Raw genomic sequence first — 117,985 nt, 5'->3', positions numbered from 1 at the left:
TATTGTTAACATGTTTACTAAATTATTTTTCTTTGAGCTGACCTTGCTTTTCTCTGTGGGAACCAGTGAATCTGTAGACCTTGGCTGCCACATGTTTGTGGATACTCTGGTCAGACCAGCTGGCTGTCCTGGTTCAGGACTCAGAAAATAACTTCCAGAGCAAATTCATACTTATCATTTGTGGCACTTTGAGCTCCTGACATGTCACATTCCCTTGGGTTAAGACTTTTCACCCCTTAAGATCCCACACATTCTGTGGTATTGGCGAGGAAGGAAATGTTCTTAAGGCCTAAGGCTGTTCGGGAAGGTCCAGCTACTGTACCTTAGAGTACAGAAGAGCCCAGGTCTGAATCTGAGACTCCTCTCCTCTGCAAGAGATGGGAAAGTACAGGCAGAGTTGTGATGATGGTCACAGGACGTGAATGGCCAAAATTCTCTCCTTATAACTCTAGCCAAAAACTGGATGAGGAAAGAGAAAAAGGAAGGAAGAACGAAAGGGCCTTGCGCCTTGAACTATGTGCCAGTTTTCCTTTACACATTCTCACTTCTGCTGGCCTGGCCAGGGCTTACGCCAGGAACCTAAACAGATGCCACCTTAGTTTTGTTCCCAAGCCATTCATTTTCATTTTGATTTTGATTGAACATGAACAAATTGACCTCAGGTTATTCTCTGTTCCAAAAATACTATTTGAATTATTCTAGGACTTGTGGAAAGATGGAGCGGTCCTTCTCAAACTGTGGTAAGGGACCAGGTTTTTTTGTTTTATAAGTATCCTGTCCTTTGTCCACCAATATGTGTTCCATATGCGCAGTTCACACTGTGGGCTACCCACCACACAAGTTTGACAACACCAAACTGACCAGACCTCTTCCGCAGGATAAGGCCACTGATCATGCATTTGGATATTATAGCAGTCAAAATGCTAGGGACTTCCCTGGCAGTCCAATGGTTAGGACTCCGAGCTTCCACTGCAGGGGTCATGGATGGGTTCGATCCCTGGTTGGGGAACTAAGATCCCGCATGCCCCACGGCACGGCCAAATAAAAAAATAAATAAATAAAAATGCTAAAAGTTTTCTGAACACATTGAATTTCTAACTCATTCTTGTCGCAGACTGGTGAAAAACTGTTCACAGACCAGTACAAATTTCCAACCACCTGAGTAGCACTGCTCTGGGGCCCTCCTCAGTCTCTCCACAGCTGCATCAGCCAAAGGGATACATTTCTATACTTGTTCCATGTGAGGGTTGCTTCTACTGAACCTTTTCTTCAGCAAGAATGTGTCACTGTAAGGACGTTTCTAGTATTTTTCTAGCCTTCCTTTGCTGCTTAAAATAACCATCACAAAGCTTAGGTTTAAGCTGTATGTTAAGTGTTTATGCTGCTCTCAAACTTTAAAGGAAGTGCCCCTTTGTTCCAAAATTCTGTACATTAGAAAACAAATTTGTGATTGTTTGGATGGTTTAATGAATTAAGAATCAAGTTAGTACTGTGATAATCATGTTCCTATGATTCTGGAACATCCTGGCAGGGGCCCCATGAGGTGCTTATAACGTGCTGTTGAGATGGCTTTTTGGGAGCTTGGGAGAAACGATGGCCCAGAGTAAATGAAGTAGAGATGACAGACCATATGAAAAATGATCAAAAGGCTTAGAGGAAGTATGCATGCAAGAATGAATGTATATTTCACTGGAAAACCCACCTGCTGACTGTTTCTCAGGAGGGCCTCAGGAAAATTTTTTATAAAGGAAAGTCACTAATGAAGGGGTCACCAGCATGTTTGAGAAGTTAAGAAGTGGTTGTCTCTGTCGGTGGAGGCTGATGGAAGAGGATGTTTAAGAACTGGTTTCCCTGGTAGTGGTGGGGATAATAGGATCCTAGCATTTGGCCCTGATAGCAGAGGCCAAATGGCAACACTTAACTCTCAGAAGCAGGGTGGGTGAATTTCCATAAGGGCAGGATAGTCGAAGTGGGGGTGGCTAATGGGACGTGGGTGGTCTTAGGGACCATATAGATGGACAGTCAAGTAGGGTATTGATTTACATATAACTAAGAGTGACCAAGAATGGTTGAACAGAAGGCTGAGGTCAGTAACTTCAATGAAAAGTCACAATTCCTTGCCTAGTTTATAGACCTGAGACAGTTCGCAGACTCAATCTATCAATTGAATGCACAGTTTACTTAGTTAACCATACACTAGGGAAAGAAGACTACCCAAATTTTTTGAGTTGGAAAACCAGGGATACGGGGTCTGAGTTGACACTGATACCAGGGACCCAGAGCACCATCACGGTACCTCCCATTCCTGCATCCCACCCCACCCCCCACCTCACCCCAATTACAGCAGGAAAATATAGGGTCAGATAATAAATGGAGTGCTTGCCCAGGTCTGTCTCACAGTGGGTCCAAAAATCCACTTTACGGTCATTTATCCAGTTTCCCTAGGTAATCAGAATGGACATATTTGGCCGTTGTCAGAGAGCCCAAGTAGAAGTCCCTGAAACTGCACTCGCACCTGTGCCAAAATAGTAAATAAAAAGTAATATTGCATTCTGGGGGAAATGGCAGCAATTCGTTACACTCTTAAAAACTTCAAAGGATGCAGGGGTGTTGGTCCCCATCATATCCTCATTTAGTTTCACCATTCTGGTCCTTGCAAACATTGGGTGGGATGTAGTGGACTACAATGGACTGCTGTAAACTTAAGCAATTAGTAGTCCTGATTGTAATCCTGTGATGGATGTATTTTCTTTTTTTCTTACTTTTTTTTTTTTGCATTGTAACTTCATAATATGATTTTATACATTTATTCTGAGAAATAGAATAGAAAAGCAGCCACTGGCAAGTAGGAGCTGTTCTGGCCCTTACAACTAGGTCTCGATATTTTTCTGTTGAACACAACCAATTTTACATCAGACAAGTTTCATCTCTGGCCTGTGTAGATAATGAGACTCTTCATCTGCAAACATATGTTGAGCCCACACTCAGTCTGAGAAAACATCAGCTCCCTTTCCTAGTGTCAGGACTTAAGGAAGCTCAAGTTCTTGATGTCTCATCACAGAAAGAATTCAGTGAGAGACAAAGTGATAGGTAAGACGTGGATTTATTTAGAGAAACACACTCCACAGACAGAGTGTGGGCCATCTCAGAAGGCCAGAGGCCAGATGTATTTTCTTTACTGGAGAGTGACACAGCCTCTGGTATATTATGTGGCTATTAATATGTACCATCTGGCCTTTTTTACAGAAAGTTTCCTGATCTAGTGAATATATTCTTTCAATACTAATCAGGAAGAAGTATCAGAAGCAGTTGGAGTCGCAAGTGATGGGCAACAGTATACATTCACAGTTCTTTTTTTTTTAATATTTTATTATTTTTATTTATTTATTTGGTTGCACCAGGTCTTAGTTGTGGCAGGCGGGCTCCTTAGTTGTGGCTCGCCGGCTCCTTAGTTGTGGCATGCGAACTCTTAGTTGTGCCATGCATGTGAGATCTAGTTCCCTGACCAGGGATCAAACCCGGGCCCCCTGCATTGGGAGCTTGGAGTCTTAACCACTGCGCCACCAGGGAAGTCCCTGTGTTCACAGTTTTGATCTAGAGCTATGTTAAGTTTTCTCTCTTTCACAGTATAGTCCAAAAGGACCTGGATATTCTGTAGAATATCACATTTGTTTGCTTTATTAAGCTTATGCTACTCAGGTATTAAGGATATGCTAATCAGATCTGAGGAACAAGCAGTGTCAAGTATTCTGGATTCCTTGGTGAGACACATACACTCCAGAGGGTGAGAGAGAAATTCTTCAAAAGATGCAGGGCCCTGCCATGTTGGTTAGGTTTTTAGGTGTCCAGTGATCTGTAGCATTCTGGGACATCCTCTCTAGTAAAGATAAGTTATTGTATCTTGTGTCTTTTACCATAAGAAAGTAGCACAATACCTTGGTAGGCATATTCCAGTTTTGGAGGCAGCATATTTTTGAACCTGGGAATGCAAGAAAGGCCTCTACAGCAGGTCCAGCCTATGATGCAAGCAGTCCTGCTGCTTGGGCCATAAGACCCGGAAAATTCCATGGTACTAGAGGTATCTGTGGTAGGAAAATATGTGTGTGGATTCTCTGGCAATCCACAGTAGGAGAGTTCCAGCACAGACCTCTCGGGTTCTGGAGTAAGTTGATGCTTCCTGCAGTAGAGAAAGTTTCACCATTGCAAAGCATCTCCTGGCATACTGTTAGGTCCTGATAGCGATTCAGTGACTAACCACAAAATATCAAGTGACTATGTGACCAGTTGCCCATATAAACAGCCTGTTATTGTCAGATGTGCCAAATCATAAGATTGGGTGGATACAATAGCAATATATATTACAATGGAAATTGTACAGTTTGGAAGAAGCCCAAGCAGATTTGGCACAAGTAAGTTAAATTGAACAAAGGGCCCCGGGCCTCCATATTACCTACATCTGTTGCACTAATACCTTTCTCTTAGCTCATGCCTATGGCAACATAAGAATTCCTTCACCCATTTGACAGAGGAGGAAAAAATCCAGGACTGGTTTTTGGATGCTTTGGCTTGATCATGGTAGGGCAAGCCAAGTATGGACTACTGCTTCTCAACTGCCTTTTCCTGAGTGGTCCTGAAAGACAGTGATGAGGGGAAATTCTGTCAATGAGTAGGGCTTTAGGCAATTTACTTGACCATCCGCTTTGGAGAGAGAAGTGGCCGGAGGCAAGGATATGCATGAACTCACAGTCAGTGAGCTGGTTGGTCAGAGGCCCAGAAGGAGCAAGATAGGAAAATGGGGTCTGGTGAAGAGCATTTGGGTGGATTTATGAGAGTGGGACTTAATGAAAGTATTCACCAGAAGGGTGCTAAATAATAACTATGGATAGGATAATTTAGTTAGGACAATTTCAGCTATCCCAGTTCTTGCACAGTGTGTTTATAAATAGAATCACCACAGTGGCAGAGATGGAGGCTGTTTTTTTGGCCTATTAACATGGACTCTTCTCTTACCCAAGGCTGACTTAGCTCTGCTATTTCTAAATGTCCATCTTGTCAGCATCACAGAGCAATGCTGATCCCCTTGTTAAGTACCACTACTCAAGGAGAACAGCCTGCCATTTGGTGGCAAGTTGATTACATCAAACCTTTTCCATTCTGGAAAAGACAACAGTTTATTCTGATCAGGACTGATATATATTTTGCTTTGCTTATAAGTGCCTGAGCCAGTACTACCATCCAAGGACTCAGAGATGTTTGATTTACCAGCACTAGGTCCTACATAATAATGCCTTGGAACAAGGTACCCACTTAATGGCAAAGAAGGTACAGCAACAGGCACATGACAGTGGGATCCACTGTTCCTACCAAACACCTTATCACCCAGAAGCCTCTGACCTGGTACAGTAGTGAGATGGTCTTTTGAAGGTGCATTTGTGGAGTGCTGTCCTTCACAATACAGTATAAACCTATATGACCATAATAGGGTGCTTTATCCCCAAGAGGTAGAATTCATGGGCTCTGCAACCAAGGGGTGGAAATAGGAGTGACCCTATTCAACATCACTTCCAGTGATCCACTTGAGGAATTTGTATTTCCTAGGAGTCCCTGCAACTTTAAATTCTGTGGGTCTGGAGGTCCTGTTTCTCAGAGTGGGGATGCTTCTACCAGGCACAGCATAAGAATCTCAATAAACTTAAAGGTATGGCTGTCATCTGGTCACTCTGGGCTCCTAATGTCAGCAAACTATCAGGCAAAGAAAGAAGTTGCCATACTGTCTGGGAGAATTAACTCTGTTATGAGGAGGTAGGATTGCTGCTACATTATGAATGCAAGGAGGAAAGTGTTTGATGCACATGTGATCCCTGGGTTATCTTTTGGTCCTACTGTACTCAGTTTTAACTGTGAATAAGTAAACAATTATGGCCTGATAGGGCATGATCTCCAGGGGCCCAGAACCCCGAGGGATGAAGGTCTGGATCACCCCATTAGGTAAGCCATCTAGACTAACAGAAGTTGTAGTCAAGAGGGAGATGAATCTGGAATGGGTGGCATAGAATGAAGATGATGAATATCATTTGCAGTTTCTGGACCAACTGCAGCAACTTGTGTTTCCAGAAATTGCGACTAACTTGACTGCTGGAGAAACTGCCTAGAGAGAGTGAACTTAATGTACAAAGCAAATGGATCTGAGCGGTGCTAGAGGTGAACTGTAGTAGACGTTGTTGGTACCCTGTCCAGATCCCCTTTACCAGGAAGTGAGTGTCGGCTGCTAATAGCCCACTGCTGCATTTTCTTGAGAATCACCCTCTGCCAAGAGGACCAACTTCTGGAAACTCCTGGAAGGTTGTGCCTTCCCAGGGATAACACCACAGCCAATGGAATGATGTCAGTTTCTGCAAAGAAGTCAGATGGGATTCTGATAGGGATTGCATTGTCAGTGATGATATGTAATCAGTAATTGTGTTATCAGCAAATGGTACTGGGGTACAAAATTCCTTCTTGCTTTCCTCAAGGTGGGACAAATGTGCCATTTATGTGCCAAGAGTTCCCAGTGGAGGCTAAACTTACCTGCTGAACCCATATCTTTGCCTAACTTGCCCCCTCTCCTATCTTGCTTCCCTCACTCCATTCCAGCTTTTACTTGAGAGCACTCCCTCAATAAACCACTTGCACAGAATTCCTTTCTTGGACTCTGCTTCTAGGGAATCCAACCTAAGACAGGAGAATAGTGGCGGCAACTAAGAGATTTGAGTTTGACAGAAGGTAGAGCAAAGAGCAAAGGTGAGTTCAATTTGGGAATGTTAAGGTGCCATTGGCTGGAACAGAAGGGAACATCCTCAACCTGATAAAGTGCAACTACAAAAAATCTACAGCTAACATCATAGTTAAAGATCAGGAACAATACAAGGATATCAGCTCTTCTAGTCAACATTATGCCAGAGGTTTTGGCCAGGACAATTAGGCAAGAAAAAGAAATAAAAGACATTGCGATTGGAAAGGGAAAAAAAAATGAAACTGTATTTGCAGATGGCATGATATAGGAAATCCTAAGGAAGCCACTAAAAAGCTATTAGAACTAATGAGTTCAGCGAGGTTGCAGGACTTAAGTTCAATATACAGAAATCAATTATATTCCTATGCATTTGCAGTGAACAATCCAAAAGTGAGACTAAGAAAACGTCCATTCACAAAAGCGTCAAAAAGAATACTTGGGGGAGGGGACTTCCCTCGTGGTCCAGTGGGTAAGACTCCACACTCCCAATGCAGGGGGCCCGGGTTCAATCCCTGGTCAGGGAACTAGATCCCACACGCGTGCCGCAACAAAACGTTCGCATGCTGTAACAAAGAGTTCACGTGCCACAACTAATGATCCCGCATGCCACAAGGAAGATCCCACGTGCCGCAACTAAGACCCGGCGCAGCCAAAATAAATAAATAAATAAATTATTTTTTTTAAAAAAAATGGAATACTTGGGAGAGGGGGAGAATAGGAATACATTTAACAAAAGAAGTGCAAAACTATACTGTTAAAACTACAAAACATTGTTGAAAGAAGGAAGATGTAAATAAATGGAAAAACACCCCATGTTCATGGAGCACAAGACTTACCATTGTTAAAATGTCCATACATGTCTTCCTCGACTTACGATGGGATTACGTCCTGATAAACCCATCATAAATTGAAAATATCTTAAGCCAATACATTTAATACGCTTAACCTACCAAACATTATAGCTTAGCCTAGTCTACTTTAAACATGCTAAGAATACTTACATTAGCCTGCAGTTGGGCAAAACCGGCTAACACAAAGCCTGTTTTATAATAACGTGTTGAATATCTCATGTAATTTATTGAATACTGTACCGAAAGTGAAAAAGAATGGTTGCAAGTGTATTGGTTGTTTACCCTCGTGATCGCGTGGCTGACTGGGAGCTGTGGCTCACTGCTGCTGCCCAGTGTCATGAGAGAGGATCATACCGCTAACCCAGGAAAAGATCAAAAGTCAAAAATACAGTTTTTACTAAATGTTTAACACATACGCACCACCATAAAGTAAAACAATTGTAAGTCAAACCATTGTCAGTTGGGGACTGTCTGTACTCCCTACCTCCATACTCAATGCAATCCTTATCAGAACCCCAACTGAATTCTTTGTGGAAATTGACTAGCTAATCCTAAAATTCATATGGAATCACAGTGGACTCAGGATAAGAAAATAATCCTGAAAAAAGCAATGGTAATCAAAACAATGTGGTGATGGCACATAGCTAGAATAGACATAGATACCAGTGGAGTATAATTAAGAGTCCAGAAATAAACCCATACATCTATGGTCAACTGAGTTTTTACAAAGGTGCCAAAACCATCCAATGAGGAAAGAATATTCTTTTCAACAATTGTGCTGGGACAACAAGATAGCCACATGGAAAAGAATGAGTTCAATCCTTACTTCACACCATAGGCAAAAACTAACTCAAAATAATTTAAACACCTAAAAGTAATAACTAAAACCATAAAGATCTTAGAATAACACATAGGGGTAAAGCCTTCATAATTCTGGATTTGGCTAAGAATGATTAGATAGGACACCAAAAGCATGAGCAACAAAAGAAAAAAATAAATAAATTGGACCCCATCAAAATTAAAAAGTTTGTGCTTCAAAGGACACCATCAAAAAATTGCAAAGAGGGCTTCCCTGGTGGCGCAGTGGTTGAGAATCTGCCTGCCAATGCAGGGGACACGGGTTCGAGCCCTGGTCTGGGAAGATCCCACATGCCGCGAAGCAACTAGGCCCGTGAGCCACAATTACTGAGCCTGCGCGTCTGGAGCCTGTGCTCCGCAACAAGAGAGGCCGCGATAGTGAGAGGCCCGTGCACCGCGATGAAGAGTGGCCCCCACTTGCCACGACTAGAGAAAGCCCTCGCACAGAAACGAAGACCCAACACAGCCATAAATAAAATAAATAAAATAAACCCAAAAGTTAAAAAAAAAAAATTGCAAAGACAACCCACAGAATGGGACAAAATATTTGCAAATCATGTAACTGATCAAAGATTTGTATCTAGAATATGTACTCTTATAACTCCATAATAAAAAGACAAATAACCCAATTTAAAAATGAGCAGAGGATTTGAATAGACATTTCTCCAAAGAAGACAAAAACGTCCAATAAACACATGAAAAGATGCTTGACATTGGTAGTCATCAGGGAAGTGCAAATCAAAACCACAGTGAGATACCACTTCACACCCATTAGGATGTCTAGAGTCAAAAACTTAAAAAACATTGGCAAAGATGGGGAGAAACTAGAACCTTTATACACTGCTGGTGAATGTAAAATGGTACAACTGCTTTGAAAAGCAGTCTGTCAGTTCCTCAAGTGATTAAACATAGAGTTAACCATATGACCCAGCAATTTCATTCCTAAGTATATACCCAAGAGAAATGAAATGAAACTTATGTCCACGCAGAAACTTATACATAAACGTTTATAGCAGCATTTTTCATAATAGCCGAAAGGCAGAAACAACCCTAACGTCCATCAACAGATAAACGGATGAACACATACAATGGAATAATATTTGTCTATGAAAAAGAATGAAGTACTGATACATGCTGCAAAATGGATGAACTTCGAAAGCATGCTAAGTGAAATAAGCCGGTCACAAAAGGCCACATACTATATGATTCCATTCATATGAAATTCCAGAATAGGGAGATCCATAGAGACAAAGTAGATTACTAGTTTCTTAGGGCTGGTGAGGGATGGGAAAATGGGGGGGGGGGTGATACCTAAAGGGGACTGTGTTTCTTTTTGAGGCGATGAAAATGATTGAAAATTGACTGTGGTGATGGTTGCACATATCTGCGAATGTACCAAAAGCCATTCAATTGTACACTTTAAATGGATGAATTGTATGGTATGTGAATTTCATCTCAATAAAGCTGTTTTTTATTTATTTTTTTATTTTATTTATTTATTTTTGGCTGCGTTGGGTCTTCGTTGCTGCGCATGGGCTTTCTCTAGTTGTGGCGAGTGGGGGCTACTCTTCCTTGCGGTGCACATGTTTCTCATTGCGGATTGCGGTGGCTTCTCTTGTTGCAGAGTACAGTTTCTAGGCGCACGGGCTTCAGTAGTTGTGGCACGCAGGCTCAGTAGTTGTGGCGCACGGGCTTAGTTGCTCCACAGCATGTGGCATCTTCCTGGACCAGGGATCGAACCCGTGTCCCCTGCATTGGCAGGCGGATTCTTAACCACTGCGCCACCAGGGAAGTCCCCCAAAGCTGTTTTTTAAAAAGCGCCATTGGCTATCAGGTATGTCAGTCTAAAGCTTGAAGGAGAATCCTGATTTGGAAATAAAGGCGTAGGAGTCATCATTATGTGGATAGTAGTTTGGACTGTAAGAATGGATAAGATCACTTTGGAAAAAAAATGTAGAATGAAGAGGAAGAGAATCTCATGAAATAAATGGTCAGAGAGATATAAATAGAACTATGGAATGTAGTGTCACAGAAATCAGTGGGATTGAATATCTAGAAGGGGTAATGATTATCACAACCTCAAACGCAATAGGAAAGCCCAAAATAAGAAAAAGAAGATTTGGTAATAGCAATTGATTTGGTGGTAATAGCAATGGTGCCTATCAAAGCAGTGAGCACAGAAACCACACCACAGAGGGGGAGTCTTTTATCTCCATAGCTCCACTTTAGTCCCTCTTGTCAAGGTCTTAGATAATCTCCATGTTTCCAAATCCAGTGGTCAATTTTCAGTCATCTTAGCCTCAAACTCTTAAACAGGAATGACAGTTTATAGTGCCCTTCTTGAAACATTTAAAAATTTTGTCTTCTAAGATCCCTTGTTCTCTTGGTTTTTAAATTCTATTTCCTTGTTGCTCCTTTTAAATAAATTTTGTCGGGTTTTCTGTCTGACCCCTACTAGTTGGTGTGCCTCAGGATTAGAGGGCTCAGTCTATAGAGTGCTTCTCTTTTCTTCCACGTTAACTAAGTGAATGTTCCCCATCTAGTGCTTATCTATGCCATTTATACCTTAATAGCTCCCCAATTTATACCACCAATTGTCTCTTTTCCTATGAGCTTCAGATTCATATTTCAATTGTTTACTCAGTAGCTCCATTTGGAAATCTAATAGGCATCTCCAGTTTAACCTGTTTAAGATAGAACTGGACATTTTCCCCCCAAAAATTCTCCTTCTGAACCCCCGCCCCCACCCTGAGCTCTATGTCAGTAAATGGCATTACTATCTGTCCTGTTGCTTAAGTCAAAAAACCTGAGATATCTCGACTCTTTCTCTTGTACCCCATATTCAATCTATTAGCAAATCACCTCTGCCACCTTCAAAGTACATCCTGAATCCGACCACTTCCTACCACTTCAACTGCAGCAGTAGTCTTGCAGGTCTTCTGCAATAGCTTCCTAACTGGTCTTTCAGCTTCTATTTTGCCTCCCTGCCGGTAGTTCTCAAAGAATCAACCAGAATGAATCTCTTCATTTATAAATCAGATCATGTCACTCTTACTCAAAGCCCTCCATGGCTTTCTAGTACTCTTAGGATAAAATCCAAAGTCCCCTTCTTGGTCTATAACTCCGTAAGTGATCTGGCTCCCATTGTGTTTCTCCAAACTAATTTCCTACCTGCTCTTTTGCCACATTAGCTTTCTTGCTGTTCTTTGAATACACCATACACTCAACCTTCAAGTTTTTTTACCTTACTGTTTCCTCTACCTGGAAGATTCTTTCCCTAGTGTGTATGACTTACTCTCTCACTTCAAATCTCTATTTAAATGTCACCTCAGCAGAGGGGCCTTCCCTGAACCCCGTATGTAGAAGAGCACACCTACTCAGGTAACCCACTTTTACCCTGCTTTATTTTCCTTTACAGTACTCTTCATAATTTAATATTGTCTGTGTGCCCCTCTCCTCCCCCTACACTCCCAACTCTTGCGCTAATAAATAAGTTCCATTAATGCAGGAATCTTGGTTTGTTTTGTTCACTGCTGCAGCCTCAGTACCTAGAAGAGGGCCTTACACGTAGCAGGAATCCAATAGTTGTTGATGGAGTAAATGAAAGAATGAATAGAATGGTAGGGCACTAGATAGTTAACTTTGTGTCCTAGCCCTCCTAGGTGTTGGGGTTAAAAAGATGAAAAAAGACATAGCCCCTGCCCTTATAGAGCTTATATTCTAATAGTATTGTTAGATTACAAATATATAATTATAGGTTAAATGCTATAGGTAAAAAATGGTATGAAAAAATGCAGAGTGAGAGAACAGAGGAAGATGGTAGTGTACAATTTTAGTTGGAATAGTTAAGAGCCGTGTCTCTGAGGAAGTAGCATTTGGGTAGATATCTGATTAAGTGGACAGAACAAGTCTAGTAAAGATATGGTAGATGAACATTTCAATAAGAGGGAACAAGTGCAAAAGCCCTGGGGCTTCCATGCTTTGGTTGGAGTGACAAGAAGAAGGCCAAAAGGGCTAGAGCAGTGCTAGGTAGTATGGGAGAAAATGAAATCAGAGAAATAGGTGCCACATCTTGTAGGGCCTTCCTTGGAGGCCCTTTTGATCATTTTGATTTTTATTGTGTGATGGGAAGCTTTTGGAGGTTTTGAGCGGGCAATAATATGACCTGGCTTACATTTTAAAAGGTCACTGTGGCTGCCTTTATTTAACTAGCAGGGCAATAATGGAAGTACACAAAGCAGCTAGGCGTCTATTGCAATAGTCTAGGTAATATATGACTTATAATAGGATGGTAGCGGTAGAGGAGGTGACAAGGAGCCTTTCACCCTGGCCTACTGGTTAGAAACCCCCTGGCCTGGCAGCTGGGAGTAACCTTTTCAGGGGCCTTCTGCACTCTTCCTTCAGGTGTCAGAACGAGGCAGAGTGTACATACCCCGTTCAATTCTTGGGCAACTTGCACACACTACCCCCCTTCAGAGAAAGAACCTCCTGAACAGCTTAGCTGCACCTCAGGCTTCTGAATCCCTTATTCAAAAATGGGAAAATGGAGGTCTCGGGGGTAAATGGCTCTCGTGGGTATAGAAACCACTTAACAAGGTCAACCCCAAAGGAAATGGGGTTTTCAAAAGAAACCTTCTGGAGAGAACTGCTTGTTCTCAGTATAAAAAAACAGGGCAAAAATGGAAGTCGCCCAGGAGGTTGCCTGCCAGCCTGTTAGAAATGAAGCTGATTTCTACCACAATTCCGGGAGACGTCTAATTCGTATTTCTTTTCAGCATCAAAGTCAGCCGCCCGGAACACTGCGAAAACAACTTTGCCTCCTCAGTATTGCGCACGCGCCCCTCGCTCCGTTTTCCGTTGGTCTTAAGCTCCGCCCGCCCCCTATGCGTCCTTCGAGGAGGGCTGGGAGCGGAGAGCTCGCGCGACCGCTCTTCCCCCAGTCTTCTCCAGCACATCGTCGCAAACGGGGCCGGAAAGCGTGGCGGCGCAGGCGCAAGCGCAGAGAGCGGAGGCGGTGGTGGTGGCGGCTGCTGGCCAGTGTAAGATGGCGGCGGCGGTGGTGGCGGCAGTGGACAGGGCGGCTGGGCGTGGAACAGTCGGAGCAGCCTCTGGCAGAAGGAGGACCCAAGACAGGAAGCGGGCTGCTGAGCCTCGCCGGCTCCCGTGCTTGTAACTGCCCCAGCCGGACACCCCCCCCTTGACCTACCCGGTCCGTGTCTCGTTCCGGCTTGGCCTGCCCCCCTCTCCCCTGGCCCACTCCTCTTCAAGATAGGTTTGACTCCTTTCCCAAGCTCCCAGGGCTCAGGGCTTCTTCCCCTGCCCTGAGTCACCGCCGGGAGGAGTGGCTGCCTTTCCCTCAGGTCAGCCCCAGGGTTGCCCCCAGGAGCCTGCCCCGCAATCTTCAGGAACGTCTTGCCTCGTCGGGTGACCCATTTGTGTGCGCTTTTCCCCCCTTTAGATTGGGGACGTGGCTCCCCCTGCGTTTCCCCGTCACCTCAGGACCACCGCGCAGTGTGCCCCCTCCCCCATCCCGAGTTCTCGGGCCCAGCACCTTGTACGGAAGGCCGAGGTCCAAGATTACCCCGCAGTCAGTTGTTGCTGTCTGTTCCTGTACCTTTTGTAATGTAATTCTCGTAGCCTGCCTCCCCTCACCCCTAAATCGTTCAGGACACCGTAGAACGGTCCCATTTGGTCCCTGTTAGTTGGAAAGCATCTGGTGGCTTGAGTTTCTGACTCATATGATTGTTGCTGGAGTCTCTGTAAACAAACCGGCATTAGCGCTATCACGTTCTCTCCGGGATTTCCCCGCTGCTCTGTGGCTTCTTGTTGAGAGGTTTGGTTAGGGGTTAGCGTTGAAAAGATTCAGGTTTTCCTTTTAAATGACTTCTACGTTTTAGTGGAGCTGGGAGATTACTTGCCTGGTTCCTTTAATTTCTGTAACTGTAAGTTATTTGTTCAGTAGTCAGAATTAGATAAATTACGGTGGTTCTAAATAGTTCTGAGGAGGTCTAAAAAATACTAACGTATTCATAAATATATTTTATTATGTTTAGTAGAAGAGACACCTTTGCCATTTAAACTTTTAACTTTTCTCAGTCCTTCAGTGAATCAACAGACCTATTTTCTCAGGAGCTCAGCCTGGCCCTACTTCAGTGATAAAGGAGGAAAGGTGAGTAGGAGTTGAAGGCATTTAAATTCCTGAGTGCAAGACAGACCCTACCCTGGCGCTCAAGTGCTGACCACTAGTCATAAAATTCCTACCACAGTTTCCCAAAGAGTTGGGTATTGTTCTTGGCTTTGTTCCAGCTCTGGTTAAATTACTTTTACAAGTTTAATTGGCTCTGCGCCTCTTGACTTTCTGTGGTAAACTATTGCTGTATATTTTCACATGACTACAGTTAAGCCTAGAAGTGAATGTATCTCCCTCTTTCTTTATTCATTTGCCTTGTGTTTTGCCTTTGTGCGGATCGTGTTTCTTACACTGTTAAAAGCTGGGAACTAGTTTGCCTGAGTTCTGTTTAGCTTTTTGTCAAATCAAGTCTCTTTGCCTCTCAGGACTTTAAATTGTCATTTCTTGCTATGGAGAATATTTAGCCGCTTTTAACTAAAAGCTAGTGAGTGATGAGTGGTGCTGCCTTTAGTTGGTGACTGAGTCCAATCCACCTCAGAATTCCAACTTTTCAGGACACAGTGATAAATTTTTGGTAAAAAAAAGTAGTGGTGCTCTTTTATATCTGGTCTGAAGAATTCTTGGTTAGCAGAGGAATCATCCTGTGCATTCAGCAGCATGGGCCCGTCCCACAGAGGGAGTTAGGACATACTTGTAAATGTAATTTTTGTAAGGGTGTTAGATTTCTGGTAGCAGAGAATAGTGCTGTGGTTGAGTTTCATAGGCTGTGACGGAAGAGCTGAGTGGCTCTGGAAGGTAGGCCTGGCTGATTCTTAATATCTTTATGATTTGTAGTAGGAAGAGGTTGAGTGTGACATTGGTGAGTTTTATTCCACACGGCTCATTATGAACTAGAATAAGATTATTATTGGTAGTATGTATGTGTATCAATAAGATAAAAAGGGGAAAATACAGTCTTTAGAACTGGGTAGGTCTGGGTTTAAATACTGTACTAAGATTTATTAGCCATGTGACCTTGGGCAAGTTACTTAAACTTTTCTGAGTCTTAATTTCCACATGTGTAAAAGTGGGATAATACTGCTTACGTCCTAGGGTCATTGTCAGTATTGTATGAGGAAGCTTATATAAAGGTCTTACATTATGCCTAGCCCAAGATGGACACTAAAAAAATATTTTCTCTTTTCTTTGCACATCATTGATATAGCTTTGAATAAGTTATACGTTAGTTTACACTTCTTTGCATTTTGCTTTTGAACACGTTTTTCTGGTTAATTTTTCAGATTCATTTTTTTAAAATTAATTTTTATTTTTGTCTGCGTTGGGTCTTTGTCGCTGTGTGCGGGCTTTCTTTAGTTGTGTTGAGCGGGGGCTACTCTTTGTTGTGGTGCACGGGCTTCTCATTGCAGTGGCTTCTCTTGTTGCGGAGCATGGGCTCTAGGTGCGCGGGCTTCAGTAGTTGTGGCGCACGGGCTTAGTTGCTCCGCGGGATTTGGGATCTTCTTGGACCAGGGATCTTCTTAACCACTGCGCCACCAGGGAGACCCTTCAGATTCATTTTTAATTGGTCAGCTTAGATGTGTTCTTTGTAGGTGCCCACCTAGGGTTGTCTTCTGAACATGATTCAGTTTAGTCTGGTGGGAGTTCCAGACCAGAGGACAGCAGGAATATTAGATGTTGATGTATGTATATTTCTAAATGCATTCTTAAATTAAACATCAATAAGTTTCCTTTGTTCTTTGCTCCTGCCTCTTGGTCTCTCTTTTAGCTCACCTAATCAGAGTTGACCTAAGTATTGTAACTCCTTTCCTTCCAGCTTTCAATGTTGTTCACCACCTCAGCTCTAGCTACCTCTTATGCCTTTTCCTTTTTGCCATAGAAGGAATACATTTTTTTTTCCAAGTTGTTGGGCTCTGCAGTGGTCCTCATCAATAGTTAATCAAAGAACTAGACCATGAAAAGGTCTCCTTTCTTTCTGAAGTAAATCTGGGCTAGGGAGTTAGGAATGCAGAGTTTTTTATTTCATCTCCCCAGCTGGACCATCTTAATAATACGACAGCACAGATAAAAAGTTTTTAACCTCTTGTTGGTTTTTCTTTCACATCTTTTTGAGGGAGGTAAGGGCACATGAAAATTAAGGAAGTGTTGATAACATTGCTGTGAAAGCAACTGTGTTCATTCAGGCCAGTGATCAACTTAGAGTTGACCAACTTTCATTACCACCATCTAGGGTCTAAATTCTCTCTGTTCAAAGGTAAAGACTCTTGGGGTGGAGGGTAGTGAGGTGCATTTTATTATTTGTGTTATTTATGAGGTATAGAGTTCTGTGTTCAGCAGGGCGAGAGTGGGTGTGGGAGGAGAAAAGGCAATATGTCGAAAGAGGCATAACTTTGACTGTTCCTTATTACTGTATGTGCTGGGAAGAACCCACTCCCACCATCACCACTACCAAGAAGGGCTTCACATTTTATGCTCCAGGTTGACACCTGTGTATACAGTGAATCAATATTTTTAGTCTGTAGACCACAACTGTAAAATTCTTATATTTCTGAAGATATTTTATATTTCAGGGTGTTGCATAAGAATTGTTGCACCTTACTAAGAAGTATTACCTACCGTGGCTGCAGTGGGAGGCTAGGTATGCTTATGACCTTCGTTCCCACCACCAGCCTGACAGGGCATTTTATTCAGCAGCCTGTTAAATGTATAAGAATCAGTCTCAGTGCTATGATCCTTAGTTTTGACTAGGATCAACCTAAGACAGAAGCTTGTCTTCAGAGAAAGCTAAAAGAAATGTCTTTTTGTTGCCAGTTTAAAACAATACTGGCATTTCAAAAGCAAACGGACTCCAGTAGAAGACATATTATAGAAGTATGCCCTGTTGTGGGAGACTGAGATCTTCAGAGTTTCATGGTCTAGGTCCTGTATTCTATCAGGTGAGTTACAGGCTTTAAAAATCATGAAGTGACGGGTTGACCTTTGTTTTCAGTAGATAGATTTATTTCTGGATTATTTCTGCTGTAGAAAAGTTATTCTAAACATGTCTAGGAAGTGTCCAGATTATAAAAGACAGAATTATCCAAACAGAGCTTTTTATTGCATCACATTGGGGTTAAAGTTAGTTTTTAAGATTGAATTAGTTTTTTTTGTTTTAAAGCAGATTATCAGTGAGCCAAGATAATCTGTTATTTACTCTCAGCCATTGGGAACCCAGGCAACTGAAAGAATTGAATCAGCAACAGTCATGGACGTAGTGACTATGTATATCTTAGTTCCAGAGCCAAATGCTGGTGATTTTAGATTAGCTTTACAGTAATATTGAAAACTGTTCATCTTTCATTTTTGTGAGTATACCCAAGAAACTTTATCACTGTTAAAATTGGTCAGAAAAAGGGGCTACCTCTTCTTATTTACTGATTCAGTTATTTTTGGAGTGAGAAGAAAGTCCTTGAAAGGTCTTTAAAAATTAGAGTGTGATGCGTTTTATGAATTGGTCACTTCTTTATAGCAGTCTTTATCTCTACCTCTACAGGACGTAGTTTCTGGGCCAGAAGCCCAGTTTCTCAAGTACTGCCTTAACCCAAGGAATGTGTATGCCAAAGATAAACTAATGAATTAAGGCTGCCCTGAGTTTGCAAATAGGGCATGGTGAATGATTAATTTGACAAAGATGGCATCTTATTAATGAAACGTAGTGTGTCTAAATGGATTGGGTTATTGCAAAAGTTTTCATTATTGTATCTGAGAGGTTAGATATTTGCTCTTATTCTCTGAGGATACTATTTAAGGAGGTCTGGGCAAGTTCTAATGTGAAGCATCCATGCTTGCCTCACATGTCTTTTTTTTGTTGTTGTTAGCCATCTGGAAAGCTATTATAGGATTTACCTCTAGTGGTAGCCAAGAGGCTATATTCCTCTGGTGCACTTTAAGCATTGCCACATTATCAGGTATGTTTTTAACCTTACTTAGGACCCACATTATTTATACTCTGTCCTCTAGTCTCGTGCAGATAGGAGGGCACTTCTTGATGTTTTAGCCTCTCTTTCTTTATTGTTTTATCGTAAGTTGTACCCTTTCATCTCTGTAGTGTCCTTTCAGACAATTTAAGAAAAATTTGAAATGTGAATGGCAAAAACTGGTAATGGGGACTGGATTCTGATGTAAATATAAATCATTTCATAGTGGGAACACAATGAAATTTCCTAAGAAATGGGTTTTCCTTAAAATGATTTAAATTGAGATGAATGTGCTTAAATGTTATTATAAAACATTCCTTAGCTCTGTTGCTGGAGATAGCACTTAGTGCATTCCTAACATACTCTGAAATACTGTTAGTAGAATTAAAGCCAATAAACTATAAACACAGGGCATTTGGTACTACCAACAGTGAGAGAAGGCATTCATCCAATGGAGGACCAGAGTTCCTTGTTTGTAGTATAGTTGATGTAGGACTTCTTACCTTCCTCATCATCATTTGTGATGGTTGCTTTGAAGTTCTCATCTTGGCTATCTTCTGAACCTTAGAAAGGGAGAAGACTTAAAGAGACTTATGCTGTGGGCTCCTGGGTATATTGCTTTACCCCAGTTCATAGAACACGAATGTACTCAAAAGAAGGTATTAACAGAGTTCTCTGAATTCTTTAAAAGGCCAGTGAGAGTAGGTAAGCAGATTTCATAGACTTGGAACTGTGTGTTGATTTGTGTACAATGTTTGGAGGATCATTGTTGAGTGGTGAAGAAGCCCAGGCTTCTCTAGGAAATGCAGTCTGGAATCAGAGATGAGAAGCTAGAAAAATAATATAAATGCCTACCACGTACAGACAGCCAGTTGCAAATGTTGTGTTTAATCCTCTAAACCAGCTCCTTCAGGGTAATGATATTGTCCCATTTTACGAAAGAAACAAATTCAAGGGTAGATGGTCGAAGTACAATTCAAACCGAGGTCTGACGGACACCGAAGCCCTTTTCTTTCCATTATACCATATGCTGTCTTTAAAAACCAGAGCTCTTCAATGCCAAGTGCTGAAGCAAATTGAGCTGAAAGGTAGAGTTCAGTACTTTTTTTAAAAAAATTAATTAATTTATTGTTTATTTTTGGCTGTGTTGGGTGTTCGTTGCTGCACGTGGGCTTTCTCTAGTTGCGGCGAGCGGGGGCTACTCTTCGTTGCGGTGCGCAGGCTTCTCACTGCGGTGGCTTCTCTTGTTGCGGAGCATGGGCTCTAGGCACGCAGGCTTCAGTAGTTGTGGCATATGGGCTCAGTAGTTGTGGCGCACGGGCTTAGTTGCTCCGCTGCATGTGGGATCTTCCTGGACCGGGGCTCAAACCCGTGTCCCCTGCATTGGCAGGCGGATTCTTAACCACTCTGCCACCAGGGAAGTCCATCAGTATTTCTTATAAAAGTGTATTTAAAGTATAAAAGGTCTGTCCAAATGACAATATGAATGAACACATTTTTGAATTGTTTAAACATGGGTCTCAGGTTATGATTAATTGGTAGCCTAATAAGTTTTTTATGGGAATAATTTTAATGGACTTAACTGAAGAGATAGCTGAATCCTTTTATTTTATGATACTTGAATAGGGAGAAAACCAGCATTCTCACTCAATTCCTGAGGTAATTCCATGGAAAAGCAGTTCTGAGTCTTACAGCCTTTTATCAGTTTGCACCTTTCTGTACTCTGTAGCATTTGAAACAAGAACCATCCCCACTTTCTTGAAACCTTTTCATCTCTTGACTTCCAAGTCATTTAAAACTGTTACTCTTTCAACTTCCCTGGGCATTTCTCTCCCTCTTTTTTAAAAGGGTAGGTATTCCCCAAGATTTTTTTCCTTTCTTGAGTCCTTAATTTATTTGTTTTGTTTTTTTAGTGAGGTATAATTTACAAGGGATTTTATTTTGAAGCTTATCTATACAAATAATTCTCAAGCCTGTATCTCTGGCCCTAATTTATTTCTCAGGTTTCAGACATACATTGATTTTCCACTTACTTTCCTGACATGTCAACTTGGATTTTAAACGTAATCAAATTCCTCTCTTCCCCCACATGCCAGTCTCTCATTTATGGCACTTGATTTCCTCTGGGCACCCAGACTCAAACTTGTCTTTTTTATTTTTTGAGCTTTGTTACTGCTCATTGAGCCAAATTCTATCAATTCTGCCTCTACAGTGTTTCACACGTTGACCCCATTCTTTTAATTTTCTCTGCCATCAGCCTAAGACAGGGTCTCATTGCTTCTTAACTTTGGCAACTGTCCATTTCAGTCCATCTTATTATCCTTAAAATCTTCCTGATGACACACACACACACCTTCTACTATACTTCACACACACACACACACACACACACACACACACACACACACACACACACACACACACACACACACACACACACACACACACACACACACACACACACCACCTTCTACTGTACTTCTTAACTAATGAACTATACCCCAGCATCTAGCCAAGCCAGACTACCCATGTATTTTGTTGAACATAATCAGGTTTTTCATCTTCCATGTCTTTTCTCATCGTGGTCCTGATGGAATAGCTTCCTCAGTTCTACCCATTGAAATCCTCTCCTTCCTTCAAAGTCCAGTTTAAAAGCTAATTTCTCCATGGAAGCTTTTCCTGTCTCCCTGACTAAACATAATCCTTTACTCTGTTGAACTACAACAACATTCTGTTTATCTTTTCTTTTTCTTTTCCTTTTTTGGCTACGCCACTAGGCTTGCAGTATCTTAGCTCCCTGACCAGGGATTGAACCCGGGCCATGGCAGTGAAAGAGCTGAGTCCTAACCACTGGACTGCTAGGAAATTCGTTTTTTTTTTTTTTTTTTTTTAAATGGTACTGGCACTTGTGTCTCTTGTATCATAGTTGTATACCTGTTTTTCCTAGTTGCTTATTGGCTACAAAAGGTATTATGACTGCCTTATTTATATTTGTAGATCCTGTATTGCCTTGTACATTGTTGTATTACTAGCATGTCTCAGTACAAATGGGCCACTGGGTGGTGCCAGAGGCCTATAATTTAGATAAAAAAGAGAGGCTAGAGCTGCTATACAGTTGGGTTACCCAGTGCTGTTACATCTTCTGCAAGATAGGAATAGAGATTAATTTCCCTGATCCAGAAACGTTTATAGTTTCTGCTCCTCTGTCCCGTTTACCAGAGGAGACAGTGTAGTATATTTAACTCCTCCGAGTACTTTAATAGAGAGTAGCCCAGAACTAAAGGCCTGCCCCCCTGTAAACATGTTTATATAGTATGAGTTTCAGTTTCCTTGGGGTCATCCTTTGAATTCAGTGTCTGAAGTTCTCTGTCTGATTAATAAACACTGTACTATTAGAGTGGGGCTGGCAGCAGGAGTTGGGAAAGTTGGCTTGGAGAAGTGTTTATTGTGAAGTAGAAAAACAGTAAGGTAAGGAGAATGAATTTAAATTGAGCCATTTCAGCTTGAAAGCAAAAACTGGGGATGGAGAAAATAGGACTGGTTGATTCCAGATGGACTGTGGGACCTAAGACTGAAAAGCAAATTTGTACTTTGGATGGAGATCAACCCTGAACAGCTGTTCAGTCATGAGTGGTGTGGGACATCTGTCCTCCCAAGAGGAACCAGGGATGTGTGGCTCTCAGATATGTCTTACTAATAATTGAAGTAGTTTCTACCATCACATTTCACTTTAAGAGGAAATTCTGAAACCTTGTCTCATTTAAACATGGGTGTCTGTGTAAGAGAGTCGGGCACTTCAGTTGCAGAATGAGACATGCCAAACGAGACAGCTGGACTGACCCAGCTGGACTGACCCAAGAGAATGCTGAGATTATGTAACTCAAGGGAACTCGCTGAGCATGAGTTCAGGTCTTAGTAAAGGGATCAAGGACAGTAATATTATTTACAAGTTGATGTTTCCATTGAACCTGAGGTAAGGTAGAGTTATCAGACCAGTTTCCATAGACCCTAGAGTCCAAAGGAGTTAAAATGAACTTGAGAGAAATTTTAAAGATAAAAATAAAAAGCATATGTATACAAATTAGTAGTACAACCGTTAGAACTACTTTGGACTACTTTAAGCTTCTGGTATTCTTAGTTGTCACCTAGACAGTAGGGTTGAAGACTTCTTATGAGTTCAGGATTCATCTTGCCTTTAATGTGGTTCTGATAAGGCAGCGTTGTTTGCAGCAAAAATTCTTCCACATTTTAATTTTCAAGCAAGAAGACCGGACATTTTGCTCTCATTTATTGTGGCCTATTGGCCAGTGTTAGCTAACTTCTGTTAATAATCGCAGGCTTGAGAATCTAGTATTTTTAATTGTTGGGTTGTATCTGTCATTTAACACTTTGCATGATTCTCTCCCCCCCCCCCACTCTCTCATTCTCTTTTCTGGCCAGATTGATTGATTGATTGATTGATAATTTACATACAGTAAAATTTACCTTTTGTTTCACTGACCCATTCTGTGGGTTCTAACAAATGCATAGTCATGTAACACCACTGTGATGGAGGCATAGAACATTTTCATCATTCCAGAAAGTTTTCTCATGACTGTTCGTAGTTAGTTCCTTTTCCCCAAATCCCAGCAATGACTTATTTGCTGTCTGTCCCTATAGTTTATCTTTTCTGGAATGTCCTACAAATGGAGTCATACTGTGTAGCTGTTTGAGTCTTGCTTCTTTCACTTAGCATAACACATTTGAGATCCATTCATGTTGCTGTATATGTCAGTAGTTCATTGTGTGATGGACCACAATTTTTTTATACATGACCTGGCTGAAAACCACTTGTTTTTAGTTTTTGATGGATCTAAGTAAAGCCACTAAAACATTTACATTTAGATTTTTAGGTGGATATATAGTTTCATTTTTCTTGAGTACATACCTGGGTAGGATTCCTGGGTTGTATGGTAAGTGTATGTTTAACTTTATAAAAAAAAAAAAACTGCTGAACTGTTTTCAAAGTGACTAACTACCAGTTTTACCTTTCTCTGAGCAGTGTGTGAGACATTAGTTTGCTCTACTCCCTTGTTAGCACTTGATAAAGTAAACTTTATTATTATTATTTTAAAAATTTTAACTATTCTAATAGGTGTGTAGAGGATTCTCATTGTGGTTTTAATTTGTATTTTGCTAATGACTAATAATGTTGATCATATTTTTCAAGTGATTGTTATTTAGTTGTGAGAGATTTTAAATATATTCTGATTGCTGTCAAATATGTCTTTTGTAGATATTTTCTTCTAGTTCATTGCTTGTCTTTTTGTTTTTTTAAGTGTCTCTTGAAGACTAGATTTTTAATTTTTGTATGTCCAGTTAATTAATTGTTTCTTTCATGGTTTGTGCTTTTTTGCATTCTATCTTAAGAAATACTTGCCATGGGGACTTCACTGGCGGTCCAGTGGTTAAGACTCTGTACTTCCAATGCAGGGGGTGCATGTTCGTTTCCTGGTCGGGAGACTTAAGATCCCACATGCCTCACGGTGTGGCCAAAAAAAAAAGAAACACTTGCCTAACCTGATGTCACAAAGATTATCTATTTTGTTTTTTCTTCTGAAAGTTGTATTGTTTTAGCTTTTACATTTAGATCTATGATCCATTTTGAGTTAGTTACTTTTTGTATATTGTACAATGTCCAAGTCGAGTTTCTTTTTTTTAAATTTGGATGTCCTGTTGTTCTAGTATACCTGGTTTCTTGTATAAATCTTTCATCAATACTAGGATAAGAAAGCAGCCCCATTGGTTTTAAACAAGAGATGTTTGGTGCCTCTTCCACAAAGTACTCTTACATCCTGTTTTAACTCCCCCTCTGCTTGATTTTTAGTTAATATTTTGTCATGTATTTGGTTTAAAATTTAAGGCCTTTTTCTTATTAAGACAGGAGAAATCTAGGTCACTGGAATTTCTTAGGTAGAAATTAAAATGACACCTGGGTCTTTTTTCCCCATCCCCCAATAGTTTACTCTTTAACCTTCACTTTGGCAGGGGTTATGGTTATTTTTAGAGTACAGGCAGTAGAGCTAATCTAATTAAACTCCCCCAGCTACCTGGGGCAGTGAGCTCATCAGCTCTTCCAGGCTCAGTTTGGTTTGCTCTGGACTGGATTTTACATGGAAATTGATCAAGGTAAAAACAGTGGATTTGTTGGGAATGGAGTGCATTAAAGAGTGAAGAAGGTAATTTAAGTTTGGGTCAGATATGGTCCCTACCTCAAATTATAAAATAAGGTTGTATTCTTTGGTGATGGAAGAAATTCTAGAGTGACTCCTATGCTTAATTAAGACCTAGGGCACAGTCATAGCACCTTAGCCTGCTTTAATTTGGGCACTTACTCTAATTTCTACCCCAGAATTGAGATGGTTTTAAGTTTTTTCATTTTGACAGACATTTATACGATCACAACTCATCCCCAAAGTAATTGTATTTTATCACTGTCATCGAAGTTTCTTGGCTTTTTAGAGAAGCGGTCCCCCAGAATGGGAATGTATGTACTCCAAGGGGTATGGAAGATGATCCAGTGGTGTATAGGGAGGGAATGTTGAAATTTTAAGTTTTTTCTGGAAAAATCAAGCTTAATATTTAATGTGAATTGATTAAATGTGGGTTCATGAAACTATCAAAGTTTTCACTGATAGAAGTTCATAATCAGTTTTGAGATCACTGCTCTAAGAGTGTCCTTTTTCAGAAGTTTTAACATATAATTTTGCCTAACTGTACCATCTCTGGAATTACTAATACTGTTTTACAAAAGAAGAAAATGAAGCCCAGAGAAGATTAAGCAGCACATCCAAGGTCACATCACAAAGTTTGTTAATAACTTAGCTAGTACTAGAACCCTGGACTTCCAATTTTCAGCCTAGGACTAATTTTACTAAACTCTGTGGCCCCTAAAATGTGACTTTTAGAAGCTCTCTGCCTGTCAGCTCGGTGATTAAACAGAGTTGACATAAGCATTCACAGGTTTTGTTCTGTTTCTGAATTTAGGAATAAATTCTGCGAACTTTTTTCCTCAAAGAAAAGATCGCTTCTTGCAAGAACCTTAAACCAATTTCCCAGAAGATGAGCTTTACAACCTCTGGGTATAGGTTCAACCTCATGGCTCTCCTTTTCTGAGAAGAGGTTCTCAGAGCTAGGTAAGCATTAGGCATTTGGCACCTCCTGCCCAGCAAATGTGTTTTCTAGAGCCACTGTGAGTCTAAAGTTCAGGCAGTCTGGGCTTCTGTAGAAGTTGATGAGATTCAGTTTTGAGAAAGGGTCTCTGGAGCTGCTCAATACTTCTTCTCTAGGAGTGGATAACAGTGAGATGGGAAGTATGGTGTGGTTGACAGTTTTGATTCTGGAGGTGAGAAAACATCAGTTCTGTTCTCAGTTGACCATAAGGTATGCCTATGACCTTAGTTTTTAATCTTAAAGTAGTACAGTTGTTTTCCCTGCTTCATAGAACTTTTGCAATTAATGTAATTAATTTAAGCCCTAGGTGAGGAAGAAGATATTGCTGAGCTACTAAAGAATATAAACAGGGACTACTGAGAGGAAAAAAACAAGTGTTGTGTGAGGAATGCTGTACAAAAATACATCACTGAAGTAGGAGGAGGAAAACAGCCTGCTCTGCAAACAGCTCTTCACTGTTTTTCTTTATGTGGCTTCACAGATCTGTTTTTTGTTGGCATTGTCTTTCATCATCACCCTTCCAGGTGTCCCTCCCTCAAATTCAGCCTCAGTCCTCCTCTTGCATTATTTCTACTCCCCCGCCGTGGCCTAATGTGAGCAAGCTTTGGGCAGCTGTCTCTTGGCAGAGGACACTTTTTAAAAATTTTTTTTGAAGCAACTTGGATTTTTGTAGAGGAGAGAAGGGGATAAAGATAAGGATGGGGCTGCTTCTGGGATAATTGTTATGGGAATGAAAGGGCTGTTGAAAGATTAGAGGCCAGTGTGCCTGGGTACAAGGACTGGAGTCATAATCATACTTTGTCTTTTCATTGCCTTTTGTCCAAGGCACTGAAAGGGCTTAACAGAATTCTGGTCTGAATAATATTATTCTTTGCTCTTTGGAATTTGCTTGAGGTGGGAGTGAGGCCCTGAAAAAATAATGACTGTATTATAGTGGTATAAAAGGAATAAAGCTAGGTACCCTGACTCCTAGTTAGGGCTTTGCTAAACAGACAAACCTGGTGAAAGTTCTTGGAACTAGGTGAAATAGTGTTTGCCATTTTATGAAATGGACTGAGATGGTTTTAATGGAAGTGTTGCACTTTCTTCTCCAGCCTTGCACTTGGTGACTGACTTACTAGTCATAAAAGGGAAGAAAAAACCTTTTAGGTTCTTTTTTAGGGGTAGGATACTCCTGAGTTCTAATTTGACTCTGCTTCTTATAATCCTTAGTTAATATCTGTGCCTGTATGTTTGAAGCTAGGCATCTGAATGACCATAAAGCTCAGGCTGTTATCCCAAGAGCTCAATTTCTTCTATCTCTGCTGTTTTGTGTGTGAAATGATATTCAGAGTCTGACCTTCCTCTTCATGTTGTGAAGACAAGTGTTTCATAGAGTTTGTGGATACATACGACGATTATTTACAACAGAAGGTTTTTGCTTTAGAGGGTAGTGCTGAAGCTAGCTTTTTGTATTGAGTTAAGACTCTCTGCTTGCTTGCAATACATGTCACTTGATATAGACCTGCTGTTCCAGGATTTATTTCAGTTCCTTCTTTCCCATCTGAAAAATCACTGCCAGTTACTCAGTGAGAAGAGATGGCAGTTAGCCTCCCAAAGATATGTTTCTTTATAGAATTTAGACATGGGGGGATACTATCTGGCATAATTTTCAGCAGCTGAGAAGCCCTGCTGAGCACACACAAAAAAATCAATTTTGTAAAAATGACAAAGGCTGTACATTGTTAAATCTCCTGGTGCCTTTTATCATCTTTCCCAGATTGTTTCCTAATTGTTTCATTTTCTTACTCTCCTCAATCCAGGCTGGCTGCAGTAAACGTCATTCAAGATGTCCAGCAAAGGGAGCAGCACAGATGGCAAAACAGACTTAGCTAATGGTAAGGGGCCATAATGAAGGTGAAGCTATTTTTTCTGTCGACTGAGGTTCTCCTCCTCCCGCAAAGAGAGTGGAGACCTGGATTTTAGCGGAGGGAAGGAAATCTTTCCTAAGAGTGAACTCTTCCTGTGTTGTTTTGAGTGTAGGAAACTACACAGGAAACACCTTGGACTACCTGGTACTTTTGCTCCTTCAGCTTTTATCTGATTGTTTTCAGAAGATCAATAATAGAGTTGTCCCTCTAAGAGGTCAAGTGGTTTGGAATTTTGTAAGGGTGGACAAAACCTAGGAGATGCTGTTAATAAAGGAGAAAAAGAAGATCCAATTGGTGGTGGAACCAAGGGAGTTGTTGGGAAGGCAAGGCTCCCCAGTTATAAGGAGAGGTCTCTTTTCATGGTAGATCATAGTTCAGTAGAGATATTAGATAAGAGATGAAGTTATAAATAGATGCAATTGGGGCTTTTTTCTTTCTTTTTCTTTTCTTCTCTTTCTTCCTTTTTTTCCTTTCCTTCCTTTCCTTTCTTTCCTTTCTTTCCTTCCTTTCTTTCTTTCTGTCTTTCTTTCTTTCTTTCTTTCCCTTCCTCCCTCCCTCCCTGCTTCCTTTCCTTCCTTCCACCAGTGCTGCCAAGTGTTAAATCACTGGGTCTACGGCAGATTTGAAGGCAGAATATCATGATTCTGGTAGAGTATAGCTACTACCTGGGTTATTTGACCAGTGCATCCACTCTGAGCCAACTTCCAACTAGAGGAGGTCCTTCAAATGGATATAATTGGACAGCACAGTGTTCAGCATTCCTCAGCACCTTGTAGGTTAAGATTATCGTCTAAATTCTAGTTGACGTCTTTGGTAGAGCAATGAAGTGAGTAAGGGAGAGCGAGACTTTCAGCATGCTGTTTTACTGCCCCTTTGTTCTTTTCTTACCACTGGTGTTCATTTATCTTCTGTAAAGGAGAGTGATTCAGAGTTTTCACTGGGCTTAGTTGAAAGGCACAGGATTCTAGAGGGGTTGGAGGTATACAATTGATTTGGAGTTTGGCCATTAGCTAGATCAGGGATTGGCAAATTATGGCCTGCAGGCTAAATCCACAGGCCTGCGGGCTGCTGTTTTTGTAGTTTACTGGAACTCAGTCATGCTGCATTTATTTACATAGTATTTATGGTTACTTTTGTGCTACAGCAGTGGAGTTGAGTAGTTGTGCCATACATCCATATGGTCCAAAGTTTAGAAGCCTAAACTTTTTTTTTAATTAATTAATTAATTTATTTATGGCTGGGTTGGGTCTTCGTTTCTGTGCGAGGGCTTTCTCTAGTTGCGGGCAGTGGGGGCCACTCTTCATCGCGGCGCGCGGGCCTCTCACTATCGCGGCCTCTCTTGCTACGGAGCGCAGGCTCCAGGCGCGCAGGCTCAGTAATTGTGGTTCACGGGCCCAGCTGCTCCGCGGCATATGGGATCTTCCCAGACCAGGGCTCGAACCCGTGTCCCCTGCAATGGCAGGCAGATTCTTAACCACTGCACCACCAGGGAAGCCCCTAGAAGCCTAAACTTTTTATTATCTGGCCCTTTATAGAAAAAATTTGCCAACCCCTAGCTATTATCTTGGTCACTGACTGTTAGTGTCCTCTTGCTGAGCTTGTGACATGCTCTGGCCCTTATCTTAATGTGGTAAGGCCCCCAAAGTCATCTTAATTTTAACAATAAATGCTAGGAGTTTTGATGTTTCATTTTTTTTTTCTTCTTCACAGAAGTGATGGGTGTGATATTTTATCCCTTCTCACCACTCCCAATCTCAAACCCAATTTCATTTCAAAAACCACAATTATTAATCTTTCTCAGCATATACAGCAGCCTCAGCAAATGTAGTTCCTGGGAGCAAATTGCTGCACTTTTCCCCTTTTTCTTCCAGTTCCTAGTCGTTTTCACACTGTGCTCTTAGTTGAGGTGCTTTTTGAAAAGAGCTGTTTGTGTGTCTCCCAACCTTCTGTCACTACTTGAACCAAAAGTGTGTGTATTGTTTATCTGTTTTCTTTATTGGGCTTTGCCTAAGAGTTCATTGAAAAGACGTTCCATTGCTTCAAAGATCTTCAGAAATTACTGCTCTAATCCAGATGACTAAGCAAGAAGATATTCCCATTTTGAATCCTTAAACATCAATGTGGTATTGGAGTTGAATAGCTTATACCAGAGTCACACATAGCTGGTCAGCCTTTCCTAATAGCCTTTACTTCTGGCAAGATAAAATTTATTGTCATCTGAGGAAAGGAGGCCATGAGCAGGGTTTAAAATCCTCATTCACCCCCTTCCTTTCTTTACATCTTGACCTTAGTTTGGAAGTTTTGGTCCTTTTGGCCCTAGAACATTGCCAAAGTGCTCACTAGAATATGATTTGGCTGTTAGATAGGAGAATTCGGTATCTAATTTTGGGGATTATATTGCTCAAAGTGACCCAGTTATTTTATAACTACCAATATGGCAGACCTAGAATATGAACTTTTCAGGTCCCACTGTAGTAGCCCTGATTTTTATCAATTTTATTTATGCTTCCTGATAAAACTTTGTCTCACTAGAATTCCTATATCTAAAACTAGTATTACGATTATTAAATTAATGGAAGTAAGGCAGAATACATTTATCAGCAAAAAAGAGAGCAAGAAGCCACTCAAATGGTCACAATTTCCACTTGTCCCTTGCACTTCCTTCTGGATTCTTAGTGGATTTTAAAACCTCGGGGGAAGAAACTTCAGGGTTTAAGAGGTGGGAGGTAGTGGTGCTTTCTCGAAGTGGTAAATAGTCCAACTCTTGCTGGGGATGGCTGTTCTTTTTTTAAAATTTATTTATTTATTTTTATTTTTGGCTGTGTTGGGTCTTTGTTGCTGCGCGCGGGCTTTTTTCTAGTTGTGGCGAGCGGGGGCTGCTCTTCGTTGCGGTGCACGGGCTTCTCATTGGGTGGCTTCTCTTGTTGCAGAGCACGGGCTCTAGGCGCACGGGCTTCAGTAGGTGCGACATGCGGGCTCGGTAGTTGTGGCTCACGGGCTCTGGAGCGCAGGCTCAGTAGTTGTGGCACAAGGGCTTAGTTGCTACGTGGCATGTGGGCTCTTCCTGGACCAGGGCTTGAACCCGTGTCCCCTGCATTGGCAGGCGGATTCTTAACCACTGTGCCACCAGGGAAGCCCAGGGATGGCTGTTCTTTTTTCTTATGTTCAGCTTAATTATGTGCCATAACTAATGGATGCCCATCTAGCAAAATAGAGCCTAAGGTAGTTGTATCAGGCACACTTTTTAAAAATCTGCCAGTGCTTTGCTTCTTGAGAATTTATTATAATCTTTGGTTGTCCTGCAGTTCTTTATTTGTGTGTGACTTTGGTTTTCATCTTTTCAAGATTCCCTCTCAGAAGGTACTGTTTATAAGCATATGTAATGAAAACATTTTGACCAAAGTTGGTTTCTGGGTCTTTTGGTGGGATGAATTTTTAGACTAAGGAGTGGGAATCCTTCTGGTCACTATCTTATTTCCTTATTTTTCCCCCTCACCTACCCATTCCTCACTAACATGCAGGAAGCCTGTCTAGCAGTCCAGAGGAGATGTCTGGTGCTGAGGAGGGGAGGGAGACATCCTCAGGCATTGAAGTGGAGGCCTCAGACCTGAGCTTGAGCTTGACCGGGGATGATGGTGGCCCCAACCGCACCAGCACAGAAAGTCGAGGCACAGATACAGAGAGCTCAGGTGAAGACAAGGACTCTGACAGCATGGAGGACACTGGCCATTACTCCATCAATGATGAAAACCAAGTCCATGACCACTCAGAGGAAGAAGAGGAGGAAGAAGAGGAGGAGGAAGAGCATCCTCGTCGTCGCGTACAGCGCAAGCGGGCCAACCGTGACCAGGACTCATCAGATGATGAGCGGGCCCTGGAGGACTGGGTGTCCTCGGAGACCTCAGTCCTGCCCCGACCTCGCTGGCAAGCCCTTCCTGCCCTTCGGGAGCGGGAGCTGGGTTCAAGTGCCCGCTTTGTGTATGAGGCTTGTGGGGCAAGAGTCTTTGTGCAGCGTTTCCGCCTGCAGCATGGGCTTGAGGGCCATACTGGTTGTGTTAATACCCTGCACTTTAACCAGCGCGGCACCTGGCTGGCCAGTGGCAGCGATGACCTGAAAGTGGTCGTTTGGGACTGGGTGCGGCGACAGCCAGTATTGGACTTTGAGAGCGGCCACAAAAGCAATGTCTTCCAGGTGAGGCAAGGGAGCAGATTGGCAACTGAGAAAATCAGGCACGAGTTAGATAAACCTGAGCTGCTGCCTGGAGTAGGAGTGATAGTGAGTTGTGGTAGGAATTAGGTATCAGGACTCCGTCCTTCCTTGGCTCCCATAATGACTTAGAGGAGTTAAATACACTGAAAGACTCATGGCAACCTTTTGTTTCCTTGAGCACAGAGACTGTAAGAAGCCTCATTATAATAGGAAGGGTGCTTGGAAATCATCAGGAAGGCGCTAAATGCCATGCTAGGAGGCGGTACAATACAAGAGCAGAGGCTCTTGAACCAGTCTAGTTGAGTTTAAATCTTGGTCCAACCCCTTAACTAGCTGTGTGATCTTGGGCAAGTTTATTTAACCTCTGTCTTCAGTTTATTTACCTATAATATAGGGCTAATAACATACAGGGTCATGAGGATTAAATAACAGTAGAAGCTAAGCAGTTAGAACCGTGCCTGGTACTTAATAAACATTTGATAAATATTAGTTAATATTGTTATTCTCTGGAAGTTTTACTTACCAGCCCCATCCATCATATGGTACTAGCCATTTATCCCTAAGCATGTTCTCTTTCCTTCCCCAATATCCCCTCTAGTTTCCTTTTTCTTTGTAGCAAGTTTATGTTTACTTCCTGAATCAAGGAAGATTTTCTCCTTTTTCCCTTACCTTTCTTTCTTTCTGGGTATAGTCCTAGTTCACCTGAGCACTCATACCAGTTCAGCCTTACAGAATCAACAGAAATCCTCTCATATCAGAAATTTTTTCTTTTCCTCTCCTTTAACCCTTGGGAGAAATTGGACTTGAGCCAACTGTATAAGAGCAGGAGGTCTAAGTTTCCAGCTGTTGTGTAGCAAAAGCGGATGATTTGGGGTTGTCATCATGTTTTTCCCTCTCAAATTCACCTCTTCAATTTCTCTTGTCCTTTTTTTTATTCTTAACATCCCAGGCCAAGTTCCTTCCTAACAGTGGCGATTCCACCCTGGCCATGTGTGCCCGTGATGGGCAGGTTCGGGTAGCAGAGTTGTCTGCTACACAGTGCTGCAAGAATACAAAGCGTGTGGCCCAGCACAAGGGAGCATCCCACAAGGTAAGTAAGCCCTTGCCCCAAAGGTTGTGCAGTTCAGCTCCTCTGTGGATCTCAGCCAAAGCCCTCCAGTATCTCTGTCCATTGTGTCCCCTTTGTTGTGGTCACCTGCATCAGTTCTTTCAGTCCTAGGATATGTAGGTAAGATGGGAGAAAAAGCAGCCACACTAAACTTCTCAGAAGGCAAGTATTTGAGAGAGCTCTAGATCTTGCACATGCAACATTCACCTGATAATACTTAACTCCTAAGCTGAAACATGGTTGGTTTGGAGATCCTTGAGGTCTACTGTGCCTTCCAAACCTTTAAAATTTACTCCTATTGTATTTAGAACATTTTAACAGCTCTAAGGTGCTAGCTGTTGGCTTCTTATATGTGAGAGCTCCAGCTTTTCTGCTCACAACTCTCAGTGCATAAACAGTACTATTTCTGGAAGCCCTATTTAGAGCTGGGGATATAGGCCAAATAATCATGATGGCAGCCAGTGAGGAGCCAAGAACTGCCTAGTCTCAGAGTGGGCACTGTTTTCTTCCATGCCGTGGAAAGAGGATGGTCCTCTTTTTTTTTTTTTTTTTTTTTACAAACCCTAAACAAATATGTAGGTGGACCTGGAGTATGCTTTCCTCGCCCATGGCTCAAGAAATATGAAAATTACCTATTTCTTTGATTCTTAAGACTACCCCCAACCACTAGATAACTAACTTTTAGAACTAAGCTGTAGGGAATGAAACTTGGGTGCCATTTCTCTCCCCACCTGAGGGTGTGGAATTGATTTTGAGGATGAGCCCTAATGGCGGTGTTTTCCTTTGGTATCACTGTTCATATCCCTTGGATACTTCGTTAAAATAGCAAATCACCTGTCCTTTTGACTTGTATAGAATAAATAAGCTGTGAATAATTCACACAGAGCAAGAGAGAATGGGCTTATTATCTTCTTTCCTGGGATTTTACAACAAAAAAGGTAGATGTTTCTCTTGCTGAGACATTTTATTATTATTTTTTTTGAGACATTTTAAATGCAGCCCTTCATAAAGATAAAGGAATGAGTTAGACAACCTCTAATTTTAATCTTTAGAAACCTCATCCTTTCCCTTTTTTCTCCTTCAGTTGGCCCTGGAACCAGACTCTCCCTGTACGTTCCTATCTGCAGGTGAAGATGCAGTTGTCTTCACCATTGACCTCAGACAAGACCGGCCAGCTTCGTAAGTATAGCAGTAGTATTTTTACAGAATTGGATTTCTTGGTTTTGAAAATATTGCACGTGTCCTAGGTAATGCTCAACTCTCTGGTCCATCAGAATGGTTCCTTTGTATTTATGATAAGAAACAGATGAGTTTAGGGGAATTCCTTACTTCTTTGTTGTCTGTTTCTCAGCAGTAAAATACTATTCACCTATCTTCATTTCTAAAGCAGGGTTCAGTTATCTTGTTATATGTGGGCTTTAATAACTGGATAGTCTTCCACTCTCCATTCACTTGGGTGCCACTCAACTTCCCCACAAGAAGCACGTTACTAGCAACTTAGAGATAAGCTCCTATGTAGTTTTCACTTCAATTTTGTGTAGAAATGTAAAAATTAAATGATAATTCTTGAACAAAAATATTGGTAGCTATAGTAGAACTCTATCATATCACAGCTTATTTTTACATGAATCAGAGACTCATAGGTAAATTATATCCCCTTTTAGCTGTGTGATATCATAGAAAGAGCATAGCATCTTATTTGGATCCAGGCAGACCTAGATCAAATCTCAACTTGGGCACTACTAGTAATGACCTATATAACCTTTCTGAACTTCAGTTTCTTCAGCCTCACTATGGGTATAATCAGTCAGTCTTATTCTCTCTTTTTCTGGTTTCTGTGAGGATTATTGATAAATGTGTTTGATACCTCAGCATAGTGTCTGGCACCATGGTTGGAACATACTGACTTGTAGCTACTAATTATTTCAGTTTCCTTTTTTCATTTTTATTGCTTATAATAAACAAATATATCTTGTTTTAAAAACTCAAATAATGAAGTATGTGGACAAAATGTAAATGCTCCCTCATGTATACCTCCCCTGCCCCCCACTTTTCTAGCTATTGATAACCATTGTTATAAATTTTGAATACCTTTTCAATCCTTTTTGTATACATTTATGTATCTTACTATATACATATACAGTCTTCCCTCCAACATGGGATAATTGTACATATATATAAACTTACATATACGTATGTTCCTGCAATTTACTTTTTTCACATCATGATGTATTTTGGAGAGCTTTCTACGTCAGACCAAAAAGGCCTACCTAATTTTTTCTTCTTAAACATTTTATTTATTTATTTATTTTTATGTGGACCATTTTTAAAGTCTTTATTGAATTTGTTGCAATATTGCTTCTGTTTTATGTTTTGGTTTTTTGGCCAAGAGGCATGTGGGATCTTAGCTCCCTGACCAGGGATTGAACCCCTGCCCCCTGCGTTGGAAGGCAAAGTCTTAACCATGAACCACCAGGGAAGCCCCTATGGCCTACCTCATTTTTAACCATGACATCTGTGTCATAGCATTGGTGTACCACAGTTTGTTTAACGACTACCTAGTTGATAGATTATCTACATTATTTATTGTATTGTTAGTCTTAAAAACTATTTTTTTTTTTTTAATATGGCATTCTGGAAGTTTATTCTAGGATCACAAAGTGAGGAAGAACTCAAGATTTCAACTTTTCAGAACTCTCCCCCCTTAAAAATTATCTTAACTCTTACATGTCAATACCAATATTGAGTAAGGGGTGTCACTGATTTACATAGCATACAAGTAAAATATAAGTTAATTTAGGGAATATAATCTTAAGGCTGATTATTATTAGACTTTTATTTTTAGATAAGTATACAAAAAGTTGTCTAGAAAGTGAAGAATTTAAAATAGTGGTTAAAGGATGGAAATGTTTTTGGCTTGTGGAAAGGATATACTGGTTATTTATATAAAACTTAAGAGGATGAAGATTGAGAGATAATGAATGGATTTCTCCTGCAAAGGGAACAGGCCTGGGTGACAAGGGATCTGCCTCCTAGTACTAGCCTGCAGTTATATAGCTTTGAGAAAATCATTTAATCTCTTAAACTGAATGATGTTTGTTATTTTCAGTTCTCAAGTTCCATGGTTCTGTGATGATAATGGAACATTAGCAAGTTTTCCAGAGGGGAGTGGAAGGACAAAGATGGAAAAAATGATATGAGTTTGTTTGGTCTGCTCTGGTAGAGCGTTGTGAAGCTGAGTGAAATCCTATGGGTCAGGTTCAGAGGAAAACTACTGTTAGGCCACAAGAAATTGGGAATCTGGTTCAAGTAATGGGCAGAGTAAATGACTGGCAGATTATTGAATGTGTAATGAAAAGATGTAAGCAGAAAATCTGACTGAGAGTTGATCAATGGATCTAGGTGCAAGCAGTAATAGGTGGGATAGAAACTAAAAGGGGGAACATAGGAGAAACTTTGAGTAGGAGGAGGTCCAGATTCTGACCTTAAGAAAGTTTTTGCTTTAGGGGTTGAATTAGTGGAAGGCTAGAATGAGGTGGGAGGACTGAATGTGAAGGTCATGGCTAGAGTGTGTATCCGTATGTGTTAAGCTGGTGCCTGAACATCTGCGTATATCAGAGGCATTTTTGTGTGAAGTTGGCATAGGGGAATTTTTCTTTTGTGTATACATAATAGCTGAGTCTCTGGAAGCTGGTGATATTGGCTAACATCATAGGAGGAGTTGGATTTGGAGCTGTGGGTGGGATATTCATTTAGGCAGCGGAAGCTAGTTTGAGATATTCTTCAGAGGAATCCTTTGGTTTGATCTGTAATTGTTTTTCCCTTTTTCCTGGAACATACCAGCTCGCTAAAAACTGCAAATTTTAAGGCAGAATTTGGTAAATTTGTTTCATATGGCTTTGTGTGCTGCCTTGCTCTGGTGTCAAAACGGTTTTTTTTTTTCCTGCTGCCATTATCAATCATTTTTATAGCACCTCTGCATTTTCCCCACAGGGCTCAAGGTGCTCTGTGCATTTATGCATTAGGAGAGAGAATTGTTTGTTTTAGGTGAATAAATGGAGGCATAGAAGATTGAGTTCTTTGTCAGGATTAGATGACAGTGGAGCCAGTACTTCATAATCTATCCCCTCACTTCTTTCATTTTGCTTCTGCATGGTAACTGTTATGTTTGTCTGACCCTCTCCTTCTAAAAATCCAAATTGCTGAGGAAATGAGATGTTTCTCTGAAAAAGAGCAGCAGCTGCTCCTCTTCCTCTTCCATATCTAAAGCCCAATTAGAGCTGCCTCTTCTCCATTGCTAGTTTTGTTCCTGAAACTCTTTTTTGATTTGTTTTCTGCCTTGTGTTTTGGGTATGTGTGTATTTCCTAATGACATTTATTTTTAATGACCTTTGTACACTATTCTTTTAATGGAAGGCTGCAGAGATTTTAAAATTAAATTTCTCCTTTGCCTAGAGCAGTCTAGGATGGAGTGACTTTGACCATTCAGAGAGGATGCTGACATCATTTACAAAGAAACTTATTGTCATAGTTATAGTTCTTTCATTTTCTGTAAGCACCAGAAATGAGCAAAAGCTTAGAATTAAAAATGAAAGCTGTCATTCATAATCGCCAAAACTTGGAAGCAACCAAGATGTACTTCAGTAGGTGAATGGGTATACTGTGGTATATCCAGATAATGAAATATTATTCAGCACTAAAAAAAAAAAAAGAAAGCAAGCAAGCTAAAGCCCAGTCCCTTCCTTTCCTGTCTTCCTTTTCCTATAAATTTACTAATCTTTATGATGTCATATTTGACAGGTTGAACGCTTCAATCTGGGAGGAGTATTTATAGGGCTACCCTTAAGGTGGGACAAAATTATGGCTCTTTGGCCAAAATCTTCTGGCTAAAACTCTGAAATTTTATGAGGTTTCCTCGGGGTCCCATGCCCTCCTAAGAATCACCTTTTTTTGTGGTACAACCAGAAGAATAATTTAGAAATAATTTTTTAGCATTAAAAACAGCTGTCTTGACAAGAATCTCTGCTCCTAATTTGCTTCAAATAAGGGAAGACTAATACTGTTTTCCTTTGTATTAACCGTTGCTTGTCGTTTTTCATCGTGCATTTTTAAAGCTGGGTTTTAAGTGATACTTCTCTGGAATTTGGGAGATAGATTCTGACCGTAAGGTCTTTTCCTTTTTTTTTTTTTTAATGTTTATTTTTAAATTTTTATTTATTTTGGCTGCGCGGGGTCTTAGTTGCAGCATGTGGGATCTTCGTTGCAGCGTTTGGACTTTTTAATTGCGGCATGCTGACTCCTTAGTTGTGGCATGCTGACTCCTTAGTTGTGGCATGCCTGCAGGATCTAGTTCCCTGACCAGGGATCAAACCCGGGCCCCCTGCATTGGGAGCACGGAGTCTTACCCACCGGACCACCAGGGAAGTCCCCCTTAAGGTCTTTTCTGTCCACTGTTTCTGTGATTCATCCTCCCCTCACTCCCTGCTCCCAGATGATTGGGAAGATGTACTTACAAGTAGAGGATGGGAAGATGTGGGTAGTATTGTCTCTTTAATGATTGGTTGTCATCATATTGGACTCAAGCTAAGGCTACTGAGGAGCAATACTTTCATACACCTTTAATTTATACTTCTTGAGGAACACCAGAAAATTACTACGTTTTTTCCATCTCCAAAGTAGCATTTAGTAAATATATATGGTGGTGGGTTTTTTGTTTTTCTTGTTCCAATGTACGAACAAACAAAAACCACTTCTTTCTTCCAAGTGAGAATCTGTTTTGGTTTCTTATTAGCTGTGTGTGCGTTACTGTCTCTGTTCTCACTTGCCATGACTATCTGGATCTTTTGGAGAATATGACTTACATACTTTTTCTACTCTGAAGAAACTGGTGGTGACAAAAGAAAAGGAGAAGAAGGTGGGGCTGTATACAATCTATGTGAATCCTGCAAATACCCACCAGTTTGCAGTGGGTGGACGAGATCAGTTTGTAAGGTGAGTCTGTGGCTCTTTTGTGTCTTTGAGAGTTTGAGACTGTGATGTATTGTGTACTACCAGCTGTCCCTTATGGAAGGCTATGAATTGCCTAGGAGTTCATTAACCACCATCTTTAATTTTTTGCCATCTTCCAAAGAGTTTAAACTTCCTCTGACATATTCTGTTCCCTAATGTAGCAATCTCTGAGGGATGGCTTAACATGTTATAGATATTATCAAGTTCTAAAGAAGTTTGATGAATTGACCAAGTTCTCCACCTAGCAGCTAGGCATAAACCCAGGTTTACTAGCAAGTGCTCTATTAGTAAATATTTTCTACCATTTTTCATATATAAATTAACACGTACTAGAAATTTTGAATGCTGGTTTCAGATACAGAAATAATTTGACTTGGGAGTACTCATTATGAACTTCGGGTTTTGGCTCCCGGGATCCTGAACCACTTTTCTTTATCTTTAGTGATATCTTTGTTACTATGAACATTTCTTGTAACACTGTCTATTGAGATATATCCTAAGGAAAACAGAGTTCATGGATTCAGTCGCCATGTGTAGCAGTTAGTTTCCTTCTGGCCCCTTGTCACAATTATATCCCATCCCTATCCAATTGGCCTATTTTTTTTTTAACATCTTTATTGGAGTATAATTGCTTTACAGTGTTGTGTTAGTTTCTGCTGTATAACAAAGTGAATCAGCTATATGCATACATATATCCCCATATCCCCTCCCTCTTGCATCTCCCTCCCCCACCCATCCCACCCCTCTAGGTGTCACAAAGCACCGAGCTGATCTCCCTGTGCTATGCAGCTGCTTCCCACTAGCTATCTATTTTACATTTGGTAGTGTGTATATGTCAGTGCTACTCTCTCACTTTGTCCCAGCTTACCCTTCCCTCTCCTCCCAGTGTCCTCAAGTCCATTTTCTACATCTGCATCTTTATTCCTGTCCTGCCCCTAGGTTCATCAGAACCATTTTTTTTTTTAGATTCCATATGTATGTGTAAGCATACGGTATTTGTTTTTCTCTTCCTGACTTACTTCACTCTGTATGACAGACTCTAGGTCCATCCACCTCACTACAAATAACTCAATTTCGTTTCTTTTTATGGCTGAATAATATTCCATTGTATATATGTGCCACATCTTCTTTATCCATTCATCTGTCGATGGACACAGGTTGATTCCATGTCCTGGCTGTTGTAAATAGTGCTGCAGTGAACATTGTGGTACATGACTCTTTTTGAATTATGGTTTTCTCAGGGTATATGCCCAGTAGTGGGATTGCTGGGTTGTATGGTAGTACTATTTTTAGTTTTTTAAGGAACCTCCATACTGTTCTCCATAGTGGCTGTATCAATTTACATTCCCACCAACAGTGCAAGAGGGTTCCCTTTTCTCCACGCCCTCTCCAGCATTTATTGTTTGTAGATTTTTTGATGATGCAATTGGCCTATTTTTAAGTATATTTCTTTGGTTTCCAAGAGATCATCAGTTTGAAAGGGAGGAAGGAAAGGATCACTAGAAGAATGAATGACTTTATGCTTTCCTGATGGTGGATGAAAAGCATTATCTTCCTTTTTATTTATTTATAAATTTATTTATTTAATTTATTTATTTCTGGCTGCGTTGGGTCTTTGTTGCTTCACGCGGGCTTTCTCTAGTTGCAGAGAGCAGGGGCTACTCTTTGTTTTGGTGCGTGTGCTTCTCATTGCAGTGGCTTCTCTTGTTGGGGAACACGGGCTCTAGGCATGCAGGCTTCAGTAGTTGTGGCTTGTGGGCTCTAGAGCGCAGGCTCAGTAGTTGTGGCGCACGGGCTTGGTTGCTCTGCAGCATGTGGGATCTTCCCAGACCAGGGCTCAAACCCGTGTCCCCTGCATTGGCAGGCAGATTCTTAACCACTGTGCCACCAGGGAAGTCCCATCTTCCTTTTTAAATAAGAGGATATTTTTATAACTGTATTCTGTAATTAATTTTATTAATAATCACAGGGATGGGACTAAATTTTTAGAAATACCTGAGAGATGATCTTAACTTGTTGAAGAATCCTGCCACAAGAGAACTGGGCAACATTGTTGCTCTCTTCTTCTTCCCCTGTTTCCCTTGCCTTCTAAATTCCTTTCCTCTATTCACCAATAGCAAATGTTTAGCAGTAGTTTTTTTTTTAAGATAAGTTGTTGATCCAAAATGGGGTTGCAGTTGTCAGAACTTCCAGGTGCTTCCTCCTCCAAATCAAGCATTTACTGAATTTTCTAATTTGCATTTCCTGCTTAGAGCTCTGGATTCATGGAAAAGTCTGTGTCTCTAGATAATTCAACCACTAGGACCTTGATGTTTGGAGGAGAGTGGAGGCGTTGGCTGTATTGAGAACTGCAATTGATAATGCTTTTATCCAGAGCTAATACTTTCTCAGGGTGAGAGTGGGGCTGGAAATTAGTTTTAGCATTTCATCACAAGGAGAAATACTCAGATCTTCTATTTCTTATCAGCCTCAATATCCTTTATCCCTTTGTACATGCCAAATTCTCAGCATGTAATAGGCTGTTTACTCGACAGAAGCACGTGTAGATTTTGAGGCACACTGATCGCCTATGAGCAGATGGCCCTTTCACACCCTAGCTCTTCTCTGATCATCCTCAATTTCTCTGGCACCTCTTCAGTTCAGCCAGTTGAATGTTTTGGAATTCCTCTTTTCTGTTTTGTTCTTTGAAAGAACTTTAGGCTCACCTGCCAGTACAAATTTGAAAATATTTTTGCTGAGTATTTTATATCATAACACCATTAGCTTTCACTAACCTGAAGGAATTCCTTTAGGGGAATACAGAGAAATAGCTTACTCATCCTCAAGGCTTTCACATCATAAATACTGAATTTTAGTTTAGGATTGTGAAGGAGCATTTAAGGGAAGCCTTAGAGAGTCATGCTTTTTGGAATATGACCAAAAAGGGGGGATGGGCAGGGAGAAAGAAAAAAGGTAGGCAAGTGGAGGGTGGCATAGATTTGAGTTTCTGCTACTAAATCCTGTTTAGGTTGGTTTAAGAATTTGCAGGAGTGAAGAAAAGGAGAATGTATCAGATGAATGAATCCTGTGGTGATAGATTTGGCAGTGTGATTGGTTGACATGTAAATTTATTGCTAAAGGATTTGGTATAGGCCCTGGTTTATAAAACACAGTCAATAAATAGTCACTTTGCTCCTCTATCTTTATCAGCAACATTGAGAGAACACTAGATTAAAGGCAAGTTGGGGGAAGAGGAGGTGAGGAGGGAAGAGAGAGGCTTAAGGTAACAAATTAGTGGGCACCTGGAGGCCTGTGGAGAGAAATGCAGTAAGGGTGTTGAGACAGTGCTGAAACCATTCTTTATTTGATTTAAAATGTCCAGGGTATAGGAAGACTCAATAATGTGGAGATGTCAGTTCTTCCCAACTTGATCTATTGATTCAGTGCAATCCCAATCAGAATTCCAGCAAGTTATTTTATGGATATCGACAAACTGATTCTTAAAGTTTGTGTGGAGAGACAAAAGATCCAGAATATCCAACACAGTATTGAGAGAGAAGAACAAAGCTGGAGGCCTGATACTACCCAACTTCAAGACCTATCAATACTGTAAAGCTACAGTAATTCAGACAGCATTGTATTGGTGAAATAGACAAATAGATCAAAAGAACAGAATAGAGAGCCCAGAAATAGACCCTCATAAATACAGTCAAGTTATCTTTGACAAGGAAGCAAAGGCAACAAATGGAGAAAAGATAGTCTCTTCAATATATGGTGCTGAAAGAACTGGACATCCACGTGTAAAAACGGAATCTAGACATAGACCTTACACAGTTCACAAAAGTTAACTCAAAATGGATCATAGACCTGAAAGTGAAGCCCAAAACTATAAAACTCCAGAAGATAACATCGGAGAAAACCTAGAAGACCTTGGGTACGGTGATGCCCTTTTTATTTTTATTTTTTAATTATTATTATTTTTAAAATTTATTTTATTTATTTTTGGCTGTGTTGGGGCTTTGTTGTGGTGCACGGGCTTCTCATCGCAGTGACTTCTCTTGTTGCGGAGCACGGGCTCTAGGCGCGTGGGCTTCAGTAGTTGTGGCACGCAGGCTCAGTAGTTGTGGCTCGTAGGCTCTAGAGCACAGGCTCAGTAGTTGGGGCACACGGGCTTAGTTGCTCCGTGGCATGTGGGATCTTCCCGGACCAGGGATCGAACCCGTGTCCCCTGCATTGGCAGGCGGATTCTTAACCCCTGGGCCACCAGGGAAGTCCCTCGGTGATGCCTTTTTAGATACAACATCAAAGACATCCATGAAAGAAGTAATTGATAGGTTAGACTTCATTAAAATTAAAAACTTCTGCTCTGTGAAAGACACTATCTTTCAAGAGAATTAGAAGATAAGCCACAGACTGGGAGAAAATGCTTGCAAAAGGTACATCTGATGAAGGACTGTTACCCAAAATATACAAAGAACTCTTAAAACTCAACAACAAGAAAACAACCCAATTAAAAAGTGGGCCAAAGACCTTAACAGACACCTCACTGAAGAAGATACACAGATGACTAGTGTATGAAAAGACGATCCACATTATATGTCATCAGGAAAATGCATATTAAAACAACAGTGACATACCACTACACATCTATTAGAGTGGCTAAAATCCAGGACACTGACAGCACGAAATGCTGGTGAGTACTGTGGAGCAACGGGAACTCTCATACATTGCTAGTGGGAATGCAAAGTGATACAGCCACTTTAGAAGAGAGTTTGATGGTTTCTCCAAAACTAAACACACTGGTACCATACAATCCAGCAGTCAAGCTCCTTGGTATTTACCCAAAGGAGTTGAAAAGTTATGTCCACACAGAAACCTGTACGTGGATGTTTATAGCAGCTTTATTCATAACTGCCAAAACTTGGAAGCAACCAAGGTGTTCTTCAGTATATGAATGGATAAATAAATGGTGGTATATCCAGACAATGGAATATTATTCAGCACTAAAAAGAAAAGAGCTATCAAGTCATGAAAAGACATGGAGGAACCTTAAATGCATATTACTAAGTGAAAAAAAAAGCCAGTCAGCAATCTGAAAAGGCTACATACTGTATGATTCTAACAGTATGACATTCTGGAAAAGGCAGAACTATGGAAATAAGAAAAAGGTCAGTGGTAGCCAGGGGTGGGGTGGGGCAAGAGAGATGAATAGGCAGAGGACAGAGGATTTTTAGGGCAATGAAAGTACTCTGTGATATTATAATGATGGATATACGTCATTATACATTTGTCCAAACCTGTAGAATGTACAAGAGTGAACCCTCAGGTGAACTGTAGACTTCGAGTGATTATCATATGTCAGTGTAGGTTCATCCTTGGTTTAAAAAAAAAACCTACCGTTTTGCTGAGTGATTTTGATAATGGGAGGGGCTGTACATGTGTGGGGGTAGGGAGTGTATGAAAAACCTCTATACTGCCCTCTCAGTTTTGTTGTAAACCTAAAACTGCTTTAAGAAAACAAAGTCTTAAAAATTAAAAAAAAAATTTTTTTTAATGTCAATGTCCTGTCCTATGCACAGATAATAGGGGAATTTTTTTGTATTTATCTTTGTATCACCACTGTCTAGCACAGGGCTTGGCAGTCTACCCTGTTTTTGTAAATAAAGTTGTATTAGAACACAGCCATAGCCATTTGTTCACATATATCCATGGTATGCTACAGTGGCAGAGTCTGGAAACTGTGACAGAGACTGGATGGCCTGCCAGCTTAAAATATTTACTGCCTTGCCATTTAAGAAAAAGTTTGGGGCTTCCCTGGTGGCACAGTGGTTAAGAATCCACCTGCCACTGCAGGGGACACGGGTTCGAGCCCTAGTCCAGGAAGATCCCACATGCCGCAGAGCAGCTAAGCCTGTGCACAACTACTGAAGCCTGTGTGCCTAGAGCCCGTGTTCCCCAACAAGAGAAGCCACCACAATGAGAAGCCCACGCACCGCAACGAAGAGTAGCCCCCACTCGCCGCAACTAGAGAAAGCCCATGCGCAGCAATGAAGACCCAACGCAGCCAAAAATTAAATAAAATAAATAAATTAAAAAAAAAAAAAGTTTGCCAACCCCTAGTTTCAAGCATCATATCTAGAATATAGTAGGTTCTTAATAAATACTTATGGAAGAAAGGGGAGGGTAGGTAAGGATTTCCTCATAAAGAAGAGCATTGGATACAGAGGAACACGGAATGGTCCATACAACAAGATATTGAATATTTAAAATTTTTTACTAATTTGATGACTTGGGAAGATAATGATGGCTTAGTGACATTTGAGAGCTGTTGATTTAGACTTAGTTTAGAGGGAAAAAAATCTGATTATCAGCTGCTATATTTGCTGAAGAGTAGTAATTGGTAGTACAGCAGTCTCCTATTTGTCTTCTTTTTTTATTGGTTCATTTAAAAAACATTTCCTGGATAGTCTATTTATGCAAGATATTAATGGATTATGGAGAATACAAACATACATTGATTTGTTCGTTTATTCATCCAGCATTTACTGAGCATTTGTTGTGTGCTAGGTACACACTTGACTAGACATAGTTTCTGCCTTCAGGGAGGATTCGGGAGAAGCAGATATATATAGGGATTAAAAATATTAAGTAACTTACCCAGTATTGCTCATCTAGTAAGTAGCATAGTATCTGAACTCAGTTCAGATGCCTTAAATATGTTGGAAACCATTTCACTATGCTGTTCTTTCTCACAGAGGAAATATTAAAGACAAATGGGAAGTATTTCAGGTAGAGGGAACAATATGTGTAGAATTAGGATAACAAGATGTGACATGGTATGTTCAAGGAAGCATAGTTTTTTTGTTTTCTGTATAATGTATAGGATCTTTGAGAAGTGGTAGGCAGCCATACTAAGTAGTTTGGACTTTATTTAGTAGAAAGTACAAAATCACTGAAGAGATTTAAGCAGGGAATTTACATTAAATTTTTCATTTTAGACATAATTCTGGTGACAGTATGAGCAAGGAAATCAGAAGATTACTATAAATAATGTAGGCAAAAAATGACTAAGGGTGGAGAAAGCAGATATAGTCAAGAAATATACCCAGGAAGTCAAATTGACAGGAAAGAAACTAGATACGTAGGAGAGAAAGGACCTGATTTCTGGTTTGGCCACCTGAATTTAGGATGGTGCCATTAACAAAGATTTGTGGGAAAGGGTAGGTCTAGAATGATCTTAGCTTAAAAAGGAGAATGATTTTACTTTTGGACATTCCGTTACAACATTCATTTGGCATGTGGATATAAATCTAGAGCTCACTCAGAACAAGTGTGGGCTGGAGACACAGATTTAAGAGACATATCCACATATAGGTGGTAAAGTGTTGGTAATGGAATTTGATTACCAAAAGAAAGTATAGAGCAGAATTCTTCCTCCCTTTTGAGTCTCTGGCCTCTTTGAGAATATAAGGAGAACCATGATCCCTTCTCCCAGGAAAAATACACATAAGCACAGTTTCTGGGCATTCACATATACTTGAACTCTAGGTTTTAAAATTTCCTTATGTAGAATCAGAGGAGAACTTAAGACCAGACCTTTGAGGAACATCAGCATTTAAGGGGTAGACAAAGACAAGCCCATGAACAACATTAAGGAGTGGTTGGACATCAAGGAAAGAAAGTGTTTCAGGGAAGGAGTAATGAGCAATGTCAAGACAAGAGAGAAAGGCCTAAAAAAGTATCTTTTTGGTATTGGCGGTTAGGTTACTGATGACTTTAGCCAGAGAAGTTTCAGTAGTGAGTTGAAGGCCAAAGCTAGATTAGAATGGAACGAGAAATGAATAGGAGGTGAGGGAGTGAAAATGTTGAATGCAGATTGCTCTTTTCAGTAATTTTACTACAGGGGGGAAGGATAGAAAAAGCCAGAGTAGGAAAGGTCAGTGGAAGGATTTTTAGAAAATGGGCAGACAATGGTGAGGAAGAGGACTAATCAGTGAGAAATGGACTAATCAATCAAACAAGGTCCTTGGAGGGATGAGATTAAGAGCAGCTGTGGAGGAATGAGACTCTGAGATTGGAGGAGACTGATGCGTGAAGACAGGGACTAGATCTGTCTTGTTCCTCACTATATTTCTAGCACCTGGCATAATACTTGGCATCTAATCCATGTGTCATAAATAGTTGCACAAATGATTAAAGTTTGGATTGGTAAGATGAGGAAGGTGAAGGTAGTTTGATGCTTGATGAGAATGAAGGAAGGAGAGAGGGAGTCTTGAGATATAGTTGTTGGTTTGTAATAGTTGTGGGAAGAACTAGCCAAATAAAATTTCAAAAAAGGATTGAAGACCCACTGACTTACATAAAGCATGGTCTCTGCCCATGAGTAATAAACCGTACTGGGGAGGCAACATACATGCAAAAGGCTCTATAATAATGTTATTTCAGTGCAGATAAACAGTAAATGATACAAAAGCTGAGAGAAGAGATAAGCCACTTCAAAATAATATAATTTAGCATTACTACTTGAAATGAGAAGTACCTGGATAAGAGTTTTGGTTTGGAAGAGGGGTGGGAGAAGAAGATTTTTGAGGAAGAACCTGAGCCAGAAGCTTAATTGGGGAATGTCCTTTATCTGTCCTGACATCCAGCTGACTGGTGTTCCTGCCATTGCATCGAATTGCAACTCTTCAGGGGATGTTTGTAAATTTTGACATTTTCATTGCTTCTTCCACTGTAGGATTTATGACCAGAGGAAAATTGATGAGAATGAAAACAATGGAGTACTCAAGAAATTCTGCCCTCATCACCTGGTAAGATTCATGAAGGGCCAGTGGCTCCAGGCTTCCCTGACTCAACCCCAAGCCTGCCCCCAAACTTGTTGGTATGGTGGGAAGAGCTTGGACTTTGGAGTCAGACACCTGGATTTGAATCCTGGCTCTGCCACTTACCAGTTTTGTGGTCTTGGGCAGTCACCTTACCTCTGTTAGCCTCAGTTTTCTTATTGACAAAATAGAGATACAGATAACTGCCTTGTACCACGATGGTAAGGCCTAATGAGATAATGTATATATGAAATGGCTAGCACACAGAAGACAACCAGTAGAAAGACCTCGCCCCACAAGGTGGTCAAGTTTCATCAGTTGTACTCCTGTCTCTATCTCTCTGTCTATCTTTCTCTCTCTCCCTTTCCCTCTCTTTTTCTCTATCTCTGTCTCTATATCTATCTATCTCTGGGAGAAGATACAGGGGAGTTGGAAGGAAAACCTGTTTCCTGAAGGTGGTATAACAAATGGGGGGGTGGGGCATCAGTCAGTATCTGCTCCTTATTGCAGGTGAACAGTGAGTCCAAAGCAAACATCACCTGTCTTGTGTACAGCCACGACGGCACAGGTACGTGAGCAGGGCCCAGCTCCTAGGCTGGCATGCCCCCTCTGTCTAGGGAGCTGCTGAGCCAGTGAGGCATGTGCCCTCCAGTGCTCACCACTGTGCTATAGCTCCGAGTGGAGCAGCTGGGGAGTAGTTGCTGATGGTGAGCACACAGCGGGAGGATGCAGCAGATGACCCTTGGAGATGCCAGGCACTTGCAGAATGCTGCAGATGATATTTGGCAGGGCTTGTCCTAAAGCCCAGACTATTTGGTTGAGCAGGTTCTTATGCCTTTGACTCATTCCTGAATAAATGGGTATGATCTTCCTGAGCATTCTGCTACCCCTGGGTTGGCAGCGTGTTCCTAGTCTACCCTAGACACCTGAATTGCCTGCTGTTCCAACTGAGTAAGATGGGTGCTATACCTGGGTATTAGGAGGGGGCACTACTGGCAAGAAGCCCCACCCCAACCCCCAACTCCTGGTCCTAGCTTTTTTCAGCCTTTGCCTTCACTGCTGTGTGCTTGTTCTTGGCAGAGCTCCTGGCCAGTTACAATGATGAAGACATTTACCTCTTCAACTCCTCTCACAGTGATGGGGCCCAGTATATTAAGAGATATAAGGGCCACAGAAATAACGCCACAGGTGAGGCTGTCTTTCTAGGTTTCTGTACCCCAAGTCTGTTGGTTTGAAGAACCACAGTATCTCATGCAGGTTGTGCAAATAAGAACTACCTAAAGGAGTAGGCCACCTGTCACCAAGTGACAACAAGCCTAATTGGGCTGGAGTTTTCATAGGCCCTCCTGTGCTAGAGGAGAGAGGGCTCAGGAGCATCTCTCACCACTACAGTGTTGTTACTTGGTCTGGATGTAAGGAGACTAGACTGACTATATTTTTCTTATGATTTCAGGTAGCTTCAGGATTAAAAGACTTATTAGGGAGTTTGGGAAAGCCCTCCTTAGTTAGTGGCACTGAATTGCCTAAAATAAGGGGGTGAGCTTGTACTTACAGGGAAGAGGAGGAAGTTCTTTTGAATGAGGCAGAAGAGGAGAAATGGTGATAGCACCTCACCCAAGTTTGCAGTGACGATTGGCCTTTTTTGTTCTGTCTGTGCTTCCCAAACTTCGCTGTACAATGAAGTCACCTGACAATCTTTTAAAGATACTGAAGCCTGGCTTCCATACCCATCCATTCTGACTTAATTGGTATGGGGTGCACATTGATTAGGATTTTTAAAAAGCTCCCTTTGATTCTAATATACAGAAAAGTTGGAATCACTGCTCTTTGTTGTTATTAGTGCTCCTATCAGATGTCTGTCATAATGTTGACTGGGGAGAGCAGTTAGTTTTCCTTTTTCTCTTGAGCTGGTGAGAGGAGAGGGAAAAACCTGTACTTGGATCTTAGTCCTTGGGCATACAGAAGAAAGTGTTCCAGTCTCATGATTGGTATGGAACTGGACGTAGCCGTTGGGACTCCTGGCTTCTCTTACTAATTTCAGAGGGTGGAGCCCTGTTGTTCAGAGTCTTGGTAACAAGCACAGTTCAGGTGCTTCTTATAGGCAATTGTGGCATATACCTCCATCAGTCTTAGGTCACCTAATGACCCAGGAAGCATTGACAAGGTACCAGTGAAGCACACATACCAAGGATAATCCTAAGGCATAGGACAGTGCTGCCTAGGAGTGGGCAGAGCTGGGGCCATTCAGGTTGGGACAGGTGAGGCGTTAGTGAGGCCTATGGTTGCTCCGTAGGGTGCAAACTAATGAGACTGAGGCTGTTGCTAAGGACTGCAAACTCCTCAGCTCTATGGACCTCTTTAGGAGAATATAAATAGTCTCTGGAACTGGTGTGATTCTTATTCTGTCTATTATACATGCATAATCCCTTGATTTGTTTTGTGAAAGTGAAAGAAATTCTTTGGCTCTTAGCTGATTTAGATTTGTGAATAACTATATTTCCTGTGAGGTAAATATATGTCGGCCTGATGCCAACTCTCATGTGGTTTATTCCTTCATTTGTCATTTCAGTGAAAGGCGTCAATTTCTATGGCCCCAAGAGTGAGTTTGTGGTGAGCGGTAGTGACTGCGGGCACATCTTCCTCTGGGAGAAATCATCCTGCCAGATCATTCAGTTCATGGAGGGGGACAAGGGAGGCGTGGTGAGTATGGTGTGCTGGGCTGGCTGGCTTCCTACTCTCTCCAGTCATTAAGGTAGGCTTTAACAGGGCCACTGAATTCTCACTCTGACAATGTAATACCACATCTTAGAGCTCTAAACAGCTAAATAAAAAGACAGTATAGTCTGCGGGTGCTGAGGTTTTAATGGAGTATTTTCTTCCCTTTCCTGTCTTCTGCCCCTCTACAGCACGGTTTATTAAGAGGAGAAAGGGATTTTAGGGAAGAACCTCTGGCCTGAGTGAGGTATCTTTAGGCATGGACCTTTTCCAAAACAAAAGCATTAGTGTTCAGGGCACACCATCCTACACACTGTAGTAGGTAGCTAAGTAGTGATCTTGAATAGATCCTGGATTAGCGGATACAAGCTAGAAGGAGCATTTTTTCTGACAGTTGGGAAAATCAGAATATGGTCTGTATATTGATACAAACACACATAATATGTATGCATATATAGGGAGAGAGAAATATGCTCCCGCCCCCGTGACCATTTTTGTTGTTTGACTGCTATACAACCCGTGATCATATCATAGTCTGCCTGTCCTTTGAGTTCTACAGACAGCCTCCATATAGAGATAGGGCAAAAAGGAAGCCTGGGGATCGTGAGTTGGGGAGTGAAAGGTGGGTCAGCTCTTAGGATGCATCTAGCTAACCATAAATTTTTTGGTTTTTTTTTTTTTTTGAGACCTAGAGTCAAGAAGGATTCAGTAGCTTTCTATTACAAGGTTTTCAGACTGCAGAAGATAAGAAAGAGGCAGTTTGGGCAACTACATTTTACTGACTACCCAAGATAGTCTTGTTAAGAGCTTCTAAGGGATGGCTCAGATGCTTATTCTTTCTTCCTTTTCATTCCTTCTAAGCTGTGGGGAGCTACAAAGAACCCAGCCATCTCTTGATGAGGTTTATCCAGAGTGGTGTTAGAGTTTAGAATGGTTCATTGCAGTTGGGATCCCATTTCTTCTTGTGTGTCTCTTATCCTGGTGTGAGGCTATTTCAGACTTTCTTCTGGTTTCCTCTGAATTTTGGGGACCTGGGACCAGTATAGACCCAAGGCTTCTATGGCTTGAATATAAGTGGAGAAGAGTCTAGAACTTGAAGGTGTGTCTCACTGTTGCCTGCTTCATTTCCTACTTTTCCATAGGTCTTCTTCTATCATCTGTAGTGAACAAACCCAAAACACTGGAGTTTTAATGAGAATTCTGCAGTAGGCATGTAGTCATAAGAAAGCCAAAAGGGGCCAGTGAATCTTTTATTGATCATAAACTATTGTCTTGCATTGCATTCTAGAGAGATGCAGGGCTGAATGCCCTCCCTCAGGCCAGCACTTGTCTGTTGTCCAGAATCACTCTACAGGCCAATCTCCTTTCAGCTTAGCCAGTGTCAGGGTTTGATAATTAATCCAGGTGCTCAGGTTGGGAGGGCATTTGCGTAGGATGGGTGGGCCCCACGCCTGAGTTTTAGTGGTCATAAGAGTGAGGTACTAGAACAAGAGGTATAAAGACTGCACCCTGCAGCGAGATTCCTGGCTTCTTCCTGCCTCTGTGTAAGCTGCATGATCTCTGTGGTCCTCACTTGGCTCCTGATTTTTTGTGCTAACCTCCCAGCAGTGGGGTCACCAGCGCCAGCCTGAATGCAGACTATATCATTAAGTAGACTATTAGAACCAGAAGGGATCTTTGAAATTCTCATCCAACTTGCCCAGGTCTCTCGATTCTGTTTTTGGCTCAAACTCTAGTCCTTTCATTGTTTCCATTCGGGGACAAGGGTGGGGGATGATGTCAAAGGACAATCCTTAGTCTCCCAAAAGCACTTTGCTCCTTTATCCCATCCCCTGCATCCCTCAGCCCAGTCGTCTAAGGCCAGAGCTCTTTTCTCTGCTCAGGCATTATTGACAGGATAAGTCCTGGCATGCAGACAGGTCGGGTGAAGTGACCAGGTATTCTGGCTCAGAAGCTCTCTGTTGGCTTCTCCTGCAAGCTCCAACTCAGGTACTATATGTAACTTACTCTCTTGCCATTGGCTTTGTCCTTAGTCTTAAGTTCCAAGGAATTTCTCCCCTGTGCCTTTTTGTTTTGCTGACTTGTCAAGCACAGCTAGGTCAGAGTTTAGAAGGGTAGCAAGGGCTTATCTGGAGATGGATGAACGAGTTCAAGTTTGTATGTGTTAGGTTGTCACATATCTTTTGATAATATTTTCTGGCAATGGAGTTTTTCTCTCTAGTGCCACCTCTGCTCCAGATGCTGGAACCTCTTCCACACTGCCTAAAAGAGCCCAAATACAAACTTTGAAATGAGCTGATATGTGGAGTAAAAGAAGAAAGAAGGGAAATGTGGTTTCTGCTTTACTCTTAGACTCAGACTTAGCTTCAGTGTTTTCTGAGAATTTATTTGTAAAATGGAAGACAAAGAAGATTGGAAGTCAGTATGTCAGTTTTATTTTCCATGCTGACCCTGCCTTCCCATCAGCTGCTCTCTGCATGTGCAGGCGAGGCAGAGAAGGTTGGTCCAGAGAGAACTAAGAGGCTGTTTGCCAGGGGTTGTTTTCTTGGACTGTACTGCAGCTGCAAGACGGGGTGGGGTGGGGTGAGGTGAGGAGTGGCTAGGACCACACCGTCTTCCTTCTGGATGCTTTTGCCATCTATTCCTCATCTGACTAAAAGCCCAAAAATGCTTTAGCAGCTAGATCTGGGACCAGCTCTTCCGGTGGGGGTGGTAGCTGCCCTGCTCTGCCAGGAAGGCTGATGTTTCCAAGTCAGACAGCAGGGGGCATGGGTGCCTTTGGAAAGAAGGAGGCTGCCTAAGCCAGAAGGCCTTTGCCTCGGCTGCTGCAGTTCATTCCTCCTGCTCAGTGAATATATCCAGAGGGTGGCTGAGCTTGAGGCTGTGGGTGCCCCAGGAAGCTGCCTCACTGTACCGTGCTGTCCTATAGCTGAGCCTGTTGTGCTTTCATGGCAGGCAGCAGAATGCTGTCTCCTGGGGTGTGCAGGGTTCTCAAGCAGATATGTGTCTCCACTACCCCAGTACTCTTCAGGCTCAGCCTCTTCCCAGCCTATGCCTTCTTCCAGTTCTAGTAAACTGTGGAATGTAATTGTTCTCTGAGTCTTCTCTGGGGGCTCAGCAGCAGCTGCTGCTTTCTTCATTTTTAAAAATGTATTTGCCATTTCGTGAAAGCCACTGAGATGTTTTTTTCCAGACTGGGGCAAGTTGGAGCTTTGGAAGCTGGAGAGAATGAGGTCATCTGAACCTCACTGCCTTTTTGTGAAGCCAGCAGTATGCTTGGCCAGTCACCCGCCCACCCCTAGAGCTATGTCTGAGGATGAGGCCACCCCTACCTAAACCTAGGAAGTGAGAGATAGGCCTGGTCTTATACCCAGTCTGTGTCCAGTGTTTCTTTCACCCCGAGGGCCCTTTGGCCTAGGCTTATGATGGGTGGGCCTGTCTTCCCAGCAGCTGCCTTAACTTTTATCAAGGACAGTTGTTTGGTTCAAGGTGAGTAGTGGTTTTTAAACCGTATTGCCACATACCCCTGAGCCTATGTTTTCCTTTACTCCTGACCAGGTAAACTGTCTTGAGCCCCACCCTCACCTGCCTGTGCTGGCAACCAGTGGCCTAGACCATGATGTCAAGATCTGGGCACCCACAGCTGAAACTTCCACTGAACTTACAGGGTTAAAGGATGTAAGTAGCTGACTATAGATTTCTTCTTTCTGCTTATCCACATACTGTTAGAGGAGTTTTCATTGTCATAGGAAGGAATAACTTGCTGTACAGTTCTTTAAAGGCACTGCTCTAACCTCCCCCACATTCCTGTCATTGCCTCTCTAGGAACAGTCCCAGTCCAGGGGTCCAGGGTGCAGCTTTGAAGTGCATCTAGTTTATGGTAGAGGGGACATCTTTAGGAAGAATCATCCATCTTCTCAGTGGATGAACCTGGGGCATCCTTTCTTAATGGAATCTAGCTATACTCCAGCTCAGTAGTTTCTAAGGGAAGATTTTCCTGGGCTAGAACACCAGCCTTTTCTGATCAGGTCCAGGGTTCCTATTCATTACCCACTTCCCCAACACTTTTTGGTTCCAGGTGATTAAGAAGAACAAGCGGGAACGGGATGAAGATAGCTTACACCACACCGACCTATTTGATAGCCACATGCTCTGGTTCCTCATGCATCACCTGAGACAAAGACGCCATCACCGGGTAAGCTGGAGTGGGAAGTGAGCTCCCAAGGGCATTGACCCTCTCAAGAGGGTAAAATGTTCCAGTGCATACTTCTCACTGCTTTAGGAGGAATCAGGTGGAGTTAGTTGGGTTTCCTATCCATTATTCCCCATCCCCATCAGAGTTTTGATGTAGCCTTGGAAGAGCCACTAGCAGAAATAGGTGGTGTCTGCTTTGTGTTCTCCATCACCACGCATGCGCAGGGCTGTCTTCACAAAGGCAAAGGCATGAGGGTGGGGAAGGAGTTGAGAAGAAATAAGTCATCTCAGGTGTCTTCTGTTTTTTCTCTTGTGCCAGAAGAGGCCTAGGGCAGGGGTTAGCAAACTGTGGCAGTTTGGGCAAGTGCCTGCTTTTTGTAAATAAAGTTTTATTAGACTACAGCCACACCCATTCATTTATGTGTTGTCTGGCTGCTTTTATGCTACAACAGCAGGGTTGAATAGTTGTGACAGAGATATGGCCCATGAGTCTAAAATATTTACTATCTGGCCCTTTAAGAAAAATTCTGCTGACCCCTGGCCTAGAGCATGTAAATTATAGCTGAGACCTAACAGGCTTGTCCTTGTTCCAGGGAAATTACTAATAAGCCTTTCCATCCTACAGCGCTGGCGAGAACCTGGGGTTGGGGCCACAGACGCAGACTCGGATGAGTCTCCCAGCTCCTCAGATACATCGGACGAGGAGGAGGGCCCTGACCGGGTGCAGTGCATGCCATCCTGAGGCCTCGTACCCAGGAGGGGCAGGCTGGGGCTGCCAACCCGATCCTGCCTGGGCAGCCCTTTCCTGTCCCAGGCTCTAACATTCAGCAGAAACGCACTTTGGACTTTTTTGCTTTAGATTTAAAAAAAAAAAAAAAAAAAAAAGACATCCCAGGAGGACAAGCCAGAGGGGAGCAAACCTACAGAGTATCTAGAAGTGGGAATTGAGCCCTGGAATGGGGTTCCATGGAGAGGTGCATAGGACTTGGCAGAAATGGCCTCTCCCCAAAGCCTTTTTTTGGGGGGAGGGGGGAGCCTATTTTGTTAACTGGTTTGGGGTAGGGAACGGGGTTTCCTTTTCTTTGATCTCCCTTGTTTCTTGGGTGGGGGGTGGGGGGATAACTGGCTGTTCAGTACCAAGGGGCCAGACTGGGGGTGGTAGAAATGCCACTCTCTCTTTGGTTTAGGTTTTTGACTTTATTTCCTTTATTTTTTAAAATTCTATGACAGTTGCATTGTTTTTTCTTCCCCCTGAGCAACCCCATCCCAGGATCCTGTTTTTCTGGGGAGTCCTTAGAGCCCCTAACCATCCCACACTCTTCACTTTCTTTTTCCACCCCATTCATTCTCTGTACTTATCACAGTGTTTTGCACTTGATTATGTATCCTTCACTCTCTTCTCTTCATCCCATCACCCCCTCAGTAGGTCTGGTGAGGGAGGTTGGGGGGAGGTGGGAGGAGGGACAGAAGTGGAAGAATAGGAAGGTCATTACCTCTTCTGTTACTTAAAAAAAAAAAAGTTGTTTGGTGGCAGCAATCTCCCTGTCCCTATCACTGTTAGAGGCCTAATTTTATATCTATAAATATATTAAAAAGCAAGTCAAAATTGGATGTATCATGTTAAAATTATTGTTGAAGTTTAAATACCTATATATTCTCTATGACTGCAATAAAGGGACTTACAGGAGAGAGTGAGTGAGAGTAATGATGTGGAGGTATCACCTGGGGTCGGCCTACCCTCTATGCATGGCCACTGGAGATTAGGGCTTAACCCTTACGTTTTAGGAGGCTCAAGAATGGAAGGATCCTGAATTCTGCCCTTTCCTGCTTTCCTACCATGGTTTCAGGGTTGGGAAGCCCCCTTCATCTCTTTGCTCCAGATATCCTACCTCTGCTTAAGTCTTGTGGGGGTTCCCAGGATGGCTCTGCTAACCAGAGACTGGCTCATCTTCAAAACTTGACTGAACTGTGACTTCAGGAAGGGTTCTGCCACTGCAGACCGTCTCTCCTAATACTGTGTGTGACAGAAGACACACTCACTCTTACCTTGAGCCGCTTGATTCTTTAAACTATACAACTCCACACCAGCTCCCTTCCTAATGGAAGAGTATAGCGAAAGACCTCCTGGGTTTGACTTTATACCTTGTCTACCTTTTCCTATCTTGGGATTGAAGGGACAAGTCATTAATCTAAGGATTGAGTAAGGTGGCTGGGGCTCAGACACCTGTTGTATCACTGGTCACTAATTACGAAAGTCCCAGTTGAATTCTTGCCCTTAAATGCTTTTGCTGCTATTTCTTTGCCCCCAACCAGGAATTCTGCATCCTGGGACAGTCAGATTCTACTAGAACAGGCCAGGAAGGAAGGGAGGAGTGAAAGGGTGGAATTTCAGATACTCCTTCCTCCTGCCCCTTTTCCTAGCAGCTCTCAGACCAGATGTTAGCTGCTGTACTTCCTCCCTGAGGTAGTGGATGTGTGGTGACTGTGAGTGGTCTGTATTCTTATTGCTGGTGGGGTGATGGAGTGGGCTGAAACCATGCACTCTGGAATTTGTTGTGTATTTTCTCTCAGTAAAGCCTTTTTTTTTTTTTTTTTTTTCTGACTGCTGCTGTGTGTGTGATATGTGAGCCATTCATTCATGATGGGCTATTTTTGTTCCTTTCAGTATAGGTGCCTGGCCCTGGTCTTATTACAATTTTAGGAAGTCCAGTCTGGGATATCCATGTTTCCAGTGGTTGGGTTCCAATGGGAGACTGTGTAAGTGGAATAGGCCCCACAGTTCAGTGATACTTAGAAAATGAGAGAGGGCAGAGATCCTACTAAGGGTATTTTCCTGGCCTCTATTCCAGGCTGCAGTTAAGGATTTGGGGGTAAATTTTGCCCTCCCTCCCCAGTCATCCAAAGGCTTAAAAATCCCGGTCATTCACACAAATTTATAATCAGTTAGGTACAGTACAATCAATCACCTTTATTCCAGGGTTAGAACAAGGCCGTGCACACTGCAGACAGAGGAGCACAGGATAGGGGCAATCTCACAGCAGTATAGGGGGCGGGAGGGCAGGTTAGTCTTTATAGATTATTTTGCCTTACAGAGAAATTGCTAGACTCCGCTGAAAATGACCCTGTCTCCCTTCTCCCATCTCATCCTCTTCTCTCTTCAAAGGAAGGCTCTTTATATATTCCCTCCCTCCACCCCCTTTCTCTCTCAGACTTGTTCTCACATAACATATCCTGGCTTGGAAGGATAATTCCTGCTTATTTCCCCCCTCCCAATTCTACAAGTATCTCTCTCTCCTTGAGGGAGAAGCCAGACAGGACTGGGGAAACTTGGGAAGGTCCTTTAAGGCAAAACTGGAGTACTCGAGGTGTATGTGTTAAGGCAGGTGTCCGCAGCAGTGGCCAGAGGGGACAGGCAGGTTGGGCTGGGCTAGGCTAGGATTAGAGGGTGCTCTCCAACCAGTCTGGCTTCTTCCCTCTTCCAGCAGCCAGCTCTCCCCTCCACTAAAGTTTTGCTCCCACATCCTAGAAGCTCCTAGCTTAAACTTTCTCTAAATAGCCTCTTGAGATTGCATGTGAATTTAAAGTTTAAAGAAGTTTTTTTTTGTTTTGACTATGTAGCAATTTGACTCTGCCACTCCCTTCACTGTGGCATTCCCCTTCCACCCCCGTCCTGGCCTAGACAATAAGTTAATGCTAGACACCACAAAAAAGGGCAGACATGGCAGTGCGGGTTTAATATACATATATGTAGAATATATATGTACACACAGTTAGCACGGTCAGGGTGGGGAGGGCTATCTTGGGACAGGCAGGAGGCTGGGGTCACTGTACTCCAGTGATTTGGCTAGGAGGCGTTCACAAGCCCAAGGTGCCAGGATATTGAGGGAGAGGGGTTACCGAGTCCCCTCCTGGACTGAATTGGGGATCAGTGCAACGGAAAACACTGTAGTTAGCTTCTTCCCTTCTTTCTGGCTTGGGGGAGAGGGGGTTCTAGATCATGGAGAGAGGGAAGGTTGCCTGCGATAACCACGTTGGGACTCTGTAAGTGGGAGCAGGATTGGAGTTAAAACCTAAGGATCTCGATCCCCCAACCTCCCTAGGTTCAGGGGACTCCTGTGCAACAGTCTGAGTAGGAATAAAGGAGTGGAACAGGGAACTCCTCTCTGCCTTCATCCCCACTCAGGCTCAGTGATGGGGCATGTTCCCAGCACAGTCTCTCCAGAGCAGAGGTGGGTGGAGGGTATCTAATGCTGGGTTCTCCATGGGGTTTGAACTTTGGGGCCAGGGAAGGATCCAGTGATCCTCTCTCTTTAGGTCCCTGGCTCATACCCACCGTAGGCCCATGAGAGGGGAGCAAAAAGGGACCTGCTGGTGCCCAGGCTCTCCAACCTGAGGAACAACTGGAAACTGGACTCCTCAGCCAGTCCAGCTTTGGGGTACAAACACAAACTCTGGCTTTTCTTTGCCCCTTCCAGGTGGGGGTTGGGTAGCCTCTTCATCTTCCCTCTCACTGCTTTTCATTAGATTCACCCACCTCTCCCATGCCTCACTCCTACCTCGCCGCCTCATTGTAGGAAAATACAGGCCCTTTTCTGCTCCCACACTTTAGAGAGGTGGGGGAAGAGTGGAGGAAAGGGAAGTAGGAGGAGGAATGTGCCCATTTCTATTTGCATAGAAATAGCCCCCAACTCCCCCTAGAGTGGGGAAACTGAGCTCCCCCACCCCCAGCCCCTGACCCCCATCCCCTCACAAGGAGGAGGAACTAGATGAGCTAGACATATAGACAGACAGCCAGAGCGTGCGCACACGCACACACACGCGCACAGTAAGGGGGTTAGGACCAGGTTAGTAAGTGGGTAGATGGGGGGGGATGCCCTTGCCCCCTCCCCTGGAGGATGGGGGAAGAGAATGGTCTGATGAAGGTCCAACCTTCCTCCTCTTCCTCCCCCTTGCTCAGGCTTTCTTCGGTGGAGGAGCCAATTTGATGATCTCTTCCTCAGAGGGCTGCCGGATAATGTCTGGGGGCAAAAAGGGATGTGTCCAGGGACAGAAGTCATGGGAGGCAGCAGGCAGGCTAACTGAGCATAAGCCTCTGTTCTCCCCAAATTCAGGTATTCCACAGATAATCCATGGGAGGGGCAGAGGTACATATTAAAGGCATGGCCTCTTACCTTTGTACTTCTTGGCACTGGGGATACGGGTTAGCTTGGTGTCCAGCTCATCTTCCTCAGAGATCTTCAGAACACGGGTTCTGTAGTCAACCACCATAGTGAGTAGGTCAGGACGGCGGGAGATCTCAAAGATGTGCTCGATATAAGAGAGGTTGTCTGGAGGAAGGCAGGAGACTGAGGGTCAGAGCTAGGCTGTAGAGGTCAGCTTCCCCTACACTGCTGGATTAGGCTTCAGGAACCAAGACTGAGTTGCTCACATTGGTTATTGGAGGAGGCAACACTGGAAGAAGAGGGGCAACTAAGCCAGGAAAAGAAAGCTAAAGCACCGAAAAAACAGTACAGAGGACTATTCCCAGGAAGGGCAGATCATTGATGAGTGAAGTTTCTAGATTACAGATTTAGAATGAGGGATTTAGGTTAAATACCAGGTTCCACATTGAGTGGAGGGGAGAAGAGAAAAATTAACCGGGCTTCCAAATACCCAACATCCACCCTGTCCCTCTTTCACTTTTCCTCCAAGCAAGCATCAGAATTTCCCAGCAGCACATGTGGGACCAGAAGGGTGGGATCTGTAGACAACCCAGGAGAGATTCTGGGCCTAGTGAGAAGGGTAATTCTGAATGAGAAGGCACAGACATGACCAGAGGGATGATGTCCGTGGGTTGGCCAGTTCTAGGAGATTGCAGATGCCTTCTTGCCTGGCTCCTCCCCTCTACTACAGCAGTCCCCTAAGTCAGCGGTCCCCAACCTTTTTAGCACCAGGGACCGGTTTCGTGGAAGACAATTTTTCCATGGACAGGGTGGGCGGGGGGTGTGGGATGGTTCAAGCTGTAATTCGAGCAATGGGGAGTGAGCAGTAGATGAAGCTTCGCTCACTTGCACCCGCTCCTCACCTCTTGCTGTGCGGCCTGGTTCCTAATAGGACCGCTAGGGACCCCTGTCCTAAGTGTAGCATGTCCTCCTTCAGCCTCCCTCCCTTCATTCCATGCTACAAATTAGTATCTCTGAAGCGCTCTCAGGTCACTCACCTCACCTATCAAATACCCTATCACTCAAGGCCCTCCACAACACAGTCTTAACTTACCTTTCCAGCCACTTCTAAACATACTATGTTCCTCTGCCTAGCATGTCCTCCTTTGGATCCTGCCTTTGAAATCCCACTTGCCCTTCTGGGCCATCTTAAATACCAGTTCCTCCCCAAAGGCCTTTCCAGAGCAATGGTCTCTAAAAGTGAATAAGAAAATGTTAGAACTTTTTAAAGTTTTATCACTTTTAAGTTCTATTTTAATGTTCTATTATATATATGATAGCCCAGTAGGATCTGAGTAACATTTTTTGCTGAATAATATTTTTACTGAGAAGGGCACCGTGAAGAATGTAAAGACCACTGCCCTAGAGCCCCTCTACTCTCTTAGAGCACCCGTCTTATCCTGCCTTGTCAGAAAGGAGTGCACTTTGTATAGGAGCTCTGAGCTCATTTCTATTTGCTGAATGAACTGAGCCTGAATGGCTGATGGTAGGATGCCTGTGTCCCCCTCCCCCACCTTTGTCCAGCTTGTTGTGGCTCTCCAGGAAGCTAAACCAGGCACTGCCAGTAGTGATCTCCTCGCTCTTCTCACTGGGGATGTCCTCCTTGCAGGCTGACTTGAGCTGTTCCAGATCTTCAAGGGTGATGTTGTTGGTCAGGTCCTGGAGGAGGGTCCCGTACTCGGCCATGACTGGGGTTGGGGGGAACAAAGGGAGAGGAGGCTGAGCTTGAGGTTCAGGGTTTGGTTCACTCACTGGCACGACCCACCTCTCCTCTACCCTACCAGGCAAGTGCCTGGAACACAGAGGTTGGGGAGGCTAGGACTGAAGGGAGAAAAGGAAGACCTAAGGGAGGTAGGAGTAGACAGGAAGAAACTGGGAAGCTAGGGCCCAGGCTGGAGTCTAGAGTGAAAAGTCACACCTCCTTCTCCCCACCATCTTTTTTCTTCCTTTCCCCCCCCCCCAACAGTAACCCTGGCAACAGCTCCCCGACTGAGGAGGCGGTTACCATAGCAACCTGCTCCCGACTTTCTCACCCGCAGTCTCCAAGTCCCCCCTAGAATCGCCCCACCCACCTGCAACCCCTCCCCCTGTCAAACAAAACAAAACACACCAAAACGACGACCAGGGAGAGGCTTGCTGTGGCAGTGAGAAGCTAAAAAGAAGGGGCTGGGGGAGGTTGATTGGAGCTCATGTTCTAGCTTCCATTCTTTCCCAGAAGCAAAGGGGGTCCCTCACTTCAACTCCCCACCACCCCACTAATGACTCATTTTGGATAGATGCCTAGTTGCCTGGTCAAATGGTCCCCTGGCCCCTCCGTGCTCAGCCCTGTATTCAGTCATTAGGTCTCGGGATGGGGGTGGGGAGGGTGAAGCAGTGGGCTACCCCCACCTTTGCGGAGCCCATTTTCTCCCTTGATTGCTGCTGGGCCTCTACACAGCCCTTTCTCCTAGCCTTTGTGCTATGCCTACAGCCCCCGCGCCCAAGAATACCAAGCGGCTGGCTCTGGCCCCCTGCCCAGTTCCCAGGCTGGCTGGGTGGCAGGGAGAAGGGGTTCAGATGCAGCTTTGGGAAAGTCTGTCAGGAAGGGGGCTGCCACCTCTGCTTGCATCAACATCCGGCTGGCACTACCTTCAGCGTGACCTCCCACAGGGGGCTGGGGAAGGCTGGATCTCATCTAGGCCTTCACCCCATCCCTCTTCTATGAAGATTTTTAGGTGAAAAGGGAGAGGACATTCAAGGCCCTCCTTCCACTAAGATAGGGACTGTGGCTAAGACAGGAAGAAAGAAGGTCAGACCTTAGAATGAACTTTCTGGATTTGATAAAATGTGAAACTCTAGTGGTGAGTTTTAAAAAGGGGCTTTTTTTCCCCACAATGACTATGTATTTCTTTTATAATTAGAAAAGTAAAGCATTTTAAAAAGTAAATTATGCCATAAACACTCTGTGGCTAGACTAAGGGGTGGGGCAAGGAGCTAGATGACCTTGTACTTGACTGAGACTGCCCACAAATCACCCCAACAATGGGCTGGGAATATAGCAGAAAGGGACTAGTTGACACACCCCATATTCCTTATTTCCACTTACATGCAGGGAAACTGAGGGAGAGAAGCATGCACCCAGGAGGCCCCATTCCCAGCCCCCTACTTGGACCAGAACAAACAAGCCTCCCTTGGTGGCAGGCACTGTGACACAAACACACAATAAGCCAGGCAGCAGGGCCAGCATGAGCCCCACAAGAAACAGGCACTTATACACATGCTCACTTGCACACCCAGGTGCAACCAGACAGAGGGCCCAGCGGTGGCCCTGCCAGGCTGGGCCAGAAACAATGCTCTCTGACTGTCAGCACCAGGAACCGTCTCGCCTTGAAATCTAGGTCACAGCAGCAGGCTCTGGAGCCCAGCCCCCGCCCCCCTCCACTGATAATCCAAGGACAGAAAAGCGGTGGGGGGGGGGGTAATGTAGACAAGGGGAATGATGGGGACAGGCTTCAGAGATGGGGATAATAATGGAGGGGGGGGTGTGAAGAGAGCTGAAGAGAAAAGGCCAGCATGGGAAGGAGGCAAGATGCCCTCAAGAAGGCTGCCTCAGTCGAGGAGACCCTGCGACCAAGCCCTTAGCTGGAAAATGGGACAGGATTTAGGACCATAGTGCCCTGCTTTCACATAGAAGAAGAGTTTGTAAATACAGAGATCCTGTGGGAGGAGAGTGTGTGTGTGTGTGTGTATCTCCTGGGAGGAGTTAAGATTTAGGACTCTGAATTGAAAACATAGACTTACAGGGGAGGTGGGCGGGAAGGGATTAATGTGTATTAGACACCCACCCACAAAGGCTGGGGGCGGTGAGTAGGAGCTCTCTGTGAGAGTGAAACAGATACAGTGAGGCCCGTAAGAGAAATGGGGGTGGGAATGTGTGTGTGCCAGAATCCTCTGTATGGATGCTGATCCCTGGGTGTGGGCACAGGTACAGGGAGGAGGCAGTGCTGGTATCTGTGGGTGTGTTTGGATGTTCTGGTAATGGATGTGTATGTGCCAGGGCTGGATGTGTGGCTTTGAGTGTATGTGGTCTGTGTGTATGTGTCTGACCAGCTGAGAGTATGTGTAAGAAGGCAGATAATCACAGGCTCACATCCAGAGAAAAGAGGAAGGGTAAGGGGAGCCTACAGAATGGAGGAAGAGAACTGGTGTTGGGAGAGGGAAAGAGACTGAGGCTGCAAATGAGGAATCCTGGTGGGGGGGAGGTGCACAGGGAGCACACAGAGTCCACGATGAGAAGGCTGCAGCCTCAGCTCAGTGGTTACCATGGCAACCTCAGTTCTGGGTGCCCCCCCTCCATTCAGTTGTCAGGACAATGACACCACTGGATAGGAGGGATGTGGGGAGTGGTGAGTAAGAAGAGACAGAAGGGATAGGAGAAAGGCCCGGTAAGGGAGCAGGGAAAGGCAGCCTAGTGTCCTGCCTCCCTGGAGAGATCCCATTTGCCCAGGCCTGGGTGTGGCAGCAGGGCCAAGGGCAGGGGAGTTTGGGGGAAATTTCCTTACTTGGTTCTCAAGCTTCCCTGGTCAACCATTGTCCAGTTGTAGTCTGGCTATGGTAGGTGGGGCTTGGCAGAAGCTTGGCTCCTTCACCCTCCATGTTGCTTTCCTCACCTAAGATTTAGAATTCCATAGGGCCTATAGAGAAGTCTCCTGCCCTCATAGCTCTGAAGAGTCCTCCTGATCTCTGGAACAGTGCAGAGGCTGCCCAGGGAACACCAGGCAGCCTGGGCGGAGGCCACTCTTGGGACAGGATACTTGGGCAGGAACCGGGAACCGGGGCTGAGGCTGCCAGGAAGTCAGTCCCCTTCCCTCCCAGATCATTCTGTGCTCTGCTCACCGCTTCCTCACACCTTCCTTCCTTCCTCCCTCTCCTTCCGAGCTGGCCCCAGGTGGGGCCCTCACAAAAGTCAAACCAACTGAGGATGCTGAGGAAGAGGGGCAGGAGGTAAGGATTATATTCTGACCTTCTAGGGTAGTTGTTGGGAGCATGACAGGTGGGTGCTCCATGGGCACTGGGGGAGGAAGGGGCGGGCCCTGGGAACACTTCGAGAGCCTAGCAAAATGGGATAACCACCTGTGGAGGAGGTGGTAGCACCAAAAGAATTTCTGTGCATTTGGACATTAATTTATGATTATCCTCTCCCTAGCATTTGGTTCCAAATCCTCAGTAAATTTAATGAAGCCTGAGGATTAGGAGGTGCTATTCCTCCCTCCCTCACATCGGCTGCAGCTGCCTAAGGCTGAAGGGAACTGCAAGGACCTGGAGATCCCTGCAGTGGGCAGGAGGCGGCCTGTAGGCACTCAAGTCTGTCAGTCTTGTTGCCTGGGGTTTGGGGTGGGAGGGTGGTAATCACAGCAAAGCAGAGGGCTGGGAAGGGAGAGAGCAGGGTTCCTACTTTAAATTTTATCTGGGCCCCAAATTCAAGCAGTCCTGTAGTTCGTCCCTAATTATTCCTTTACTATCATACTCAACTGACTTCTTCCCATAGCTTCTATTCAGCTTTTTGGGGGGAGGGTGGGGGGAGGATGCCTTTTTTTCTATAAAGTAGGAAGAGGGTTCTAAGGCTCCAGAGTCAGCCTGGGAATGAGGGGGTGGGATAGGACACCTGGACCTCAAAATGTTCAGTCCAAGAAGCAAAATGGGTTACCCCTGGCTACAAAGACAGGGTTAAGCTTTAAGCCCTTAGTCAAGAGAAGAAGGATCAGACCCAGGATGAGAGCATCAGAAGATACCTGGCATTGGATCAGGCCGGGCAGAGGAGAGGGAATGGGGCCTCTACTGCTCTCTACTCATCTGGTTCTCTGTCTTCCTCCTGTTTCTTTCCCATCTCTCTATCTCTTCCTCATCTATTACCTCTCTCCCTAGTCTTTCAGTCTCTCTTTTCCTCCTTTCCTTTCAATGGGCTTTCATCCTTTCCCACCTGGTGGTAGCCAAGAATACGTAGGACTCCTGGGTTCTGTGACTTGGTGTCCCCATTTCAGTCCTCAGAGCTACTATACTAGCTATACTAGGAAGGAGTGAGTGTCCCTGCTATAAAGAGATAGAGTAAGTTTAGTGAGGAGGGGCCTGGATTGGTTGGCTGCGTACAGGTTGGTGATGTCCACCATTGCACTGTGGTGGAGGCTCTGTGTGAGAGAGTGAGGGGATGGCATGGCAGGGTGTGACTCTGGTCCTCTTCTTCATGCATGACAACACATGCACACATGATGGGCACAGGTGTCAGGGAAGTGAGGAAGTAGGCAACCAGGGCAGCTGGCAGCCTAGGGCATCTCTGGCAATTTCCCCAACGGAGTGTTTAACCACAAAGGGAAGAGCAATTAAAGCTAATCGCTCTGACAGCCTGGAGACCAGACACATAGGGCAACAAAACACACATATTCAGCATGTTTCCCCTAACTCCCAGTGGTCTCACCACCATCCTGCTTTCATCCTCCCTAATTTCTGAGCCTCTGTCATCCATTCCCCAGCACTCTCCCCACTCATCTGACCATCTCTGACTCTCACTTCCTTCCCCTCCCCATTCCCTGACTGTATCTCTGTCCCTCTGTGTCCTTCTCTTGATGTCTGTCTGCCTCTCACACACATTCCCCTCATTCTCTCTCTCTGACTTGGGCCTCCATCCTTGGCTGACTCATAGTCATTCTTTCTTTTTCTCTCTCTCCCTTTCTTCCATCCCCCCTCCATCCCTTGGCCACTCAGATGCCCAGAAGCCAGCCACTCCTAGCACCCTAAGCTCCAACTGGACCCAGCAAGAGAGGCCACCAGCAACCCCTACCCTCACTACTCACCCCGTTTCAAAGCACCAGGCTCACTCGCCCTCAAGATCCTGTCTCCCTGTCCTGGATTGAGACCAGGATTTTCTACCATGTTTTCTCACTGTTTTAAAGAGGGGCGATCTGAAGCCCAGGGCTGGGAGAAGATGCCCAGGAAATCAGGGTAGACTTGGGGACGGTGGCCCCCACTCAGCTGTCCTGTTAGACTGATATTCTATCAGGAGACTTGCACATGGTAGACAGTGGGAGTGAGGTGGGGGCTTGGATGCGTAGTGCAGGGCCCTTTGTGATTTGCTGTGTGCAGTCGATGTGTGTAAGAGTCACATGGGTGTGTGTCACCGTGTGTGCGGGCGTGTCTCTTGCAGGTGTGTGTGTCCCTGTCAGTTTTGACACAGATTATATGAAATTAATTAGGGGCTTTACGTTAGCTACTTCTCTCCTGTACACCCCCCAGCTCCCGACTCCTTCCCTCTGGACAAGCCTTCGACAATCCCACCTCTACCCCAGGTGCAGAGGACTGGGTGAGGGCACGTGGTGCCAGCCGCCAGGTTTGAGCCCTCGGAGCAGGGGCGGCTGCCGGCGGAACCGAGGCAGGGCTGGGCCGGGAGACCGCCAGCCGAGGCGAGTCCGAAGCCAGAGAACGGGAGGGAGGGGCGGGAGCTGGCCCGGCCGAGCCGGCTGGGCGGGAAGCAGGCTCCATCCTAATCCCCAGGCCCCGGTCCGACTCCCAAACTGCTGGTCAGAGTGGAACGGGCGGCCGGAGCCGCGCCGCCTCCAGCACACACCGCGCTCGGAGCGCACCGACAGAGACGGAGCCCGTGGGCCCTGACACGGAGCGGACCCCTCCGGGGCCCCCACGCTCCGCATCTGTCCCCAGGCGTCCCGGATCGACGCCCCTCCAAGCCCAGACCCCCAAATCTGCCCCTGCCCGCGACACGTCCCCTCTCGGCCCTCTCACCGCCTCCGGGGCTGAGCGCTCGGGGAGCGGGCACTCCGGCGTCCCCGGTTCCTGAGCAGCGTCCGGAACCTCCTCCTCGGCTCCCGCCGCCGCCGCCGCCGCCGCTTCTGCTGCCGCCGCCGCCTCTTCCGCCCGCGGAGCCAGAGCCCGAGCCCAGCGCCGCCTCACCCCACCCGGCTGGCCTGTGATGTCAGAGCCGGGGAGGGGCGGGGGGCGGGGAGCGGTGGGAGAGGGGGAGGGGAGGCAGCAGGGGGCTGGGGTTCTGGAAGACTCCTGGGACGGGGGCAGAAGTGCGGGAGGGCTGGAGTAGCGACGCCGCCTCCTCCCCTAAACAGCGAACCCCAATTCTCAGAGATTTAGTTCCTCCCAAAGGGACACACTCCTCCCCTTACGACCCTTCGGTGACCACAGTGGCTGGGACCCTGGGAGGCAAAGAGTAAGTTAGGGTTTAAGGGTTTGGAAGTCCTTTGGCCTCTGGATCCTCGTAGGTGCTTGACTCAGTATTTGTAAAAACCTTTTCCCCTTATGGGTCAAGGGAGCCGTAGTAAATGACTGCTCAGACTTATCCACCTTGGAAGGGGGGGGGGGGGGGGAGGAGGGGCAAGAAGCAAAATGGGGGCCTTTTTCGCCTGCCCTGGAGCCACAGATCTTCTCTCTCCAGGATGATGCCATCTGGCCCCTTGTGTTCCTCTCACCTTTCCCAAATATACCACCCTCCCGCCTTCCCCCCACCATGATGTAATTTTATTTCTGGGGAGAAAAAGAGCAGCAGTGAGCTCAGCATGCAAATTATAGACAACTTGCAGAGCCACGCTCAGCTCTGTCTCCTAGCTCTGCCCCTCTGCCCAGGCCCAGCATGGCAGCTCTCACTTCCCTTCTACCCCAGGGACTTTCCTCCCCCAGATTCTCAGCCAGACTGAAAGAGGGAAGGAAGAAGATGATCTGTTTTCATCTCCAGCCTAAGAGGTCTCTCCTCAACTCTGGCAGAGCCTGGCCCGGGGACGAGGTCTGAGCCTCATCAGTGTCTGTGCCACCTCCAGGAACACCCCTGCTTCACTTCAGTTCCAGCCTGGCAGAGACCCCTCAGGAAGCCTCAGGTGGGCCCCTCCTTTCTTGAGTCTACACTGCCCCTAGAAGAGGCTCAGACTGCTGCTGCTTTGGATTTCACAGCCCTTCTCTTTGCTTTCGCCATCCTCTTCCCCCAGTGTGCCATGTCACTGCCCCTTTGATAGCAACACACCCTCATAATTTGCCTTTGCATATATCTCATTTGTTCTGAGTTGTAGGGCCAAAACCCATTTTGTTGACCCATCTTTGAGACTCAGAGAAGCTGAATGACTTATCTACAGTCAGTGAAAGGTCCAGGTCTTTCAGGTACAGGGGATTTGGGCTTCATGCTGACTCTGCTCCTTTCTTAGGCAGGTTATGCCTCTGAGCCTTATTAAGGGCAAGACGGGGACACTGATGCCTATCTCACAGTGTTCGTCTGAGTTTTAGAAATTGTAAGTCTCCAGTGACTGGCACAGATGGGTGGTTAAAACATGGGAGCTATTATTTAGTCTGGGGCCTTCCACTGACCTACGCTAGACAGTAAGTTCCATAATATTTTTGTATTGGCCCAGTGCCCATACTATGTATTAAACATTTATTAAATGGGTGCAAGTTGGATGAATATGTGGTTTCTACTCTATACTCCTGCCACCAATTCCAGGAAGACTTCCTGGATTTGTCTGTGGAGGGTGAAAATTTCTCTCACCTCAGGTCTCATTCTTCCATACTCAGAGATCCTCTAAGTTATCCAGCAACACGTTTACACCCAATCCATGAAAGCTGTAACATCTGTTAGTTATGGGCTTGTTCAGTTGTTTGGTTCCTCCCCCCCTACTCCTGACTCCTTTACACTTACCCCAGCCTGGGCCTGTGCTGGAGAGAATGTGGGTCCTTCCTGCCAAGATCACCAGCAGGCTCAGGTCTGGGGGATGCCCTTTGAACAAAACTCAGCGTCTCCTCTGCATTCCCATGACCACCACTCTGATCCGTGTTCTCCCACCTCCACCAGATTATTATAACTGTCTGATAAGAGTTGGACTCCCTGCCTCTGGTATCTCCATCAGCTTCCTTCCCTCTATCCATCCTGCTCATCACTGCCAGATTAAACATTGCCCTTCCTCCCCAGCTCACAGGACTAAATCCAAACACCTCTGCGACCTAGCCCCGGATGCCCACCCAACCTCGTGGCCACCACTTGAACCTCTCTTCTTGTCTCTTTGGTCTCCTCTGTGCCCTAACATGGCACACGCATTCTGGCAGTGCTTTTGATGTTTTCACCACTTGAAATGTCTCCTCCCCAATTCCTTTGCCCTAATCAAATCCCACTATTCATTTAAGGCCTAGAAAATGCTCACTTCCTTTATGAAGCCATCAAAGCCCACTCTCATCTCTCTCTTCTGAGGCCATTCTATTCATTTGTTCCTTCTTTTAACAAACATTTATTAGGGATTACTTTTGGTGTGCCAAGCCCTGTGGACACAGAGAAAAAGCCTGGGGTCCTGCCTTCAAGGGGCTCACAGTCTGGTGGGGAAGACAGACATGTAAATGAAGAGCTAGTACTAGAATAGAGGTGGACAGAGAGAGTGCAGTGGGAGCCCAGAGGAGGGAGCTGCAGGAGGGGCCACCTCTGGGAAGGCCGCACCGAGGAAGTGTTTTTTGGACTCAGTCTTGCCATTCAAATAAGAGCTGCAAGGGAGGGTGCTATCAAGCAGCACATAATCACTTAATTACATATTGCTTTGTATTTTTCTCCAGTTCTTTAGTGTGCTTGTCTTGACTTCCCAGTGAGGCTAATCAGCTCGAGAGCAGGGACAGGCCCAGCACTCTCTGTTCTCCCAAAGCCTGACAGTGGTGCTGGACAAACACCATGTGTTCAGAAAAGCCTTTTTGACTTGCAGCAGATAAATAATCCAAGCTTCTCTGGGATAACTGCCTGGACGGAGGAGCCCCACCCCCCTGCTATCACAGTCCCCTAACGAGGTACCCACCCCTTAAATCCCCCATCCTCTGGCTGCCTCCCTCCTGCCATAGGGGTGAGACCTCATCAGCAGACACTTGCTCCTGTTGCCCCAGATCCTTTATTGAGGTCTCTCATTTGACCCAAGTACATTAACAAGAGATTGCTAAGATATAGCCCCAAACACAGTACTCTCCCGTCCCCCTGGCCAGGGATAGGACAGTCAGAAGGGTAGAGGACTTGAGAGAGTGGGGGAAGAGTGTGCTCAGGTGGAGGGAGCAGAAGAGAGATGGGGGCCCATAGATACGGCAAGAGGGAAGTCACAAGAAAGCATGTAGGGAGTGATGGAAGAAACAAATAATCGATACAGGGGCATGGTGGGACAGGAAACAGAAGTCAGATGAGATAGCTGGGCTGGTGTGTAGGGAAAAGTAGCTCCTTGAATCTCAGCACCCAGCATATAGACCCCAATGGGCCCCATGTCAGAGAATGACCTAGTGTCCCTGGAGGAGCTCAGGGAAGGACAGGGAAGGAGGAGGGAGCAGGAGGAGAGCAGGTGGGGCTAGGAGATGGCTGCCACGGCAACTAGTCATCGTCATCATCGTCATCATCATCCTCTGTGTTGATCTCGCCCTCCAGTACATCCTCCAGCCAGTCCTCCAGCTCCTCAGCAGAAGGCAGGTCCTCTTCATCATCCATGTCCATCCATATGCTGTCCGCCTAGGACATGGCACAGACGAGGGATCAGAACTAAGCCCGATTCAGGTCTTTAGACCTGTCCTCCCACTCACTGGACTCTGTACATCCTCTGTCCCTTCTCTTCATCTGTCAGTGGGCAGGAAAACTGTCCAGGTGGGGGTCTAGGTTGGAATAGTGACAGTGGGAGTAGAAAGAATTGCTGCATCAGCAAATAGACCTTCTCCCTTCAGTCTTTCTTACAAGCTCTTGCCATGCTGAGCTTCCTAAAACAGACCTCTCTATCATGCCCTTAATGCAAAACCACTGGTGGCTCTTCATGGCCTGGAGAATAAAGTCAGCAACTCTTTAGCATTCAAGACTTTCCAATACCTGCTTTTCTAGCACCATCCTCAGAGATCTCTAGACTCTCAAGCCATCAGAAACGACTTGCCTTTTCCCAAATCTGATATTCATTTTCCTACTTTTTGACCTTTTGCACTAACTTTTCCATCAGTTTGGAAATGACTCATAAAATTTTCACTTGTAGAGCTCTTACACACGGTACAATCTCCAGTGTGTTTTAATGTTTTTAATTGTTTAGATTTAATTAATTTTTTATATTTTAAAATTGAGGTATAGTTGATTTACAACACTCTCCACTTTAAACTCTACTCCTTTTAAACCCTCTCTGATTCTCAAGCAGAAGTCACTTTGATTTCTGTGCCTTCCTGGTGTTTTATTTGTATCTCTGTTATAGAGTTTATCAGATTTGGCCTGGTAGTTAACGGAATACCTACCTCCTCAGTTAGACTGAGAATTATATGAAAGCAGGCTGTGACTTATTCAATTCAACTCAACGAATATTTTTGAAGCATCTATCTGTGTGTGAATGAGAAGATTTCTGCCCTCAAAAAGCTCAAAGTCTACTGGAAGAGACAGACATGATACATAAATAGCCATATAAAAGTCATGTTCTCAATGCCAAATGGGCTCTGGGAGTGCCAAGGAGGGAACAATTCCAAATGGGAGATCTGGAAAGACTTCATGGAGAAGAGAGGATTTGAACTGGGCTTTGAAGGACGAGCAGCCAGTTCCAACAGGTAGAGGCAGGGGTGTGTTCAGGGCAGGAATCTCTCCCTCTTTCCAGCCATTAGATGGGGCATGTCTGATTCCTCTGGGGAGGGCTCAATTCCTAGTTAGCAGAGCAGAGGAGGACTAGCTATGTTGGGAAGGAGAGTTGGGGGTCAAACGGGGATGAGGGAAGGAAACTCACATCAGTAACATTGACGACTCCTATTTGTGGGGCTGACAGGTCGATGTTAAACGTCTTCTCCCAGTATGGAACCAGCTGTGGAGAGACCACAAATAGCAACTTAATGGAGGCTAGGAACACCTGAGTCCAGCAGGGTGAGTGTGAGTGTGTGGGTCAGCCAGGGGTAGAGGAAGGACACTGAACCCACGGTAGATTGGTGGATAGGTCCAGCTATAGTGCCTGAAGGGAATGGGTAGAACTAAGCAGTTAAAGAGTAGATATCCCAAAAGGAAAGTTATCAAGAGGGTCAGCTGGGGACATTGGTCCCTCCTTTCCGAGGGAAACTTGATAGGAAACCTTATTCTGATCCTGGATCTGCTACTGATTGGCCTTGTGACTTTGGGCAATCACTTCTCCCTGGACCTCAGTTTCTATATCTCTAAACCAAGGTAGTTATACTCTGTAATTGCCAATGGTCCTCACATTTCTGTTTGTTCATCTAGTTCCTCTTTCAACGAAGAGTGTTGGTGTTGGGGATTCAGCTGGGAACAGAGCCGTGCCCTGAGACATGGAATCTCTGTGCTTTGATTCTGTGATTGTGGACACCCACATGCAGGGTTAATGTGCCCTTCTGCTCCCCCAAACTCTGGATTTCTCTAGAAGGAGCCAGCCCTGGGCACATGAGCTATCTGCTCAGCCTCTGCTCTGGGAATCCTGTTGTTCCCACACTTCCCATCATCCTGTGTCCCCTTTCTCAGCATGTGCTCAGTGCCCCTGGGCATGCGACAGGCTCCTTCACTAGGAGATGGGGATAGGAGCTCTGAAACAGGCTCCCCACTGGGATGTGCCCTGCCTCTGATAGCAGTGCCTGAGTGATATCTCTTACCAGGGGGAAGTCATCAGGGTCAATCCAGATGATGCTCAGGTCAGGGTTTTCAGTGTTATCTTGGGCCACAGACTTGAGAATCTCTAAGAACTCATAGCCATCTTGGAGGGAACACAGGTGATAAATGCACGGTGGGGCACAGAGGAAACAGGAGTCCAGCTCTCTTTTCCCGCCTCCCACAACTCCGCATGTCTAGCCCCAGGCTGCTTGTAAACTGTGCTCTAAAAAAACCCATCTTATGTGTTAAAAGCCTATGCTCTGGGGACTTCCCTAGTGGCGCAGTGGTTAAGACTCCACGCTCCCAATGCAGGGGGCCCGGGTTCGATCCCTGGTCGGGGAACTGGATCCCACATGCATGCCACAACTAAGAGTTCGCATGCCGCAACTAAGGAGCCCATGTGCTGCAACTAAGGAGCCCGCCTGCCACAACTAGGACCCAGCACAACCAAATAAATAAATAAATAAATAAAAAGGCCTATGCTCTGATAAATACCCCATCTCCCTCTCTCACCAGTGCCCCCGCCCCTGCCCCAAATCCAATCCAGTATTCCTCCCTCACCAGGATCAGCTTCCTCTGCAAAGGCCACAATATGGATTCCATCCAGATCGTCCTCCTGTGGAGGGCAGGGAGGGGAGACCTTAGCTATACTCACTGAAGTTAGAGAGCCCAGAACAGGCCCTAGATCTTCCTTGGACCTAACTTTTGTGGAAATCCAGCTTCTGGAGTGGGTGTATTCTTGTGGTGGTGACCCTTTTCCAGGTACACTGCCCCCTTCACTCCAGGGTCCCCACACCTCCGCTGGCAAACCCTTCAGCCCCAGAGCTTAGAGCTCCTCCCTTGTCATCGTCATCAAGTTATGTGTGTCCCCCAACTCCTGACACGTTCTTCAGAACAGAAACCCTCCACCTTTGCTGGTGCACTGTCTTTCCTATAAGCAAGACATGAGGAGCAGCAGGGTTGGGTGTTTCTGGGACTTGAGTTTTCCCATGCTCCTGCAAGGGCCTGGGCCCCATCCAGGGCACTCACCCAGGTCTCATACATACTCTCAGGCTTCAGTTTCCTCAGGGTTGATCTAGAAGAGAAAGAAAGTCACTACTCAGTGGGCAAGAAGGACACCCGTGGCTTCAGAGGGTCCCCATAGCAGAGGCTGCCACAGGGTCATGCCTAGGGCATAGACAGCTTGCAGCCCTGAACAAAGCCATCTGGCAAAGTCTAAGCTCTGGGCACCAGGCCCAGATAATTGCATGGTTAAAGCAGGTAGGAGAGAGGAGCATGGGCAAGGGGACTGGAAGAGAGACTTTCGGGAGAAAGAACTGGACATCTGGGTGTTCATTCATTCATTCTTTCATTCACTCATTCATTCAATAACACTGAGCGTTGGAGATGATCTAAGCGCTGTGCTAGGTGCTGTGTAGACAGAGTTGGACAAGGCAAACATATTCCTGCCCTGATGAAGCGGACCATAATCTAGCGGGAGAGAGTGAGAGAAGTAGTGTTTACACTGATGAATGGGTATTTCCAGTTGTGGAGTACTGTGAAGGAAGAGAATTATGTGTGAGCATAGGGCAGGGTTTCTCAACCTCAGCACTACTGACATTTGGGGCCAGATAATTCTTCATTGTGGGAGGGCTGTCCTGTGCACTGTAGGATATTTAGCAGCACCCCTGGCCTCTACCCACTAAATACCAGTAGCTCTCTCTCCAACCAAAAATGTCTCCAGCCATTGCCAAATATCCGCCGGAAGACAAAATCCTCCCCCTACGTCGCCACTCCCTCCACCCCTGTTGAGAACCACTGGTGTAGGTAATGTATGAGAAAGAAGACAGGCCAGATCTGGATTAGAATCCAGTTCTGACACTACTCGTGGACTCTTTTTAACTGAGGCTGTTAAAAGGATTAAATATAATAAGAGAGATAGCACCTCGGAGTTCCTGGCAGACCACAGGCACTCAACACTGGTCTCAGTCCACATCACAATGAACCGTACACATTGATGGAGCACATTCTATGTGTGCTCCAGGCTCTGGGCTAAGTGCTGGGGTGCAAAATATTGTGCAAAATGGTCAGTATATCAATAAGAACTGATACCAGAAGTGTGTTCATCTCTAGGAGAGACCAGCCTCCTGGTTGGCTGAGATTCCCCTAGCCCATCTCGCAGACATGTGTTCTAGCCTGGGGAGGCGCCTACCCTGCCCAGAGGGTTGCCCCTGCCCCCCACCTCCTGTGCTCCTCCACGAAGCTGACAATCTCCTCTTCACTATTGGGCTTGTCCGGGATGGTCACAGGCTCTTCCATGAAGGCCTCGTAGAAATCGATCTCGTTCAGCTTCAGGGTCAGCTTCTTTGCCACCTTTTGGGGGAGGGGATGGGGGAGTGGGGCAGGGGACACGGGGTCATGGTGAGAAGAAGTATTATGGGGGAGCAGATGTCAGACAGGGAGTGAGACAACCTGGGCCCTCGTCACTGCCTCTGTGACACTGGACACGTGTCTTAACTTCTCTGGACTTTGGTTGAAGATGAGAGAGGGGTGGGTTAGATAATTTAAAATCTGTGGGGTGGGGGAGGCCCGAGGTGGGGTGGGGTTGGGGACTACTGGTGTGTAGGGAGGGAGGAGGTCCCCCATCGATTCTGGGAGAGGGGGCTGGAGGGCAGCTGAGGGGAGAGAGGGAGACCCAATGCAGCAGCAGGGAGGAGAACCTTGCTGTCGAAGGTGGCGAAGAAGGGGATGTAGGGATGAAACTCCTCCGCTGCGTCCTCGTAGGCTTTGTAATCTGAGGGGGGAATGCAGAGTCAGTCTCTGGGGGAACCAGGGTCTTCCAGGGAACCATCCCCCCTCTGTCTCTCCCCAATTCTTCTTTGGCAGGTGGGGTTCATTCTGAGACTCACCCCCTCTAGTCCTCTGAGAGTGGTTACATACAGTGGTGGGCTGGGGGGAAGGGGAATGCCTTGGTGCCTGTCTGTGAAACCCGCAGAGTGCAGGGAGATCAGAGCAGTCGATGGACCCACCATGGCAAGAGGAGTGAGGAGGTAGGGATGCTGAGCCAGTGGGTGAAGTGGGGAGGTAGGAGGACAGGTGAAGTGGGGGACCAGCGGAGGGGACAGTGGAGTCTGAGGGTTACCCACGCTCTGAGTCTTTGCTCTTGAAGTAGCCAATGAGTTTGTTCTCATCTTCGATATTCTCAAATGCCTGCAGCTCTCGTTCACCCTCAATAAATTCCACAGGGTCCTCTAGGACCTGGAAGAGCAAGGACATTGAAGGAAGAGAGTGAGTTTCTGAACTCAGTGGTAGAGGCAAGGAGAGGGATCAGGGAAAAGAGGGCTGGGAAATGGGGAGGAAGGGGCTCTCTGTTGCCTGTGTGTGTGTGTGTGTGTGTGTGTGTGTGTGTGTGTGAGGCTGCAGTTGGTCGGAAGGGCGTGAGGTCTTAAAGCAAGGCCACTAGGTCCAGCGGAGTCCTCACATCAAGCAGAAACTCCACCAGGGTGTCAGCAGAGAACTCGCCATCATACTCAATGACTTCATCTTCCTTGAATACGTAAATGCTGTCCTCTTCAGTTAGTCCTAGGGAGTGAGCCAGAGGTGTGCCATGATTGCAACCTTCCCACAGGTCCAAGGGTCCAAATCCAGGGTTGCAGCCCATTTCATAATCCCACTAGACCCCACATCCTTCACCTCCCCTGGCCCTGGCCCTGCTCACCTCCACTGCCTCTCAGCCCCTACATCCCCGGTGTCTGTGCCCCTGGATTTAGCCTAGGTGGCTAGTCTGGCCCCAGGGGCTCTCCAGGGGGAAGCTGGGGTCAGGTGGGGATGCTAGGGGAGGACGCAGGGAGATATAGGTCCTAGCAAGATGTCTCCCCCCTTTCTCTGCCTGCCATAACCAGAGACAGATCTTCCTGTTACCTCCTCTGAGGACTCTAGTTGCTGATTCCCAGTCCAGCCCTTTAACCTTCAGCTATTACTGACCAGATGACTTCATTACTGGCCACCCCTCCCCCATCCACATCCGGAGTCCAGTCTCAGGCCTGTGCTGCCCCCTGGTGGCTGGTGCTGTAACACCCAGCCCCCGGCGCTGGAGGGGGAGGGGTTGGAAGAGGAGTTGGCAGAGGTCTCTCCAGCCCCACTTGTGTTCCCTGATTCCCCCTTTCCTCCAGAACCTAGCCCCGTTTTTTAGGTAGGTATAAAGAAGCCCACCTTCACCTCTTTCTGGGATGTGAGCATGGGTCTCTATAAGGAATAAAGGAGAGGCTGGAACCCCCAGCCATAACCCTCCAAATTTCAGTATTTTCTCACCCGTCACCTTCCCCTCCCTGCTCCTCCCACCCCTCCCTTACCTAGTTTCTTGGCTACAACCGTGTCCTTCTCAGAGTCCACCATCCCGAAGCCAACACCCTTGTCTTCTAGGACTTGGGCTGCTAACTGAAGGGAGAGTTAGGGTCAAAATCAGCCTCTGGAATTCTTAGTAACCACTATTCCCGATCTCATGCTTTCGAGCTGGGTCATTTGGGATGCAGGGAATATGAGTTAACCTTGACACTGTGCTAGGATGCAGGATATCTCCACTTTCCCTGCCACGCCCCCCTCCACCCTTTTGGTCTGTGGTCCAATTTTAATTCCTGAACACCTATTGCTCATTTACAATGTGCTTATTATGTTGAACTTTAAGGCACTGTGCATGTACTTCCAGGTTCCTTAGGGATGCTGAGGGGTCTAGCTTCAGGATGACTGAGGCTCTTTCCTCCTTTGGAGCTGAGCCCTGTACTCCATGCTGATCAAAGACCACGCTCAGTGTGGGGGTGATGTTACACGTCCCTGGGGTTCTTCTGAGTGAGTCCCAATGGGGAGAATTTTGGAGGGCAAGAGGGTGGGGGGCGTGGGGCTCTGTTCATGTTGCTGAGGAGCAGGGAGAGCTGGAGAGCTGAGAGTAGAGGTCACCGTGGCCACCACTGGTCACCCTCAGAGGCAGAGAGACTGACAAAGAGATTAGAGATGAAATAGGCCCGGTCTTCCTCAATGGGGTGGGACTTTCCCTTTCACTCTCTACTTCAAGCTGTCCTTAGGCTATGGAGAGTCACACCCTAGGTCCCTGTCCTCATGGGTCTCCCAGCGGGGCTCTCAACCCTGATGCACTCTGCCTTGGGCATGGTTTGCAGCTTTACCCCATCTAACACAGGCTTGGGGCGCTCGGATTCTCAGGAGGTTGGGACAGGTGGATGGCCAGAGATGCTGAGCACTCAGGATAAAAATACTCAGCTCATTAATCAGGCGGCGGGTTCCAGCACCCGGCAGGGGCACACAGAAATGAGAGCCTACAGTCCTGGTGTCTTGCCCTGAAATACTCCAAGCTCTGGGCAAGCTGGGGCCTCTCTGTCCTGCCATACTAGAGGAGGGGCTGCAGCAGCTTGGACAAGGAGACTCCAACACATCCCGGCTCCTGGAGGGCTGTGTGACCACATTTTCCAGTCATCTCCAAACATGGGCTTTTTTCTTGTAACAATAGGCTCTCTCTCTCCTTTGCGCCCGAGGTCAGCTTGGGGGTGAGGAGAATCTTCCCACAAAGACAAATTGGGGAAGGCATGGTGAAGCCTCCTCCAAACACAAGAATCGGGGTGCCCAGCTTGATCCAATAGGGGCAGATGGCAGGGGGAGGGGACTGAGAGGCCAGTGGGAGGCACGGTGGGCTCTATTAAACCTTTAGCCATTAAATCGATGACTTGCAAGTAAAATGTCAATAACATTTAAATTTATACTCAGTTTGGATCTCTTTGGGGTGCAGCCCCTAAAGTGTATGGAGAGAGGGTACGTTTTGGTTAGGAAAGTAGATTTGGGGGTGTACTGCAGTTCTTCACCTTCCCCTGAAGAACCTCTCTTTTCCTTTTTTGTCACCCTTCCAAGGTCACCCCAGTCCTAGCCAAACCTAGTACTACCACCCTCCTCTAGCATGGAGGAGAGATTCCCCCTGCAGCACCCCCTCCCTCCTAAAATTGCCTGACTACGGTGGTACTTTGGGGGTTCCTGAATCTCTGTTTCTCTTCTGGCTAAGGTCATATGCCACTTGGGTCCTGTTGGTCCTGTTGGTCGAGACAGGGTCCTGCTGCCCTGCCCCTCACGCCCAGATCCCATTCTGAAAGATCTACATGGAGTTGCAGGATAGGGGGGTACAGAGAGGGACTGGGCTGTTCTGCAGGCCTGCAGACCCCGCCACTCACCTCCAGGATCAGCTCCTTCATCTCAAACTGTCTTTGTGAGGCCTTGTCGTCCTCGGGGTGTTCGTGGTAGAGCAGTGCCAGCACCTCGTACTTCTTGAACACATTCTTGTAGTTCTTTGCGTTGACATTGACCACACGGTCCACACCATCATACTCGGGGAAGTCCAGCCCGTCCTCCCCCTGCACCCCTGACTTGGGTGTCCCTAGCACCAGCAGTAACAGCAGTGCCAGCCGCAGGCCGGGCACAGCTCTGGCCCCCATCCTGTCTGCAGCACTCATGGAGGTAGTGGGATCTGGGTCGGCTCTCCTGGTCCAGAAGAGGTTAGCTGGGGTAGGGAGGGGCCCCTGGGTCCCAAATCCTGAGTTAGGGGCTCACAGTGGGGGTGGGGTGGGGAACGGCCCAGAGCAGTGGACAGAGGACACTGCTAGGTCCTGGAGAAACTGCCGACAGAGCCAAGAGAAAAAGGGTCAGGAGGAGGAATAGGAGCAGGGGGCGGGGAGGCAACCGGAGCTGCCCTTGAGGTTGACACCCCTTGGCCCCCACCTGGTCCTGTCTAAATATGTCTCCAGGATTGGCAGGAGAGATGGATAACCTTCTGAGGCCAGGATGGCCCCGTGAGGGCCGGGATCCTCCTACCTCCAACACCTCTCACCCAGGCTCCCAGAGCCTCCCCCCTCCCCTTCCCCCCCAATGTCCAGGGCTCCTCGGCCCCTGTCCCCACACCGGCCTAGGAGCTCATCGCCATATTAAGAAAGGAAAAAGCTGGAGCTAAAAATAAGACCAGATGAGTCGGAGGTAAATGAAGCTGGGTCTGGGGGAGGGGAGGTTTGGGGGTAATTAGGGAGAGTTGAGGGAGGGCAAGGGTACTCAGAGAGAGGGAAATGGGGCTGCAGAGGAGGAGGTATTCTGGGTCAGAGGTTAAATTTGTAGTCCATTTGTAAAAAGGGGGGCAAATGTGGTATTGCCTCTAAGTCCTAAAACCTGGGTCTCTCCTCTAGGTCAAGTCTGTTTCTTTGATCCTGTGGAGGAAGTCGGGGGGGAGTACAAATGCAATCCAGGCTGCAGGAAAGAGACCCCCTGCACTTCCCTTTAAAGAACCAAGACCAAGGATGAGGTCATTCTCTGAATAAAAGATGGAGCCGAGTCCAGGACTGGCGCCCTGGCTCAGCTCCAGCCAGTTTCCTTTGCTTCACTCAACACTCCTAACTGGAGTATGCAGAGGAAGGACGGGGCGTGGGGCGTGAAGTGCTGGCCCACATCCATCCTTGGAGATGCGGATCTGGGGCTTCTCTGCCCACAGACCCGAGAGGAGAAGGACAAAGTCGTTCGGCTGCTGCCTCCTGCTTGTACTCTCTACTCTGATCCTACGGGACTGGTTTTCTAGGGCACAGTGGGAAGGAGGATTCCCCTGGCTGAATGATTCCAAGGAGAGCGCATTGTGACTATTCATTCCTACGTCTTTGACGAGACAAAAAGGATCAGGTATCAACGGTAGGGGAAAAAATTAACACTGGGAAACATGAAGAGGTGGGGCCCTGTGCCCTGAACCAAGGATGCTGCTTAATTCTGTGCACTGAGAGCCAAAGCAGAGCTGGTGCGGAGGGGCTCTAACTTCCTGGATCCCAGCTTGGGGCTGAGGGCGGAGTGGATGGGCTCAGCTCTGGGTACCTTCAAGGACCCTCTTCACGGCCCTCCAGGGCTCATGCACAGGTAAGCTGAGGCACGAGGGAGACCAGAGAGAGGCTAGATCAGAGTCAGAAGCCCCCATGCCCACCCTGAGGTGTCTCCGATGTTGGAGGCACAGCGGGTGTTTTGCACCATGAAGTTATGTTAGAGGAATGACCTTTCCGCACTCCCACAGGGCGGACCTTAAACGGCTAAGCAAGGAAGGCCAGGGAAAATCTCAAGAACGTGGCAGGAGTGGGTCCAAGAGAGACAGCTGTCATTGGCACAGGAGAGGCCAGAGGTAGCTAGGCAGGGCATGCTGGAGCTGGAGAGACCTCAGAACCCATCTCAAGAGAGCGACCAACATGCCCACCGCCCCATGACCAGAGCAAAGACAGCAGGATAGACAGGTGGACCCACCCAGACATATATGACCTAGATGACGTCCAGCCCCAGCTACTCCTTCTGCTGCACTCTGGAGGAGGGGGGAACACTGGGACAGAGACATTGGGACCTTAGACTCGTTCCATCCTGAATCTGACCTTTCGTACCCCCAGGGTGTGAGATGGGACGAAATGGTGACCCAGGCCTGCTCCATTCCCTCTCCTCTTCTGCAGCTACCGGGCTGTTTCATCCCATCCTGCTCCCTCTCCTTGGCCCTGGCTCTCCAGAGCCACCCGGATCCTTTCCAGCAGCTGCACCCCTCCCCTCCTCCCTGTCCTCCTCTCCCATATTTTGCTCTATACTTTCTATTCAAATCCTTCCCTCTAGGCCCCTGCCTTCAGGCTCAGCCACCGATATCAAATGACCCTAAGTTGGGGCCTCTGTATTTTTAACCCACCAGACACCCAAAGCTCCTGCTACTGAAACTTGAGGAGCTGGCCCCACCATTCTCCCCCTCCCCACCTCACTCACACACACCCTGGCCCCTCCGTCTTCCAGGGTTGGTTCAGCCCTGTCAGCATCGGGGAAGGACCCCAGACTGATATAGCCCTGTCCCTAGGAGACCTTGTGTTGGAGGAGGGAGGGGAGCAGGTGGGAGAGAGACGTCTAGGAGGGCCCGATGTAGGGGGACAGTGGCTGGTGTACCTTACGACAGCCTTCCCTTTGCTAGTTCATGGCCTGTCATCCTCCAGACTCGCCCACGGCCCTTCCTCTATCACTATCCTATATTTTTTTCTTTTGCATTTGTATATTTTTGGCCCAGCCTTCATCGTAAGACTAGCCTGAAAAGTGGTTGAGGGCACAAGTTCTGCAGTCAGACAGACCTTGGTTTCCTCATCTGTAAAACCGGGCGGGGTGGTAAGAATGTATTTGTTGTATGGATTAATGGATGGTGTGAGTAAGGCCTTTGTCTACCGCCAGACAGAATGTGCAGTCACTTAACACATGTGCTTTGTTTTTGGTGACAGTCTACGATTTCCACCAGCTTTTCTCAGCATTTCTCTCTCTCTGTATGCTGTTCGGCACAGCCAACCCTCTCCTCTAAAAGAAGCCTGAGAGTGAACTGATCTACAGGGTAAAGTGGACCAGCTCACAGAGCAAAAGCCAGCGAGTGGGTGAAGAGGAAGGAAGAGCTGCCGCCAAGGGTGGGCAGGAGAGAAAGGCTCCCGCGGACTCCTCACCTGCCTGAGACGCAGCAAGTGCTGGGCCCAGGCTCGGAGGCCAGGCTTTGGGGATCATCCATCACCTGTGTGGAGCTGGGGCATGAGGGGGCGGGTGCTTTGCCTAGAGTAAAGGCTACAGGGATCCATTCAGCCTTGTTCCAGCCTCTGTTTCAAGGTTACGCCAGAGAAAACAGCTGAGGGCTGGGATGGGGTCGAGATGCCCTAATGACTGGGGCTACGGGAACACCAATCCTTTCCTCAGAGGCGGGGCAGCGGCCTGAATTTCACCACTCACCACGTGGCCCCTTCCAAGTCATTTAACCTCTCTGGACCTCAGGTTCTTCATGATGAAATAAGGTCTAGCATGAAAAGCCTATGAGTCTGTAAGTTGATCTGAGGAACTGAGTGGGCGCTGTGGCCCCTCTGTAAGGTGTGGCTCCCCTGCTCCTCTCTCACCTCCTCTGTTTCTCTGATCCCAGGACTTGTCCTGTCCTTGCTCTCTGCTGCGTTGGAGAGTGACTTTGAGGGGCTAGCCTTCAAGGGGCAAGGATGCTTGATTCTGATCCCTTCCCAGCCTCGACTCTGGTCCCTGAAAGACTTCCCCTGCTTGGCTCCCATGAAGATCTAGGGAGAGAGCGTCACAGTAATCCCCATTCTCCAAAAATCAGATGCGACACATCCAGGAGCTAAGGGCTGTTGCAAACATTTACTCTCTTGACTGGCTACTGAGGCCCCTGCTGGGCTCCAGTCAGATGCAGGCAGGGCTCCCCTTAACCCACCACATCTCCTATCCATGGTGCCCTCAACTCAGCCCTAGGATCACCTGTCTCTCTCATCCAAGGTTCTTCCTCCTGGCATCTCCCTGCCCCAACTAATGTGCACTCTCAGATGTTTTCCCAAACTCATTACCCCAACCCTCCCCCACCTGGCGCTCAGGACACCCTGATGTCATGTGAAGATCTTCCTCTGTTGAGTTTAGTAGTAGGTCTCCTTCTCCAGCCAGCCTGTGGAAGAGAAGAGACCAGAGTGAACTGGGGAAGGCATCAAGGGGAGAAAAACAGAAGGGTGAGCCCGGACAAGGTGGGAGGCTTGAGGGTGGAAGGCAGGGCCCTGAGGATTGGAACGAGCAGCGTGCTGGGGTCAAGGACCAGAGGGCAGGGTCCAGGCACAGCACAGGCTGGGCAGTGAGCTGGGGAGAAGGGCAGTGGGCCTGGAGGAGCCAGGGGGAATGGGGGAGCTGGTCAGGAGGCTGGCGAACTCTCAGGCCGGGGTGCAGGGGACCCTCACCGCCAGGATGACGACGGATGATGAGTTTTCTGATTTCATCATAGACAAGGATGAGGATGCTGTAAGGAGTGGCACAGAGCCACCAGGTTATCCTGAAGAGAGCAAAAGCTGGTCAGCGGGAGAGGAGATAGAGGGGCCAGTGAAAGGCAGGTGCAGAGAACAGCGCCCGGGAATCGAGTGTTTCGTTTGTTGTGTGGGAGGTTGATCCCTACCTTTGAGGAGGTCAGAGCCTGGGGAGTGAGGGCGGAGGGGCCCAAGACAGGAGCATAAAAAGCCAGTGAGAACAGAAAGGGATAAATGCCATATTAGAGGTACATGCGGTGTTCACAGAGATTGTCTACCAGCTTTTGTGGAGTCGCTGAGGGAGACTTCCTTTGCTTTCTGGGTTCTCTAGACCTTGCACCCACAAACTCCAAGCAGGATGGGTCTGAGACTAGATGTGGGGTATATCTTGCCAGGGAATATATACACTCTTCCATATTGCAAAGATGGGGAAATCTTTTTCTTCCTGAATCTCTTCTATAGACCAGGAAGATGGACTCTGGGGAGGGGTTGAATCAGGACCACATTTGTCCCTTGGATGATAGAGAGATGGCTTAGAGCAGCATTGTCCGATAGATATATACTGTGAACCACATGTGATAGTTAATATTTTCTAGTAGCCACATGAAAATAAGTAAAAAGAAACAAGTGCAATTAATTTTAATATTTTATTTAGCCCCAAATATCCAAAATATTATTGTTTCAACATGTAATCAATATAAACATAATTAATGAGTTATTTTACATTCTTCTTTTTATCCCGAGTCCTCGAAATCCAGAGAGCATTTTACACTGACAGCGTATCTCAAGTCAGACACTAAATTTTCAGTGGTTAAAGGAAAATGTAGTCTAACCAAAACAATAAAGTTGTATTTAATTGAAAAATATTTGACACTGGTTTAGTTTTTAACATTCAGTTAACTAAAATTATAAATTCAATTTCTCAGTCTCACTAGCCATATTTCAAGAGCTCAATAGTTGTATAAGGATGGTGGCTACCATATTGGACAGGGCAGGCCTAGGCCATGGTTCATTACACACACACACACCCCTCAACCAATATAAACAGTTATAGACATACAGTCATACATTCATTCAACAACAATTATCATGTCTACTCTGTGTATGTGCTAGGTCCTGGGGAAATAAAAATGATGACATGATGGTCTTTGATCTAAAGAAGCTCAAGCAATCAGGGAAAAGAGGTTAAACACACAAAATAGATAATCACAGTATTAGGTGATGAGTTTTATGGTCAAGGTATGTACAAGAGTGTTTGGGAGCACAGTTAATGCTCAACCACGTTTACTATCATTTATGTGTTGACATTAATAGTAGCAGCAACTGAGCTACTATTAACAAAGTGCCCACCAGGACCCAAATGCCATGCTTCATGTATTATATGCATTTCTACTTGTAATTATCAGAACAATCTGCCAGGTGTGTGTTATCGAGACTTTGCAGGTGAAGCTCAGGCTCAGAGAGGTTACCAGCTCGTCCAAGGTCATAGAATAATATACAGTACAGCCAAAATTCAAACCTGGAATTGTCGGTATCTAAGGGCAGTACCAATGTCTTTTATTAAACATTAATTGAGAAGCTACAGAATACAAAGCATTGTGTAAAACACTGCAAGGGACAGAAAGGTGAGCAAAGTGTGTAAACACATAGAAAATCAGTTGGAAGACCACACACTAAATTATTAATAGAGGTTACCAATGCAGGGCGGGGGAGGGGTGGGAATGAAATGGGAGTTTTGCTTTTTTCTTTATAAAAATGTTAAATGGAAAAGTTTCACAAGCATATACTAATGTAAAAAACAAAGAAACAAAAACTTGGGACTTGAACCAAACAACGTAGCAGACAATAAGAATTTCAGTATGCCCACCCACCTATATGCACATTAAAACGGATTTGCAGAAGTACAGCAGATTTAGCCATGCATAGATTAGGCTGTTTTATGATTACACCAGCTCCAAGCAATGTGTAGCCTGGGACAGCTATACCACACATTATCAAAGAAAAGGTACCACTCTGTTAAGCACTGGCAAATCTGCTAAGTTTGCATGTCTAGTGGGTTGCGATCACTTGGTACAGTCCCTAATTCCTCCCTGGATAAGATGCGCTTGTGGGAGCACAGGCGGTTCTCTCTACATCACTGAGTGGGGCCTGCTCCCCTCTTGACTTCCCCGCTCAAACACGCCTCCTCCCATGTGCTCTCCCTGTGCCCAGAGACGCCCCGCCTTGCAACCCTCCCCTTACTCACTTGAGTGGGTACATTCGCAGGGCCACGTCCATGCCTGGAGTGTAGGACAGAAAAGCAGCCAGGAACGTCTCCTCCAGGATCCCAAATATTAGGATCTTGTTTCTGAGAGGAAATGTTTAAGGGTGTGTTGGAGGTCGGGAGGGAGAGTTAGGGGTGCAGTTTGGGAGAGTGTTGGGGCCGGTGGGCGGTGCTCACGTCATGCCCTGCTGGAAGACAGAGTTTCTGCGGGTCTTGCAGATGATGAGGTCAGCCCACTGCACAACCACGATGCTGACAAAGAAGGCCGTTTGGCATGTCAACTCCAACACCTTGCGCTGCTCGTAGGTCTGGGGGAGGGTGGGCAGAGGGGAGCCGTCAGTGTCAGGAGGGATTCAAATATGCCTCAAAGACTTCTTCCTTCTCCTGCCTCCCCGGACCCCAAGGCTGAGATAGGTCCCCTATTTAGATTCCTGCAGCCCTTCACATGTGTCTCTGTCTTAGCACTTTCCATGTTGTAATTGTGAGTTGTTTATATGTTTGCCTTCCCTGACTGAGAGCCCCTCAAGGGCAAGCACCTTGTCTTACTTATCTCTGTGTCTCCTCTCCCCATGCTTTGTTCAGTGAGTGGCAGGTACTATGGCTCAATAAGTATTTACTAAGAAGAAGGGTGGTGTAAGAGAAGAAGGTGGACTTCAAGAGGAAAACAGGGTCAGAGGAAATAGGTAAGGAAGATGGGGCCAGAGGGGAATCTGCATGCAGAGGGGAAAGGGATACCCGAAGAGTGGTACCAGATGGGAGGCATTCACTCATCCATGTGTTCATTCTTTCATTCACATTTTACACAGGAGGAACTTAGGGTCCGGTGGGGAAGATAAATATGCTATGTCAGCACAGTAGGTAGGTTACAAGAGGGAGATCACAGAGGGCTATGGAAACACAGGAGAGGAGCGTCTAAATTAGACTGGAAAAAAAGCCCATTTAAAAAAAAATAAAACAGCATGTTTATAAATAACTTGTAGATCAAATAAAGAATTTGAAAATATGTAGGACTAAACAATAATGAGATAGTACAGACAGAACCTCATGGGATGTGGTCAATGTTGTACTTGGAGGGAAATATAGAGCCCTAAACAACTAGAAAACAAAGGCTGGAAATCGATGAGCCAAGCATTGAATTTAGAATGAGACCTGTCAGCACATTTCTGTGCATCAGATCATACCACCACTATCCCCTGCAGCCAGCTACCAAAACTGAGCCACTCCCAACATCACTTGAAAATTTTAGCTCCTGACTCACCATCACTCTAACTACTTTGTCCTCGGTTTTGGAGATTTAAATATACATGTTGATGATCCTTCCCGTACCATGGTCTCACAGTCTTGATCTTCTCCTCCAACTGTATCCTCTACTCCCCACCCGGCTGCTTACTTCCATGGTTAAACTCCAGACATTGTCTTTTCCAATAGCCACAATTTTTCTGTGATTTTAATTTCAAGCACCTCTTTTCTCTCTGATCACTGTCTTTATCTTTCCACCTCACCTACTCTAGTATCCCAATTCCAACACTTCTTGGACTTGGACTTAAAATCCATGGACCCAATATGTTATATATATATTTGGCTATTATCTTTCTCCCCTCCCACTCTGTGCCCCTAACTAGAATGTAAGCTCCATGAGAGCAGTAACTTGGCCATTTTTGTTCACTACTATATTCCAGGGACAAAACAGTACCTGGTGCATAGAAGATGCTCAACAAATACTTGCTGAATGAATGAATGAAAGAATGGTGATCAATGGAATTACTGCTAGAGGTATTTAGAAGATAAGGAGCTATCTAGCAGTATGTAGGGTACTCCCTGGGTGGGCAGCTCTATATTCGATTATCTGAAGATTACAGCAGTGGAAGAGGCGGAGACCTTGCCTTTATGGCATTTATTCCGCAGGGCAATTGTTCTCAACCCGTTTTGCAATGTCTCAAGACGTTGCTGATGTAATTTGATGTTAATTCAAGTTAATTATCTTTAATTTATTGTAAATAAACATGTGTCAAGCTTCATCTTGGTAGCAGGGAGATGGTATCAAGATATAAAACTAACAAGGGGCTTGATCTGAGGACTGAGGAGATGTTGACAAGGTACATAGCAATGAGGACTCTGGGCATCTTTGGACCCTGGAGCAGTGTTGGTAGCTGGGAACATTGACATCTGTTGGCCTCATGAGGCTCAGACAGTGGAAGCCTACTGTGTATGAGGGCCAATGTTCCAACAGCCCCGATTTTAACATACTTTTGAGAGACCTGCAGTTAGCTTGGTTTGGAGACATCATGGTGAAGTGGGAAAGTGCCGGGCAGGAATCATTCCAGATTTCTAGTCCAACTGTTATAGGGATTCATTGTGGGACTTTAAGCAAGGCACTAAATCTTTCCAGTAGACCATAATATCCTCTGTAGACTGTGTGAACTCTATGGTCCTATGATTCTAGCAAAACTTGGCGTCACATCTCCCACTGTCTTAGAAATTGGGATGGGAGTGTTCACAGATGCAAACAAGCATATTCACTAAAATTCTTAAACAAATATTGTTGGTTGGAGGGCTTCGGTTTGGACCTTATTCATTTTGGGTGTTAGGAATGACTAATACAGAGACGCATCCTCTAAGTTTAAAAAGTTTAGAAGAACAAGGAAGAGATATACAAAGAAAATACATTTTCAGATTTAAAATCATACTCTTTGACTACCCTTGGAAAAAGAGCATAACAGGAGAAAGTGGACCCAGCACTCATTTCTGGGACAATGATGATTAGAACCTGGAAAACCAGAAATCAGCCCCAAAAAGTTGATTGACAAAGTAGACTTCCAGGTCCAAGGAAGCCAAAAAGACCCAGGAAGATAAGGACAGACAACAGACAGTAGGAATTAACAGAAATGAAGTCATCGTAAACAAAGAGAAGAATATTTGCTGATGTGATTGGAGATTGAGGACAAATGTTAGAAAGCTCCTGTAGGACTGGAGATGATGATCATCTCTGTCTGCCTGGTGCCTCCATTCTCCTACTCTGCAAAAACTTGCTAAACTCACTCTTCCTCATTACTTCTTCACTCTTACTGGTCACAATCTACTACCCTACCTTTTACTCACCCACTGTTGTCCATAGCTGTCCTCCAGGTCATTGAGGTATCGATTTTCCCAGCTGATGCGGATGCCCAGCAGATCAGTAGGTTTAAAACCATTCTCAGCCAAGATCACAAAGTAGGTGAAGAATCCTGCCAGAACCTGGATCATCCCTGTGAGTGATAGAGTCACAGGTCAGGGGAACCTGATTCGGAGAAGGATCTCAAAAGGCAGATCATGGAAGGGGTGGTGCCTGGGGCTTGCTTCTAGCAGGGTTGATGTGTGTCTGAGCTGTATTGCTGAAGATTCATGCCATTAATGATCTGATCCCACCATCTCTATAGGACTTGCCTCCAAACTCTGACATTTCTTTCTAAGCTGTAATCTAGAGTCATCTTTAAATCATATAAGCTTAAAACTGGAAAGGACCTTAGAGGGGATTTATTCCCTCTCCCTACTGAGTGAGTGCTGGGCTCCTCGCTGTCCATTCTCTCTGACACCAGGACACTTATCAAGTCCTCTCATCCCCTCGCATTCTCTCCCATCTGCCCCTTGCCTCTCCCTTGGTCAAAACCTCCACCCCCTCATGCCTGGACCACGGCTATGGCTGACGTTAATGTTTACCTACTGACCACAGATCTGTGCACTGTGTAGGTACCGGTGGACATTGATTCTTACAACAATTCTGCACTATCATTTACATTTCATAAGTGGGAAAACTGAAGCACGAAAAAGACTCAGTCATTGTCCAGGATCATACAGGTCTTGAAATTGGGATTCAAACATAGGTATGGCTCCTAAATCTGTGCTTTTTTTCTATGTGTTTCCATCTCTAGATATTTGGATTGTCTCCTCTGTCCCCATCTCTTTCCTGTACCCCTATCGTATCTAGCAACTCAAGAACAAAGACCTCTAATGGCTCTCAAATGTCTTTCAAGGCTGGCCCCGCTATAAATGCTACCTGTGTCCACAGCCTCATTTCCCACTACTTCTTTATCAGGAATAAGTGCTCCACCAAACTGGTTTATTCACTCTTCAACAATCAGGTATCCTCTGGTCCCCCACACTGGACTATCCATTTACTAGTCTAAGCCCTATCTTCCAGCACCAAGTTTAAGTCCTGTTTCCTCCATAAGGCCTCTCCAACTGTCCTCAAGATTGGTGAGTCCTCTTGCTTTGTACTCCTGCAGTATGTCCTATCTATACTCATTTGGCACTTGGAGAACAGCTTGCCATCATTTTATGTATTTTTGCTCCTTTTTGACTAGACTCTTAAGTCAAGGGCAGATCAGAGATCAATGTTTTTTTGTGTCCCAGGGCCCAGCACAGTTTGTTGTTAAGAAAATATCTCCCTGACTTCCAAACCAAGATTGGTCCAGTGGCCACGCCGGTGCAGCCGCTCCCCGTTCCCTTCACCCCTCATTCCTCTGGCCGCACCAATCTGTCCGTAGGCCATGCCAGTGAGACGGTCATTCACCAGCTTATCAGTCTTTGGATTCCGTGGAGCCCTCTTCATGAGGTCACTTTCAGCTGACTCATAAGCCAAGGAGATAGCAGGGACCTGGAGAATGGAGGGTGGAAGTGACAGGGAACACACAGTTCAGAAGGAAACTCAGAAGTAACTCGAGCTCTGCCCCTCTCCCTGGACACAGATTTTTCCTACTCCTCAGTCCGTTTCACAGGAGTTCCATGAGCTGGATCCCAGCTTAGTCCTCACCATGTCAGTGCCCAGGTCAATGCAGAGGATGGTTATGGTGCCCAGAGGCAGGGGGATACCGAGGATGATGAAGAGCAGGAAGGGGGTGATCTCGGGGATGTTGCTGGTCAGGGTGTAGGCGATGGATTTCTTCAGGTTGTCAAAGATCAGGCGGCCTGGGAAGGATGGTCAACCTTCTGTGAGAAGCACAGAGAGTTCACACCTCCCACAAAGCAGCTCCTGGACAGAGAGACCACTACAAAGCAGTGTCGCGGTCCATGAAAGGGTCCGAAGGTCTCAGGCCTTGGCAGCCCCAGTATTGTTTCTAAATTGTGTGACTATTAATTAAAGCCGTGATTTATTAACGTGCCATATCTGTATACTCTTTGTTCTTGGGTTCAACATGGCTACTATCATCTGATCTCTGAAAATTAAGCAGGGTGGGGCCTGTTAATACTTAGAGATGTCTGAGAATGCCAATATAAAAGCCATTAGAAGATTAAGGCTGATTCACAGTAACATGGATGGACCTAGAGGTTATCATACTAAGTGAAGTAAGTCAAACAGAGAAAGACAAATATCATATGGTATTGCTTATATGTGGAATCTAAAATATGACACAAATAAACTTATTTACAAAACAGAAACAGACTCACAGACATAGAAAACAAATTTAGGGTTACCAAAGGGGAAAAGGGGGAGGCAGGGAAGAGATAAATTAGGAGTTTGGGATTAGCAGATACAACCTACTGTATGTAAAATAGAAAAACAACAAGGTCCTACTGTATAGCAGAGAAAACTATATTCAATATCTTGTAATATACTATAATGTGAAAAGAATATGAAAAAGAATATATATGTATATATATGTGTATACATATATATGTATGTATCTATCTATCTGTATCTGAATCACTTTGTTATACACCAGAAACCAACACAACATTGTAAATCAACTATACTTCAATTTAAATAAAGTCTGAAGTGGAAAGAGCCTGGGCTTGGGTTCCAATTCCATTTTCTGCCATAACTAGCTTGTGATCTTGGGCACCCCTCACCTTCATTCCTCCTGCCTTGCAAGATGGCTTGAGTCCTTCCCTGACAACCTTTTCTAATATTGTCATCCCTCCCTCCACTCCCTGCTTTACTTATTTTTTTCCATTGCACTTGTCTTCTTTTATTATACTGTTCAGTTTACTTTATTGTCTGTCTGTCTCCACTGGAAATTAAGTTACACAAGGGCAGGGATGTGTGTTTTTATTCCCAATTGTAGTATCCCCAGCATCAAGAATGGTGCCTGGTACATAGTTGATACTCAGAAAGTTTACTGAATTGAGTGGATATAAAATACTGAGGATCATACAAGGTCTCAATAAAATGTTAACTATTACTATTATGTGGATTGTCACAGATTTTAATAACATAGCTCCAGGCAGAAATCAGAAATCAGGGAGCCTGGGAAGCAGAATTCTGGGGTTCTCCTGTACGCCAATGGGTATTGTCTCTGGGAAAGAGGGGGCTTAATTTAGCTCATGCAGTCAATTAATAGATCAGACTCCAGCTGATCTTGACATGTCAACATCATTCAGACAACAGGTTGCTAGAAAGTCCTCCTGAGGTTGTGGAGTACAGAGTAGTCTCACGGTATAGCTACACCCTGAAACTTACTGTAGACCCACTTGAATCCCCATGAGAGAAGAAAAACAATGCTATGCTGCACTAGATCCCCCACTCTTCCTAGAAAATCTGGACTTCCCTCCAATCTCATAAGGGCTCCAGATAGTGATGTTCTAAGTACCAGCTGAATCTAATTTGCAAAATTTTGACTTACAGTGATTTCTCCCAGTCTGTACAGGAGGTTGGAGGATGGGCAAAGGGAATGAGAATAATGTATACCAACTCTCACCTGAGTCTGAGGGCCAAGTCCCTACCCTGGGCACCCTGCTTCCTCACCCTCCTCCATTCCTATGACGATGGAGGCAAAGTTGTCGTCCAGCAGGATCATGTCGGCTGCCTGCTTAGACACATCAGAGCCAGCGATGCCCATGGCAATGCCGATGTCTGCCTTCTTCAGCACGGGGGAGTTGTTCACCCCATCCCCTGTCACCGCCACAATGGCTCCCTGGGTGAAGCACAGAGGGAGTGAAATAATTATTGTCTCAGATTCAGGACCCATCCCAAAGGTCAGTTTCATTCCATCATCCCTTGTTTCTTGATGTAATCATGCTTGGTTTAGGCCTCTTGGCCCTTCCTTCTCCTGCACCTCCTGAGATAGCAAAACTCACAGGGAGTCCCCAGATGGATGCCTGTCTCAGGGGTTCATGATGGGATGCTCTCTAGAGCCTCCTCTAGCCCAGCCCACACATTCCTATGCTTGGTTTGGGGCTGGGCTGTGCCACGTGATTCCCTCCAGATTCTCCAAGCCTCCTTGGTCTCCCTTACCAGCCTCTGACATCCCTCTACAATGATGAGCTTCTGCTGGGGGGAGGTCCGAGCAAACACAATCTCAGTGTGGTTTTGGAGGATCTCATCAAGCTGCTCTGAGTTCATATTTTTTAGTTCTGAGCCGTGTACCACAATGGCTTTGACATCCCTGAGGGAGAGGAATTTCAAAAGGCTAGTTCAGAGTGTTGAGAATTCACCAGGTGTCCTGGTGCCCTCTAAGCCATCTTTGCTATAACCTCCTTGTTTCTCCTTTCAACCCCATCTCCTCACTTGTCCCCAGCCACGCACTGTCCCCAGATTGGCACATTGCATTCCCTCCCTCCTCTCCCACCTCCTCCTCCCTCTTCTCTACCTCCTTCTTTGTCCCACCTTCATCGGAAAACCCACGGACATAGTTGCTTGGTCATTTTCCTATTATGATTTACTTTGCAGTAAGTAAACTCTGCACATCCTACCTATAGAAAGAACCTCCGAAAATGTTAGTGGGTGGGGCAGGCTAAGGATGGAGGGAAAAAATGGCAGATCTGAGTTCTTTCAGGGATCTCACCTGGCATTGACCTGGCTGACAGGGATCTTGAGCCGGGCAGCAATGTCCTCTGCTATCTCGGTGCCTTCTGAGATGATGCCCACACCCTTGGCAATGGCCTTGGCTGTAATGGGATGATCCCCTGTTACCATAATCACCTGGGTTGGAAGGGGAGGGAAAAGGAGCAGAATCGTCTTCAGGGAGGTCCCGGGTCCTTCACTTCTCTCTCTAAGAACTAACAGATCACTGCTATCATTCCACAGGGGTTTAAGTAGCTCATTCCCAAGAACTTGTGCTGTCAATCAAAAATCTTGCTACGGTGGCTTCAACCCATGGGAGTGGGTCAGGGCCATCAGACCATAAAACATAGGACAATTTGAGCTCTAGTTTTCCCAGGAATAAATCAGGGATTTGGGTGTATTTACTGTATTCAGAATTTCATTTAATTGCTCCAGAAGCTATTCTGCCTCTTTAAGCTCAAAGACAGAAACACCTACCCGCAGAACAGTGGTAATAAAGGAACGTCTGGAATAATCCATCTGCCTAGCAAAATTTCATCTAGACCCAGGTGCATTTCGGTCCTCAGTCTACCTCTCTTCTTCCCACTGCCTCCTCGTGCCCCTGGGTTCCAGCCCTTTTCTGGATACCTGGGGCCAGCCCTAGTCCTGTCCCTTTCCTCCCCAAAGATCAGATGCTCGTGCTCTGTGCTCTTCTAGCCTTCTGTTCTTTTAGTCCTTCTCACATCTCTGTGTGATGGCTTGTCTGTCTCTCTCCCCTGCTGGAGAGAGTGGGGCTGTGCCTATGATTCCTTGTTAAGTTTCCGGCCCTAGCGTAATTCCTAGCACATAGTAATCCATCAGCAAGCAATTACAGAATGAAGGAAGGATCGCTTCCTGGGAACCACTGCCCATGGTTCCCAAGTGCCCTCCAAGCACATAATTCTCAGGCTCTGGTGGGAGGGAGAAGGGAACTATCTGACTGTGGCTGAACTAAGAGCAGAGGTCCTGGAAAGGTCAGTCTGCTTACTTCCAGAGCGTGGAAATAAGCCTTGAAGGAGTTTTCCCATGAGCCCTCCTCATTCCACACTGGCACAGCGGGCTTGCTGGAAGGAGTGCTAACTAAGCTGGGATTACCAGAGACTCAGGAAAGGTGTGCTGTGAGCAGTTACCCACACCACTGGTTTCAAGTGCCCTGGCTTGGTTGTGGGGCACTGCGGCCTCACCAAGCTCGGTCTGTGGGGCACGAGGTAACTGGTGAGGATCTTAGAGGGAACTGCACAGAAGATTAGAAGATTCCAGAGGTGGTTCAGATTGAGCCCTCAGTGATGCCTTTCCAGGCTTACAGTGCCCTGAACGTTTCCTACTGGTTCATCAGTAATGACCTGTAGGACATGCGTGGTAGCTAGCCCAGCTTGACCACTCAGATGGGCCGATCTACAGTAGTTTCTGGAAGTATCACCTCCATGCCAGGCCGGAGAAATAAAAACAAAGTCAGTCACCCCAAGAGTGAGTTCCTAGGACACAATTTCACAGAACATTGAGATGCATACATACAATAGAAGCGCAGTTCTACAAAGAATGGCTCCCTTTGAAGTAAAGAGCATCTAGTAGTTTCTGGAATTTGTCAAGTACTAAAGGAATTTCATTTCCAACTTCTCGGTGCTGACTGTACCTCTGGTGTTCCCACGCAGTCTTGCCAGCTGCCCTCTTGTTCCCTTGGACTCTCTTCCCCCAGATCAGACCCATCTGAGAGAAACGTTCCAGTGTTGGTGACCATTCTTTAGGCCCTCACGGCTCAGCTGCAGTTCTTAGAGGGGGCTGCGTTCATAGCAGGGGCCAAGTATCTTCGTACTACTAAGGGCCTCAGGTAGTGGCAAATAGGATGGCATCATTTTATTTTAGTTTTAGTTTTGTTTTTTTTTTTTTGACCACTCCAGGCAGCATGTGGGCTCTTAGTTCCCCAACCGGGGATCAAACCCATGCCCCCTGCTCTAGAAGGGTGGTCTTAACCACTGGACTGCCAGGGAAGTCCCTTATTTTAGTTTTTTTTTTTTTAATTTCCTGTGGAGATTTTATTGAAATCATATCAAATTTATAGATTACTTGAGGGAAGACTGACAATTTTGCAATACAGTTTAAGAACACGGTTTAAGGGGCTATTCTTTGTTGTGGTGCGCGGGCTTCTTATTGTGGTGGCTTCTCTTGTTGCAGAGCATGGGCTCTAGGTGCACGGGCTTCAGTAGTTGCAGTGCGTGGGCTCAGGAGTTGTGGCACGCAGGCTCTAGAGCGCAGGCTCAGTAGTTGTGGCGCACGGGCTTAGTTGCTCTGTAGCATGTGGGATCTTCCCGGACCAAGGCTTGAACCCGTGTCCCCTGCATTGGCAGGCGGATTCTTAACTGCTGCGCCACCAAGGAAGTCCTATTTTAGTTTTTTAAAATTAAGTGTATTCCAAAAGGTCTGAACACGTGGCTCTGAGAAATACCAGTCCCACAGTCAATTGTAAAAACTTTGCCAGACTCTTTCAGCAGCCTCATCATATCCATCAGCTTGGCATCAACACCATTTTGGAGTTGACCTTGGAAGGGTCTCCCCTATGGGACAACCCCCTGTATAACCATTACATTTTGTCCTCCTTGAAGGATGGCCTCATGTGTACGTCTTACAGTTCCCTAGAGGGAAAAGGGGGTGATTCAAAATTCCTCACCAAGTCTGCCAAATTTCTGTCAGCTTCAGGTCCAGAAGAAGTAAGAAATTAAAATGTAAACCTGTGCCCAGAACAAGGACTGGCCCAGAAAGCACCAGGCCTCCTGCTTCAGGTGTCAGCTCCAGGCCAGCCGGAATCCTCCTCCACCGTTACCTATCACAGCTCGCTCTGCCTCAGGCCGTGACCGTGTCCTGCTCTGGCAGGCCACCTGGCTCAAATCACCTCTTTGTCTCCTGGTTGGGCCTCCCCCCCAACAGTAGGCACAATTGTAACTCTCCTTCTTGCTAAAGGGATCCATAAATTCCCAGATGAGATAAATTTTAGGCTGTGTTATTATGTGCACAGCAATAACACAATGCACAATAATAACCACAATGTTATTCCTCATGCTGGCAGCCCACCTCAAAGCTGAGAAAATGCAAATGAACCCCTTCTCCATTTATCTCCCACAGTATGTATGACGTGGTAGTTTACAGAACCACGGAGGAGTATCAAGATATGTGGTTATCCTACGCAGACGTGTTATAACAATGCTGTCTCCGCAAAGAACTGTACCACCCCAAACATCTTGTAGTAATTAGGGAATTCACTCAGAATAATTTCCTATATCCATTTCTTGGTTCCCACTGTAGTGACCAATCATTGTACTTAGTGTAGCCCAGGCTGCCCCGAGACAAACTGCCAACAGTCAAAGGTCAAGATGAACCCATCTCTAACAGACAGCATCCAGTTCTCCTTAAATACATCTAGCCCCACCCCCTCCAACCTGCCCTCCCAGATATTCCCAGAATATCAAGTATGAGCAGGGAAGGTGACAATACCTAATCTATGAAGATGTATGGGAGTCTTAGAATTTGAAATGTGGGATACAGAACATCTCAGAATTAGAGGGATTTTACTGCTGCTACCCCATGAAGTCCAAAGCCCACTCTGATTAAAGAGGAATTCCCATCTCTGGGTTTGTTCTGCAGCTGCGTTTTACTCTTGGACCACTTCGTTTTGGTTTCTAGCTTTTACTCCTGGACGTACACCTGTTAGGGAAGCTGCTCACCCTGAAGTCAGATCCGTTGAGGGCCCCCAGCTCTCAATCTCTCATTCTCACTAGTGCCTGCTCCAGGCCCCCAGCCCTCTTGGCCTCACCCTTTTTACAACCCATCCAGCAGTACATTTATATGACACCTTCTACCACTTTGCTACTCCTAGTGTGGCCTGCAGACCAGCAGCAATGGCATCAGCTGGGAGCGTGTTACAAATGCAGAATCTTGGGGTGTCCTAGTCCTACTGAATTAGGATTTGCATTCCAACAAAACCCCCAGGTGATTCACACGCACATTAGTTTGAGAAGCACTGTCCTAGGGTGATGGTTCTCAAATTTGTCTGCACATCAGAATCTCTAGGAAAGTTTTAAAAAATACAGATGCCTGGGTCCCACCCTGAGCGTTTCTAATTGAATGGGTCTGGAGTATGGCCAAGGCATCAGATCTTTAAAGCTCCCCTGGTGATCCCATTTTATTTTTTAATTTTATTGACGTATAGTTGATCTACAATGTTGTGTTCGTCCCCTGGTGATTCTAATGTTCAATGCAAGGCAGGATTCTAACTACAGAGGACACTTATTATTAAGTTCTCTCTTAAGACTGCAACTCACAAGCTCAGGAAGCAGAAATCAGTTCAGTTAAACCAAGAACCTACTCTGTCTGAGGTTTTCTACTGTTGATCCAGTTTATGACAAGTGAGGGGCATCTGGGATGCTCCAGTGTTTACCTTAATCCCGACACTCCGACACTTGCCCACGGCATCAGACACTGCAGCTCGGGGAGGGTCAATCATGGAGATGAGCCCCACAAAACAAAGGTTATCCATGGGAAAATTGATTTCATCGGTGTTAAACTTGAATCCCTTGGAGTAAGTGTTCGGCAGATTCAAGAAGCAGAACCCTGGAGAGAGACAGAAGAAAGGACCGACCAGTCGTCATTCCACTGTCTATGTCTCTATCCTGCTTGCCCCAACCTCCTAGATTTTTCACCCCACAAATAATGACTGTTTTGATGTCACTCTTCAAAGGCTTCTCCCACAGCCCCCTCACCTAGCACGTGTTCCCCCAGACCTCCCAGTTCCAAGTAGGCATTCTGGAAGGCTTCCTTCATTTCATCATCCATTGGGTACTCCTGCCCTTTCAGAAGGTAAGTAGAGCAAAACTCCAAGATCCTCTCAGGCGCCCCCTTCATCATCAGTACGTGGGTCTGGGAGCCGTCCTCCCGAAGGTGGATGGACGTCTAGGGAGAGGAGAGGAACAGGAGGAGAGAGCGAGAGTTGGGGCAAAAAAGCAAGGGTAAGGTTTTTGAGGGTAAAGCCAACAGGCAAGCTGTGTCATACCTCCATTTCCTTTGTCCCCTAAACCAGCGCAGCCCCCCTCCCTCCAGCCAAATCTGACCTTTGGTTGAGCCCACCTCTCCTCCCTTGGAGGAACCCCCAGCCTGGTATTATTTGTACAGGAATCTGTTATCTTCTCAGCCAGACTGGAAGTTAAGGGCAGCCCAGGCACTCTCCCATCCCTGCTTCCTCTCTACCTGGGTGGCTAGAAGCAGAAGTCATGGGGCCACAGAGACAGCAGAGTAGACAGGAAAGAAAACTTAGAGTCAAACACCTGTTCTCTAGGGCCAGCAGGAATGCTTTCTTAGCTTTATGACCTCAGGTCAGTCCACTTAACCTCTCCAAACCTTAGCTCCTTTGATAAAATGTAAAAGGTTCTGCGTTGCCCACTTCATTGGGTTTTTATAAAAGAAAGATAGTATTTGTAAAGAATATATTGAAAAACACTGACAGTTCTTTACCATGGTTGTTTGAGCCTGAAGGACGGGATTAGGACAAGTAGTAATAACAACACTTATTGAGCACTTACTATGTGCCAACCACTGTTCCAAGTGCTTTACATGAATTGTCATTTAATCCTCTCAGCTACTACCCTGTAGTAGTACTATCAATTTCTTTATTTTATCGATGACAAAACTAAGGTTAAGCTGTGATCAGAATCACACAGCTAGAAAGTAGAGGCTGTCAAGGAAAGAACCCAAATAGACTCACTTTAGAACACGCTCTCTTAACCAACCTATGCTCTAAGTTCTTTGTTAACTCTGTCATCACATATTTAGTGATGAAGTCTACTTAAAATTTATGATTGTTGCTTTGTTTTTATTAATACTGTCTTTTATTTTTTCCCAAAAGAATAAAGTTATCTATTCACTTTGAGTTACCAAACTCTTTAGGCATTCTGACTTGTTTAGTTTGACACTGAATTGTGGTTGCCTCTTATATTTTTATGTTCATTTTTGGGACTGATGAATAAACTGTTTTCCAAGTGTTGTCAGTAGAATTTGTATAATCACATCTTTAATGATTGTGTTTATATGTTGAATGTACTGTTATTTTGTGTTTATGAATTTTTTTTTTTTACCAATAAACAGAACACGTCTCAAAACCAAAAGAAAAAAAAAAAAAGAATATATCGAAAACTGTGAAGCACAATGCAAAAATTGGTTAGCCATTCTAGCCCCCTGTCTCCTGGAAACACGGCACGGCCCCTGAGAGGGGCTCGATGGTGCAAGTTGGGGGTCCCTGTGGCTCAGCTGGGGAGGGGAGGGCGTAGTCAGGAAGGGAACCAGAGGAGACCACTTGAGGACAGAGAAATAAGATCAGTTTCATTTTTCATTTTCCTGTGATCTCCGATCTGGGAAAAGGAACTGTCTCTGGGTTTCCTCTTATGATCGACAGGAAATTCCTGCTACGTAGCCTGTTGGGTAACAAAATCAGCACATTGAGAGGAATTGAGCCTGTGGTACCAAGGGGACCAGACTGTACTGGCCCAAGGAGAAGCCGGGTGGGAAACCTGGGTGTAAAATGTGGTTAAAACGGCTTCTTTGGAAACTTTCCCAAAACTGTTATATTCAAAATATGCTTAAGCAGTTAAGAGGGAAAACCTTAACTCATGTAAGCAGAAATCTGTAAAAAAAAATTAAAAAAAAATTTTCTGAGCACTTAAAACCTATTTGTTGACTATTTATTGGAGATTATCAGAGATGACAGCAAGACCTGCTTAAGCTAGTAATTTGGACACAGAAACATCACATCTTGATAGAAAATTACAGGTGAAAAAGATGGGAGAAATCTGGAAATATCAGAACAGAGAAATTTCTTCCTTTCATTTTGATCTCAGAGACGGAAAGAGACCAGGCCTTGCAAACGACCGCCAGGCTAAGATGTCCCTTGCAGACTGGAGCCTCTGACTGCCCCAAGAACAAGCTGATTAAGGCAGGTTGCTCTTGGGTACGGAGCAAAAGGAACCAGAGGGGTTTTCTTGGCCCCCTAAGCAAGCCCCGCCAGAGCTGGGTAGCTTGCAGGCTGGCCGAGCACATTTGGTGCAGAGGAGGATTTTGCTGTTTGAACTTGATATTCAATAGCTCAGAAAAGGCACTAACGTTGTCATTTTGGGGAAAGGTTGCTATTTTGTTGAACATCCCATCAAATGTCATGGGTATGTTGTATTTTATTTTGAATCTTGTGGAAGGAGAGGTACCTAATTCTTTCCAGTCGAAGGCTTTAATTGGGCCCTGCCAAGCACAAAATTCCTGTCTGGTTAGTGAGGTCACTAAACGTCAGGAAAAAGTGGAAATAAGTTGGCAGTTTGGGCCTAGGGGACCTATCTTATTACACTGACGAAAAGTCAGATGAGACAAAAAACTATGAATCTGTTTCTTTAACTTTTACTCGTTCAGCGTTCAGGGTGAAAATATAGGTAATTTGGTTTAAAAAGATCTATATAGCTTTTACTATTATGGCTTTTTTTAGTTACAAAAATTGTTTTTTCTTGTGACGAAAACTTTTAAGATCTATTCTCTTAAGCAACTTTCAAATATAAAGGTATGGACCGCCTCATGAATTTGCCTGTCATGCGGGGGCCATGCTGATCTTCTCTGTATTGTTCTAGTTTTAGTGTATGTGCTGCTGAAGTGAGCACTATTATGTGTTTTTTAAGACACAAAACCAAGGCTTCCCTGGTGGCGCAGTGGTTGAGAATCTGCCTGCCAATGCAGGGGACACGGGTTCGAGCCCTGGTCTGGGAAGATCCCACATGCCACGGAGCAACTAGGCCCGTGAGCCACAACTACTGAGCCTGCGTGTCTGGAGCCTGTGCTCCGCAACAAGAGAGGCCGCGATAGTGAGAGGCCCGCGCACCGCGATGAAGAGTGGCCCCCACTTGCCGCAACTAGAGAAAGCCCTGGCACAGAAACGAAGACCCAACACAGCCATAAATAAATAAATAAATAAAATTAAAAAAAAAAAAAAGACACAAAACCAAAACTGACTTTTGGGAGTTGAATTTCTTCTCTGTTACCCACACATGATGTCTGACCTTTACGGTAGTGCATGAATTTGGAGAATTCCACTCCCCTAAGTAAATCATGATTGTCCCGTACGAGTCAAAGCTTAGCTGCTAGAGCTCCCATCATGGTGATGCCACCGTTCCCTCCTTTCCACACTTTCCTCAGTGTGCCAGGGTTCTTACGTGGGAGGGAAGTACTGGGTTTCTTGTCCTTCACATGGATTTTACTGTTAGGGCCACCACTGTCCCTCCCTCAGCATTTCTCCTCCCCTTGTCAGTCCTCCCTGGATCATGGACAAAATGGCCCTGGGAAAACAGCTTCGCAAACACTCTGGAAAGCCCTGACCGCCTACCTGACGGCAGCTGCTAGAACTGCAGGCATGGAATGAAAAGAAATATTTGATGACTAGTGAGATAAGATGCCTCAGGGAAGTGGCCGGCAAATCCAACATATTCTGCAGCAGCAAATTTCACAGTTGCCACAGAGACGCCTCTAACGTGACTTTCCCCAGCTAGCCTTTAATGTGACTTTCCCCAGCCAGGCTTTGCTGCCTATGGACATTTCAGAGAGCACTTTATGACCTGCTCTCTGCACAAGTGGCGTAGCCTCAAGTCTGCTTACGACTGAATGCCTCTTCCTTTATCATCTATGCCTGCATTTACCTGTTTGCCACTTTCCCTTAAGGTGAACCTTCCTCCTAACTGGGGTGCTGATTATCCACCGTATCTGTTCTCCAGCTCAGACATAAAGGCAAAGGCAAAGCTCCCGTTTCCCCAGATGACAAGCCCATCCCCCGCTGCTATTTTCCTACCTTTGTCGGTTCTGTACCTGGTACTTGTTGGTAGAATTAAAGGGAATTTCTGCCACCTTGGGGCTTTTCTCTCTCATCTCCTTCACAGAGCTGTAAGACTGCTCGATGAACTTAAGGAGGGCTGACTCAGAAGCATCCCCTGCTGTTGCCCGCTGCAGGGATGGGGTTGGTATAATGAGCCCGAGAGGCAAGGCACCTGGGCTTGCTGGTGGTGTCAAGGAGAGGAACAGAATGGGGAGGGGTGCTGGGGGCATCACTGAGGGCCAGGAAAGAGATATTGAGGGGAGAGGACAGGTTATACCCTGGACACTGAGGTACCCTTTACTCCCTTGGGCCTGACACCTTAGCTATGGGAAGGTACTCCTGATTAGCCTTAAAATCAGCCCGGTTGCAGACGCCAGCAATTCGGGCCAGGATACACCAGGTATCAGAGCCCTTGGCAAATGAATTCCCTAGGGAGAGAGAACAGAACAGTGAGCAGGGATAGGAGAGCTTAAAGCAGGAGTTTATTCACACCCCTTCTGCGCCCAGATGCTTCTCAGAGACAACATTCCATCTCCTCCACGCCCCCCTGCTCTCCTCTCACTTTGCAGCTACCTTCTTGCTGTCTGGACTCACCACGCCCTCTCAGCTACTCATCACATTCCCCACATCCTTCCACTCTCCGACCGCCAACGCCACTAGTCACCAGTCTGTTCTTCGCTGGTGTCGGCCTCATAGATGGTCCTGTCGAACCACAGGTGGGCGACGGTCATGCGGTTCTGGGTGAGGGTGCCCGTCTCTTTGGAGCAGATGGTGGAGGTGGAGCCCAGTGTCTTCACCGCCTCCAGGTTCTTCACCAGGCAGTTCTTCCGAGCCATGCGCTTGGCTGTCAGGGTCAGACACACCTAAGGCCGTGAACAGGGGAGAGGGGACACGGAGAGGAGAGCCCGGCTGCTCACAGCACTTTGTGTTTTTGGAAATCTGGTCGTTTTTACTGCTCTTTTAATTTTTTATATTTATTTCCCTTTTGTTACCACCTAGTCTTTAGAAACCCCATCTGTGGCTATGGGAAAGGAAATTAGGAAAGTGATTTCGGTTTGTACTTTATGGCAGAGTTTCAAAAAAAGAGTGCTTTCCTTTACCAGGGTATCATAGAGAATGATCTCCTATTCCTCCTGGAATATTCCTCTCCCCCTCGATCCTTTCATCTTTTCTATTCTGCAGCCTCTTCTCCACTCAAGTTCAAGCCACACTTCTTTCTCAAGTCCAGTCTTTCCAGGGACCTCGGTGAGAGCTAACCTTTGATTGTGGCATAAGTTGCTCTGTGTGGAGGAGGGTTGTACCAGTAGTTTAAAAAAGGAATGGGGAGGAGAGAATGATGAAACTGAGAAGGACTGTTGCAGCGCTGAAAATGACTTGAGAAGTCACTTAAACCAAAAGATTTTTGTTGACCATAAATCCAGTGAAAGTCAGGTGTGGGGCAAGGTTATTTTAAAAACGAATGAATTCTTAGGCTGCGGTTATGTACAGAATTCTAATCGTGGAGTTATTATTTATTTACACAATATCATGAGTACTAATGTTTTTGTGCTAGTCCAACCACACCCTGGGTATTATTCTCATTTCCATTTTAAGAAGGGTATTGATAAAGGAGAGCATACCCCAAACAGGTGATCCGCAAGACAAGGGGTCTGAAGATCGTGTCACAGGAAGAAGGGCTAAGGGAAAAGGGATTATATGACCTCTCCCCTGGAGAGTTTGAGGGGACATAATGGCTACTGTCAAAGATCTAAAGGGTAGGTTTGTAGAAGAGAGAGATTTGACTTATTTTGTATTTCTTCAGATGGGAGAACTGGAACCAAACAGGGAATCATATGTCTGCCCAACATAATGAAATCTAACTAGAGCAATCCAACAATGAAATGAGGTCAGATAAAAAGGGGTGGGCTTCCCATGACTAGAAATCATCATCATCGCCTACAGATTTTATACAGGATATTCGGCATTGGTTGAAAGGTTGAATTTATATGGGCTTGGAAGTCCTTTCCAGTAAGATTCTATAATCCTAAATTAATCTTCTTCTATGAACCGATGAATAAATTGAGGCCCGGAGTGCAGTGAGTTGGCCAGGTTCTCCAGCCAGTACACCCAGGACTGGAACTCACTCCCGGTGATCGATAATCTATGCTTTCTGCATCGTAACTCACTTCTTTTCTCATTAAAGAGAGAAGGCACCAGAAAATAGGGGTGAAGGAAGTCAGTGTAATTTGGGAGCTCAATGATTTGACATCTTGTATACGCATCAGAGTATTCTGCACTGGAGAGGTTCAGCCACGAAAGAGGTACTAGTGATTTCATTCCCTTGGGGTTGTTTGTCTGCCCTGGGGCCACACTCCACCCTAGCTACTCACAGTGACGGTGGCCAGCAGCCCCTCAGGCACGTTGGCCACAATGATACCAATAAGAAAAATAACAGCCTCCAGCCAGGAGTAGCCCAAGATAAGCGAGAGGCCAAAGAAAGTGACACCGAGGAAGACGGCCACTGCTGTGATCAGATGGATGAAGTGTTCGATCTCCGCAGCAATGGGGGTCTGGCCCACTGCCAGGCCGGAGGTCAGCGAGGCAATTCGGCCCATCACCGTGGAGTCTCCTGTGGCAATCACGATGCCCTGGGCTGTCCCTGTGGATGAAGGGGGAAGTCTGAATTGGAAAGGCTGTTGGGTTTGGTTCCTACAAAGAGAAAACTGTCAACAGTCAAAAACAAGGTGGAAACTCAAGGTCCTCTGAGAGGTTATAATGTTCTACTGTCTTTACATTTTGTTTATGCAAGTGAAGGTCTCCTCATCTGAAAAATCTCTGAAGAGGTTTCACAGTTCTCCAGAGATACCCAATTTTATTGCCTAATTGCCTTCACTGTCAAGAAGGTCTTTGTTACACTTAATCTAAATCTCTTCCATTGCCTATATGTTTCTTATTTTGTCTTCAGCAGCTGAAGAGCTTCTCGAGCTCCAGGAATAGTGGTTACCCTTCTGCTAGAATCCTATGTTCCAGTATCTCCCCGTCCTCTAACACAGGGCTACTCAATTTGCCGCCCCCATCCCCAGGAGACATCCGGCAAGGTCTGGAGGCATTTTTGGTTGTCACGACTGAGGTTGCTACTGGCACCTAGTGGGCAGAGAGCAGGGATGCTGCCAGGCATCCTGCAACTCCCAGGACAGCCCTCCTCTCCCGCTACCACGAAGAACAACGCGGCACAATTGTCAGTAGTGTCGAAGCTGAGAAACTCTGCTCTGACCGAGCCTCTTCCCTGTTTTGCTGGCTGGAGCCAGTCTGCCCCCTGCTGGGTGGCACAGGCCATAACACGGCCCCTGAATCAGAAGGGGAACTTGACACACCCAGGATGTAGGACACTCGTGTAGCTTGAAGTGAGGGGCCCCACAAGGTTCTTTGCTCAAAATAATTCTACCTGCTTTACTATAATGGCTGAAATTCCTACCATTAAAGTTACAGTCAGAATCACCCAGAAAAGCAACATATTATAGAAATAGCACTTATTTTCGAATCAGAAGGACTCAGGGCTAGAAGTTCAACTTCCAATGTACTAGCTGTTCACCCTGGGGCAAGTTACTTAAACTCTCTGAGACTCAGGTTTCCTCATCTTTAAAATGGAATAAAAGCATCTACAAAGCTGTGAGAATTAAATGTTTTTAAAAGAGCCTAGAACAGGGTCGGGCACATAGTAGGCACTCAAATATTTGTTTCTTTCTTTTCTCCATTTAGATGAATTTAAGGTCTCCAGAAGGATGGCTAGAAAATCACACATATGCCTTGCAGGGTAGCTCTAATCTGGCAGCTCCCACGAACACCATAGCATGGAGTGGCCAGTCCATTTTCAAGGTCACCTTCAGCATTATGAGTCTGAGAGCAGGTTCTGCTCCGACCGACAGCAGACGAGTGAGGTCACTGCTATGTGAAGAGTGGTTCTGGAACGCCTCACAGTATGAGGCACTCTGCAGGTGAGCAGGAAGATCCTAAAATAATTGAGAGGTGCTGAGAGGGTTTATTTTGGCAGGGGGTAGGGGTGGTTAGGGTATGGTGTCACTTATAGTCATTTTGTGCCATGGTTTAATCTAGTTCTTCATTTTTCTTCCTTCTGCTATGGTTTCCCCATGCTTGGAGAGACAGGATTTAATAACTAATCCCAATGTGTCTAGGGAGGGGGAAGGTTGATGTCAACTTTGGGGAAGGTTAAGAAGGCCAAGCCTCCCATATTCCAGGCTAGACTGACTTCTTCCTACGCCTTCTATATAATGCCAGAGAAATAGCTTACCATCTCCCCCCTACCCCCCGTGAAGATGCATGAGAACCCAAAGAGAGATGTTTGTACCAGCAGCCCCGTCAAGGGCCACAGTGATGAAAGCAGAGAGGCAAGGGCCTAGGATAAAGGTTAAAGTGACGCTACCTGTTCGCAGATTGCACAGGGGTTCCTCAGTTTAAGAGTCAAGAGCTCCTTCAACCTAGCGCCACCCTCTTGGTCACGTCTTGGATCCCTCTAGTCTCCTATTAAAGCCTTCTCTATTCTAATCAGATCGCTGTTTCTTAGATGGAATTCCATCATCCACTTTCCCTGTTATTTGAAGCATATAATTTGTTGATGAAAAGCCTACATTGGAAAGACAAATCTGAGCAAATTTCTTCCTAAAATTTAATAATAGGAATCTCATGTTTTTGGGGGAAGCTTGCTAACTTGCATCTTTCTGTTCAATCAAGTTAAAAAAATTTTTTTTAATATATATTTTATTTTCTAGTTGGATTCTTCTTCAGTCTTAATGGTACTCTACTCCTTTAAGCTATTTCCAAATTAAATACTTTTATTACCAGAGGGGTCATTAGCAAGCTTTATTCCAGGGGAGGTTCTGTGGAAAGAGCATGGGCTTTGGAGACAGACCTACATTAGAATACTTGATCCCCCTTTTTTCTGTTGAGTTGTGCTCTTGGGTGCGGCATTTAATTTTTTTGAACCTTGGTCTTCCATGTGTAAAATAGGAATAATATCTGTTGTATAGCCTTGTTAGAATCAGAGATTTCTGTGGCACTTGACACATACTAGGCATTCAATTAAAGAATAGCTATTTCTTAGACACCCAAACATTTATTCTTAAGCATAAATGATGGTTTTCATGTGTGTTCCAGAGAGTTTTGCAGGCCTTCTTAAGCAGAAAGGATGAAGGAGAGGTTGACATAATGATATTGAGCCCATTGGTACCACTTTGGCCAGAGCTGCCTCCCAGTTCAAGGATGCCCTAGATTCTAGGAACAAAGCCAAAGGTGTGAGTGGCACCTCTGCTAACTCAGATTTCCAATGCCAGTACCCTCTCTTGGGACAGTGAGAAGTTAGGGCTTACTTCAGGAGAAGAGTGACCTAGCAGAGCTGAATAATTTTCCTCCCTTCTGTGCTATTTTCAGCTCATAGAGCATAGTCCATTCACTAGATAGAATAAAAATAGCTACAATTATAGGGCACTTACAGTGTGTTATGTCTTGCGTTAAGCATTTTATTATGTATTATCTCCTTTAACCCACATAAAAATCTATGGAGTAGTGACTTTTAGTATCATCAGTGTACAAATGTGGAAATGATGGCTTTGACCTTTCATCAAAGTTTGTATAGCTCATGAGGAATGAAGAACGTAGACTATTTATTGGCTGTTACCTTCCCTTCTGCCTTTAGAAGATAGAAAGGTCTGGAAATCTTTGTTTCAATCTTTGCTTTTGAATCTAGGCTACTTATGATGCAATATTCACCTTCCACACAGTTGGTGGAGAAGAAGCAGATATTTTGGGTCTTCAGAGGGTTCTCATTGGTGAAATCAGAGGAGCGGGATTGGGGCTCTGACTCTCCTGTCAAGGATGAGTTGTCCACCTGGGATGGGAGAGAGGACAGGTCATGGAAAAAAAGCACCAGCATCATCATTATTGACATGCAGAGAGAAGCATAAACTTACACACCACTGTAACCTCAAATCTGCACTTGTGACTTCTCAAGGTTCTGAACAATAAGATCATATTTTTTTGAACTGAGTCCAGGTCACTGCAGTGCTCTAAGACCATACTTGGCCCCCTTCCATAGCGTTTCACATCCCCTCACCTTACATCCTTGTGAAGAGATAAGCCGGATGTCAGCAGGGATCCAGTCTCCCCCCTTCACTTCTACCAGGTCTCCTACCACCAGGTCTTGTACAGGGATCTGAATCTTGTCTCCGCCTCGGATTACCAGAGCTTGCTGTGGGAAGATAGTGTAGGGTCATTTCCAAAGCTTTTTGCTCCCCTCATCCAGTTCTTGGTCTCTTTCCCTCTGATTCTCCTTTCTTACACTGTCACCACATCATTCTCAAAGGTCTCTTGGGTAGATTGCAAATCCTTACCATCGCTGTCTACAGGGCCCCTTGATGCTCCTCTCACTAAACTATGAGGTCTATCTTTCCATTCCTACACTTGGGCTTGGCTGTATGGCTTGCTTTGGCCCATAGGACATTAGCAAATGTAGTGCAAGCAGGTGCATAGAAAGTGCTTGCACACTGGGGCTTGCCCTCTGCCACCATATTAAATGTGCTCAAGCTACCCTCCTGGAGGGAGAAAGATGATAAGGAGAGAGGCCCTACCTGTCCATGACATCTCAGCTGAGGCCCCAGACAATGGAATGAAGTCTTCCAAGGCCACCCAGCACCAGCCAAGGTCAGCCCAGATCAGAAGAACAGCCCAGCCACAGAATTGTGAGAAATATTATGTTCATTGTTTTGAGCCACTATGTTTCAGGTGGCTTGTTTAGCAGCAAAAACTGATAGTCTCCAAACTCCTACTTCATTCTACCAAAACGTTTCCCACTGAACTCTTACCCAGGGAAGGAATTAAGATATGTTGACACCAAAGGGAGAAGAAGCTCCTGGGCTATAATGCTAGAACATGATCGTGTCATTGGGAAACTTTGGAGCCTATCCCTTTCCAAGTTTTCAAGCCCTGTGCCTAGGAACCCTCTTCTACTGTCATATTATTTCCAGGTCTTTAGAAAAGTTTTATTTGAAAAAAATCTAAACTTTCAAAAGAGTTGCAAGAATAAAAATTGTACCAAGAACACCCATATAACCTGTACCCAGATTCATCTGTTAGCATTTTACCCCATTTGCTTTGTCGTTTGTTCCCTGTCTCTATATATGTGTGTATGTAAATACTTTTTTTCCTGAACTATTTGAGGGCAAGTTACACACATCATGATCTTTTATTGTACATACTTCAATGTGCATTTCCCAAGAATTAGGATATTAAATAACCATAATACAGTTATCAAATTCAGTAAATTTCACATTGACACAATACTTTCACCTGCTGTCTGCATTCCAGTTTTGTCAATTGACCCAATATATCCTTTACAGCATTATTTCCTGCTCCAGCACAGGATTTGGTCTAGGGTCAGATATTACATTTAGCTGTCGTGTCTCTTTAGCCTTCTTCAATCTGGATCACTTCCATCGCTGTTCTTTGTCTTTAAGGCCATCGACATTCGAAGAATCCACCCTCCCTTTGCCCCCACCCCCTCTTTTTGGAATAGAACCCCAAAAGATTTGGGGTTTCAGATTATGCTCATTAGATTCAGATCATGCATTCCAGACCAGACCACTTCATGGATGTTATTGTGTTTTTCTCAGGGTACTTTTAAGGCCTGATAGAGTAAAACCTAAGTGAATGTCACTCTCATTACCAGCCTCCCTCAGTTCACTCACCGTAGGAAATAATTCTTCAGGGGACATACAAATCATGTATTTGGCTACATTCTACACATCCTCCCACTCTATCCTTCCACATGAATCCTACCTGAGGTACCATGGTCTTAAAAGATTCCATGATCTTGGAGCTCTTGGCCTCCTGGTAATAGGAGGAGCAGCCGGTGATGATGACCACGACGGTTAGTACAACGCCGAGGTACAGCTGGGGGTTGGGAAACAAAGGGCTCATCAGTAGGTCCTTTTCTTCCTCTTCATCCTCAGAAAGTCAGCTTGCAAGGGTAACAGCTGTTTTTCCAGGTGGAAGAAACCATGGGACTCGGTGGGAGAGCACAGGGGCTGAGAAGAGTCTGAGACAGGCCCGGTTCTCTGGGCTTCCTTGTGAAGGAACCCGGAGCTACAGTGAGGGGCCAGCAAAATCCCAGGCCCAAGGAAGCCTATATCTTCCTCTCCAGGAAGGCTATTCATGGGGTCGAGTGTGGCTATTGAGGGAGATGGAGAGGAAGGATAGGAAGAGATTAAAATTCTATGAAAGAGAATGGACAGCAAAGTGCTTTGATGACCAGTTGGGAAGATAATCAAAGGACAGCAAGTTTCTGGGGGGAACGTTATATCTCAGGGAGCTGAATCAGGAGGTATCTAGATAAGAGGGAAACCAGGAAGGACCAAAGCTTCCTTAGAAAATCCTGGGAGTATAGGGATTTGGGTCAGAGGACTTCAGGAGTGCTAGGTTGCTGAGCAGAAGAGTTTCAAGGGCTAAGCAGACACTGGGCTTGGCAGTAGTAGTTGAACAGACTCACATTATCTTTGGTAGGGTCTTCATGGAAATATAACTGGATGCCATAGGCCACGAAGCAGAGACTGGCACCAGTCCACAGTAGGAGGGAAAAGCCACCAAACAGTTGTTTACAGAACTTAACCCACCCTGGAGTGGTAGTGGGTGGGCTAAGTGTATCGGGTCCATCTCGAGCCAGGATTTCCTGTTCCTCTTCAGGGCTATGGCCCTGTGTGGAAAAGAAATAGGAATGGATGGAGAACCATGAAAAGAAAAGCAACTGTAACAAAGGAAAACCTGGCTTCAAAACTCAGGTCTGCCATTTATTGCGCTAGGATAAGTCTAGAGACCAGTGAAGTTCTCTGAAGGTCATCCTGGAAGTTCTTCCTACATAAGTGGGATTCTAAAATTTGCATTATAGAAGGATCTCATTTAGTCTCCTTACATAGGAAGACTTTTTAGTTTATGGGTTGACTCACAAATCTTTTGAACACCTATCTTGGGCCTGGTACTGTGGTAGGGTACCAAAGCGAGTAAGAATGATCCCTACCCTTATGGAGCTCCAGCTCTAATGAGGAGATACATATAAACGATTTATAATATAGTGTGCCAGGCTAATGGAATGATGAGATACGATACATAATGTTGATAACATATGGACCTCCACACTTTGACTCTTTAACTTAGAAATAGGAAAAAAATACCAACTAAATCCAACATGAATGTGTAGATCCTCGCTCTAGCCTTGTGCATAAGCTTGTGTGCTTTTTCCTCTTAGTGAAAATGAGAGTAGAACCTACCAGAGGATAGTAAAAAAAGAAAACCAAAACGCTCCTTAATTCCCAACAGCCACTGCCCAACCTCCCCCGGAAAAACATGCAATTTTAATAAAAACCGGACCAGTCTCCCATGCTCCTCCTTGGTTACCAGATGGTCATCCCAAGCCCCTCCAATGAAGAAATTCTAGAGCTAAGAGGAACTTACACTTTGAGGGCTTTTATTTAAGTTTATTTGTGGTCATTGTATTAGTGGTTATAGTAGCAGCAGCAGCAGTAATAGTGATAATGGCAGTAATAAATGATTTTGCTGTTGAACCAGCAGTTCTCAAAGTGTGGTCTGGGGACCCATGGGGTCCTGAGACCCTTTCAGGGTAGAGTTTTCCCAAGGCTACAGGGCACATGATAGCACAATAGAGTTAATGCTGAAAATACATGAGAATCTAGCTGTCTTCTATTAAAAAGCTAGACATTAAAGAGATTTGCAAAAATGTAAAATGCCACTAATATTTTTTTGTTTTGAAAAACATAGTTATTTGTCATAAAAATATTATCTGTACTAATATATAATGGCTGTTTATAAATGAGTTAGGAAATACTTTTTAATTTTCCCAATTTTAATTTCTAATATGATAAATATAAGCAGATGTAATCCACATAAGCAAAAGCTCTTTGGGGTCCTTGATGGGTCCCGAGGACAGAGGTTTGAGAAGTGCCGCCCTAACCCATCCTCATTCTCTCATCTAATCCTGAACTCTCTTTGGGTAGTTACCATTTCATCTTTTTCTGAGTGTGTGTCCTTGGCTGGGCGCAGGTTAAGGGTAAGAGCATTGACCTTGAATTTAGGGGTTAGATTTCTAGCCCTGCTTTTGTCCTGGCAGCCTCAAGGTCGGGAATGGAGACCCTCTGCCTCCCTCAGGGAGTTCCTTCACTCACCTTGGTTAGGTCCACAGAATATTTGGTGCTCAGCTCGTCCAAGGTTAATTTGTGATCATCCTGAGGGGACAGTAGAGTCATTGAGGGACAGGGGGGTGACGCATCATTTCTAGGGGAAACATTTTGGGGAAGAGAGGTGGCACTGGCCTGTGTGGCCAGTTTTCAAGGTGAGATGTTAGAAGCCTGAGGGTTGAGAGAGATTTCTGGAGGGCAGTTTGTCAGCACCCATTTCGGGTGTTCTTACCATGACCACTTCCTTCTTCAGCTCCTCCATCTCTCTCTTGTTTTTCCTCTTCATCTTTCTTTTACTCATTTTAGGACCCTTAGGTCTTGGGCTTGGATTCTGCTCACGAGGTGTCACGGTCCCTTTTCTCCCTCCGAGCCCCATGGCTTTCCCTGGATAAGGCTGCCCCAGATAAACTGGTGGGAAGAAAGCAAAGAGAGTGAGGGGGGTGAGGGAATCAGGTGGAAGGAGGGGGAGAGGGGTGAGAGGAAGAACGGCTGAGGGGTGGGGGGAGGACTGAAGGAGAGAGAGAGGGAGGGCGGGCGGGCGGGCAGCGGTGAAGCCCTAGATGGGGGAGGAGGAGGTGTCAGGAAGGAGGGCACGGAGGGATGAGAGGAGCCTGGGGCCTGAGGTACAGGAAGGAGAGGGGTGAAGAGAGGGAGTCGAGGAAATGAAGTGTGGAGAGTACTGTGTGCCTAAGTGATGAAGATGCTGCAGGGGCCGGAGCAGGTGGGAAGCGCAGTGGGCTTCAGGGCACGCTGGGAGCACCCCCCAACACCGAGGCAACACCCAGGCCTGTTGTCACAAAGGCCTCAGGAAAGTTCTAACTGAGAATCCACGAGTCTCAGTCTCTGGGTTTGAGAATGATTGGAGAAGTTTCTGCCACAGAGAGAACTGCAGTCTGACGGCAAGGCTAGAACAAAGTCCCAGTCTGGTCCTGCTGACTTCTGAGACTCAGAGGTACCCTAGATAGCTGACTCAAAAAATAAAGCAGGCAGTCTGTGTGTGTGTGTGCTTTTGCTGAGGTGCTCTTCCCACAGACATTGACTTTAAGCTTTTGGTTGTAGGAGATCAGATAGCAGAATAGGTCAGATCTTGGACTTTTGAATCTGTCCTGGGTTTGGGTCCTGACTCCTCTGCTTACTGGCTGTGTGGCTTTGGGCAAGTTCCCTAACCTCTCTGTGCCTCTCTTTCTTCATTGGTAAAGGGGGATACCATCTACGTTGTAAGGTGGCAAAAGTAAGGATTAAAGCGGGATGCTCCATGTAAAACACGATGTCTGACTTATATAGTATGTGCTCAATATATAGCTTGAATTAAGTATTATAAGTCTTACTTGCAGCTTAATGTGCAGCTCTTCTCAGTGAGAGTAAAAATACGCTTTTCATGTAATAACCCTGAATTTCCTCACTTTAGTATGACGTATTTCTCTCTTCCATTCACCTTCTTTGACATCTCAGTAAGTGGTTTGACTGTATTAACTTTATATGTTTTACATGTAAATTGTACTCTCCCTCCTTCTGAAAAAGGATCTGAAGCAACTATATATTTCTATAATGTACACATTTTTTTCCAGTTATGCATGTCACATACATTTTCCCTTTCTATTTTTGGGTATTTATTTAATTGCCTTTTGGCTTGGCATGCTTTTAAAAAATATGACTGACTGGATCAGAAAACATCCATCTTGGTGCTGATGTAACCCTCCTTCAGTATTCAGAAATAGAAACTTTCCCTTCCCAGCTGGGACAAATAATAGTCTGTTTCTTTAATAGATTGGATAAGATTTTTCTTCTCTATTAAAAGTGTACCAAATAAAAATGGAAAGTCCCACTTTCTCTCCCCCCAGACTCAGATCCCCCACCACTGATGTTACTGCTGTTGGCTGGGTATCCTTCCAGTCTTTTTTCTACATTTATACCAATAGTATCTATAAGGAGGTAGAGTCTTACCTTTTGCAGCATCATTCAGCTCCCCTTTCATTTATGTAAAGATTTGCTTTTTAATGGCCACAAGGTATGCCATATTCCGTATTGACGGCGGTCTATTCAATTATTCTCACTACGGATGGATTTACAGGATATTTTCCATTTTTTCTTTTTTTAACCACTGAAAGCACTGCTGCAGTGGCATCCTTATATATAGTACTTTTCGGCACTTGAGCTTCAGTTTATGTAGAATCAATTCCTGTTGCTGAATCATAAGATCCTCTTGTTTAAAACCTTAAAATGATCTACCAGATTGCTGTTCAAAAGAGCTTTTCTTATCCATATCTCAGCAACAAGATGCAAAAATGTCCACTCCTCACACCTTTCATTATATTGGATGACCTTGACCGTTTTCATTTTTACTATTATAATTGGTGAAATTTGGTATCTTACAGTTTTAATTTGCATTTCTTTATTGTCTAGGTAGCATTTTTTTCCTTATATTTATTGGCTTTCTGGACTTCATTTTCCTTTTTCTGAATTGTTGTTCTTATCATTTGCCCAATTTTCCATTGTTTTCTTTTCCTTATTGATGGGTTTGAAGGGGTTCCAATGCCTTGTCATATACATTACAAATATTTTCCCCCAGCCTTGGTGTTTAATGTAGATCATAAAATCCCTAAGAACAAGGTTAGGATTAAAGTTAAAATTGTTAAGTTAATCTATGCATCATCTATGTGACAACAGCATTTAGCCCAGCCTTGAACATAGGAGATTCCTCAAGGCAACTTTACTGACATAAAATCAAGTGAAATTATTTTTGGAAACCCCGTTCTGTTCCACAGTTCTTAGCTCAAAAGTCTACCTCTTCAGAGAGGCCTTCTCTAATTGCTGAATCCAAAATAGCCACTCTCACACGCAGCCCTCAATCCATCACTTGTGGGCTTCACTGCACTTTTTACCCTCTGAAATTATCCTGCCCATTTATCTGTTGACTTGTTGTCTGTTTCTCCATGACAGTGGGGACCTTTTCTGGCTTATTCATGGCTTTACACCCAGCCCTTAGAATAGCACAGAGTGGTTCATCCACAAATAGTTCCTAAAAGTAAGTGGAACGATGAATTTTCAGGTTTTATCTTAATGTTATAAGGTTTGATACCCATCATTTTGGTCTGCTATGTTTTAAAACCTATTAGGGTAAATATGCTAGCATCACAGTTATCTACTCATTTGCTTCATAATCACTTATAAAAACCTCTGATATTCTTGCGTGATCACACTTGCTGTGGAATGTCACAATCAACATGTCATGTTTTATAAAAATACAATGAGGCTTTTAATTGATACTGCATTGGCTCTTTATAGTAACTTATTTTTATCTTTAACTACATTCTGTCTTCCCAAACAGCAGTTAAGTTTAGCTCTCCATGTATTCTTGTATTTTTTTTTAGTAATCTCATTGTGCTTTTTTTTTTTTTTTTTTTTATTTTTATTTTATTTATTTATGTAGCTGCGCTGGGTCTTAGTTGCAGCACTCGGGATCTTTTTTAGTTGCGGCATGTGGGATCTTCGTTGCGGCACACGGGATCTTTAATTGTGGCCTGCGGGATCTAGTTTCCTGACCAGGGATCGAACCCCGGCCCCCTGCATGGGGACTGTGGAGTCTTAACCACTGGACCACCAGGGAAGTCCCTCATTGTGCTTTTAATCTTCTTTAATAAGTACCATATGTCACACACACTAAATCTTGAGTATAATTTGTTCTGGTTCTGTTGTAAATAAAAGCTCTTTGTACTGTATTTTCTAATATTTAGGGATACATTTGATTTTTAAAAAATCGATATCTTGTACCTTGTAACTTTGAACTCATTACTTCTAGGACTTTTTTGTTGTTGTTGCTGCTGTTGCTTTGTTTTGGTTGACTTCCGTGAGTGTTTTAGGTATTTAATCATGTCCTGTACCAAAAAAATATGTTTTTATTTCTTCCAGTTTGTCTCTTTATTTAGACCATAAAAATACAAACTTCTTATCCAAGATTTCAAATGTTGCTGCTATTGCTTTTGTTATAGTTGTTGTTATTATTGTTTTCTAGACTTATGCATCCCTTCCTTGTTTCTCTGAACATGATTACAGTTTCCTATATGCTTTTTCCTCCAACATTTTAATCAGGAATAAATGTTAAATTTTACTGATAACCTTCTAACATCTTTTTTTTTTTTTTTTTTTTAATTAATTAATTTATTTATTTATGGCTGTGTTGGGTCTTTGTTTCTGCGCGAGGGCTTCCTCCAGTTGCGGCAAGCGGGGGCCACTCTTCATCGCGGTGCGCGGGCCTCTCACTATCGCGGCCTCTCTTGTTGCGGAGCACAGGCTCCAGACGCGCAGGCTCAGTAGTTGTGGCTCACGGGCCCAGTCGCTCCGCGGCATGTGGGATCCTCCCAGACCAGGGCTCGAACCCGTGTCCCCTGCATCGGCAGGCAGACTCTCAACCACTGCGCCACCAGGGAAGCCCCCTTCTAACATCTTTTGAAATGATTATTTAATCTTTTTTCTAGTGAATATTCG

The 117,985-nt window shown here is 45.1% G+C and overlaps 4 protein-coding genes, 1 long non-coding RNA gene and 1 pseudogene across 14 annotated transcripts; 2 read left to right on the top strand and 4 right to left on the bottom strand.

The window, feature by feature from the left end:
* Positions 1-13,424: 13,424 nt before the first annotated feature.
* On the top strand, positions 13,425-56,410 carry DCAF8 (DDB1 and CUL4 associated factor 8). 10 transcript variants are annotated; one of them, XM_036836267.1, is made up of 15 exons: positions 13,428-13,520; positions 14,578-14,650; positions 25,591-25,739; positions 27,579-27,653; positions 31,208-31,878; positions 32,846-32,986; positions 34,089-34,183; positions 38,885-38,995; positions 47,730-47,802; positions 48,325-48,382; positions 48,895-49,002; positions 50,384-50,514; positions 54,088-54,207; positions 54,608-54,724; positions 55,349-56,410. In XM_036836267.1, exons 4-15 carry the CDS (start codon positions 27,605-27,607, stop codon positions 55,463-55,465), a joined length of 1,791 nt encoding a protein of 596 aa, XP_036692162.1. In that variant the 5' UTR covers positions 13,428-13,520; positions 14,578-14,650; positions 25,591-25,739; positions 27,579-27,604; the 3' UTR covers positions 55,466-56,410. The 10 variants fall into 10 exon arrangements, with proteins under 10 accessions (XP_036691814.1, XP_036692162.1, XP_036692422.1 ...); XM_036835999.1 differs by having other exon boundaries at positions 13,518-13,690; XM_036835919.1 differs by lacking the exon at positions 25,591-25,739 and having other exon boundaries at positions 13,425-13,520.
* Positions 56,411-57,671: 1,261 nt separating this feature from the next.
* On the bottom strand, positions 57,672-67,853 carry PEA15 (proliferation and apoptosis adaptor protein 15). Its single transcript, XM_036836729.1, has 4 exons — positions 67,695-67,853; positions 61,439-61,612; positions 59,895-60,050; positions 57,672-59,741 (listed from the first exon to the last, which is right to left on the bottom strand). Exons 2-4 carry the CDS (start codon positions 61,608-61,610, stop codon positions 59,677-59,679), a joined length of 393 nt encoding a protein of 130 aa, XP_036692624.1. The 5' UTR covers positions 61,611-61,612; positions 67,695-67,853; the 3' UTR covers positions 57,672-59,676.
* Positions 67,854-70,803: 2,950 nt separating this feature from the next.
* Positions 70,804-80,238, bottom strand: CASQ1 (calsequestrin 1). The gene is made up of 11 exons (XM_036845064.1): positions 79,722-80,238; positions 77,847-77,931; positions 76,976-77,076; positions 76,641-76,752; positions 76,215-76,288; positions 75,737-75,867; positions 74,545-74,590; positions 74,077-74,131; positions 73,518-73,618; positions 72,653-72,727; positions 70,804-71,421 (listed from the first exon to the last, which is right to left on the bottom strand). The coding sequence occupies exons 1-11, from the start codon at positions 79,998-80,000 to the stop codon at positions 71,287-71,289; spliced, it is 1,194 nt and encodes a 397-aa protein (XP_036700959.1). The 5' UTR covers positions 80,001-80,238; the 3' UTR covers positions 70,804-71,286.
* An 87-nt stretch (positions 80,239-80,325) lies between these two features.
* On the top strand, positions 80,326-83,253 carry LOC118891283. The gene is made up of 3 exons (XR_005018928.1): positions 80,326-80,517; positions 80,721-81,432; positions 82,800-83,253. It is a non-coding gene; the product is annotated as an uncharacterized LOC118891283 (long non-coding RNA).
* A 713-nt stretch (positions 83,254-83,966) lies between these two features.
* Positions 83,967-113,913, bottom strand: LOC118891264 (sodium/potassium-transporting ATPase subunit alpha-4). The gene is made up of 22 exons (XM_036845027.1): positions 113,733-113,913; positions 113,489-113,548; positions 111,802-112,005; positions 111,093-111,206; positions 109,372-109,506; positions 109,029-109,146; positions 105,635-105,903; positions 103,930-104,128; positions 103,584-103,693; positions 103,259-103,393; positions 99,136-99,325; positions 98,814-98,986; positions 94,368-94,504; positions 93,818-93,968; positions 93,329-93,497; positions 91,397-91,551; positions 91,117-91,240; positions 89,707-89,852; positions 86,785-86,915; positions 86,590-86,691; positions 84,282-84,373; positions 83,967-83,998 (listed from the first exon to the last, which is right to left on the bottom strand). The coding sequence occupies exons 1-22, from the start codon at positions 113,874-113,876 to the stop codon at positions 83,970-83,972; spliced, it is 3,087 nt and encodes a 1,028-aa protein (XP_036700922.1). The 5' UTR covers positions 113,877-113,913; the 3' UTR covers positions 83,967-83,969.
* Positions 101,963-102,063, bottom strand: LOC118887103 (annotated as a pseudogene).
* Positions 113,914-117,985: the final 4,072 nt, after the last annotated feature.

Source organism: Balaenoptera musculus, chromosome 1 (genome assembly GCF_009873245.2).
Source record: "Balaenoptera musculus isolate JJ_BM4_2016_0621 chromosome 1, mBalMus1.pri.v3, whole genome shotgun sequence".
In the NCBI taxonomy this organism is placed as follows: domain Eukaryota; kingdom Metazoa; phylum Chordata; class Mammalia; order Artiodactyla; family Balaenopteridae; genus Balaenoptera; species Balaenoptera musculus.
Note: the sequence above shows the minus strand (reverse complement) of the source record. Positions and strands in the feature narration are given on the sequence as shown.

What these genes read in the sequence shown, in the direction of transcription:
- CASQ1 (XM_036845064.1), bottom strand. Translation starts at nt 80,000, where the DNA reads ATGAGTGCTGCAGACAGGATGGGGGCCAGAGCTGTGCCCGGCCTGCGG. An exon ending in TGGTGGAGTTTCTGCTTGAT is followed by an intron (nt 76,753 to 76,975) that starts GTGAGGACTCCG and finishes TTGCTCTTCCAG; the next exon opens with GTCCTAGAGGACCCTGTGGA. An exon ending in TTCGTGGAGGAGCACAGGAG is followed by an intron (nt 74,591 to 75,736) that starts GTGGGGGGCAGG and finishes TTTCTCTTCTAG; the next exon opens with ATCAACCCTGAGGAAACTGA.
- DCAF8 (XM_036835919.1), top strand. Translation starts at nt 27,605, where the DNA reads ATGTCCAGCAAAGGGAGCAGCACAGATGGCAAAACAGACTTAGCTAAT. An exon ending in CAAAACAGACTTAGCTAATG is followed by an intron (nt 27,654 to 31,207) that starts GTAAGGGGCCAT and finishes ACTAACATGCAG; the next exon opens with GAAGCCTGTCTAGCAGTCCA. An exon ending in AGACAAGACCGGCCAGCTTC is followed by an intron (nt 34,184 to 38,884) that starts GTAAGTATAGCA and finishes TTCTACTCTGAA; the next exon opens with GAAACTGGTGGTGACAAAAG.
- PEA15 (XM_036836729.1), bottom strand. Translation starts at nt 61,610, where the DNA reads ATGGCCGAGTACGGGACCCTCCTCCAGGACCTGACCAACAACATCACC. An exon ending in CCACAACAAGCTGGACAAAG is followed by an intron (nt 60,051 to 61,438) that starts GTGGGGGAGGGG and finishes GCCTTCCTCCAG; the next exon opens with ACAACCTCTCTTATATCGAG. An exon ending in CAGTGCCAAGAAGTACAAAG is followed by an intron (nt 59,742 to 59,894) that starts GTAAGAGGCCAT and finishes TTTTGCCCCCAG; the next exon opens with ACATTATCCGGCAGCCCTCT.
- LOC118891264 (XM_036845027.1), bottom strand. Translation starts at nt 113,876, where the DNA reads ATGGGGCTCGGAGGGAGAAAAGGGACCGTGACACCTCGTGAGCAGAAT. An exon ending in ATTCTGTGGACCTAACCAAG is followed by an intron (nt 112,006 to 113,488) that starts GTGAGTGAAGGA and finishes TTTTCCACACAG; the next exon opens with GGCCATAGCCCTGAAGAGGA. An exon ending in CGTCATAGGAATGGAGGAGG is followed by an intron (nt 91,552 to 93,328) that starts GTGAGGAAGCAG and finishes CATCCTTCCCAG; the next exon opens with GCCGCCTGATCTTTGACAAC.